We start from the raw sequence: 137,500 nt of genomic DNA on the forward strand, positions 1-137,500 counted from the left end.
TGGGAACCTTATGGACGGGAGCCCGGGGTCCTTGTGGGTTTTTCTCCTGTTCTTTCCTCTTCTCCTCTCCCTCTTTGCATTTTTTCCCCTTAAGACAGGGTTTCTCTGTGTAGCCCTGCTTGTCTTGGAACTTACTCTGTAGATCAGGCTGGCCTCAAACTCATAGATCCACCTACCTCTGCCTTCCAAATGCTGAGATTAAAGGCGTGCCCCACCATTGCAGTACATTTTCCTTGGTTTAACATGACTGATCTCTCCTCTGGGGCAGAGGCATGGCTCCCCATTGCCGCTTTGTCCTCAGGCGGTGCTAAGTGTGAGTGCACAGCTTCACGCTGAGTGTGTTCAGAGCCCCTCAGAGGGCTGAGGGAATCCCAGGGTCAGAGTCACGCAAGGCCCACGAGCACCGCTAACACTTCCCCAGGGGACGCTGCTGCCCATCTGGGGATGCTAACTTCGGCACGGAGCTGTGTGTTCTCTGCCTCTCTAGCAGGGCTCTCTGTGCAGTGTCCTCCGAAGCCCCAAGGTTTCACTCTGGGCTACTGAGGCTCAGCCAGAGACAACATTCCCACCAGGGATTTCTGGGGACACCAGAGCTGGGCAGGTTAGTGTCGTAAGTAAGAATGATCCAAACCTATAAGTCGGTGGTCTCTAGAGAAATACAGCCATGCAGTACATGAGAGCCCAAAATCCAAACAAACAACCCCAAGTCCTGCTCCTGCAGAATGAATGGCATACCAGCCGAGCTCCCCAATGGCTGGGTGCCGCCCTCAGAGTACAACGGCTGCTACTGAATGGGTAAACTCTACCACCGTGGGAGGTGAAGGGTGCAAATCCCGTGTTGCACAAGCCAGTGATGTGTGAACTAGCCCTTTGTGAGGCTCCATGGGGACAGAGGAGGACCGGTGCTACCATGGACAGGGGGCAGGCAGGGAGCCACTGACTTCTCTTTGAGGGTGACTTCAAATTGACTTTTGCAGGAAAATGCATGCAGGTCAGGCTGAGTCGTTTTGTTTGTTTTGTTTTGTTTTGTTTTGTTTTTTTGTTGTTTTTTGTTTTTTGAGACAGGGTTTCTCTGTGCAGCCCAGGCTGTCCTGGAACTCACTCTGTAGACCAGGCTGGCCTCGAACCCAGAAATCTGCCTGCCTCTCCTCCCAAGTGCTGGGATTAAAGGCATGTGCTACCACTGCCCGGCCAGGCTGAGTCTTGATGATGGGCCTCCTCCTCCTCCTCCTCCTCTTCCCCCCTTCCCTCCTCTATCTCTCTCTGAAGTACCCCTGTAGTACTGTGGTCCCCACTACCCTCAAGTCGAGGGAGGGTGCCAAGGCTCAGGGAGGTAAATGGCTGTCCTGGCCCACATGGCTCACATGGACTAAATGGCTGCCCTGTGTCCTTTTTCCCTCTGTGTCCCAGGCAGGTGTCTCCAGAAACTCAGCGGCTGCTTCCAGCCCAGCCCTGGGTAGAGAGTCGGATTTAGGAAACAAGATCCTTGCTTCTGAAATACCCATGGACAGACGAGAGCCCTTCTAGAGACTTCTAGAGAAGCCCTTAAAAGACATCTAGAACTTTCCAGAAAATTCTGCTGAACTGCTCTGACAGACCTCGTAAACTGGCTGGCAGGCCTATGTAATTGATACTCACAGTCATCTGTCTCCTTGGCCATCCAGAACTCTCCACCACCCTGGTTCTCCTTCTGACCTTGTGTCCAGCCTCTCCATATACATGCACAAAGCAAGGACCACACATCCAGCAGCACTTCCCTGGCGTCAGTCAGCTGGATACACAGGCCCATTCTAAATCCCAGTTTTATTTAGAACGACCATACTGTGTGCCTATAGGGCAGTGACTTGACCTCTCTGAGCCCCTGCTGCCTTATACAATAAAGCTGGTTATACATGCAGACCACAAAACCAGGCCTGAATTGCGTTTTTTTTCCCCACTAACAGCACCAATCACAGACTCGCGTCCTCTAGAGTGGAGGACAATTCGGCTTCAGCCTTGGTTTGGGCATTCCTACACATCAGGAGTCCACATCAAATATCCCAGGAACACTGTTGGTCTCTGGGTTCCCTGAGATGCCTGGGGTCCAAACCATAGAACCAATTGCCTGTCCAGTAGCCTTGGGGACATATTCTAGGTCTCTCCCTCCCACCCCCAGCATGGCACATGAGTCTCCAGGCCTGCCTCCCACCCAGCCCCTCCTCTATCCCTGGGGTGTGGCAATCTTTCCTGCTTTTTGGATCCAACCTGGAATCAGTCCCTGTTCCTTGGGAGCCCAGCTGTGCTGGCCATCAGGGTGGGGTGGGGGACACTGGTGACACCCAGACACGGACAGACCTGTCTCTACCCCCTGCTGGGTGCAACCTCCTCCACGAACAAACCCTGGGCCCTCATCTCCCCCATCCCAGGTTGCTTCCACTCTATGGGGAATGAGTTCATCCCAGAGATGACAGAAGTGTCACATAGAGGCACCCAGGTACCCAAACAACAGCAGGACAGATCTGCACTGTCCCTGGTCTAGCTGCCCCGTGGGAATCCCGTGTCAGAGGGGAATAAACTTGTTTGCTTTAACCAGGGGTTCTTTGCCCCAGACACTGAACTTGTCAAAAGACACAGGATGTAGATATAGGGATATTGTCTTTTAGAAACTTCAAATATCTGTCTGGCAAAAAGAAATAAAACTCAAGATATGGTTGAGTGCCATCTGTAAGGAGAGGAGAGAGAGAGGACCGGATGCAGGAGCGGGGGGGCGGGGCTGGGGGGGAGGAGCCTTTGGGTAAAGGTGTAAGCATCTTCCCAAGCGTGGTCTGTAGTGGGAGGAGTCTGACACGGAGCCTGACAGTCAGTGAGCACTTTGTCAGGAGTCCTGTCTGGCTCAGTATCTCACTGCCGAAGGTCTCCAGGCAAATGTGAGTCATTGACAGTCACAGCACCTTATATCGAGCCTTGCTGTGTGCCAGGCGCTGGGGAAGATGCTGGCTGTACAGCTGGATAAGAAGCCCCAGGCTCTCAGCTCTTCATGCCTGGCTTGGCTCTCTCCCCAGCAGATGGAGGGACGTGACAAAGCCAGATGAATGGATTAGCCCTGGCTGGGAGGCAGCTCGGGAGAGATGGATTCTCTCTTAGCAACTGTTGGTTTGCCAGCTGACAGCCACCTACTAGGACTTCCCCCGGCCCACACTGGCACAGGTCAGGCATGGCCATGAGACTGACCAGCAAAGACTTATAGATAGGAGTTGGCGAGAGGAGCCCCACAAGAACACTGGCATCATGTGCTTAGAGACATGGCTAACTTAGTGGCACAGTGCTGGCCTGGTAAGCACAAAGCCATGGGCTCCACCTAGCAACACACACAGCCACACACAGCCACAGACACACACAGACACACAGACACAAAACCATAAAGAGTGATACCACTGTTTGCCCCATCAGACTTGGGCTGAGCCACTGATCAGACTGGACCTAATAGAGTTCCAACACACAGTAGGTGCTCAGGAAAATTGTGAGGAGGGCTGGGGACACCTTTTAGTCAGTAATGAAGTGTCTCATGCAACCCTGAGGACCTAAGTTCAGATCTCCAGAACCCATGTAAAGAGCCAGGCGTGTATGTGCAGCTTCAGTGCTGGGGACAGAGACAGGTGGCTCTTGGGACTTGCTGGCTGCCAGTCTAGCTGAATCAGCAAGCTCCAGGTTCAATGAGAGACCCTGTCTCAAAAAATAAAGAGGTGGGCTGGCGAGATGGCTCAGTGGGTAAGAGCACTGACTGCTCTTCCAAAAGTCCTGAGTTCAAATCCCAGCAATCACATGATGGCTTACCACCATCTGTAATGAGATCTGATGTCCTCTTCTGGTGTGTCTGAAGACAGCTACAGTGTACTTATGTATAATAATAAATAAATCTTAAAAAAAAAAAGGTGGAGAGTGATTGAGAAAGACACCCAGTGTCTCCATTCACACCACACACACATGCATACATGCACATACACAACATACATATATACATACGTACATACACATACTCACATATATATTCATGTGCACATACATATGCATATACACATATATAGTCATATATATACATGTACATACATATACATTCACATATGTGCACACATATATACAGACACAAACATACATATGCATATACATACATATACATATATATACACATACACAGATACTTACACATCCTCACATACATATAACATATACACATATGCATATACACATATACAGAATCACATACATACATATACACATATACATTTACAAATACACAGATATATACACATAGACACATATTCACATGCATATATAAACTCACACACATACATGTACATATATACATATACAAACATACAGATATGCACACATATACAACACTCACATACATACACATACATACATATACATACATACACAAATATACAGACTAGTGCATACACATAGATACACATATCATACACATATATACCATATATACCATACACATATGTATACACATACATACACACATACACACACACTAACATACATACACCTAAACACAGGTATACATAAATACATATCCTACACATAGCACATGCACACACACATACATGCACATACACACACACACACACACAATTATGAGTGTGAGCTGCAGAAGATACAGCTTCTCTCTAGGCTCAGCCAGCAGCCCACAGAATAATGCTGTCAGTCTGGGTCGCGGAGAGAGGGACATGATTCAAGTCAACCCCAGGTGACCGCAGCACACGGAGAACTCAAGTGAACCGTTACCTTGCTGCTTTCTAGCCTTTAACCGTGGAACTCTTTGTTACCACAGCCTTTCCCCTACTAGTGCTGACTAATACACAGGGTAGGATGCAAGGCTGGAGACCTAGCTTGTATGAAGTCACACTCAGAAAGTCTGTGGGGACAATTAGAGCTATGCAATGTGACACCACATTTTCCCCCCAGAGGTGGGGGGTCTCCCCTCAACCCAAGCCCGCAAGCTCCTGGCTTGCAAACCCCTTCAATCAAAGTCAGTTTCAAGGTCTCCAGCTCTCTAAATGATCAGCTCGGTTGCCGCGTGCGTTAACGGCCCCGTCTGTCCAGACTGCCTGTTTTATCAGAAGCTGCCAACAAGATAAATGGCCTCGTAACTCATTGTTCCGGCAGAGTACCTCACGGCGCCGGCGCCAGGAATAAATCACATATGATCTTCTCCAAGCCGTGGAGCAAGCGTGGGAGGCCGGGAGCTCTGCATGGCCAGGGGGACTTTGCAGAGGATTACAGAGCTTCTGTGGTGTGCCTCGGGCTGAGGTCTGCTGCTGGTGACAGTTCTCTTCCTCCCCCCTCCAACCCCCATCTCTACCAGCTTCTCATCCCTCAGACAAGCTCTGAGGCCGGAGTGTATGTGTCCTGTGCACTATGATGCAGGTGGAGACTATATGAGGTCCCTTAGTGGCTGGGCAGATGAACACAGCATTGTTTCAGGACCCTTAAAACAAGGCTGGATGGCCTCTCTCTTCCACTTTTAGTGTATGGGTGTGAGGAGGTGGCACCCTGTATCCAGTCATGGGGTAGGCTTGGGGCCTTGCCTGGGTCAGAGCCCTGTCAGTGTGGCTGGGTTCCACCTGAGGGCTTTTGGTCACCTTTCTCATGGATTTAGGCCACAGATCTCTTCACTGTAAAATGGGACCACTGAGAGCATTTACCAAGCCACAGGCTGTATCAGTCAGCTACTCCCTCAAAGTGCTGCATAACAAAAGAGCCCCACACGTAGTGGCCTGAACCATTCCTCATCATCATCACCATCACCATCACCATCACCATCACCATCTCTCTCTGGCCAGGCTGGCTTTGTCGCCTGCCTCTCATCCCCCAAGGATATGTGCATGGGCCCATGGTGTGTATGTTGCACAGGTGAGACTATACAGGGTCTCTTAAGGACCACACAAACATAGCACTCATTGCTCCTATATCCAGACTGTACCCCTAGATAATGGGGTGGGAAGCTCACCATGTTATGGGTGAAGAGTTGGGTCCATAGCAGGCTGCCACTGCTGAGCCATCCCCCAAGCCCTGTGACCACTCTTATGTTGACTCAGTCAATACCTGAACTGGGCAAGAATGTAGCCACTGGGTATGCATACCACACACCTAGACTACACCATAAGGCGGTCCTCCTTGCTCAAATGTGACCTCATGGGAACATGGCTGCTCTGTACACTGCATGCTCTTCCCAGTACCCATGGCAGGGCCCAGGGCAGCTGCTTGGTAAGTACCAGACGGGAGACTCAGTGGCAGGAGCCACTTAATGCTTACAGTTTAAGTCTGCTCGCACTATGGAGCTGACCCCACCCCCACCCCCCCAGCCCGGTGTGTATCAGGATCATGACCGTTGAAAGCCCTCAGGCTGGTAAACACTTAGTCCCCCTTTAATAAGGTGCATCTGGCCTCAGAGCACTCTGAGGACCTATGCTTGATGCCATCTGAGACAGAGAACCCTCTGGGCAATCCCAGCCTCCCTCGCTGGCCTGCAGAAGCAGGAGCTAAATATATCTCGGTCACTGGGATCTGAGGCAACTTGTTCTATGGCGCCGCTTGCCAGTCAGTGACAGACACAGATTATACAGTTGTCACTGTCCGCCGTTCCTTCATCCAGCTATTCCAACATACACCCAGGAAGCAATCACTCTGTGCTCTGCTCCGCCACCAGCCTGGTCCCCATGGGTCCATCACGGGCAGAGTGGTTACCTAGCATGCACAAGGCCCTAGGTTCCATACCCAGCAGTGCAAAAGAGGAGGGAGAGGAGTGGGAGTGGGGGTAGGGGGAGTCACGACGACTATGGCAGGGATTAGGACAGAGGCTTGGAGGTAGGAGAGCCCGGGGTTGAGTCTTTTGGGGAGACTTTTCATGGGTGCTTAAGAGGAGTGGCCACAGTAGAATCAGGGAGGCCAGCCTGGAGGGGGTGTATGGGGAAATGGATGGATGTCCCAAGAAAAAGGGATGGGTTGAAGGTCTGACTGGCAGGGGCTGTGGGGACAGAGCTAGCAGGTTGATGTGCAAGGGTGTGGACAATGGGGAGGGTTGGAGAGATGGCTCAGCGGGTAAGAGCACTGACTGTTCTTCCAAAGGTCCTGAGTTCAAATCCCGGTAACCACATGGTGGCTCCCAACCATCCATCCATCAGGAGATCTGACGCCCTCTTCTGGAGTGTCTGACAACAGCTACAGTATACTCACATATGATAAATAAATAAATAAATAAATAAATAAATAAATGTGTTGGGGGCTGGGCTATGTCAGATACACCATCAGCCAGGGGAGTGGTCCCACCAGGCCACTCCACAGTGTAGACACCCCAGTCACAAAGTCACTGCTGTCCTCCTCCTAAGGCCCTTGTGGCTCTGGGGGAGTGACTCGGAAACTGAGGTTGTCCAAGGACATGCCACCCCAGCAGCAGCTTAGCTCTCCAGAGACAACATGGTGACAGGAAGGGGAACCCGGCCAGCTGGCAGCCAGCTTGGGCTGCAGAAAACACACTGCCCAGCCGGGAGCCAGGGCACCCGGGCCACCTTGGTGGCTACAGCAGATTATGGGACCCAGAGGGCAGCCTTATCCTCCATCTGTCAAGCAAAGCACAGGCCCAGTTGGTCTCCGCAACAGACAAGAACCCCTCCTCCTGTGGGCCCGACCATCCACTGGCATTCATCACCCCCAAGACAGAAATGAAGCCGCAGCTGTATCGCTGTCCCAGGATCCGCGTTCCCTGCTCTGAAAACAAACGTCAGTTTTACGCTTGATATATCTGTGACTTTGCCGTGACATTTCCGAGGCGGCGGGAGGCCGTTACTGGGTGACAACGTTCTATTCCACTGACATTATCTCTTAATTACAATATGCAAGCAACACGGAAGGACGGCCCCATAAATAGATCATTTGGGGTTTCTGCTCTGCCGCCGCAGCCGCCACGAGCCGAGCTGCACACCGAGGGGCTCGCAAATGAAATGTGGGAGGGTGGGGGTGGGGAGGGATGAATGGCTGCAGGGGCGGGTGGCTGCGTGTCCTGACTCAATGACAGTGTGCTCAGCGACGCGGGTGTCAGGAAATGAGGCATTTTGACTGAGCTTCCAGCAGTCTCTTGGGTGTCTCCATTCTCATCCCTGTCAAAACAGCCCGCCACCGCCAATCCTGAGGACTTTAATGTCTGGCACCGAGGGACAAGCATTGATTTTTTTTTTTCTTCCAGGAAATTAATTCTGTGAGGGATCGTAGTCCAGGCTTGAACTCAGAGACCAACATGCCTCTCTGAATAGTAGGTACTGGTAGGAAGGAGGTACCTCATTTGCTTCTTGCAGCTACCCTTTCTGGCCAGCGTCTGGGCCAGGCATGCCTTTCCCATCTGCCTGCTGTAAACCACCTGCAGTGTGTAAGCCTATGGCCTGAGAGTTTCTACTTCAGTCCCAGGTTCAAGTTCTACCACTGAGCAATCCAGGATGCCAGAATCCTGTCGTGTGGCCAATAGCGCCATCTGCTGGTGATTTATAGGATTGCAGGGAAGTTTGCCTGGGTTTGTTCCACATTCCGTGATACATCTGAAAACCATTTCCAATTGCCATGAGCGAAATGTCCATCCAAAATCCCTCTCGCCCACCCTCATCTGGACCTTGGAGTGGGTGGGGCAGGAAGTGGCTTTCCTGTGAATTATACGTGGGCACGGTATGGTCATAGAGCCTTGCCCAGGGAGCTACAATGCATCCAGCCTGCTGCCACAGGGCTGGCCTCCCACCCCTGCCTGCTCCCTTGCCAAAGCTGATGTCAGGAGGAAACCATGTCCTGCCCCCAAACAGCTGCTGCCCACAGTCTGAGACCACAGGGCCAAGAGCCATACAAAGCTGGGTCAGAGAGGCCCGTGACGGAGTCCCTGCCCCTCCAACAGAAGACATTCCTGTGGCCCAGCAGAGGGCAGATGGTAGCCATAGCCACAGAGGGAGACCAGAGGGAGCACTGTGTGTGCTGTGTGTATCAGCTTACAAGTCCTTCTCCACATAAAGCCTTTCCTATCTGTCTGTGGCGGGCGATGTGGTCTCAGGGCAGGGTAAAAGCAGGGTGGTGGAAGAGGGGCAGATTGGGGGTGGAGACCCATGTCCTAAGGGAGTAGATGAGAGAAATGGGTATCACATCACAAAGCTCCTTCCACTTCCTACATAGAAGATGCTTCCTGCAAAAGCACAGCACTGGATGGCGTAAACCTGACTCCAGAATGGTGCCACGTGTAGCCCCAGTACCTCAGCTCTCCAGCCCAGCTCACTGCCAAACCTCAGAGTGGGGCAGCTCCCCTGAACCTGTATACCTAACCCCCAAATTCCAGAGAATCCTTCCCACCTCCTAGCTGCTCCACTCTGTCCTGTGACAGACAGGCTCTGGGAGACAGGCACTATTTTTAGACATGTGACTCTTCCTCGTTTCACCCAGTGTGTGCCACCTGTCTGGGGACAATCCTGAACTGAGACCCTCACCAAAGCAGCCTGGCCAGATAAATGGGGCTCCTTCTAGACCAGCGGTTCTCAACCTGTGGGTTGAGACCCCTTTGGCAAAGCTCTATCTCCGAAAGTATTTCCATTGTGATTCATAACAGCAGCAAAATTACAGTTCTGAAGTGCCATCAAAGATAACTTTGTGGCTGGGGGTCGCTATAACTTAAGGGACTGTATTAAAGGGCCATAGCATTAGGAAGGTTCAGAATCTCTGTTCTAGACAGATGCAGTTTGGGGCCTGAGCCCGTGACCTCCCTTCCTCCCTAGGCCTCCCGGGGTCCCTTGGCACTGGTCACACTTCCTGACCTGGGTTGAGATGCTCTTTCTGGGGTCACCAGCACAGCGGGCAGTCCTTGGGTGCTGCACAGAGAGGAACAGTGGGCAGCACTCATGAGCTGGCCTAGCCGCTGCGGTGCAAACCTGTTTCCCTATCAACCGTCATCTCTCTGTGCCTCAGCCTCCTCATTGTAAAAACGAGGGAATGATGACATCAGCACTCTCTCAGGTCACAAATACTGAACACAAATGGTCAACGTGGTACCATCTGTCTAGTACACAGCAAATATTCAAGTAATGACAACATCTTAGGGATGTAGAAGCCAGAGCCCAGCTTTGGTCTTCGCTGGGTAGGTAGTGGCCGGAACCTGCCATTTTGATTTTATTTTAAAAATTATGTGTATGCGTATGTGTCTGCCTATCTGTGAATGTGTGCACACATGTGTGCAATACCCATAAAGGCCAGAAGAGAGCGCCAGACCACCCTGGTTCTGCAGTTACAGGTGTCTGTGAGCCGATATGTGTACTGGGAACTGAACTGCAGTCTTCTGCAAGAACACCAAAGTGGTCTTCACGTCTGAGCTGTTTCTCCAGCCCCCAGGATCTGCCATTTCATAGTTCCCAAGGACATAGATCCCAATAACCGTTTCATAATTATCCCAAAGACAGCTGTGCAAACTGAACCCCGGACCTACTTTGGAGATGCATATGAACGCCCCAACCCTGTGCCTGGCTTCCTGGGCTAAAGAACTGTTGCTATTTCCATAGACATTGTCTGCAAGCTCCATGGCTTGGCAACACGACAAGGCATCTGAATATGGGAACTGAAGATAGCCTTTAAAAATATATATATAATATAGAGTTTATTTGGGGGCATGGGAAGAGGGGCATGTGAAGGGGGATTGAGAAGGGAGGATGGGGAAGGGAAGAGGCCGGCAGGAACATGTGGAGAGAGTGGGGTGGGGAGGGGAGAGAAAAGAGTCAGAGAGAGAAAAAGTGGGGATAGCCTTTTAAATACAAACATATTCAACAGTGTATCTTAAGCAGCCTGGGTTTGTTACATTTGTTTGTTTGTTTGCTTTTCACGCTTAACGTGTCTAGAGCCTCAAAAAGTAGATGTTCCTTGGTTTTAAAACTGCCACAGAAGCCTGGAGTAGCTGCGGGTTTTGTCTGTGGCCAGGCGCTCTGCTCTAGTGACTGGAACCACAGCGACCCCTGGTGGCCGTTCTCTGTACCTGCAGCTGCTTCAAGCTGCTCCCCGCTCCTGGTTGTTATACTTCTGTCCCATAGACAGCCTTTACTGCACAGCTGCCCTTGACTACTAGGCTTATTCTCTCTACCCGGGGACATCCCTTAGCCACCAGCCTCTGCCTCCCATTCTCCTTCTAGGGAACCCAGCCCAACACGATCCCAACACACAGAAGGGCATTAGGCACATGGTGGCCACCCGGACACTTGCTGAATGAGAGAACCTAAGCACCTTCTCAGGGTGGAAAGTGCTCCGCATATAGCAGGTGCCTAATAGTTGCTTTCTGGGAGCTGGGCATCCAAGCGTTTTTATTGTAGTCCCATCTCCGGAGAGATTGCGCACACACCCACTTTTATTTCTTATTTATTTTGTAAATAAGTAATTGCTATGTAATACAGGTTGGCCTCAATGTCATGGTTGTCCTGCCTCACCCTGTTGAGTTCTGCACCGCCATGCATCTCCTGTTCTAGCGTCATAGAGGCTGCCAGAGGTTTTGCATGGCAGTAATCTAATATTCGCTCCCTTCCATGAGCTGCCAATGGCAAGGCAAGCTCAGAGATGTAGGGAATTGCTCCAAGGCAGCCCAGCAAGTGGGACAGAGGTTAGCAGCACAGATGGCTGTTGTTCATGGTTCAGAATCTTAATCATGAGACCTGGGTTTTAGCTTAGGGCTCCTTAGCAAGCCACTTAGTGTTAAGACCTTTTCAAATGCTAAAGATTAAGAAAGACATTTTTCTGGTGTGGGAGAGGCTCTCTGGAACACTCACAAAATAAAATTGCTCAAGGTTAGCCATTCCCAAACCAGCCCGTGAACAGTTAAAGTCGGATTTGACACATCCCAAGAATAACGGGACACTGGCCAGCCCTTAAAGGCGCCACTGGGCATCCGACGTGTGCAAACCGCCCTCTAGTGGTCAATACTGGAATTACCCAGAAGTCGGTCCTCTAGGCACAGGATGAGGATTGAGGGCGTTGTCTTCAGAGTTGGGAAAAGCTTAAAGGGCGTGCTTAAAGGACAAGCTGTGGTCGATGATATCTCAGAAAGACTCCTGGGTAGTTACGGGAAGAACAGAAGGCCCAGGCTGCATGTGAGAGCCAGGAACGGCCTGTCAGACAGTCCAAATGTCCCAGGGACAGATCAAAGCAGGACAGTGGAGTGAACATGAATACAGAGGTTCCCCCCACCTCCTTGGCTGCTCCGCCCCCTGCAGAGACTCTGGCTTTTGCTCATTGCTTTTTTTTTTTTTTTTTTTTTTTTTTTTCCTGAGTTAGGGCTTCACCTTCAGCCCAGGCTGTTCCAAAACTTATAATCCTCCGGCTTCATTTTGGTTTGTCTGACAAGAGTCTCATGTAGCCCAGGCTGGCCTCTACCTTGCTATCTAGCTCATTTATTCCTTGAATTCCTGAAGCCCCTGTCTCTGCCTCTCTCAGGTGTATTGTCTTAAATGGGTGGGGGTTGCTAAGGTCTGTGATTCGGCCATGCCCCTTGCAAGAAGCAGCAGGATAGCAAAGCCATCTGGGAGGAAGGGCGTCGGTTGGGCGCCTCCACCTGCACCCCACCCCAGGACCCTGGTGCCAAGCATGCAGCAGGCGTTGGGCAGATATTTCCTGTGAAGTTGGACATGCTTCTGGGTCACAGACCAGAGTGTCCATCACAATGCCAGGCCTGGTGTGTGTGTGTGTGTGTGTGTGTGTGTGTGTGTGTGTGTGTGTGTGTGTGTGTACATGCTCCAACAACCAGAGTTAGGATCTCAACTATTCCAAAGCGACCTGGCATTGACTGGGGTACAAAAGCACTCCAGGGGTGTTGAGGAGGGAAGCTTGAGGGAGCAGTTATGGGGGGGGGTGTCCTAGTGTCATTTCTATTGCGGTGGTGACAGCACCACAGAGAAACAAGGGACATTTCACTTACAGTTTGAGGTCACCATTCCTGACAGGAACTCCGGTAGTGAGTCACATCGCATCCACAGTCAGGAGCAGAGAGGAAATGGACACACTCATGCTGCCTGCTGGCTCATGCTTAACTAGCTTTCTTCACTCTTACACAGGTCAGGACGGGGCCTAGGGAATGGTGCTGCCCCACACTGAGAGTGAGTCTTCCCACTTCAATTAATGATCAAGGCAAATACCCACACATGGGCCCCCATGCACAATCTCTCTCTGAGGGATTCTCTCCCTCAGCCTTTCTTCTTGAGTGATTCCATGCTGTGTCAAGTTGACAGTTATAATTTACCATCATAGGGGGGCTTCCCAGAGGAGGCTAGGATAGAGCTATGGTAGAGGGGCTGATGAAAGTGAGGCCTAGTTGAGGCTGGAGATGATCAGAGGTGACACACCCTCCACTGGCAGCATAGGAGGTGGTGACAGGGTACAGAGAGCATCCTCCAAGAACTAGGAGTGATGGGACACTGAAGGGCCTGCAGGACTAAGGGCCATGTGTCACATGGGTTTCATAGAATATCACTGGCCAGACAAGTCCAGAATCTCACAGACACATGGCTTCCTCTTTGATAATTTAATTCTTGAAGTCAGATGTGGGCAATGCCTTTAATTCCTCAGGAGGCAGATCTCTGACTTCAAGGCCAGCCTGGTCTACAGTATGAGTTCCAAGACGGCCAGGTTACACAGAGGAATCCTGCCTCAAAAAACAAAACAAAACAAACAACAACAACAAAAACAAAAAGGAGGGGCTGAAGAGATAGCTCAGTAAATAACGGGAAAATGGGCAGAAAGACCTGAGTTCAAGTCCTAATATCATAAGAAAGCCAGGCATCATGATCATTTGTGTTTGTAATCCCAGCCTGGAGAGGAGAGGGAGGGTGAAGAAGAGGATCTCTGGACACACACACACACACACACACACACACACACACACTGAGGCAGGCCAAACCAAACCAAAAAGGATCCTTCCCCAAGATCCAGCAGGGGGTGCTGTAAGCAGCTGTTTCCTAGGTCTAGACTTTTGGGGCTTTGGGGCCTCCGCACAGCACAGACCTCTCTTACACACACACACACACACACACACAAACATACACACACCGGTCGGGGAACCTTTCCACATTGGTTCCCAGAAGGCTGCAGATTGAGCAACCAGCTTTTGCAAGCGGGTTACTATAAATGTGGAGAGAGATCAGTGGGCGTGTCAGCCCACAGGGTAAAAATATCCCAGATGACTGACAACCAGTGGCAGCCATCCGATCCCTGCACGCTACTCAGCAGGGAGGAGCCCCTGCAGCCAACTGGACAGGCTCCCCACTGCCTGGTTCTTTCTGAGAATATCTGGAACAGACAAAGCTTGCCGGCTGCCAAATGTTACACACTGAGAGGAAGGTCAGTGTGTAGATAAAGGGGGGAGGTAGCGCTGGGGAAGTGGAATCTGAACCCCAAGTTTAGCTTCTTCTTGTTGTTTTGTTTATTTGATTAAATTAATTTATTTAATGTATATGAGTACACTGTAGCTGTTCAGGTGAGCCATCATGTGGTTGCTGGGAATTCAATTTAGGACCTCTGCTTGCTTTGAACTCAGGACCTCAGCTCTTAACCGCTGAGCCATCTTGCCAGCCCCTGTTGTTTTGTTTCTGAGACAGGGCTTCTCTGTGTAACCTGGGCCATCCTGGAACTCTGTAGGTCAGGCTGGCCTTGAACTCAAGAGATCCACCTGCCTCTGCCTCCCAAGACTGGGATTAAAAGAGTATGACCACCACCGGGCTGCTGCCTCTGCCTCCTCCTCCTCCTCCTCCTCCTCCTCCTCCTCCCCCTCCTCCTCCTCCCCCTCCCCCTCCTCCCCACCCCTCCCCTCCCCCTCCCCCTCTCCCTCTTCCTTCCACAGAATCCCACTACATAGTCCTAGCTGGCTGTACCTTACTGTATAAACCAGGTTAGCTTCAAACTCATAGATCCTCTGCCTTCTGAGTGGTGGGATTAAAGGTTTTTGCTACCAAATCAGCCTCCTCCTCCCCCTCCTCCTCCTCCTCCTTCTCCTTCTTCATCCAGGTCTTATGTAGCCCCAGGCTGGTTTTGAACTCACTGTGTAGAGCAAGATGACCTTGAACTTCTGATCTTCCTGCCTCTCCCTCACACTTTTGCCCCCAGTTCATTTGATGCTGGGGCTCCAACCCAAAGCTCCTTGCACATTAGGTGACTAGCCTGCCATTGACCCCAGCTCCAGTCCCTGTTCTGTGTACACACTTGGAGCAGCGGGTGCTCAGATAGGACCATGCATTCAAACTCACAGAAGCGCATGCATTTGCCAACTCTGAGTGCAAGGAAACTACGTAAACTATGTGTGGCAGGGACTGGAGAGATGGCTCAGTGGGTAAGAGCACTGACTGCTCTTCTGAAGGTCCTGAGTTCAAATCCCAGCAACCTCATGGTGGCTCACAACCATCTGTAATGAGATCTGACGCCCTCTTCTGGTGTGTCTGAAGACAGCAACAGTGTACTTACATATAATAATAAATAAATATTTATCTTTTAAAAAAATACGTGTGGTAGAAAAGGTCAGCTGAGACAGTGTCTGCTGTCAGCAAAACATGACGGGCTGATGAAGTTGCACAGGACTTAGTGACGAGAGTGGAATGGGACGTCACTGTTACTGGCTGAGTGTGTTTAGTCTCAGACCCAGTGAAAGAAGACCTGATCTGATCCCATGGGGCTCTGTTTGCGGGGAAACACTAAGAAATGATTAAGGTGGGGGGAGGCCCCGGGCCAGGGTTGAGTTTCCACACACCCATAAAAGCCAAGTAGGGCACAGGCACCTGCAGGGCAGGGGAGGATCGTCCCCAGAGCCCCAGCCAGCCTGCCCCAACCCTCTTGGGCCTCCAGACTCTGGAGCAGGAATGTCTGCCTCTGAGTCGCCCTGTCCTCTGTCTGTGTGCAGTAGAAGCAGGCGCAGACACTAGCTCAGGAAAGTCACAGGAACCCAGGTACAGAGGTCTCTGGTCCCAGCCACGCAGAAGGCTAAGACCAGAGGATTCCTTGAGCCCAGAAGTTTACAACCAACCTGGGTAGCCCAGAAAGGCTGGTTATTCTCAGTCCTAGAAATAATACAATCTGAGCCTAGTGGTGCACACCTTTAATCCCAGCACTTGGAGGCGGAGGCGGAGGCGGAGGCAGAGGCAGGTGGGTTTGTGAGTTCAAGGCCAGCCTGGCCTACAGAGTGAGTTCCAAGACAGCTAAGGATACACAGAGAAATCCTGTCTTGGAAAAAAAGAAATCTGGCTATGGTGAGGGTGTGCCTGTCACCCCAGCATTAGGAGCAGAAGGCAAGCGGATGATGAGGTCCAGCCCAGCTTGGCCTACAAAGCTAGACCCCGTCTTACAAGACTAAAAATGTTTGCCTTATATAGAAGTTTATGTCTCACGATTATAATGCAGTTTATAGTATGAGGTAGGAAACTTTCAATGCTTCCAGGGCAGGTAGAGAACAGTGCTCATTAAGGAAGTGCAAGGCCAGCGAGATGGCTCCGCAGCTAGAGGAGCTTGCTGCCAAACTTGGGGACCTGAGTTCGATGCCCGGGACCCACATGGTGAGAAAAGAACCAACTCTTAGAGCTCACCCTCTGACTTATGCCATGGCATGGACCCACACACAATAATTCAAATTCTTTTCTAAGAAAGGGAAGGGTGAAGACCATTACAACCACCGAGTGAGTGTCTATGTAGTTTTTTTTTTAATTATTTATTCATTTTATATGAGTACACTGTAGCTGTCTTCAGAAACACACCAGAAGAGGGCATCAGATCCCATTAGATGGTTGTTAGTCATCGCGTGGTTGCTGGGAATTGAACTCAGGACCTTTGGAAGAGCAGTCGGTGCTCTTAACCACTGAGCCACCTCTCCAGCCCGGCTATGTAGTTTTTAATGTTCACAGTGAAAATCTATTGCCCAGTTCCTAGTGGGTCCCTTAAGGGCAAAACATGGTTTTACTCTCAGAGATGCCAGGTAGAACCCCTGCTTGAACTTGGGACAAAAGTTAGACCCTCCCTTCCAGCCCTCCCCCAGACGCTGCAGGCTTGTCACTTGGGGTCACAAGGATGTTCTGATCTTGGACACAGACTGCTGGAAGGCCCAGAAGGTTCCACGGGACAGAGAAAGGACAGAGCTAGCCTGTCCTGGTGCATCCAAGCCACATACCACATTAGCCTTGAGGTGGAAACATGGCTAGTGGCCGGTGCTGGCCTCACACCAGGAGACTCGCTGGCAGTCATGGGAACACCTACTGATGTGGCCTGGATTCTGGAGACCCAGCCCTGCCCAGAAAACAGTCACAGAAGCCAGTGTTGTTGAATCAGTGAAAAGGTTTATTGCTTCAGTCATGACTTCCTTTCAAAAGATGATAAAATTTCTCTTCCAGTAGAAAAAAGGGGTCGGTTGCAGGATGCTGGGCCTCCGAATACCCTCTGGTGAGGTACACTAGATGCCGGGGGGCGGGGGGGTGTAGACGGCCCATACCTCTAGCTTTGACCCCATGCCTGAAAAATAAGGACCCTGAGGGGCCTGCCACCTCTGCCACGTACAGTGGTTAATTCAGTGACATAGCAGAGACGATAGAAAAAGCGCCAGATACAGCTCCAGAGTGTGTGTGCAAACTGGTCAGGACCTGGAGCTGCTTGCCTGGCCTTGGCACAAGAGGCCGACATATGCCCAGCCCCTAGGAGTGACAGATCCGTCCTCTGTGGGAACTAAGGCTTTCAGACTGATGGAGAAAGACAGAAAGACTTCCTGAGGGAAGTCAGGAGCCTGGGCAGGGCCAGCTCCTACAGGAGGGGCTGACAGCAGCTAGAGTTCCCACAGCCTGGCTCACAGGCCATTTAGAAGAGCACACCTGTGGCCCATCAGGCTCACTTGGCAGCAGGTCTGTCCCTGGTCCCTGAGTTGTTTTTGCACATGCGTGGGCATCCATGTGCCGTGCGTGCGGACAGGTGTGACATCTGGGGGCTCAGGCCATGGCACTGGTGGGCTGTCCGCTGAGAGAGTCCTCAAGAAGCGGGGTGTAGGGACTGGGTGGCTGGTCTGACCAAGCTATCAGGTTTGGGGGGCTTATAGTGTCTTCAGGACCCTGTGGAGAAAAAAGGAAGCTGAGTCACAAGCCTGTCACCTAGCCCTGCCCTGCCTACCTCCCCTAGTCCCACCGCACATCCCACCAGCACAGAAACCACTTCCTGACACATCCAGCCCTGTCTGCCATGAACCCAGAGATGCCACTCTATAGACACGGGGACTCCTCAGTCATGTAGGTCTCTTGGTTCCAACCTCTCCCTTTAGAGATGGGAAAACTGAGGCCAGGGAGACTGGCCTGTTACAGTGAAGGGGGCAGAGTCCGGAGTGGGTAGATAACACCGCCGCACAAAGAAACTAGGAATGGCTTAAATGTCTGCCCACATGTTTAAAATGCTGTCACCTGACGGGCCAGGAACAGCTATTAAAACTGGCTCTTGTTCATAGAGGTAAGAGAGACACACTCTCACCAGACTGCTGTAATGGTGGCCTCGGGCCTTAGGGACAGTAGGATGTTGGGCAAAGGGTGCAGAACAGGAAAGGATGGCTTGGTAAGTTGGGAGACTCTGACTTGAAAAGACTTCCCAACTTAGGAAAATGAATGGAAGGCCGGGTTTAAGAACACTGGGCACCCCTGCCCTGCAACCCCCATACCGATCCCCCTAGTGGCAGGGAAGGAAACTGCAGGGAGGCGTCTTCTCTTTGGATCAAAGCCAACGAGCACCCCCCATCCCACTCCTCCACCCCCGACACAGCACCCCAGCATTCCAGATAGTCTCACTCAGAAGTAAAACAGGAAGTGCTGGGGTGAAGCTCAGAGGTGGACTACACTAAGCAAAAGGCCCTGGCTTCACCACACACAGACAGACAGACAAATGGACAGACAAAAAAACAGAAGTAAAAGGCCGGACAGTGGTGGCGCACGCCTTTAATCCCAGCACTTGGGAGGCAGAGGCAGGCAGATTTCTGAGTTCGAGGCCAGCCTGGTCTATAGAGTGAGTTCCAGGACAGCCAGGGCTACACAGAGAAACCCTGTCTCAAAAACCCAAAACCAAAACCCAAAAAACGAAAACAACAAAACACAAAACCAAAACCAAAACAGAAGTAAAATGGGGAAGGGGACACAAGGCACAGTAGTGGTGCATGCTTGGAATCTCCGCACTCGGGAGACAGAGGCAGGAGGATGTCCACAAGTTCGAAGCCAGCGTGAGTGGCCCAGAACGCCCTTGTTGCCAGAGAATAAAGCAAGAGTTAACTCTGTAGCTTGGTCTCTCCCATGAAAACACACACAAAGCCACAAGGCTCTGGGCAGCCAGGGCGGGTGGGCAGATTTCCCCTCCTCTGTCCTGGCTCCTCCCTGTACTGTGTCTGACAGAGGAGAATTCAGAATGAGAGACAGACCAAAAAGAAGCAGAGGATCAGGTCATTTTCTTAAAGGCTACTGTGTTCACAGCAGCTGGCCGGACAGCCAACCCTGCCTGCCAACCCCCAACCCCCTTGCCTTACAGAAATGCCCATCCACCCAGAGGGACGTTATTCATATAATAATACCCTTTGGTCTAGCGGCACGTCTGTTTCCATTCTATAGCAATCAGCAGCAGCCTCTAGGGACCACCCCCACACCCAGGTGCATGGCAGAGTGTGGGGCCCCACCGAATTTCACTTAGCCAGGCACTGGGGGGTCGGGGGGGGGAGGGTGAGGTCCCTATGCAAGGACCCATGTGCTGTAGCTGATCCTCAGAGGACACTGCCCTCCCTAGCACATGGCCAGGACTAGGGGGCACCCAGGGGAATCTTGAAGCCAAACGAGGATTAGACCAAGCTGGGAAAGTAAAGAGGTAAGCCCAATCTTGTTCATTCTATTAGGGTCTGGACAGGGCTATGGCTGTGTACCTATGGGCTCCATCTGGGCTAAAGGGACTGCGGAGCCTCTGCTCGGAGCCTACATTTGTCCCCTCGCACTCTGGCAATACCCAAACATCACCATGACTGGCAGACACTAACCATCTCCCCACCTCTTCCTGGCAGGACCCTTTCTCAGCTCCAGGGACATATGGGGACCCACTGAGCTGCAGAGCTTCTTCCTCCTCCAGGGAGGTGGCACTCACCAGGACAATCACACAGTCACCAGAGTTCTGCCTTATTTGCTTCTCAAGCAAATGACATTGCAGCAAATAGTCAGCTGGCCTCCAGGAGCTGAGCTGTGGCCTCCCCTCCCCGCCCCCCCAAGCCCCGCCTCCACCCCCCACCCCCAGCTCCCTCCAAGAAAGTGCTCACACCCAAGTTGGCTCACAAGCTAAAATAGCAGCTTCTATTGAGACACTCACTCACCTCTGCTAACCCCAAATTGCAGGGACCACAGCTCTTCCAGTCCCTTCCCAGGCAGGGACACACCCTGTAGGGCTCAGCCTCTCTCCTGAGCCTTGATCCCTACAGGACCTGGAGATCTTGGAGAAGTACGGTCCTGGATCCTTGCGAGATGGCTACTAAGTAAACCAGGACGCCAGCTATACCTGACTCGGTGGCTCACCACCTGGACCACCCATCGCAGCAAAGCACAGGGCGGACACACGACTCCATCTAAATTCAGACTGTATTGAGCAGTCTGTCGCACACCCTGTGTACTTGACCATGAAATTCTATCCTCAGGCCCTGACTGAGTATGTAGCTGGTGCTTAACTGATGTTTAAACGTCTTCATTTTCAGTCTCTCTATTCTGAACTGGAGTCAGTGTGTCCTTTTACATGCCCTTGAAGTCCAAAAAAAAAAAAAGTTTTCAAACCTTTTGGGCTAGGAGAGTCTCTTGGCTTTCCGGGATGCCCAGGGACCTGTATTTAGCAACCTGCAGGGGATAGGACACTGAGAAGCAACTGGCCTAACTGTCATCTTCTTTTTTTTTTTTTAAAGATTTATTTATTTATTTATTATATGTAAGTACTCTGTAGCTGTCTTCAGACACTCCAGAAGAGAGCGTCAGATCTCGTTACGGATGGTTGTGAGCCACCATGTGGTTGCTGGGATTTGAACTCCGGACCTTTGGAAGAGCAGTCGGGTGCTCTTACCCACTGAGCCATCTCACCAGCCCTAACTGTCATCTTCTAACAGGACTTTGTAAATGAGAGTCAATGACTGAAAGGGTCCAAGAAACCGAGGCAAGATTCCCATCTCGCAGGAGGGTGAGAGGCAGGAGGGTAACTGCTCTCCATGTGAATAACATCCAGGAAGATGCTATAGGTAGAGACGGTAGGTCTACTGGCTATGAGTAGGTGGGGTGAAGAGGGGGGGTTACCTGGTACGCACCTATAGCTTGGCTTCTTGCAGCACCGTGCCCTTGGCAGCTGGTGACATCAGGGACTCAGAGTAGGCCTGAATGGCCTCCTTATCCTGGGAGCCCTTTTTACTACCACTCCAAAACAAAAAGCATTTCTCCTGGAAGACAACCAAGCTAGTTTATATGGCATGCCGTGTCACTGGGGTGACGCTGGGTCCCCCCAGAAGCAAAGGGACAGAAGAGAACAAGATTGCAGAGTCTTGTTCCACCCTGCACTGTGGGCGAAGCGCCCCGGAAGTCCGGCAAGCAGAAAGTCACCGACAGGAAGAGAGTGGCGGAGGTGGCCACAGCGGGACTGGCCTGCTGAGTGTTTGAATTTCTCTGGTCTGGTCTGGTGGGGCTGGATTTGAACCTAGGGCCTGGAGCCTACTGGGTACAATCTCTCTCTTAACCTCTTCTCCAAGTCCATGGTATTTGTCAATCTGAGGGAAACATTAACATACTCTTGATTTATGAATGGCGTATGACTGAGTATGTTCTTTACCAGCAAGCAGTTAACCCCCCCGCCCCCAGATGCTCAAGGACAGGAACACACAGGTGAGGCCTAGCTTTGTCAGGACAAGGCTTCTTTGGCCTCTCTCTGATGAAACCCGCAGGACAAACAACCTTGCCCCCAGACCCCAGCGAGACGCCTGCCTTCTATTTTGGGGTCTCTCCTCCAATGGTTGACTGAAAAAGCCTGGCTCAGTTCTCACTGGGCAGCAGCAGGGAGGAACACCAGCCCGGAAGCCCAGACCGTGATGTCCTCCAGATCCTCATAGCTACAGTCAACATGGAGAGCCAGAGGCAACCAGACACCCCTTGGTGATGACAAGAGACTTGGGGCCTGTGTTTGGAAAGGGAAGCCGGGTGCTGGGGACTCCACAGGGATCCGTTCTTCCCAAAGCAAGCAAGCAAGCAAGCAAGCAAGCAAGCAAGCAAGCAAGCAAGCCTTAAAGAAGAAAGGCAGCCAGCTGGCTGACTGCAGGAGAGCAGGTGGGAAGACCCCCCCAACACACACACCAAGCACGCACAGAAAGCCCAGCCTGTGGCCCCAGGACATCTCAGGTGGGACCCTGTGAGTGGCTCTTGTACGAGTGTTCAAAGGTGGCCAGTGGCTCCCCTGTTTGCAGACAGCAGCCCTCTTGAATCACAGCTGATCACAGTCCTGTCCTCAAATTCCCTGCTTCACAACTACAGCTATCAGCAAGCACCCCAGGGGACTTGACCAATGTCGTAACCCCAAGATCTCATGCACGAGCCGGTACTCCTGAGGCCAGAAGGGAACGAAGGTTCTAGTCATGACCCCTTTGCTTCCTGCTTTCAGGGGCTGCATGCCCTGATGTTACATTCCTCAGTCATCCTTTCTTTATGGAAGTGACCCCTACCCCTGTCTGAACCACACTATTCTTGTCTTTTTCTTTTTAAAGTTTTTTTTTAAAGATTTATTTATTTATTTATTTATTTATTTATTTATTTATTGTAAGTACACTGTAACTGTCCTCAGACACTCCAGAAGAGGGAGTCAGATCTCGTTACGGATAGTTGTGAGCCACCATGTGGTTGCTGGGATTTGAACTCCTGACCTTTGGAAGAGCAGTCGGGTGCTCTTACCCACTGAGCCATCTCACCAGCCCTATTCTTGTCTTTTAAGATTTATTTATTTATGTTATGTATACAAGTACACTGTTGCTCTGCAGGCATCGGATCCCATTACAGATGGTTGTGAGCCACCATGTGGTTGCTGAGACTTGAACTCAGGACCTCTGGAAGAGCAGCCAGTGCTCTTAACTGCTGAGCCATCTCTCCAGTCGCCCACACTATTCTTTTTTTGAAGTTTAATTGATTTTCGGAGACAAGATGTCACGTATCCTAGGCTGGCCTTGATCAAACCCTACATGTAACCAGGGATGATTTTGAACCGGATCCTTCTCCCCTGGCCTCCTTCCTTCCTGAGTGCTGGGATTATAGGCACCTGTATTAGTTTATGTGTATGAGTGTTCTCCATGCAAGTATATGCACTGTGTGTGTGCCTTGAGATCACCTGGAACTAGGGTTACAGAACTAGGGTTACAGAACAAGGGTTACAGTTGGTTGCAGAACACCAGGTAGGTGCTGGGAATCGAACCTGGGTCCCTGCAAGCAGTAAGTGCTCATAATCACTGAGCTATCTCTCCAGACCTTCTTTTCTTTTCTTCTTCTTTTTTAAATATTTTCATTATTTTTGATTATTTTTTTTTCCTGTCAGCGCTGAGGCCTGAATACAAGGCCTCACACTGGCTAAACAAGTGCTCTATGGCTGATGTAAAACTTCAGCCTCATATGCTGATATATTTGGGTCAAGCAAAATTTATAACTAATTTCTTTCACTTTTTTCTCTGGACTTAGAAAATCTAAGTTCATGGTTCCACACGTGGCTCCTCCCACTTCCATCTCACACCCAACTCCAGCCCAGAGCATTTTCCTTGGGAAAAACTATCTTCTCTGTTTGGTTTAACCTGGCTTTCCTTTGCTTCTCTAACCAGCCCAGCCCTGACCCCCCACCTCTACCTTCGGCAGGCACTTTCCAGAGCGGGCACCAAGTGGCACCCACTTGTTGGCCAAATGACTGGGTACCTAGCCTCAGCCTAGCCCCGACCTGGGAGGGTCCTGGGCCTTCCAGGACTTGTAGAGAAAAGTTACTGCAGGGTGCGAGAGAGGAGGTAGAACAAGAGCTAGCTGCAGGAAACAGAGGTCGGCTGAAACCCGAGCCGAGTCCGAGGCGTGGCCGCCCCTCCTACTTACCTGGCTGCGCAGTTGGCAGATGATGGGCACCAGCAACAGGAGGCCTCCAAGCCCCAGCAGCACATACTGCGCGTAGTGAAGAACCTGGGGCATCAGCACCAGCTGCGTGTAGAACGTGCTCAGGGGCTTGCCACCCATTGCTCCGCTCTGCAGAAGAAAGGTCGGGCTGCACGCTGCGTCTCCAAGGCACCCATCCCACTGTGCCGTGCCCCGCCCCAAATCAGAACAGAGAGCCTCGGGCGCTTTGGCTAGAAGTCCAAAGAGAACTACATTTCCCAGACGCCCTTGCTGTTGGCACGCCCATGAAATGAGGCACTGGCTAATGGGAGGTGGATCTGGCCCCAAGCCTCCTCGCCTAACAGTCATCTCTTTCGCTGGTTAGAATCTAGTCTTAGGACCTGAAGGGCGACGAGATCAGGATGCCTGCAGGGTGGCCTGGTGCGGAATTCCATCTCCACTCCCCCCTCTCAGGGGCCATTAACAAAACCTGGAAATGGCTCTGTGGTTAAGAGCGCTGGCTGCTCTTCAAGAGAGCCCACGTTTCAGACTTGACGGCTCACAACCATCTGTAATTCCAGTTCTAGGAGACCTGATGCTCTCTGGGCTTCTGCGGGTACCGGGCACTCACATGATAACCATACATACATACATATGGGCAGGCTAAACATACAAATAGCTAAATTTAGGTACCGGAAGTTAACATAACATTAGCATCAAAGCGAACTAAAAGCCTCAGCTAACATACAGAGACCCCAGACTCCCTTCTACCTTCATAGACTCACCTGTTCGAACCACAGCAACGGCAGAACTACTGGCTCGATCTTCCCTGTTTGCCTGGAAACATGGGACACAAAGTGAGTGACCAGGGGTGATGTGACCCTCGCAATGGAGCTATGTTTGGGGCTTGGGGTGTCAGTGGGAGAGCTACTGGTTACCATGTGAAAGGCCTTCGCTCAGTCGAAACCACTTCACAAGAAAATGAGACAGAAAGATAAAGGGGAGCCTGTAACGCTACGTACAGTTGACTATCCTTAGCCAAGTTTGAGGCTAGCCTGGGCTACAGGAAACCCTGATGCAAAAAATTAATTAAGGGGCGTGGCAAGGCTCAGCTGAGTGGGTGACAGTGCTTGCTGCTAAGCCTGAAGACCTGAGTTCCATCCCCGGGACCCAGAAGGTGGAACAGGCTCCCTAAAGTTGTCCCAACCTTCACATGTTCATTGTGGCATGCACCTATACACACACACACACACACACACACACACACACACACACACACACACTAAACACAACTAAAAATGGGGCTAGAGAGATAACTCAACGGTTAAAAGGTCCTGAGTTCAATTCCTAGCCACCACATGGTGGCTCACAACCATCTATCATGGCATCTGATGCCCTCCTCTGGCTCACAGGTGTACATTCAGACAGACCACTCATTCATAAAATACATAAATACAACTTTAAAAATAAATAATAATATCTGTGTATGTGGTGGCACAATGCCTTTAATCCCAGCTCTTGGGAAGGCAGAGATAGGTGGATCTCTGTGAGTTTGAGGTCAACCTGGTCTACAAAGTGAGTTCCAGGACAGCCAAGGTTATTAACACAGAGAAACCCTGTCTCAAAAAGCCAAATAGTAGTAGTAGTAGTAGTAGTAGTAGTAGTAATAATAATAATAATAATAATAATACCAATAATAATAAAATAATAATGAGTCTCCTCCCACCAAAGCCTGGGTGGCTGCCCCTGTTACTATCTACAGGGGAACCTGATCGCACCACACACACCCAGGTCCAGCAAGTACTTTAACACCCCAAAAGCTAGAGGAGAAACTATCACTGTGCTGGGGATGGTTCAGTGGGGAAAGCATTTGCTGCTCAAGCAAATGAACCCGAGGTGAGACCCCTGAACCCAGGCTAAAAGCTGTGTGTGGCTTTGAACCTGTGACCCCAGGGCTGAGACAGGTAGAAGCTAGCTGGGGCTTCGGTGAGAATTCCTGCCGCGAGGGAAGAAAGGGAAGAGGGATAAAAGAGGACACATGGCATCCTCTTTTGGCCTCTGTATGAACCACCTTCCCCTCCAAAAACCAAAACAAAATCCCAAAACTCACAACACCAACAAGAAACAAAGATTAAAAGAAAAAAACAAAACAAAACAACCCATCACAGCCACGGGAGCCGGGCGTGAGGCGTGAGCGGGCGGCATCTCGTGCTGAGAAGCTGCAGTTGTGGCAATAACGCTGCACTAGACTTTGGTTCCTTACCGTGACAGATACTGCCAGGAGCGGACAGTACTGAATGCACCGGGGACAGAGAACAAAGATTTGCTTGCGTCTCTGACACCTCTCCATAAATCTATAAAGATTTCTAAAGAGTATTTGAGGCAGTGGAGCAAATCAATGTTTGGCTGCTGACCTCAGGAACTCAAGCCCGTGGCCAGCCCACTTTGGCCTCCGGTTTCAAGAGCCCAGATGAGTCAGATCAAGTGGCGCATGTTCAAGGCCATGATGGGCTACAGAGAGATTAAGGGCAGCCTGGGTAATCTAGTGAGACCTAAAAAGTGAAGAGGGCTGGGATGTAATTCAGTGAAAGAGTGTTTTCTGGCATGCAGGAGTCCCAGGGTGTGTGTGTGTACAGAAGCCTAGCTGAGTCCAGCAATTCCCGGACTTAGTTTTCACCATGAAGCCCAGAGTCCACCTCTTCCTCAGTGGTTCCCAGGCATGTGATCTGCGATGCTGAGGAGTGACCAGCATGTGGGTCCTTTCGTTCAAAGAATTATTTATTTTATTTGCATAAGTACACTTTAGTGTTTTCAGACACTCCAGAAGAGGGCATCAGATCCCATTAGAGATGGTTGTGAGCCACCATGTGGTTGCTGGGAATTGAACTCAGGACCTCTGGAAGAGCCGTCAGTGCTCTTAACTGCTAAGACATCTCTCCAGCCCCAAGGCTGGACTCCTACCACCATGTTTCTGCCGGGCAAGCAGGGAATGGGGGCAGGAGGACTCTCAGTCTCACTCTGTACGTTACACAAAGCTAAACATAAAGTAAACCCAGGGAATTGTGGTTGAGAACACTGGCAGGACCCAGGTTCAAGTCTCAGCATCCATTCAGTGGCTCACAACTCCGTCTAACTCCAGGTCCCTATGCCCTCTTCCGGCCTCGGCGGCTCTTGCACTTACATGGTGCACAGACATACAAGCAGGCAAATCCATCCTACTGTGGGGGAGACAAGATTACCAATGCGACTAATGGCAGAAGAGCCCTTGGGCGTGGAGGATGGAGGTAGTGTCAGGATGCAGCCTGGGTCTGAGTCTCCATCCAGAGCAATGATGCAATCCCAGGAAAAGAGGTGGTTGGATCCCAACGCTTGGGCCTCGCCCTGTCCTGTGCCTTGCATCACCAATGCATGAAACCTCCTGGCCCCTGAAGCTTTCAGAAGCTCCCGTCCCAACTCCACTCACCCGATGCCCTTGACAGATTTGATGTAGAGGCTCAGCTGCATCTTCACAGAACAGTTCATGGGGATCCCAGTGACCTAGAGCATAAATACAGTGAGGAGATGTAAGATCCTGTGGGGAGCCTCCCAGCCTGCTCCAGCCTGCTCCAGCCTGCTCCAGCCTGCTCCAGCCCTGGGGTTTCTTATCCAACTTAAACCAGATAATACCTGCTGGGGCATCCACCCTTCTAGAAATTTCCCACACACCCACTGGGCTCTCCCTCAGGAAATACCTGCTCCCAAAGGGATCAGCTATCGCAAGATCCCCTCTCTAGACACTTGTTGCCAGAGGGATGACACCCCCCGCCCCCCACATCTGCATGTTCGTTTGGGGACAGATTTCATGTGGTCCAGGTTGGACTCCAATTTGCTATGTAGCCAAGGATGACCTTGAACTCCAAATCTTCCTGTCTCTACCTTCTGAGGACTGGCTTATGCCTAACTTTACATGGTGCTGGGATGGAAGCCAGGGCTCTGTGCAGGGCAGGGGAGCACCCTACCTACTAAGCTATCCTCCCAGCCCTCACGAAGCTGCCTAAGACAGTGCCTCCCAAGTGTGGGGCATGCGCAGTAAGGATGTCTTTTTTCTCCTGTTTACATTTCCTAATAGCCCAGGGAACCAAAGGAAGGGCCTGGTCCAGGGTGAGTAGGTTTAATCGAGCCAGTTTCCCACTATGTAGCATCCTGGCGCTCCCTAACAGAGGTAGCCACAGAGAGCTGCCTGCTTGCAGCTCTCTTTTTAAAATGTGATGCTTTTAAAAAAAAATCTCGCTGGAGAGATGGCTCAGCGGTTAAGAGCACTGACGGCTCTTCCAGAGGTGCTGAGTTCAATTCCCAGCCACCACATGGTGGCTTACAACCATCTGGAATTGGATCCAATGTCCTCTTCTGGTGTGTCTGAAGAGAGTGACAGTGTACTCACATACATAAAATTAAAAACAACAACAACCAAAAAATCACTAGGAGAATTCACAGGTATTATTTAAATCAGGAAGAAAGTTCTAGAATGGAAAAGGTTGGTGAAAAGAGACCACCGTTTGATGCCTTTAGCCCTGCCCAGATCATGAGACTCTTGAAAGATTGATGGGAGGCCGGAGGCCACCTCTCAGATTGTAATCACCCACAGTAGAAGGCCAGGACACGTTTTGCCCAGGACGCCCAGATCCCTCCTGCCCCCAGGGCAAAGGCCTCCAGAAACCTGGTATGACTTTTGGACAGAGGCATGGATGTGATAACCACGCATACCATGGGTGGGCCCGGCAACCCTCCCTAGAAGTCGTCCAGGGTAGGTGCCCAGTGTTGGTCTTGGAACCTAAGTTCTGGGGGGTGAGGTGAGGGTGCCCCATTCTCTAAGCTAGTGTGTTGGCCTCACTGTGCCATTTGCATAGACAGTTAATAATACCAAACACCTTCGTCCTCTGGGATGAAGCATGGATCTGCCCCAGGGAGAGAGGCTCACAGGACAGGTCCCCAGTCGACAACTAGGCCCCCCTATTCTGAGGGGCTTTCCTGATATAAAACACCTCTATGTCAAGTTCCTTGCTGGGGAGCTAGGCACAACCTGGGAAAGACTTCAGACGACTGTGCCCCATGTGCCCACCCTTCCTCTGCGATAACCCTCAGCTATGAGCCAGGTGTGAAGAAACACTGGAAGCCGAGGCAGGAGGATTTGCAAGTTCAAGGCCAGCTGCAGGCACAGCTCGGCATCAGAGCCTGGGGCCTTGTGTGTTCAAAACCCAGGCTTCCATCCCCACCCAGTAAAACAAAAAAGAGTTCTTCACGGAATGCCTTCAGGGCGTCACGTAGGGCAGGAACCCTGGACTGGACACATCTTACAGTGACCAGAGGCAGAGAGAAGTTAACAGAGGACAAATTCCTCCCCCTGATTTCTCTGTGAGACACTGGCCCACGATGATGTCTTTAGTGTCTTGACACTGTCAAGGGTATCTGTCTCTGGTGAAGGAGACGTCCCGGCTGATAGGTCTTAATTAATTTACTATCTTATATCTTTTTATAGGCCCCAATAAAAAAGGTAATGATATCACTGAACTCTGGAATTGGGGTAAAGTAAGACTTTGATGACTTGAAGTTCTAGGAGCAGCCGCTGTGGAAGGAACTGAACTCCCCTGCCTCAGTTGGAACCCGCTCTGTCCTGGGGAATTGGGGGGAGCGGGGCGGGTGCCCAGCGGCCAGTGGCAATCTCTGGGAATGGGCCCCAGCCACTAGCAGGACACGGAGCTTACCGGATGGATGTCTAGGAACAAGGAATGCTCCTTTGGGTTAGGGTTCAGACCAAGAACAGCTTCTGACAACACAGGGTCGGCGTTGTAAAAGTGGGGGTGGGAGAGAAACAGAGGCGCACCTGGAGGAGGGGAAGAGAGGCGTTAGAAGACGGGAGCGTCACGTTGGCCTGCCTCGGTGCCAGGGATGCAGGGATGCTAACACTGGGGACCAAGCTGAGCACACACAGGACCTGGGAAGGGTGGATGGAGCCAGAGTGGCCGATTACAGTGTTGGGGGTGGGTGGGTGGGTGGGTGGAGGAAGGGAGAGAGCAGCTGCTACCCGGCAAGGGAAAGGCATTCCGGGTGGGAGTGTAGCAAGAGGTGAGAGCTTGGACGTGATTTTCAACCCCCCACCCCCACCCCTCCAGGTCTGGAGGTGCAGCAGGGAATCATGGGAGATGAAAGTGGAAAGGAAAATTAACACCATATGAATTTAGGAGTGGAAGCGGAGTCTGAATGTCAAGCCAGGCACACAGACTGCTTTTGGAGACATTGTAGCTCAGGGGTACACGTGAGTGGGTCTCTGACATCACAGGAATGGAAGGGACAGCACCAATGAGATATTCCCACCCAGGGCCCTGAGGTGGGACTTTACCACCAACCAGCCAAAGTGGCTCAACCCAGAGATCTCAGGACAAGGGCCTGGGGAGTTCCGAGTTCTGAGTCTCCCTGGGGAGGCCACAAGAGGCTCCCAGGGCAACAGATCCACAGGGGGGGCATTGTGTTTTAGCTGGGTCTGGTGGTGCACACCTTGAATCCCAGCACCTAGGAGGAAGAGGCAAGGAGATCTCTGAGTTTGAGGCCAGCCTGGCCTACATAGTGAGTTCCAGGACAGCTAAGACTACAAAAAGAAACTCTGTCTCAAAAACACAACAAACAGGGCTGGAGAGATGGCTCAGTGGTTAAGAGCACTGACTGCTCTTCCATAGGTCCTGAGTTCAATTCCCAGCAATCACATGGTGGCTCACAACCATCTGTAATGGGGATCCGATGCCTTCTTCTGGCATGTCTGAAGACAGCTATGGTGTACTCATAAATAAAATAAATAATAAACCTTTTAAAAAAAAGAAAACATTTCTTTAAAATCCAAAGCCAGACAGGCTAGCATACCTCTTTAATTGGGAGCCAGAGGCAGGTGGATCTCTGAGTTCCATCCGAGTCTGGTCTCCAGGACATCCACTGCTTGAAGCCCCCAACCCCTACCTCTTGCTCCCAACCCCTGAACCGGCTGCTATGGGCATCTTCAAGTGCAGGTGTCAGACACAAGAGTGCTGCACCTGTGACAGCCTTGGCAGAGAAATGGCCTAGCCAGGAGGTGCACGTGGGCAGGGATGCAGCAGAGAACCCGGATCACTGAGAGTCCAGGTGAACCCTAGCACCTTCGAGGCTCCAGAGACACACCTGGTCCTGTCAGAAAGACAGGCGAAGGATCCTCAGGGTGGCCTTCAAGCCCTCATGGAAACACAACACCAAGGATACAACAGAACAGAAAAGAGACCTGATCAATCCCTGAGGCCTAACGTCACCTCTGTGGACCCTTCTAAAGTCACGCTGAGATATGCTGCCTTCTACTTGGAAAACCCTACCCATCCTTCCAACCATACTGTGAAAGGAGACACCAGCAAAGATCAGAGAGAACCCCATTTCTTTCAGAGGGATGCCATGGATCCCCGGGAGATGAAGCCCCCACCTAACCAGACCTGGAAGCACAGATTCCAACAGGATGTCAAGGCTGCCAGCACAGACCTGCTGCAGGTGGCATGCCCGTGGCTTTCTAACAATAGGTGTGGCTCATCTTTTCTTTTGATTTCCAAACACCCTCAGAGAGACGCACCCGGGCAATAAGTATAATTAATTTATAGCTTTATGGCCCGTGTATCCAGACTTAACTGCTCAGGATTACCCGCGTGGTGATTAAGGACCACTTCAGGGAAGATCCAAGGTGCTCCCAAGACAAGGACAGGAAACACGGGGAGTCCTGAGTCCAAGAAAGTCTCGTGACCCAGAAAGGGAAACCTATGTGTATTCTTTATCTTAAGATAAAATGCCACAGAAATTCGAACTCAGGTGCACTCCTCCTACAGCAGGTGCGAGAATGTTCTAGAAGCATCCTTGTAGTGGTGAAATGCCAAAAGAAAGCTCCGTGAGCCAGGAAGGAGTAAGGCAAGCAGAGTTAGCCCCACCATGGAACACCACCCAACAATCTAGGCTATCACCCGCTATCTTGCAGATTTACCATATAATCATGAGAGCCATCATGGGAGGCATCAGGGATCGAGGGAGAAAGAACAGTTGTGACTCCATCTATGTAAACAGTAATGCCAGGCAGAGAGCCGAGAGACCAAAAGTCAGGCCAGTGGGCAGGAGGAGCAGGAAGGGGAGATGTTGGGTGTGGTAAGAGTTGCCTCTTTGTGGGGTTGTTGGTCACATGGCCGTGTTCCCTATCACTCGAATCCCTGTTCCTCTTCCCCTTTCTTGTTCTCACCCGATTTACAAGGGGCAAGCTTTAGGGGCTGGGAAAACAGTTTAGTCAGTTAAGAGCCTCCTGTGCAAGTGTGAGGACCCGAATTCGGGTTCCCAGCAGCGCCACATCTGTAACTGGGAGGCAGAGACAGGTGGATCCCTGGACCTCCCAAGATCCAGGATTAGTGATTGAAAAATCTGCATCAATAAACAAACAAACAAACAAACAAAGAGTGATGAAGGAAGACACTCACTTCCGGTCTCCATCCATCGATGCACCTGTTTATACCTCCCTCCACGCGTGTGCGACACGCACACGCATACTTAAACCCACTGTCTCCGGAAAACAAAACAAAACAAAACAAAAGAACAAGCTACAGACACAACTACACTTAGATTCTCTTTCACAGCTGAAATTCTGTTCCTGACAGCAGAGTTCTGTGTGATGTGGGCCTGTTGCTGCCCCTGCGGTGTGTGGGACCCAGCCTGGCCAATTAACACAGCCTAATGACTAGGTCAGAGCTGGACCAGTTCAACCAAGCCCTGGGATTTTTGCTGGTACAAGGAGGGGAAGGCGGAGGTGCAGTTGTGAGTGAAACTTCCTGTCCGCAGGCAAGCCCTGGATCCCACGTCTGTGTAGGGGCCTTAGAAGTTTGACTCCCAATATCCTACTGGGACATGGCCACAGGGTTTGCAGTCCAAGGAGGAGACAAGCAGGGGAGGGTTCAGTAAATAACATCGACAGCCATGAGCAGGCAACAGGAAGGCATAAGAGAGAGTGTACCAGAGAGCGGCTGGAGAGCCAGAGGGGACGGAAGATCAGGGAGAGTGTCTGGGAGGATCTGATCAGGATCAGAGGAAGCATTTCATTTGAGTTTGATTGACATCTGGTGCAATACGAGCTGGCGAGAGAGCAAGGGCACCCGAGTGACACGGGAAGAAGGTGGGTGGGAAGGAGAAAGACTGTGTGGGAGGTGCTTAGAGCAGCCTGGGCCTGACTGCCAGGTGAGGGGTGAGGCACGGAGCAGACTTGAGCAATAGCAGCAGGGTAGGGCCCAGGATTAGAACACAGAGCAGATGTGCCAGGGGGCCACAGCCAGTACCAAGATTCACACCCAACTTGGCTAAAGAGGAGAGTTTGACACAATAGGAGCGTGGCCAGTTTGAGTGAAGGGCAGGACTCTAGCTTTTGCTCCCAGCAGGTGAATGGCCACAGGGAATGTTTCCAGCCTCGTCCTAGTGGGCAAAGAAGTTAGAGCCACCAGGATAACAGACCAGGTTATCCCAGTGGCCTCTACCCAGTCAGTCTCTGGGGTCCTGAAAGCTATGGGCTGGATAGAGGAGGAGGAGGTGGTCATAGAACGGAGTGTTTTGGGGGGATCTGGTGTCTGGGTACATGCCTTCTATCCCGATACCTCTGAAGGCAGAGGCAGGAAGGATGCGCAAGTTTGAAGCTAACTTGGGCCACAACGCGCTACCCAGTCTCAAGCTGGATGCTAGGTTGAGAAAGGAAGGGACCACAAGCCAAGGAATGTGGTGCCTCCGGAAGCAGGAAAGGATGAGGGCAGGCTCCTCTCCTTGGCCAAGAAGCAGTGCCCACTGATGGAATCTTAACCTCGGGGCAGGACCCTTCGGACTTCGGAGCGACACGGCTTGTGGATAACGCGTGCCGGTGGGACATTTATCAGGGTGGCTGTTATCTTTTTTCCAGTTACCTTTAGCTCCCTATCTGTAGCACTGAGATCATCATGGGTGCAGAGACCAGAGATTAATGGGACAGCAAGCTGGCAGCAGATAAAATCCCGGTACCACCCTCTCACCTCAGCCTAGAGGTGGAGAACACTTAGAGGACACTCACCAAACCTGCAGGTGCTGACATTCTGAATGCCAGACTCTCGGCATGGGCAGAAGCCTTCGTTGGGTGGGTAGACGGACCCGTTGGCAAACAGAGTATCGGGGGCCGTGAAGCGATACGTGGGAATGCCTTCAAACACCCTTGATTCGTTGTAGGTCAGCTTCATGGACCTGCAGAGGGGAGGCAGGGTGAGAACTGTGCCTTGAGCACAGAGGCTGGGGCACCCCTGCAGAAGAAACCACAGGGACCAGCAATGACACTAGTCACCTGTTGCTGAGGAAACTTCAGCGGTCCCTCAATGTTCTGCCTGCTCCCTTGGCTCCCCACTCACTAATCCATCCTCCCAATGAGGCAAATTAAAAACCAGAACTCAGCACAGTTTAGCACAGTTTGGCCAGCATGCCCTAGGCCGGAGGTTCTCAACCTGTGGGTCGTAACCGCCCACAAAAGCCCACTGGAAAACGCAGACATTTCCATTATGATTCATAACAGTACGGTAGCAGCCGGGCAGTGGTGGCACACGCCTTTAATCCCAGCACTTGGGAGGCAGAGGCAGGCGGATTTCTGAGTTCCAGGCTAGCCTGGGTCTACAGACTGAGTTCCAGGACAGCAAGGGCTACACAGAGAAACCCTGTCTCGAAAAACCACACAAAAAAAAAGAAAGAAAGAAAGAAAGGAAGAAAGAAAGAAAGAAAGAAAGCAAGCTAAAACATGCACAGCACATGTCTGCAGTAGCTGTGTCAGTCACTTGAGATAATCTGAAGTTTACAGAGTTCCCTTACACTTACAACGATGTGCCATGTTCTCTTGATAGGGGCTTGAGAGCTGATGAGGACTGTGGAAACCAAGGCTTTGGGCAATGGTTTTCTGTGCATGCGGAGGGATGAGCAACCACCATGGCCCTGCAGTCACCCTGCAGTGCGATGCCATCCACAGATGCCATCCACAGCTTCCCTCTCCACTTCCTGTCTCACTGTACCTGCCAGGGCCTTAGTCATGTCCCTTCCTGCCCCTGAACCTCCGGATCCCACCTCTCCCTCAGCCCAGACTTCGGCTTTCCCAGTCTCCCTTGTCCACCCTGACTCCTCTTCATCCATTCACTCCCACTGTCTGGCCTCAAACACTCTTCTGATGGGAAACAAGGCCCGGGTGACCCACACTGTCCATGGTCAACACCATAACACACACACATGTCTGCTCAATCCTCAAAACAAAGAGAGTCCAGGGCAGAACTCGGTCTGTGGCTCATGGCTTCAATCCTAGGACTGTGCAGGCTGAGGCAGGAGGATACTTTTTTGCCAGGCTACACAGTGAGACCCCCCCCCCCAACTCAAAACAACAAAGCAAAACAAGAGGAAACCAATTGGGATGAACCAAAAAAAAGAGGATAAGACATTGGCGCTCTCTCTCTCTCTCTCTCTCTCTCTCTCTCTCTCTCTCTCTCTCTCTCTCTCTCTCTCTCTCCCCCTCCCTCCCTCCCTCTGCCCCTTCCTTATGTAGTTCTATAGTCTCTCTATGTAAAGAACTGGAAATAGCTATGTAGACCAGGCTGGCCTTAGACTCCCAAGGATTCCCTTGCCTCTGCCTTGAGTGCTAGGATTAAATGCAAGCACTGCCACACCTGACCGACACCCAGATTTCTAAGACCCAACACTAAGCAAAAGCTCTTCTCAGAAAATCTTTTCACACAGTCTGGTGGTAAGTTTTTAAATGTCAATTTGACATAGTTAGAATCTCCTGTGAAGAGACTCTCACTGTGTGAAATTGTCTGGATTCCCCTAATTGATGTGGGAAGAGCCAGCCCACTGTGGGCGGCACTATTCCCTAGGTTTGGCTCATGGACTGTATAAGAATGGAGACAGCCATCTGAGCTATAGGCATGAGTGCATTCAGTGTGACTCTGTTCCTGTAAGTGGATTGATTAGCTGCCTGGAGTTCCTGCTTTGATCTCCCCCCACCACCAGCCACAAAGATGGCCCCTAATCTGAAATTATAAGCACAGTTTGTTTTGTTATTTTATGCAGCAGCACCAGCTTAGAGGCTCTTATTAGGGCGATGTTAAATTCTCTGATTTCGATCCTTGTGATTGTGTAAGAAGAGGCCTTTGTTTCTGGAGATAACCCCATGAAGGACTGAAGGAAAGAGACACCTGGCCTGCACCCTGCTCTCATATAATTCTGCCAGGCTGAAATCCTATTTAGTGTCTGCGGCATGACTCAGTATCAGGCCACTTACTTAGAGTGTGTGAGGCCCTGGGTTCCATTATCAGCACACACACACACACACACACACACACACACACACACACACACAAATAAATGGGCTGGAGAGGTGGCTCAGTAGTTTAGAGCAACACTTAAGTTCGAGTCCCAGCAGCCGGGCGTGGTGGCGCAGCACACCTTTAATCCCAGCACTTGGGAGGCAGAGGCAGGCGGATTTCTGAGTTCGAGGCCGGCCTGGTCTACAAAGTGAGTTCCAGGACAGCCAGGACTATACAGAGAAACCCTGTCTCAAAAAACAAAACAAAACAAAACAAAACGTTTGAGTCCCAGCATCCTCGTAGGGCAGCTCACAGCCACCTCTTACAGGAGCTCCAGGTGATCTGACGCCCTCTGCTGGCCTCCTCAGGCACCTGCACTCATGTGCACACACACAGATACACAAAATTAAAAAACCAGTAATAAATAAAATGTAAAAACAAAACAAAACCAAACCCGAAGTTCTGCTTTTGAAAGTCCACCAGAGCACACAGACTTTGCTCACCCCGTCGTGGCTGTGTTCACACCTGGCATGAAGCATGGCTGCCTGTGTGAGCTAGAGAGGAAGAGGGCTCAAAGATCAGCCCAGTGAGTCCCCAGGCCAGAGTCATCTCTGGTGTGGCCAGAATGGATGCACAGGCTAGGGCACCACCTGGAAATGGGTCTCTGAAGACCCACCATGTCTTCCTAGGCCACAGTTAGGACCCTGGGGATGGTGGAGCCCAAGCTACAAGACTTTAACACTTTCCTACCAGTACCCTTCACCACTGCCACCATGACTGAGTCCCCAGACACCTCGCAAGTCACCTCTGTCAGGTATCTTGTCACAGTGACAAGAAAAACCATTGAGGCATAGTACACAGAAGGCCAGACACTTTGAGCACACTTCCAGGGAGCTACCTGAGTGGACCCTGAACCATCTCAGAAGCAGAGTTTCCTGGTAGGAGGCAGGGAGTCCCTACACAGGGCTTACCTGCATGCCTCCGGGCTGAAGAATTCCAGCGAGGATTCGGGTGTCATGAAGGGTGCCCACATCTGCCCGGAAGTCCCATTGATCATGTTACACTGCTCTGAATGCCAATAATCGATCTGCAGGACAGGATGAGATATAGCCTTGAGGGACAGCCAAGATCTACACCCAATGTGTGCCCTAGTACAGACATCATCATATCCAAGCCCGTGAGCAGGCTGTGTGCACAGAGGTTCTAGCCCAGCTTCCTGTTCCCCACAGTGGGGACAGAACATACAGTATTGTGGGGACTCAGTTAAGTCACCTGTACAATATCGAGTTCCAGGCTAGCCAGGACTACACTGAGACCCTGCTTCCAAAACAAAACAAAACAAAACAGCAACAGCAACAGCAAAACTAAACGCACTTCCCACTCTGCCGTAAGAGCTTTCAATCAGCCCTTCTCATAGTAGAAAGGAGACGATTAGGGGCTGGAGAGATGGCTCAGTGGTTAAGAGCACTGGCTGTTTTTCCAGAGGACCCAGGTTCAATGCCTAGCACCCAGATGGCAGCTCACAACTGTCTATAATTCCAGTTCCAGGGGATCCAAGGCCCTCACACAGACATACATGCAGACAAAATGCCAATGCATATAAAACAGCAGCTGGTTAATGTGAACAGCACCCACTAAGAATAGCTGTTGGCTGGGTGTGGTAACACACATCTATGAATTAAACACTTACAAGGCAACAGAGACAGGAGGATTGAATTTTTGAAGCTAGCCTGGGATACACAGAGACCTTATTTCAGAATAAAAAAATTTAAGGGTGTGGCTCAGTGGTAGAGCACCTGCCTAGAATCCCCCAGTGAGGGGCTGGGGGCGTGGCTCAGTGGTAGAGCCCCTGCCTAGAATTCCCCCAGTGAAGGGCAGAAGTCTAGCTCAGCAGTGGTGTCCTTGTCAAAGATTCACATGGCCTGCGTTCCATCTTTAGTACCTGGGCCTCTGGACAACACAACAGAACAAAAACACATTATCCATAAAGATGCCCCTAAGGAGAAAAGCCAGCAGCAAAATAGCACATGACAGGATTTCTGTGTATTCGAAGAAGGAAGGAAAACACATTTCTCTGGGTACACAGAGGCGTGGTGGTGGGTAAATGGCCAGGAAGCTGGGTTCTATAAGCAGTGTTGGGGGATTTCCGGGTGGGCCTAGGCAAGGTGCTGGACCTCATTGTCTTATCTTTATGGGAATGTCTTCCTGTCAGCCTTAGAAATGACAACTCAGGAACAGAAAAGAGTTCCCGACAGAAATACCGCAGGGACAGTTGTGGGATCCGTGAAGTCCTCGGGTGACCCGGACACCCTCTGCCAAGGCTTGTTCTGGTGTAGTCCCCACACCAATCGATGGGGACTGTCTGCCCTCCTGCTCACCTTGCTGAGTCCGTTCCATTTGTCCACCAGATGGATCCTGCTGAAATTCTGGACGCCCGTGAAGACAGTGAAGACCCCAGAATTCGAGTTGTTCATCTACAGACAGGCAGGGAACAGCACCTTTAGCCCTGGGCATAGATCACAACATAGGCACAAGCCCACCTATTCTTCAGCTATAGGTATGTCCCCTCACTGTTGCTGCATAAATGATGGGGACAGAACCCAGTGCCTTACACATGTGGGCAAGTACTCATCCACTGAGTCACACCCCCAGCTTCCCCCCACCCTTTAAAAAATTTTATGTGAGTACACTGTAGCTCTCTTCAGACACATCAGAAGAGGGCATCAGATCTCATTACAGATGGTTGTGAGCTACCATGTGGTTGCTGGGAATTGAACTCAGGACCTCTGGTAGAGCAGTCAGTGCTCTTAACTGCTGAGCCATCTCTCCAGCTCCACCCTCCATCCAGCATTCTTTTTTATTGCACATTTTCAGACAGGGTTGTCCAGGCTGGTTTTGAATTTGCCATACTCCTGCCTCATACTCCCATGTACACAGATGACAAGTCTACTCAATCAGGGCCAACAGCTAATAAAGTAAAAAGGCATTTTAGCGGGGGTTTAGTGGCACACACCCTTACTCCCAACACTCAGGAGAGAGAGGTAGGCAGACATCTGTTTGAGGCCAGCCTGGTCTACAAAGTGAATTCCAGGACAGCCAGGACTGCATAGAGAGACCCTGACTCAATAAAAATAATAAAACAAAGATAAAAAGAAAGAAAGAATTTAATACAAATTTCTGACAGGAACGATCTAGAAGCTCAGTAGAAGGGCCCCACCTCAATTGTCAGGAAGAGAGGGATGGCAGTCTCTATGGGGTACTGGGAAGGGCAGGTACAGACAGGTACAGGGCTTTACCCAGGGCCTCTAACTCTGTAAAAGCTTTAAGACTGGGTATTCAGCCTGCCGCCCTCGTTATGTGTTCACCCCATGGGGTCCCCATCTGGTCACTGGGAGACACAGTGCCTTACCCCGTCTCCTCTCCACAAGATTGGACATATTTTTATTTTATGTGTCTGAGTCTTTTTGCCTGCATGTAGGTCTGTGCATTGCCTGCACTGCAGTGCCTGAGTGAGCCAGAAGAGGGTGTCAGATCCCCTGGAACTGGAGCTACAGATGGGGTGTGAGCCGTCATGTGGGTGCTGGGAATCGAACCTGGGTCCTCTTGAAGAACAGCCAGTGCTCTAACCACTGGGTAGTAAATCTCACGTGAACTCAGTAATAACAGGTCCTGGAGGGTGTGGGTAACGTTACTGCAAGCACACCCCGTCAGTAGATCCCCACAGAGAAAGCTGAGCTGAACCAGAGAGTTGGGGTCAGGGGTCAGAGACCAAACCTTAGCTCAGGTTACCAAAGGTCAACTGTGAGAAATAGTGGGTGCCTCTAAGTCACACTGATGGGGACATTTGAGAGGTGTGCTTCGAAGATCCAGTCCTCCTCCTCCTCCCCGCAAGCTGTGCCTCAAATCTTCTAAGTTAAACCCCAGCCATATCCCCCCACTCGAACTGGATCAAGCCGCACCTGAATGTAATCCTGGCATCTCCTGTTATATGAGCTGATAATTTCCCAATTTTTGTTTAAGCTGGTTTGAGTTAGGGTCCTTGAGAGATAACCTGACTCTCTGAAGGGACAGAAGACACTTACCCCAACAAACAGGCCAAATTTGCCCTTTATGGGAAGCATGTCTGGGAGGTACGTGTTGAGAAAATGCACGAAGGGATCGTCATAGCCCCACAGGATCTCACCAACTGTGCGGTTCATAAAAGCACGCTGGCCCATGGTGACCAGCGCCAAGGTCATCATCAGCTTCAGGCTCACAGGCTTGCTCTCCATCAATATCGAGCCCCCCTGGAAAGCCAAGGACATGGGATTAGGGTAAAGGACATGGTAGGACACCATCCCCCACTTTCAACCAGGCTTCAGGCAAAGAGCTCAGGCCCTCAGGATGGACCTTTCTCTGGTCCTTGTTGCCAGGGTAACCTGTACTCTCGAGAACACCCGATGATGGGTTCAGATTGAGTGAACTCTACAAGGACTCAGAGGCATACACGAAGCTCAGGCCTGACCTCCGGAAGCCTTCCTGAGCCACTGTGTCTGTAGAGCCACACCTGAGGCCTAAATGGAACCAGTGAACCACCAGAGACACTCCGCAGAGCCGGGGCACAGAGAAGGAGGCTCCCATGCCATCCCTCACCAAGCGAACGGATGAGGCTGGAGCCAAGGTTAAGAGAAAACCTAACACAGAAGGGGGCCAGCAAAGATATGAATACCTTGTTTTGTTTTGTTTTTGATTTTTAAAGATTTATTTATTTATTTTAATGTATATGACTACACTGTAGTTGTACAGATGGTTGTGAGCCTTCATGTTGTTGGGAATTGAATTTTTAGGGCCTCTTCTTGTTCCCAAATTCATTTATTATTATAAATAAGTACACTGTGGCTGTCTTCAGACACACCAGAAGAGGGTGTCAGATCTCATTACAGGTGGTTGTGAGTCACCATGTGGTTGCTGGGATTTGAACTCAGGATCTCTGGAAGAGCAGTCAGTAGTGCTCTTACCCGCTGAGCCATCTCGCCAGCCCCTTGGATACCCGGTTTATAGCTAGGACGTGAACCCTATTCTATCAGTAACATGAGCCTAGAAACACAGCATATGGAGAAAGCCTCCCCGACTCCCCGTGGCCTCCTTTTGAACATGTTTACAGCAAGGTCTCAATGATTAATCTGGGCTGGCTTGGAAATCAGCATTCTCCTGCCGCAGTCTCCTCACAGGGATTCCACCTCACTTCTCATGTCCCTGCCCCACCTCAACACTGGGAGCCCAGAATATCTACTCCCCCGAAGCCCCCCCAGGGTCTAACTGCCCCAAGTTCAGTTGAGTTTATAGTTTTCTTGTTTGTTCTTCCTCCGTATGGAGCATCTGGGCTCTTGTTTTTTCCCAAAGGCCATTCAACCAAAAGCCACCTTCCACCTCCTGGGCAACGCATGGCTGGTGTCTCCAGGTTCTTTCCATCAAGCAAGCGCATGATGCCTACCCACCAACACTTACAGGTCTCCTTCAACACAGGGCTTTTATTATATTTATTGAGGGGTGCTATAGTGCACGTATAGAGGTCAAAGGACAATGTGAGGCAGTCATGTGGGTCCTGGAGATTAAAGCCAGGCCATCCGACTTAGTGACAGGCACCTTTTACCTACTGAGCCATCCTGCTGGCCCAGCACAGAATGCTGTTGCTTTTTCAATATCAAAAATGGAATTAAGGGCTGGAGAGATGGCTCAGTGGTTAAAGTACTACTTCCTCAGTTCAATTCCCAGCAACCACAAAGTGGTTCACAAACATCTGTAATGGGATCCGATGACCTCTTCTGGTGTGTCTGAAGCCAGCTACAGTGTACTCATATACATAAAATAAATAATTTTTAAAAACTGGAATTAATATGACAAATGTGGTGGCTCACACCCAGCACTTGAGGCAGAGGCTGGCAGATCTCTGTGAGTTCAAGGCTGGCCTGGTCTACATAATGAGATACAGGGCAGCTATGGCTGCCCAGTAACACCCTATCTCAAAATAATGATAATGATAGTAGTAATATAATAAATTAATAAAAACAAAAAGTGTCCCTCCAGCCCCATCGGACCCGGGGGACACCTCTGAAAATGGACTCGAGGCAAGGTGGCTAAAGGACCAATCCAGTCAGCATCGGCCCGCATCAACTGCAGGAAAGCTGGTGTTTTCAACAGTTTCCTATGGTTGAGGGTGGGGGTGGGGGGAGATCAGAAGAATCTTCTAAAAAGCATGAAAATCACACAAAGCTCACAGTTCCAATCTCTCAAGTTAGTGTCACTGGGAATGGTAATGCTTACCTCGTGACATCATGCCTTGACTGTCCCCCCACTACCAACCACCGTGTACCCTGTCCTCAAACTTCCAGCGAGGGCCGTGATGTCTGACCACAGGATCCGATCCTGCCTTGGTAACACTGGCCCAATTGGTATCTGGGATTTTGTCCTTGGGGAGGGTCCTTCTGGCCCCTGTGTAAATTCCCTGCCTCTGCCTGGCTTTTGCTTCCTCCCCTGAACAGCAGGGTTGAGTAGATCCCCGCATACACCAAAGGACAGACTCAGCGACCCCACACAGTGTGCTCAATAAATGCCTGCTCTTCCGGACTCCCACCTGCCCTCTGGCCCCCAGTGGCTCTGACCTTCATGCTTCCCCAGGGACCACAGTGGAGGTCCCGGAGTCTCAGATGGGAGGTAAGGCAATGAGAAGGAGGGGATGGTCACCATGGAGACAGTGGGGCTGAGGTGGCCCTTGCTCTCTGACTCCTGAAGGCTAAGCTGGGAGGAAGCAGGGTTGGCATGGGGTTGACACAGGGCCACAGTCTCACCAGGACCAAGATGTTAGGCAGTACAATGTAGTCACTCTCTGAGCCATGCGACTTGTCAGGCTGGAAATGGAGGCTGCGGTTCTCCACGAAGGACACGGTGTCGTTGTCATTGAAGGTGATGTTGACCTTTTGTCTGAACTCCCTGTAAAAAGGCATTGAGTCAGCTGTGGCTCTGTGAGGTCACATGAAAGCACCCATCATCTCCCAGCATGCCCTGGGGTGATGGTACACTGATACCCAACAGCACCAAGGCCACCAAATCAAGCTTGCCACCTCTTGTTTATATCCTCGCTGTCTGTCCAGGGCAAGACACTGCCACCACCAATCAGCTCTTCTCTGCTTTCCCTGGTGAGCCATAAGGCTCTTTGAGCCTCTCTGGAAAACAACTCCAACTGCTGCCCCCACCCCCCACGTCTCCCTTTCACTTGACAACCAGCATGGAGCAGATATCCACACAGGCAGCGTTTACTGAGAGTTTATGGCATGGCAGACAGAGCTTAAGTGGCTCCAACTAACTATCTCATCTTATCCTTGAACCTACCCACAGTGGGTACCATTACCTCTGTCTCACAGATGGGGCTAAAATAGGCATTATGGAAGTTAAAACTCTCTGTCCAAGGTGGAGGACCAGGCAGCCGCTCCTGGATCCAGTTTTCAACTCAGAATTCCACCTGCCTCTGCCTCCCAAGTGCTGGGATTCAAGGTGTGTGCCACCACTACCCAGCACCGCTCACTTCTTAGATGCTGCGTAACTGGCTTCACTTCTGCATGTTTGTTTGACTTTTCTGACTCAACAGCAGCCATTTTGCCCATTTTGTGCGCTGTTGGGTCCTCTGTGCCCCGCCCCCATGACAACACATTTACACTCACATTAGCCCTCACCCCAGGACACGCATGCGAGTATGCACTCGCCTCGGACAGACACCGCCTCTCCACAGACTGTCAGCCACTGTGGCCTCCGGCTTCTCTGTGTGGCTGACAGTCTGTGGAGAGGCGGTGTCTGTCCGACTTCTGTCTCTGGAGCAATCAATCTCCAAAACTCAGCATGGCAGAACACCCCCCTCCACACCCACACACCCACACACAGTCCCACCCCACCCTGCCTGGCCTCACCTGTAGACATAGGGTCCACGCTCCCGGACTACTGGCTTCTGGCCGTTGAGGACCTCGTTTGGGTTGACCACTTCGAAGAAGTAGACAGACAAGTAGAAAGGGACGGGGATCTCCTTCCACATCCCGAAGGACAGGCTGCTCGGGTCTATGCGGACATTCTGTGGGGAGACACAGGGAGGAGTGTGAGGAGGGGCTTCCCCACTTTACGGCTCTGCAACAGCTGCCTGAGACTTGGCCTGCGCCATGGACCCTCCAAGGCTCATCTGGAAGGGTGTCTGGGGTGGTCTGAATGAGAAAGGCCCCACAGGCTCAGATATTTGCAGCTTAGCCTTTAGTTGGAGAACGGCTTGGAAGGATTAGGAGGTGTGTCGTTGTCGGAGGAGGCGTGTCGCTATGGGCAGGGATTAGGGGGTGTGTCGTTGGAGGAGGTGTGGCCTTGTCGGAGGAAGAGGCGTGTCTTTGTCGGAGGAGGTGTGGCCTTGTTGAAGGAGGTGTGTCGCTAGGGGCAGGGTTTGAGGTTACAAAAGCTCACTCCAAGCACAGGGTCCATTGGTCTCCCTCCCTCCCTGTCTCTCTCTCTCCCTCTCTGCCTGTGATCTCAGCTACTGCTCCAACACTAACTTGCTCCAACACTAACTCCACCTAACTTGCACCATGCTCCCTGCCATGAGGATAACGGACTAAGCCTCTGAAACTGTAAACAAGCCCCCAGTTAAATGCTTTATAATACAGAGTTGTCTTCGTTGTGGTCTCTCTTCACAGCAAAACAGAACACTGGCTAGGTAGTGCTCATCGAGGGAGGTGCTCCTAGGGCTGGAGCTCTGCACAGGTGGCTGTCTCTCCATTCTTTCAGTCAATAACTCATCCAGAAAGCCGTTCGTTCGTTCATTCATTCATTATTCACTGATCATTTCACATTTACTCCCGCATTCTTTTGTTCTTTTCTTCATTCATTCATTTGGTCACTCATTCATTCATTTTTGACAGATGAGGTTCCCGCAGTAGCAGACAGGAGTGGGAAGTAGACAGGCTGGCTGTCTCCAGTCCCGTGAAGCTTTTACCAAATCGGGAAGACAAGGGCTTTATGCACCGGGTGGGGGGGTGGGGGTGGGGGGGGGTGGAGCGGGGGCAGAGCCAGTGCTGTGTGATGTACTGAGGAGCAGGGAGAGGGAAGAGGATGATTCTTGAGTCACCAGCAGTGAGGGACAGAAGACAGTAAGCAGGACCGGGGGCGGGGCTTAGTGATTGCCTAGTGTGCAGGCAGCCCTGGGTCCAGTCATGCAGGGCTGTCATCCTAGCACTTGGGACACTGAAGGAGTTAGATGGTAACTTTGAGGTCAGCCTGGGATACACAGTGAATGAGACACTCTGTCTCAAAACAGAACTACTGATTTTCTCCAAGGCTAGGAGGAAGAGGTGGACCATTCCCTGACCTGGGACCTCTGCTAATGCCACAGAGCTAAGAGTCACCACCCCCAGCTCATCAGAGATAGCAGTGTCCAAAAGCCAAACAGCTTTGACTTTGAACTCGACCTGCCAGGACAAAGACAACCACCCCACTGTCCCCAAACAGCCAGAAACAACAGGCAGAGGCTCCAGGGGAGGTGGCAAGCCAGAACTGGCAGGTCAAGCCCAGCCCCACGTCAGAGTAGACTCCGAGGCAGGCGGACACTGGGCCACACTCTCTCAGGCCTAGCTTGGCTCTCTGGGCCTGGGGTTTGTCCTTGAGTACTGCAAGGCCGGAGTCATGAAAGCCATGGCTGGGTCTGGCCTGTCCTCCTCGGGACCCACTGAAAGAAAAATCCCCTGCTGAGTCCACCTAAGAGATGTCCTGCCGCACCTTCCGTTGGTCACCCACAGCCTGAACATCTGGCAAAAACAGAGAGGCATTTCAAGACCCTGGCACCCTTAGGCAGCTGTGACTCCTGCAAACTACCCTGCAGCTTATCAGCCTGGTAAGATCTGCCCACGGACGCATTAGTGGCACGGATATTATGGGTTTAGCCAATACTCTCTGACTGGATTTAAGGCCTTCTCCATAGGACGAAAAACATGCCCGATACTATAAATCTGGCTGAGAATCAAATGGCTGAGACAGGCTCTGGGGGTGCTGTTCCCCCATGACCCCAGAACTACTATTTTGCTTACTGCCACACAGTGTAAAACTGCCCCTACAATATGTATATGGGCCACAGCAATTGGATTGAGTGGGTAAATAAGGGGGAAAAAGAAAAGACAAGAAGAAAGTACTGGCTGTGGTGGCACGTGACTTTACTTCCAACGCTTGGGAGGCAGAGGCACAAGGATCTATGTGAGTTTAAGACCAGCCAGCACTATCTAGTGAGATCCTGTCTCGAAGGGGTGAACAAAACCAAAACCAAAACCAAAATGGATATAAAATCAGGAGTGGCCTGTAGGGGGATCTGGGAGGAGTAGCAAGCGTGTATCATTGAAATACGTTGTATGAATGTTGTGGTTCTCAAAGACTGAATAAACGATTTTACATTTAAAAGAAGAGAAGACATAGATGCAGCTCAGTGGAAAAGAGCTTACCCAGCCCGTGCAAGGCCCTGGGTTCAATCCCTACCACCACAACCAAATCAACACATGGTGGAAAACTAAAAAAAAAAAAAAATTAAGAGCTGGCTCTCGGGGTGCACGCTGTTGGAGCACACGCCAGTCACTTTAGCGCTCAGGCAGCTAAGGCAGAGGGTTGACTGGCTTTCTGAGGCCAGCCTTGCTGCATGGCAATCACCCGCTTCACAACAGCAAGAGGACAAAACAAAGACAAAACAGGCTTTGCCAGGAAAAGGTCCCAGGAGGGTGTTCCAGCAAAGGCTGGCCTGCCGAGCAAGCGTGCGGGGCTCCGTGTCCACCCATGACAGGAGTGTTTATAAACCGAGACTCTAGGAAACATCTGTGGAGCTGCTGGGAGATTACCAACCTGCCTCTGCCAACACGAGACAAGTCCCACGGGTGCTCATGGCTCCACTCGTGTGTGTGTGACCTGGTGGATTAAATTAGATCCATCCCCAGCCCTGAACAAAGTGGGCACAGTGCCCACCTCTGCCACCCCAGCCCTCCAGAAGCACAGGCAGGAGGAGCAGGAGTCCCAGGCCATCCTCAGCTACATAGTGAATTCAGGGCTAGCCTGGGCTACGTAAGACCATCTCAAAAAGAAAAAGGGAGGGGAAGGGGAAGGACTCAGTATACTACTGGGGGAGAGAATACAGAAGGAAATATGCACAGGGCGTTGTGAGTCCTACTGTGAGAAATTCCAGAATAAACAAGGCTGGCGTGTCTCAATAAAGGTTTTTATATTCTTTTAATCTCTGCAGTTACTTATTTGTGTATATGGGTATGTGTGTGGGTTTGCTTACGCCAGGGTGCATGTGTGGAGGTCAGAGGACAGTTCTCCCTCCTTCCACCATATGGGCCCCAGGGATCGAACTCAGGCCATTAGGCTTGGCAGCAAGTGCCTTCACCCACTGAGCCATCTTGCTGCGCCCTCCATTGAATACCGAAACTGAAATGCACCCATCATTTTTAAAAGGTCAGCTGTAAAGTCAAGTAGACTATACTTCCCCAGAACACTGCAATAGGAAGCTGAAGCTAAATAAGTGAGGGCATGGGTGAGGTACACAGCCCGGGCAGCCAGCGGGTACTTGTGTGCACTTCTAACATAGATCATATCTGTGCAGTGCCCTATGGCTCTGCGGAGCCTCTACCTGGGACAACACCCCGAATACCAGCTCCCAAATGCTGCCTGCCACCCAGGGCAACCTCTCCAGTACAAAATGATTTCCACCCCAACTCCAGGATTTCTGATTTGATATGTAGCTGAGGATGACTCTGAAACTCCTGATCTTTCTGCCTCCGCCTCTTCAATGTCCAGATTATAGGGAGCCTGGGGTATCATTACACCTGGCTCACACTGTGTTTTAGACTTTTATATATTTGCTTGTTTTTAATTTGCGGGGGTGGGGTGGGGGTGGGGAGCTGGCTTAGTGGTTAAAAGCACTTGAGGCTGTTCCAGGAGACTGAATTCAGTTCCTAGCACCCCACACTCAAATGTGCGTGCGCGTGTGTGTGTGTGTGTATGTGTGTGTGTGTGTGTGTGTGTGTGTGTGTGTGTGTGAGATGAGACATACTCCTCATAACCTCTGAGCCATTTCTTTATCACCCCATCATCACCAGCACACTCCCGCCATGTTTTAAACATCAGTTGCCCACACACCCCAGGGATGTCACAACCGATATCAGAAAGATAACATCCCAGTTTGAAAACTCTGCCCCGGAGGGATTCTCAAGGTTTGAGAGGCCAACAGAGCGGTGGAGAGCGCCCGAAGGTCCTCATCTCAGACAGATTGTCTCCCTTCGCCACCCAGAGAACTCTCAGGAGAGCAGGAAAGGCAGCCTCCCCAAAGATTCTGCTTGGCTTTTTTGGCACAGAGGACTAGGCAGAATCTCACTGAAAACCATGGGGTGATGGGCGGTTCCCTCTGCAAGCAGGTGGTTGGGGTGTTGCGGGAGGCTGAACCACGAGGTACCTCATGTACAGCCACCAGAGTGGGGAATGGAATGCCTGTGGGGAGTGGCCTTCCCCTATCTGAAGCCCAGGGCCCAGCATCTTTCAGATTGTGGCCTGCAAAATAAAGGAGCTTAATCACCAAGCCTAAGGACCAGAGCTGGATCCCCAGGACCCACACAACAGAACAGAAGACTCCAAGACATTGTTCTGTGTCTTCTACATGCACCCTGGCATATGTATGGCCATCCCCAAACCAAATGGATTGTTTGTTTATTTATTTATTGTAAATTTTACCATGCTAACACTGACCTATAAGCCTTTGCCCATCTGGCTCAGTGGCATCTCTAGGGCTGTGTCTTACTGATACCCCCATTAGTCCTTTAGACCAGCCTGGCATGCTTGCTCTGCCTTGCCTGTTCACACACTCTCACCCACCAGGCCCTTGCACTGGTCGTCGCTTCTTCTGCCTTCCATGTTTGCAGAGGAAGCCTCCTGGGATCCTGTGTCTGTGCTCAGGAACCCCCACAGAGCCCACCCCGAGCCCTGGGCTCCCTCTTAAACTCTTGTTTATTCCGAGGCTCTCCCTGCCTTCTTCCCGATTACGTTAATGACTCATCCTGTGTATTGTGCTCACGTCTCTCTGCCAGGCCATAAACCCCACCAATGATGCTCATGCTGGATCCGTGAACTCTGAGCAGTGCCAGGCACCTGGAAGGACCTCAGAGGACTTGGAGGAAGGAGCCCAAGCCAATTCTGGAGCGCCATAATCCATCATTGTAGGAAACAAACCCCCAGCATCCTGTGGGCACCTTTGACATAGTGTGTTCTTGAGAACAGAGTTTGGAATTCTAGGGAGATGGCTCAGCCATAAAGTGCTTGCTTCATAAGTGGAAGGAGCCGAGTTTGGCCCCCATACAAAGCCAGGCATGGTGGTGTATGCTTGTGATCCCAGCTCTGGAGAGGTGGAGACAGCGGGATAATGCCCAGGGCTTGCTGGCCAGCCAGGCTAGCCTAAAAATGGCGAGACTCACATCCTAGTGAGAGACCCTGCCTTTGAACAACAAAGTGAGGTGGTTCATTGGTTAGAGCATTGGCTGGGTTCTTCCAGAGGACCCAGGTTCAAATCCCAGGACCCACTTGGTGGCTCACAATCATCTGTAACTCTAGTTCCATGGGATATGACATCATCCTCTGGCCTCCAAAGTCACCGAGTATGCACATGTGCACAGATACACACACACACACACACACACACATTTATATTTCTAAAATAAATGACCACAGCTCCCACTTCCTGGGCCAGCTGTCACCAAAGCATCCCTGAGCTCCAGCGGTGAGCCTCTCAGCCTCGTACAGCCTCTTGGCTCCCACCCCTGCTTCTCTGTCCCCTCCTCTCCACTGCACATTCTTTTCTGTCTTCTCTAAAGGACACTCATTGGCCCACCAGATCATTACCTTAAAAATGTCTGCTCTGCAAACACTTTATTCTCGTGCTTTCGGTGGCAGTTGGAGACTTGGTCTCTGACATGAAGCCTTGGGAGGGGACCCTCAGGAGGCTTAGCCCCACTGGGAAAGGGCTGGGGATTGGTGGTGGGGATGGTGCAGACTTTCTTTGCCTTCTGGCTTCCCCACTGTAATCTCTCGGCTCATAGCTGCTCCAAGCAGTTCGCAACAACATGAAGTGGCCCCATCAGATGTGATGCTAACACCAAGCCTGTGTCTTTCATTACAGCAATACCGACAGACTAATGCACTGAGGTTTCCTCCTTCCGTGGGGAGCCATACGCTACCTCGACTCCATTCTGCAAGCCTTGGGGATGTCCAAAATGCACACCAAGTGCCCGAGAGACAGGAAAACTGGAGCAATCTCCATGCTCCACACCACAAAGGTCTGTGAGCATTCTGATCATTTGCTTGGACCCCTGCTCCCCCACGACCCCAGTACATACTAGGCATGTGCTTGGCAGCAGTGACCTGGGTACAGAATAAGCACAGAATAAGCCATCTGCCTTCCAGAGAGGGATTGGGTAGGGTGGCTGGGCATCAGAGAAACAAAGGCTTTGAGTCTGAGGTGGGGTCTGGGCAAGCCAAACTGGGAGTGAGCACCATAATCCGGGGGTTAGCGGGTTCTCTGATGGCCAGGATATAGGTCAGTCTGCAGGAACCGAACACACTTGGACATCAGAGGCTCCATTCAAAAGAAAAACAAACAAAAAGGCAGCTGGAGCTGATCAAGGCCGCCACATGAGGTGCTAGGGACCCAACAGACCCTCTGTGTGGGTAACAGGACACTTCTGGTCACTACACCTCTTTAACTCTCTGACCATATATCCCAGGTGCACAGGCATCAGGCTCAGAGGCCTCTGGTTCATGAAGATCACAGAGATGGAAGCTCCCCCAGCCTCTATCCCCACACAGGACTGCACAGGATCTCCAGGACACTGTACCTAGCCTCTCCAGGCCCTGCTCAGTGTGGCTCAGCTCAGGTGCTGCAGCCCTCGCAAAGCAATCATTAATCTGACCTGGGAAATTGCAAAATCCAGTCCCTCCTCCCCCAAGAATCACAGCAAACACATTTCAGGTTCAAAAAAAAACCAGGTTTTTGAGCCAGGCTGACAGAGGTCGGCTCACACCTTTAATCCAACTCTTAGGAGGCAGAAGCAGGTGGATCTCTGTGTTCAAGGCTAACCTGGTGGTCTACCAGGGCAGCTAGGGATGCAGAAAGAAACCCTATCTCCAAACAAGAGGAGGAAGAAGAGGAAGGAGAGAAGAGGAAGAAGAAGAGAAGGAGGAGGAGGAGGAGGAGGAGAGGGAGGAGGAGGAGGGAGAGGAAACAGTTCTGGTCATTGCCACTGGGTTCACCAGCCCTGGATCTGGGTTGAGACACATATCCTGTCAGCTCTGAGCCAGCCAGCCAGTCGCAATGTACTAGCCCTGTAGAGTTACTATGTATACAGGAAGGATGGGCCCCAAAGGACAATCCAGCCTAGGGCATGAAGACACCACACACCAGGAACACACCAGGAATGGCTGGAGAGATGGCTCAGTGGTTAGGAGCACTGGCTGCTCTTACAAAGGACCTGGGTTCAGTTCCTGGCATCCACGAGGCCTCTGCTGAGCACCCAGTGCACAAGAGGCTGTGTGCTAGGCCTAAACCACAGCAGGGAAGAAAATGGACAAGGGCTGGAGAGATGGCTCAGCAGTTAAGAGCACTGACTGCTCTTCCAAAGGTCCTGAGTTCAAATCCCAGCAACCACAAGGTGGCTCACAACCATCCGTAATGAGATCTGATGCCCTATGCATACTGTAGGTGTCTGAGTATACTTACATGTAATAAATAAATAAATCTTAAAAAAAGAAAAAAGAAAATGGACAGGACCAATCTTTGTAACAGCAGCCCCTCCCACCACACTAAAAGTTCCGGTGGTTTCAGTGAAACACCCGCCACCCCCACCCAGAAATTCGGTCCTGATGGAGAGAGCTACAGAGCTACCTTGGATCATGGGAAAGCTTTGAGACTGAAAACCATACCCAAAGGATGACAGAGCATAAAGACTGGTGGCCTGTGACATCATAAAGCCCTCCCCAACTCTGGACATATCCCCCAAATTCACAAGAATCTCTATGACGTATACCAGCACAGCCAAAAGGAGACGGATTGATAATCACAAGTGTTGGCAAGGCTCTGGGGCAACCAGAATGCATGCACGATGTCGGTGGAACTGTGTCGGCGCCATGGTTTGCCTGCTAGAGCTAAGTACCTGTTCACTGTACATCCTGGGGAAACGCCAGCACCTGCCCGCTGGTTATCCATAAATGTTTTCAAGGGTTTTGCTACAGTAGCTTAATACACAAGGGTGAAGCCGACGTCCGATTGAGTGGCTGGGAGATGCATAATCTCATCCTCAAATGATCCCTAGACGTCAAAGGGTGTGGCCGGTGAGTCCCTCGGGCTATGGGGAAACTGGTTTCTGCTCCGGTGACACACCAGAGCAGGCAGATACATCTTAGGGACAGAAGTAGAAAGGTGTCCTCAAGGTATAAGCCTTGTGACCTCACTTTGACCCCAGCTTGACAAAGCAGAGAGCCTGTCCAGCTATAAAAGTCAGAGCCCCAGGAAAGAGGGCTAAGGTGGCTCCATCAGAAGGTCCCAGCATCCTCTAGGGCAACATCAGGACCTAGTGAGTTTCCCTGGAGACAAGTGGAGTGAGAGCCACTCCAGGGTTCTTAGGAAGCTCCCTGGTTGGACTGGACTGGACGCAAACACGTGGGCACCTATGTGTATGTCAATCCCCGGACCATATTCCTTCTGCTCCCAAGGGCTACCCCAATAAAGTCCCTCAGAGGAGAACCCCTACCATGCTGACCAGGGAGCAGGTGCGCATATCAACCGTGTCTGGCCCACAGACAGCTGTCAGTGGGAGAAGCTTACGGGAGGCGTGTGAGGTTGGCTCTCGCTCTGGGGCCTGTTACTGTTTAACAGGCTTCTGGTGTGCAGTAATTTTCCCAGACTCGATAGAAACTCCAACGCTCAAGTCTCAAGGGCCAAATGCTAACATCGGAGCACTTGTGTGGTATGTGCACAGGCCCCTGGCTTGCTACATACATACATACATGCATACATACATACATACATACATACGTAGGACAGAAGCAGCTTAAGGAAGGCTAATCTGGCTCACTGATCAAAGCCGCAGTCCATCTTGGTGGAAAGGCAATAGAGGAAGAAGCCAGGGGCAGCTTGCCAGGCTGTGTCCACAGTCAGGAAGCAGGGAGGGGTGAATGACTGCTAGGATCTTTCTCCTTTTTCTCTGCTCCAGCAGTTAGGATGGCTCCATCACAGACACATCCAGAGATTTGTCTCCAAGGTGATTCTAGACCCTGTCAAGTTGACACCACACACTCCCCAGAAAAGAAAAGGAAACAAACAAAAAGCAAGAGTGTCTATGTGCCCACCCCACCCCCAAACCCTGTCAGACATAACCAAGGTTAGTCTCAAAAGCCTCGTTTCTGACTCCCTTTGGAAAACTAGGTGCTGCCCAACAAGGGTTGCACCCCAACACTGGTGCAGCCCACAGGCAGCCTTCCCTCTAACCCCAACTCCATGGCTCACATAGTGGCCACACCCTTTGACATTCCCACTCAGCCCTGACCCAGAACAGCACAGGCTGAGAACACTTCATTCATTCATCCTTTCATCAGTCATTCATTCATTTAGCTGTTAATGAACCTGTTTGCTCCTTTTTTTTTCATTCTAACCCGCCCCACTCCCCCGCACTGTCGAGGCCCCAAACTGGTATTTAGTACTACGAAGCAAAGTTAACCGAACTGGATTCTGCCCTCAGGGAAACGGTTGTGAGTGGAGAAGAGGCCTCCTAAGTCTGCATGACTCAGGGACATGAGAGGAAGTACTCAGAGCATCAGACGCCTATGCCGGCATCACCGGGTAACAGCCATTAAAGTAGAATACTGAAGCCTGTCACCCACTCCCAATTATCTGCCATCTGTCACTCAATCCTACACATCGCTCAGAGAGATGAAAACAACCAGTGAGAGACTTAGCGAGATTCCTAGAGGCCTCCATCACAGCCCTAATCCGGAGCCCACTGACCAGGGACCAGTTTGCTCATAACATGACCACCAGCACCAAGCAGCAACCAGCTATGACTTGTAAGCATCTCACCAGCCTCAGGCTGAGCTGCACCAAGCCACTGCAGAGCTAGGTCAGGCTGCCACTCTGAAATCGCAGAAGCAAGTCGATGGAGAGCCCAGCTCAGTTTAGGTCAAGCCAATCCATGCAGAGGAGGCTAGTATAACTCACGTCTACAATCTCTGCACTTAGGCTAAGGCAAAGGGATTGCTGTGTGACTTCCACGAGAGCCAGAGACACAGCCAGAGCCTATCTCAAAATGAAAGGCTTTCTGGTGCCCCAAAGGATTCTGGGAGTTCTTGTTTCTTGATCCTGGCGCCTAAGTGTCAGGCTAATGACAATGGTTATCACTTAACCAAGGTCCAAGCCAGATGGTGAATGCGAATCTTTTCTTGTAGTTTTTCTGACAGGTTATGTCACCCAGGCTAGCCTGGACCTCAGTGTATAGCTCATGCCCATGATCCTCCGGTCTCTGCTTCTCGACAGCCACATGCCAGATAAGAAATTGACACAGAAGCAGATTACCTTGTTGCCCACCCAAGGCCTCTCTGCCTCCTACCCCTCTAGAAACACATGTGGTTCACCTGTTGGGTAGAGCCCAACCATACAGGGAAGGTAGCCCTGACTTTAGACTGAGTGAGAAGTCTTTGGGAGACTTCTAGAGAATGCTTTCAGTAGCAGCTACAGACATTAGAAACGTGTGAGTTCTCCATTGAGCCAGTGCCACACAAGGCCGTTGGGGTTGGCCAGGGGCCCCATCCTCAGGTCTCTACAGCCTAATCCCCAGGCTGTTGCCTGGTCCCCTTAGGGCTCCTTCCAGTGGCACTGCATGCAATAGCCTGGGGCACAAGGCTGTCCCTAGGAAGATACCAACTCCCAGACACTTCAAGGAAGACATATCACAGAGCCTCCAGCTGTAGACTGGCTGGGGTTCAAGAACAATCCCAGAGCCCTGCCAAACCTCAGAGGAAGGGCAGTGGCAGCCAGCATCAGCTATCAGCTCAGGGCCATATTTCCAGGGAACTGGGTTTTTTCTAAGACACTCATCAGGCTGGAACATAGTCACTATGGCCACTGGGTCCCCCTTTTACAAACCAGAGTAAGGAGGGCTGTGACCCATGTCCCTTCAGGGGACATCAGCCATAATGATTTATTCATTTTTATCATGCTAAAGTCTCCAGACTTGGGTTTTGTTTTGTCACTCTCCCCCCAAGCCCCCAACCCCAGACATGGTTTCTCTGTAGCCTCAGCTGTCTTGGAACGCCATCTGTAGACCAAGCTGGTCTTGAACTCAGAGATCTGCCTGCCTCTGCTTCCACTGCTAGGATTAAAGGCAGTGCCATTTTATAGCATCCATTCTGATGGTGTTAAGTACACCCATGGCTTGGGCAACTGTCCCCACCAATGGCCACGCCCTTCCATGTCCTTCTGAGACCCTGTCTCCACTTAACACTCTCCCTGGCCCCTTTCCCCTCCCACTACCTCCTTAGTGTCCCATTTCTCCAACCTCATCAATAGGTACTCTAGGGGCCCCAGTAAACGAAATCACGCTGCAACCATCCTGCCGTCTCTCAGAATCTAACTTCAGCATTCATCCATGTTCCAGTGTGTGGGAGAATTCTCTCCTCTGCAGCAGCTATCGCAGGACTTTAAAGCTGAGGCAGGAGGACCACGAGTTTGAACTATTTACCTGGGGACTATATAATGAAACCCTGTCTCCAGATAGATAGATAGATAAATAAATAAATAAATAAATAAATGGAATCTCTCTCTTCCTTTATACGGCTGCATACTATTCCCTCTTGGAGAGCCCTCTTTTCATTTCTGAAGATTTAATCTTAATTTTATTAATGTGTGTGTTGCTCTGTGCACATGAGCACAGTCCCTAAAGAGGCTCCCAGAAGGGTGTCAGATCTCCTGGAGCTGATATTACAAGTAGCTGTGACTCGCCTGATGTGGGTGCAGGGAACTGAACTCTGGTCCTTTGGAAGAGCCATGTGAGCTCCTGACCTCTGAAACCCTCTCCAGCTCACCTCTCTGTATTTCATCTGCTTTTCCTATCTGCCCATCCAGCATCACTAAGTATTGGGACCCTTCTACCTTCAGCTGTTGTGTGGTGTCCAGACTCCCCAGGAGGACGGCTGCACGGGACAGTGACCTGACACCAGCTTCTCATGGCAGCTGCACCCTTTTACAGTACCAGCAACATCACCTACGACCTACTAAGTTCAACAGAGGCTGTCCTTGTGGGTTTGCACGACCTTTGACCTTCAGCAACCTGCAGCCCAGTGACAGGTGTCCTGAGCATCTATCTGCTCCAGGGCTCTCACCACCTGTAAACTACTTCGGATACTCATTTCGTTTTCTGTCAGGTGGAAATGCTCCTTGCCTGGCCCTCAGAGGGGCCTGCTTCTCCTCAGCACCAGAGGCCCCTCCCTCACCAGTGGCCTTGTTAGCCACACTCACCACAGGCCAGTCACACTGCCCCTCTTGTGCAGGTGTCAAGTCCTGCAGACAGTCCATCAAGACCCTGTTTCTCTGCCCACCATGCAACTCCAGGGCCTGGGAGGGGCCCAGCATGCAACGGGGCAGTCAGCTCAACAGGAAGAGGGAACACCTGCTTCCCCAGAAGAGCCTCAGACTCCTCCTCCTCTCTACCCTGCTCCTCTGTGTCTGTCCCATCTGCCAGATCAATAATCCCCAAGGTTTTGGTGGGACTGAAAGACACCTGGAGGTGACTTAAGGCACCAAGTGTCTTAAATCGACACTTAGAGCTGGAGTTTGTGGGTATCCCAGCTGCTAGGAGACAGGCACCTTCCAATCCCACAGGTTTTGTGTTGTTATTGTTGTTTGGGGGGTTTTGGTTTTTTTTTTCAGCCAGAGCTCAGCTAGACCCCGCTGTGGGTCTGGGTAGGGGGCAATGGCACTCTCTGAGGCCAGGCTATACATATAGGGTTCTTCCACAATGGCTCTCCATTGGCCTCTACCTTGAAACAAAGCCCATTCTATATCTCCCTTCCCCTTCTCCCCCGCCTCCACTTCCACATGAGGACTCGGTGACCCTGACTGCTGATAGCTCGGTCCACTTATCTGCTCCTGGACCACACACCATGAAAGCCCAGACTGGGAAGGTCAGCTGTGGGGAGACCTCGAAGGCCAGGCTGCTCAGTCCACTGCAGCCTCCCGCCCACAGCCATGGCCATTTCCCTGGCTGGCCTCTTCTCCTCACCTTTCTTTGACTCGTCCCCTTGTGTGAGAGGTCCCCGGGGACACCTTCATCATCATCAATGACTCCCACCCCAGACAACAGCCTTATAGGTAGGTGGGCTGACCCCTAAGTCCTGACAACTGGATACAGGAATTAACACCAACCACTCTGCAGACCGGGAAACTGAGTCCTTGGGAGATGAGACCCTGACTGAGTCGGAAGCTAGACCTGGGCCCGCCTCCTCCATTCTACTCCATACGGCCATCGGCCATAAACTTAGTGGAGAATTACAGAAAACACAGGACACTTCTTAGACCCTTTCAATTATTTTTTTAAATCACATTTACTTATTTGTGTATTTATTTATTATGTGCACAGGCACAGATGCACCACAGCACACGTGTGGAAGCCAGAGGATAGATAACTTATAGGAGTCTGTCTGTCCTTCCACCATGTGGGTTCCAGAGATCCAATTCCGGTTACTAGGCTTAGCAGCAAGAACCCTTCCCCGTGATGAGCCGTCTCTCTGGCCCTCTTCACTGTCGATTTGAATTGGCCACCTTGCTACCCATGCCAGCCAGCAGCTGGATCCGATCCCGGCAACACCTCTCTGATTCCCCAATGATACCCATTTATCTCTCTCAGCCCCAGCCCCACTGACAAGCAGGAAACCAAAGGCGCAAGGAATCAAGTTCTTGCCCTCAGCCACACACCAGAGATGACCATCCAGAGAGGAGATGGTCTAAAGATCAAGATCCTTAAGGGGACAGCTCTGCCAGGGGCTGCCACATAAATCCTGCCATCTTGATGCACAGCAAGTTCCTGGACATGGGGATTTGAGTCAAGGTTCACTCATCTGGCCTCACACGGGTACCTCTACCTCAGTGCCTGTGAGCCTCCACTTGCAGAAAATGCCTTGAGTGGACCTCAGTAGATGGGAGCGGATCTGGATCTGGTGAGCTTGCCTGGACCTCACACAGCATGGTACCTGGAGGGTAGACCAGGCTGGCCTTGAACTCAGAAATATGAGCCTCTCAAGTGCTGGGATTAAAGACATGCGACACCACTGCCCGGCTGTTCTTTTTTTTTTTTTCTTTGAGAAAAGTTCTTACTGTGAAGCTCTGAGGGTGACTAAACACGGCAAGTGACTTCGGGGACCAAATTCTGTGTTGATTAACCTTTACTCTTTTACGTACTTAAGCCACAACTTTGAGCTAAGCACGCCCAATGATGTGTCTTGTCCTTTAAAATTATAACCTTGCAGCGGTTAGCTCTGGCAACCTGACACAACGTAGATTCCCCTGGGAAGAGGGTCTCAGTGAAGGACGGCCTGCCTACATTTGGATTGGCCTGTGGGGATTGTCTAAATGATTAGCTTATCTGACCTGAGAAGACCTAGTCCACCATTGGCGGCCCCATTCCCTAGGCAAGGGGTCCTGGGCTGTATGAGTGGAGAAATCAAACTGAGCTCAAGCAAGCAAGCGAGCAAGTATGCTGAATGGGGGATATGTCAGGACTCCTGGGGCCCTAGAGGAAGCTCAGATCTGGTGGCACCTTAATCCACAGATGTGATTTCCAGGCACCCAGCCAGGAGTAATTAGTGGCGTCTGTAGAAACAAATATATCTCCTGAGAAAGCTCCGGAAGACACGGGAAGATGGTGCTGGAATAGGCCCAATTTCCCAGAGACATGCTATTGAATGCACAGCCATTCCCCGCGGCCTTGGCTGATGGGAAACACGGCTGATCCCTCCAGCGCTCTGGAAAGAAGGGGGAGACCCAGAGCCATCTGAGTGCCCAATCCGAGACTGCAAAGTGCAGGAAGTGCGCACGGGTACCGGGGGCCAGGAGAGGGAGGCCAGGGAGGGCAGGGAGGGGCTCTTCTAAACACAAACATGTTTTTTGCAGCAAGGAACAAAGAGCCATGAACCAAAGTTACCTCTGTGCTTGGGACGCTGGGGGACGCGAGTGTCATGTCACCTTTGTCTTCCCAGAGGGTCATTCCCCTCTGGACTGGCTTCAAACTCACTATTAGCAGAGATGACCTTGAACTTCTGATCCTCTTGCTTCCTACCTTCAAGTGCTGAGAGCCGGCTATCAGGACAGACTGGTGATTTTTGTCCTGTAGTTTATTTTCACAGTAGGGGCTGTCTGGGCAAAAGGTACTCTGCCATGCATCTATGTAGGTGGTGATCCTAAGATACTTGACTGTGCCCTGTGTGACCTTAATCGGAAATAGGGTCTGGCCAGATGTCAAGTTAAAAATATCAGATCAGCGCAGTGGCACAGGCCTGTCACTTCAGCACTTGGGAAGCTGAGGCAGGAGGATTGTGAATTTAAAGCCTGCCTGGGCTGCACGGTGAGACTCTTAACTCAAAATAGGAATGAATGTCAAAGTGTTTGGACTTAGGTTGGGTCTCAAAGAAGAGCAGGGGAGCTGGAAAGATGGCTCGATGGATGCAGGCATCGGTGTTCGGTTCCCAGCAGCTACGTGGTGGCTCACACTATCTGTAACTCCAGGTCCAGGGGCTCTGATGTCCTCCGGCCTTCATGGGGACCAAGCACGCATGCTATGCACATAAACTCATGCAGGCATATGCACATACACATAAATAATACTAATAACTCAGTTTTGAAGAGGAAATGGAAAATACAAAGGAGGCCACGTTGAGACAGAGATAGAGACAGAAACAGGAGCATTGATGCCGTCAACTGAGGAACGGTGAACACCTCCAGGAATGGAGAGAGCCAAGAGCCCTCAAGACACTAGAAGCGCCCAGCCTAGCCATGAAGTTCCCACGGCTTAAGGACACAAGTTTAGACCTAGGTGACTAACACAGGCCTCTCTAGGAGGCTGGGGCACCACCACTGAAAGAAACACACCCTGATTTCAGCTCTGGTGATGGGACAGACTCGTCCTTGGCCTCTAGCCCTTGGCGGGACGTTTCTGCTGGCCTCTATCAAACTGTCATCCCAGGCAAGATGCAGACACTCCTGAGCCCCATGACCTTCATCACAGATTCCTTTTTGGGGGCCAGTGTCTCTCTAGCCCAGATTGGCTTCCTACTCCCTAGAGTAGCCAAGCAGAATCTGAGATGACAGATAGGGACCATCATATAAAGTTCATGGGGTCCTGGGGGCTGCCCCCGGGGCCTCGTGTGTGCCAGGCAAGCAGCTACAAAGTGAGCCACATGCTCAGCGCAACACAAATGCTCTGAAGAAGTGAAGCCCAAACCTCAGGTTAGCCTGTTAAAGTCCTTCAAGTTCTCAGAGCCTTACTCACAAGCCAGCGAGGCTCAGCAGGCTGCACAGACGGCTCTAGACACAAGTACCAGCCGTTCAAGCTGAGGACCCGAGTGCGGACCCTCGCCCCAGCACCCATGAAAAAGCCAAGTGGGTCATCAAACCCAGACATACAGGTCTATAACTACAGCACTCTGGGCATTGGGATCAGTGGAGAAAGGAGGGTTCCTGAAGCTTGATGGTCAGACAGTCTAGACAATCAGCAAGCTCCAGATTCAGTGAGAGACCCTGAGTCAAAAATAAACTGGCAGGGCTGGAGAGGTGGCTCAGCAGGTAAGAGCACTGACTGCCCTTCTGAAGGTCCTGAGTTCAAATCCCAGCAACCACATGGCTCACACCCATCCGTAATGAGATCTGACGCCCTCTTCTGGAGTGTCTGAAGACAGCTACAGTGTACTTACATAAAATAAATAAATCTAAAGATAAATCTATAAATAATAAATAAATAAATAAATAAATAAATAAATAAACTGGCATGGGAGGTAGGAGAGTGGCAGAGAGCTTAACTAGCACCTACGAAGCTCTGGGCTCAAACTCCGGCACCACCAAATATACATTTACTTATATATATAAATATATATAACATAAATATAGTATACATTTTGTAGATTTATATAAATATATAATTTATATACACACACATAATTTACGATCAAGTGTGGTGGTGCATGCCATTAATCCCAGCACTTAGGAGGAAAAGGCAGGTGCATCTCTGTAAGTTCGAGGCTAGCCTGATCTACATAGTGAGTTCCGAGGCTAGCCTGATCTACACAGTGAGTTCCTGGTCAGCCTACACTACACAATAAGAGCTTGCCTCAGAATAAACAAACATGCAAACTTGAGAATCATGGGGGAGAACACCCAACCTAGACTCTGGTATCCACAAGTACACAGAAATGCACCCACCTACACATATACACACACTCATAGATGTATGCTCACACACACACACACACACACACACACCTCAGAAATGCAAACTGAAACACCCACAGGTCGTCTTCTTCAAGAAGGCTGGTCACACAGAACTCTGAGAGGGTGAATGGACACTTGTGTAACCAGCCTGCTAACAGTAGGCAGCCAGCTGCCTACTCAAACATCCCAGGGACCAATCTGAAGCCACCCAATGTGGCAGGTCCCAGGAAGTGTGTTGCGTATGCTGTATATGGTTGATAGAGTTGGAAAAACCAGGGCATCTGTCACCATGGTAACAGACAAGCTCTCACAGACATTAAACAGGGAGACCAGGCAACAGCAAGGAGCCAGGAGCCAGATATGCACACGGGCAACCCAGATAAGATGGTAACACCTGGCTAAGTGATTGGCCAGTGCTGGGATATGCCACCACCTCCCTGGACACTGTAACCAGAATACTAGAATCTACCTTTATTCCCACAGAAAATGACAGAAAAAGAAGACACCTGATGTCATCTTTGGGTCTGTAGGTCTGTATGCACACACACACACACACACACACACTCGTGCATACGCAAAAACTCATGCACACACACACAAACATACATGTGCACGTACACACACAAGTAAATACATAAACAAAATAAACATAAAACCCCCTGGGGTTTTTTTTTGGGTTTTTTTTGGGGGGGGTGGTTTTTTGAGACAGGGTTTCTCTGTATAGCCCTGCCTGTCCTGGAACTCACTCTGTAGACCAGGCTGGCCTCGAACTCTGAAATCCACCTGCCTCTGCCTCCCAAGTGCTGGGATTAAAGGCGTGCGCCACCACCACTGCCCAGCAAACCCCCTGTTCTTGTGTGATTTTTCCTTGAGACTCTTTCTATTCACCCCAAAGTGACACCTGACCTAAGAGGAGATTCTGGCCCATCAGATGGGGTGCAGCAATGATACTGGGGTCACTTATAGAAGCACGGATGACTCAAAGGCAGCTGTGTGACCCCACCCCATCCCTAGCAACTGCTTACTGCATGGCTACTCCAGGGCACCTCTTCATTCCCACAAGACCCAGTCTTTCAAGGGTCCCAGCCACTAATCACAGAGACTCTGATTTCAAGGTGTCCACATAGCGTCATTGCCTGAAGCGTTCCAGGTGCCGAACCACTCCCACCTGTCTACCCCACCCCCATGCCTCAAACTGTATTGGAATGTACTGGATTCAGAGCCCATGATGGGGCCACAGTAGGTTAAAAAAAAAAAAGGAGGCAATAAATTAGTCAGGATGGTCCCTGATGCGGTGTGACCGGAGTCTACAGCAAGAAGAGCTAGGAGAGAGATACTGAGGATAGCAGCAGGGAGACAGGGAAAGGCAGGCAGTGGCTGCAAGCTAGACAGCAGGAGCAGCCATGGCAGCCAAGGGCATGCAGCCTCCAGAAGAGCCAGAAAGGAAGCGGATGTTGCTTAAGTCACACAGCTGATGGCCTTTCACGATGATGGCCTGGTAAAGCAAGTCACCTAAGGCAGAGAGGTGAGCCAATGGCACTAGGTCACATAGCTGGGAGAAGGCTGAGCCAACACCTGGACCCCAGCCCAAGGCCTCGGAACGTAAGCTCTCACCCACAGTGATGTGGATGGATGGGACTGAAGCAGATGGAAGAACGTACTCAAGATCGAAGCCAGAGAGAGGATGAGCCACAGAGGGAGACACTGACAGGAGGAGACAGGGAAGGAGAGAGAGAGGACATGACAAGTGAGCATGTGTCCACACCCCACAGCACCACGCTCCCCACACCCACAAGAGCCACTAGCTACCTGCTGCCACCGGCTAAAGACAGATAAACACAATGTGACATCTATACCATTAAAAACCGCACACACACACAAAACATTGTCCAGTCACAGAGAGTTAGGAGGCACAGGTATACGCTATTACATAGATGAACTTGAAAAAAACGGGCCACAGCCAGGATGCAAATGTGGTCAGGCTTGGCGGTGCGCATCTGTGGGCCTTGCATGCCAGAGACTGAGACAGAAAGACTGATACCAGGTTAGTCTGAGCTACAGAGCAGGCTTGGTCTCCAAACAAACAAACAAACAAAGCAACGAAAGCAAAATGCCACAGCAATAAAGTCAGAGTTTGTAGACACTAAAGGAAGTTCAAAACCAGACCAAGTCGGATATATAGGGATGGTTCTACAAAAGGCAAGGAGCACCCAAGGGTGGTGGCTCCCTCCAGCAGGGCCTCGGGACCATGAGGCTCCATCTTTTCACCTGGGGCTGATTTAACCTGACGGATGTGTATTATGACCTTTGTTAGAACTTTGTACTATTTCACAATAATAAGAAAGGAAGCGCAAGAGGCACAGTGAGGGCTGGGAACAGACAGGAGAAGGAGATCCCGAGGCCAGCGCAGGTCAGGACCCCAGCTACAATGGAGCACTGGCTAAGATGGGCTCTCAGCCCAGGGGAGCCTCCTGGGCTAAGAGGCCAGATGAGGGGACCAGGGCCAGGGCTTAGAATTTCTGCAGGGCTCAGAGGTCAGGATGGGGGTTGGGGTGGCGGTAGGGAGCAGAGCAGGATGAGCCCCCAGGTCCCACCTTCCTGGGCCTCCAACTCCAGAAGGCCAGCTCTGACATGCCAGGACTCCTACAGCTGCAAGGGTGGGTGGGAGCCCTGAGCTGGCCTCAGCCTGGTCGTCAGAGGGATCAACACCTCTCCGAACATGGAGGTGGGGCTGGGAAAGCCAGGAAACTCAAGCAGAAGCTGGTGCAAGAAACTCTAAGCCCCGCTGCTCGCACTGCCTGCTCAGCCAGGATAACCCTAGGCAGTTTATGTGCAGGGTCTGTGGGAAGAGCACATAGCAACCACAACCAGGGCGCCCTGCCTAGAAGGTGGCCATCAGCTCCTGGGAAACAAGGCTTGCAGAACAGGTGGCAAGAGAGGCCTGGTTGTACCACTGATAGGAGGAAGGAGATCCACACAGGACAAACCTCTAAACTTAACAGCTACAACCAAATATGGACTCTGTGGGCAAGCCTGCCACCCCAGGCTAAAGCAGGAGGACTGAACATCCAAGGCTAGCCTGGGACACTTAGTGAGACTAACTTTAATAATAATATTAGGAAAGAGTTGGGCTTTCAAAATGGCTCAGCAAGTAAAGGTGCTTGCTGTCAACATGACAGAAAAGGGAACTGACAAACTAGGGATGTCCTCTAATCGCTATACAAACAAACAAACAAACAAACAAAAATAAGGGCCAGAGAGACCGCTTAGCAGTTAAAAGCATGGAGTGCTATTGCAGAGACCCTAAGTTCCATTTCCAGTACCCTATAGTCAGGTGGCTCACTAGAACTCTTGCTCCAGGGGATCTGGCGCCTTCATGTGGCCTCCACAGGCACCTGCACTCATGTGCACATACCCACACAAAGACACATAATTTAAAAAAAAAATCTTTAAATAAGTAAGTGTAAAAAGGTTTTTAAGGAGAAAGGACTGGGGATATGGCACATCAAGCAGGAGACCCCAGGTTCAGTTCCTACCCTGGCAGAAAATAAGTAAGACAGATTTGAATGGAAAAAGGACAGAGCTGGAGGCAGAGGCCTCACACACAGGGGCCAGCCTGTAGCTGCAGGCTGTGGGCAGGAGGATAAGTGACCTTGACTCTAACAGAGGTCTACGCACATTCTCTGCAGGGCCAAGAGGTTTGGGTGAGTGCCAATGTGACCCACTGTCCCATTGTGTCAGCGATTTTTCCAAAACAATAATTTTTAAAAGAAAAACCTAGACGTGGGGAGGGAGAACAGCCGGTGGCTGAGTTTACTGGGACATGGCTAGCCAGCAAGGTACTTGGGCAACTGCAGAATCAGTCTTGAGACATCCCCAGCCACTCTTAAGGCTGGTGGGAAAGCTGGGTGTGCCATGAGCATGCCCTGTGACATCTCAGAGCAGGATGTAGAAGAGAAGTCAGTTGCAAGCATTGATGACAGGTCCCCGAGGATGTGTGCATCAGCATACTGAGCGATACTCAGCAGCTTGTTATTCTAGGTGTTTAACAGGTATGATCTCCTCAGACACAGGACACTATTAAGAACACGGTGAAAAGGCACAGAGGAATTAAGGCACTTGCCCGAGGTTACCCAGCAGGGAATTGGCAGAGCCATCCCCCGCAAGGCTCAAGCCCAGAGACTTTCCAATGGGTTTACAACCTTGGCAGTGACCCTCCAGGAACACACTCACCTCCCACCTCTCCTCCAGGCAGACGGCAAACATGTGGGTAGCCAGAGAGCCCAGCTCGGCTTACAAAGAGACACTAGCAGAAGCTCAGCTTCAGTCCCCATACTGCTCCAGAAGGACATGGCGTACCTCAGAGTCTTGGGTAAGAGCCAACAGCTGCTCTGTCTGGGGCGTGAGCCGACTCCTGAGCTATATTGCAGAACACGTCCAGAGCAGATTACCTCCTCTGCATCTGAGCCTGATGCCGAGTGTAGTGAAGGGCGCGGAGGCTTGGGCTGGTTCTCGCTGTTTGCATCCTACGGCGCACTCAGAGCCTCAGAGAAGGCGCATAGAGCTTGAACTTTGGTATACCGGGTCCTGACATCTCTCCTACTTTATCAAAACACCTCCTCCCACTCCTACAGTCAGATGAGAGCAAAGAAGAGGTAGGTGGGAGGGAGCTGGGAGACTGCCCGAAGTCACCAGAAAACAACATGACTAGCCCTCACTTACCGAGATCTCTTATCTTTCCCTAGCCCAGCACCCCACTTCCCCGGCCAGCCTGGCAGTTAACCTGGCCCACGACCAGCTAACACTGGCTACCAACTATGGCCTTGAACAGATCACAGCTCCCTCTGAGATCTGGGTCCTTAAAGAGAAAAATAAAACACAGGCGCTAAGCTGGGCGGTGATGGCACACACATTTAATTCCAGCACTTGGGAGGCAGAGGCAGACAGATCTCTGTGAGTTCGAGGCCAGCCTGGTCTACTGATTGAGTTCTAAGACAGTCAGGGCTACACAGAGAAACCCAGTCTCAAGAAACAAAATAAAAACAAAAACAAAAGCATGAGGGCAGGAGAGATGACTTAGCCAATAAAGCCCCAGCAGCCAAGCCTGCCTGAGTTCAACCCCATGCATAATGGTAGAAGAAGAAAACTGACTCTTGCAAGTTGTCCTCTGCCCTCTACACATGTGTAGTACACATATGGCACCCCTACCCTCCACAATACACACAAATAAACAAACATGTGATTTTAACAAACAAAAAGATGGGCCAGGCACTACGGCACATGTCTTTACTCCCAGGATTTGGGAAGCAGAGGCAGAAGGATTGCCAAAAGTGTGAGGCCAGCCTGGGCTACAGTGTGAGCCCCTGCCTCAAATAATAATAATAATAATAATAATAATAATAATAATAATAAATAGGAAGGAGAAGCAGAAGCAGCCGTAGCCCGTAGCAAAATCTGGGCGTGGTGAAATACTCTAATCCTAGCACTCAGGAGGGAGGTAGAGGCAGATGGATCTCTATGAGTTCGAGGACAGCCTGGTCTACAAAGTAAGTTCCAGGCCAGCCAGGACTACATAGAGAAACCCTGTTTCAAAAAACCAAAATAACAATGAGGATAAGAATGAAATAAAATAAAAAGAGAGAAACCCAAGTAAGTACTTGAAGACCCAACAACCTAAGATTTATAAAATTTACCCTGGCGCGCTGCCTCCCCAATCAAAAAAGCCTGGAGCCAGCGTCAAAAAAAGCACCCATGTACGTACATAAGAGGCAGCGAGCGGAACCTGGGGTGATCCGGTGCTAACTAGGGGCCAAGGGTTCTGTCCTTACTCTGGCTACCTGTCTCCCTTGCCTCCTGCCAACCCATAGAACATCGCTCCATCCCCTCCTGAGTCCTCAGAGAGAGCGCCTCTTTCCAAAGAAAGCTTTCTTGACACACACTGATTGGCTCAAACATGAGCATGTGACCTAAGCCAATCAGAGGCAATGGACAGCCCCAAGCCCCGCCCCCTTCTCCCAGCCCTTAACGTCATTGCTTTGCATTTGTTATTGTTTTTTGCATTTGTTATTTGAGTGTATGTGTGAGGAGTGTGAATGTGCCTGAGGTACACCCACAGCGGTCAGAGGACAACTTGAAAGAGCCTGTTCTTTTCTTCCACTGTGTGGGTCCCAGGATCGAACGCCAATCAACAGGCTTGGTGGCAAGCATTACTCACTGAACCCTTTAGACAGCCTCTTTAGCCAGGGCTGGCCTCCAATTCCCTCTGTAGTCAGGATGACTTAACACCTGGTTCTCTTGTTTTCGCCTCTGGAATGCCAGGATTACAGGTGTGTAATGGCACCCAGTTTATTTTTGTTCTTCGCACCTGTGAGCCACACCTCCCAGGTCCTTCTATATAGATCACTGGCAGGAGAAAGCAGCTGTCCACTGCACCCCGCACTGCATCCCGCACTGCATCCCGCACTGCATCCCGCACTGGGGCAGGTTATCTGGAACTCCGGGGAGGAAGTGACTTCGCTTTATTCATAAACCTAAACTTGTCCCCTGCGGAGGACTGTACACGGACCACGTCAAACCAAGGCTGCTGAAGACTCCCGTTCACTCCCGAAGGCCGTGCATTGCAAACCTGCACCCCACCTCCTGGTCTCTCCCGCCCTTGGCTAAGACAGGTGTGATTTATTTATCCACCGCCCACAGCCATCCCGATGACATGGCTGAGAACTGGGTCTCTTCCTTCTGGTCCACTGCCTTTGTGGTGGGACAGGAAGAGGTTACTGGGGGAAGCCAGCAGCCCTGGCACAGACACCAGTGAGGAGTTGCTGGAGTCAAGAGAAAACATGCAGAGACTCAGACCCTGGATCTAGGGTCACCTGCCAGAGACTCGGGCCAGTGGGTGTGGTCTGGGACATATGAACACCAACTCACCCAGGTGGCTTCAAGAAATGGCATCCAGGGGACAGAGGCTCATGGTCTGAGGCTTAGGTAGTGGCATCAGGAGGCAGCCCCCTGGAGACAGAGGCACAGCCCTTGCTGGGCAGTGGTGGCGCACGCCTTTAATCCCAGCACTCGGGAGGCAGAGGCAGGCAGATTTCTGAGTTCAAGGCCAACCTGGTCTACAAAGTGAGTTCCAGGACAGCCAGGGCTACACAGAGAAACCCTGTCTCGAAAAACCAAAAAAAAAAAAAAAAAAAAAACAAAAACAAAAACAAAAACAAAAACAAAAAAACAAAAACAAAAAAGCAAAACAGAGGCACAGCCCCCCCCCCCCCAATGGAGCAGAGGCAGTCAGCAAGGCTTGTGACCTCAGCGATGGCTGCTAGGGTCCCACCCCAGCCAGGCCACCACTGCAGGAGTAAAGCTATGTACAAAACACACCAGATCCCCATCCTGGTAGGACATCAACCAAAGGAATGAGTTCACTAGAGATGGGCGCAAGGAAACTTCCAAAGGTCAAGGGAGGTCAGGGAAGCTGGGACCAGGAAGTGTCTTCAAAAACATCCCCACACAGGCTTTGGGTGTACTGGTGTGAGAACACTTGTCTAGTATGAGTGCCTCTCTGTGTCCCTCCCAAGCACCCCAAAATACAAATACGTGTCATTTATTTTGAAACACAGGAGAGGAACTGAGTGAAAGAGCCAAGGGGAAAAGTATCTGGGCAGAAGGAACTTCCGGCGCGTGTGAGAATGGAGGAGGAGAGAGACTTGTGGGCTTAGAACAGAACCGCTGACTGGCCAGACAGGTTGGAGCCTGTGAAGAAAGGACTGATGGATCGGGGCAAGAGTGAGTGAGTGTGTGCGTGTGTCTGTCTGTCTGTCTGTCTGTCTTTGTATGTGTGTCTGTGTGTGTGTGTGTGTGTGTGTGTGTGTCTCTATATGTCTCTCCTCCGTCTCTGTGTGTGTGTGTGTGTGTCTATCTTTCTCTATGCCTCTGTGTGCATGTATGTCTCTATGTGTGTGTCTCTGTGGGTGTATGTGTTTGGCTCTTTGTGTGTGTCTGTCTGTCTCTCTGGGTGTGTGTGTTTGTCTGTCTGTCTGCCTCTGTGGGTGTGGGTCTCTCTCTCTCCCTCTCTCTCTCTGTGTGTGTGTGTGTGTGTGTGTGTGTGTGTATGTATATATGTAGAGGCCAGAGGCCAATCCAACCTCAGGTGTGCTCCCTCCAGCACTATCTATCTTTTTTTTTAAGATCGATTCTTTCTAAAGCCTGGAGCTCCCCAGTTGCGTTGCAGGAATGAATCCCGGGAGCCCCATGGAGTCTCCTGTCTCTGCCTCCCCAGGGATGGAATTACCAGCTTGTTTGACGTGGGCTCTGGGGATCAAATCCACATCATCTCACCTAGCTGGATCCTGAAACAGCTTTAAACTAAAGCACTGTGTCTTCGAAAGAGCACTCTGTCTGTGACAGGGGGAAGTGCCGGATCAGCCGGATCACCCATGGCAGGACAGTAGCACCACGGCACCCATGGTCTAGCCTGGCACAGGACTTCCTAGTGCCAGGGTACCAGAACACCCTGTGATTCGACCCTGTCCACTTTGGGTAAACATTTGGGAACCCAAGGCCCAGTGTCTGGCATCAGTTCCAACGCTGGGGACAAAGAACAAACACCACAGAGGTCCTTGCCCTCCTGAGCCTGGGGACTCCCCATGGGGACAACGTGGCAGAAGGAAAAAAGCCCAATGTACATGTAACTAGTGTGGCATATTGGGTCTGAATTGACCTCAGCGGAGTCCCACTTGGAAATGTCAGACATTAGACTATAGACCTAGCCCACGCACGAGAGGAATCAAGGGGTGGGGTGTGCAAGCCAGAAAGGTATCAGAGGGCAAGGTACTGGCCTCTTGACACATGGGAAGGACCTAGGGTCTGTTTCTGGCTGCTGTACTGGGAGCTGGGAGGAACACAAGAGACAGAGGAAAGGAATTTAAGGATCCAGATAAGAAAATGACAGAAGTCAGCCTCGGGAAACGGACAAAAAGGTGGGAGACGCTCACTTCCCCAGGGCTCACGTGTGGGAAGCAGAGAGGGCGAGGGAAGGCCGCTGCCAAGGTCGTGGCTTGCTGCCGCCACAAGCTAGAAGACCACAGGCCAAGCTAACCAGGAAGGTGAAGGGGGACAGGCCTGGAGTTGAAGGGGAAGGTCAGGAAAAAGTTGAGCCACCTGGCACACCAGACTCCTTTGAGGTCAAGGCCCAGGAGGGGACAGTTTGGGGCTGAGCAGGGGGTGGGGGTGGGGGGGTTGGGGGGGAAGTTAAGGCCCTGAGCTGTGAATTGGGCCTGGGCATATTCCACCAGAGTCTGGCTGAGGCAAAGGGGGAAAGAGAACCCCTGCCCCACGAGAACCATGGAGACAACCCACAGCCAGAGAGGCCCCAGCCAAGACCCTTTTCTAGAAGCTTCCAGAGAGGGTGGAAGGAACTTCATTGAAAAGCCAGGAAGCAAGCAAGGGTCAGGTCACTCCTATTCCTTCCCCTCCCTAGGCAGCTGAAGATCACAAAGCAGAGGAGATGGGAGCTGGGGAGAGGCCAGAAAGCCCGGGATCTGAGGAGAGGGGTGGAAATCTTCCCTCGGCAGCCATGGAACCTCCTCAGCCACTGGGACTCAGAGCCAGGCTGAGCCAGACCTGGGTTTTTTTGTTGTTGTTGTTTCTCTTTGTAGCTCAGCCTGGCCTGACCCTGCCCTAGGCCAGTGGAGGCCAAGGTCACCAGTGAGGGAGAGAGTGAGGAGAGAGGAGAGAGGTAAAAGGATCAAGTGTTTTTGTTTTCTGGTTTTTCATTTTTATGGAATTTTTTTTATTTATTTTGGGGGGAGGGTAGCCCAGGCTGGCCTAGAACTAGCAATCCCCCTGCTTTAGCCTCCTAACCTGTTTCTATTTTGGGCAGAGCCCCACCTACACCCCCACCCACCCCTGCCAGGCTAAATCCTCCTCAAACTAAATTGATGGCACAGGATCTGGCACTGAAGGTATTGAGTTTCAAACCCTGCACAAATGGTTTAGGTGGCTAGTTAACATATCAAAGCAGACCTGGCTGCCACGTTCTCCCAGCATCCCTCAGTCCCTACCAGTTTCAGAACCCCTTCAGGCTGGCATACCCTGCCCCCTACCCTGAACTCTATAGCCCAGAGGGCTGGGCTACTCTCCCCAGGATAATCCAACCATTTTGATTGCCCTCCCTCCTTCTTGGCAGTTGCACCTGGCTCCCCTCTCTCCTCTCCTTTTCCCTCCCCCTCCCCTCATCTAGCTCAGGGTTCAAGGTCATGTCCACTCTGGACTCTTCCAGCGGTCTCTGCCTCTAGCTATGTTCTCCCGTTCTCCCTTTTATCTACAATAAACCTTCTCCTCCACTATACCCAAGAGCATCCATGTTTTCTTCTCTCTCTCTCTCTCTCTCTCTCTCTCTCTCTCTCTCTCTCTCTCCCCCCCCCCTCTCTCATTCAGAAGGCCTCTCAGCTGAACTCATGGTCCTTAAGAGTGAAATGTCAAACATCCAGTGGCAACCTGGGGAGAAGCTCACGGTAGCCCAGGGCCTCTCTTTTGCTGGCCAAGGAAGGACATTTGAATACTCCTCTGTACCCTAAAAGCCACAGAAGGCCACAGAGCTGGCAGCCTGGGCCAAGCCTCCTAGGAACCAAGATGCACCTAGGATAAGCTCTGCAGAGAACCAAGTGGCTCTCTCCAGGACTGGCCCCAGAGTCGGCTGCTGGGATCCAAGGCCAGAGAACAGGATTCCTGGTAGCCGAACTCCAGGAATTGGAGCGAATGAGGGGATGAGTCACTGTGGGAAGATAGCAAAGAATCCATCCTTCCAGGAAGGGTCCCAGGGTAACTTCCTTCCAGGAATGCAACAGGAGAGTCTGGCTTCAAAATACCAGCACCTAACTACTGCACACAGTGACCATGCAGTGCCCGTGACCCCTTCTGTCTGCTGCAGTGCTAAGGTCGGAGCCCAGTGGCTTGCACCTCGAAGGCCATCATTCTGCCATGCAGCCATGTCCACTGCCCACCCCCAGCAAATGGAACAGGCATCAACATATGTGCATGTGTCTACATGGGCCCAGACAATGACCCATGTGCCTGCATCCCCTTCCTGGCTTTTCTCCATGTGGATAGGTTGTAGCTCGTGCGGTACACAGAAACACTCACATCCATGGATGTCAGCACTGGACCATACATACACCAAGCTCTGTCTGTGTGCTACTATACCTGGGGGACACTATTACGTGGACCCGCACCAAAAGGTGTGTATACCAACAGACACACACACTGAAGCTATGAGGACTTGTGGATGTACGAGGAGCCAGAAAGGAACAGAAATAAATGCTTGGGACTAAAAATAGGTAGTCTATAGCCACAGCTGCACCCTGAAGGGAACTAAAATAGTTCCACACATGCCAGGGGGACCGGAAGCCATGGGAACCGGAAACCAGGCATCAGGAAAGAGGAAGAAAACAGAAGAAATCCCAGCACACCCAAGCATTCTTACCCAGGGCCCAGAGAACAGGGAACTTGCAGGGACACCCATCCTGACATCTGGGGCCCCAGTCTCCACTTGGGGAGCAGCCCACGATGGCCCAGGCAGACCTTGATCCCAAGGTCACAGGGTGGTACAAACTGGGAAAAGGCAGACCTTCCCACTTAAGAGTCCTCCTGAGGAGGTACCAAGGGGTGCTGAATCTGCAGCCTTCTCTTGTGGGAGAAAACCCTGGAATACACCCGCTAGCCATGCACATCGATGGAAGAGAAGGGAGAAAAAGAAGGAACGGCCAGTCAAGGCCAGCTGTTCAAGGGTTACAATCTTTTAGCAGAGGCTACATCTTGGTTCTGTCACCTAAATCTGGAATGCGGAGGTAGAGGGTTGGGGTGGGGAGACATGGGACACCAGGGGACAAGTTTTACTTAATCTCTCTTTGTGTCCCTCTCCCTAGATGAAGCAGAGAGCAACTGTAGTCGTTTAGATACTTAATAAAAGGCTCTGAGGAGCATCGTAACACAGTATCTATCTACAAGGAGCTATCTGCCATCAGGGACACCTTCCAAGTGTCAAGCCAATGGGCTCTGCCAGAGGTCACAAAACAACTCAGGAACAGAGTAGATATCCCAGGCTAGCCCAACTCCTAGCTGTGGGAGAAGGGATCAGATTAGAATTGAGGCAAGGAGGGGTAGAGAGCCAGCTATTGGCCAGCATCCAGTCAGCTCCCTAGCCCTTCACCTGGCTGACCAACTTCTCAATCAGGAAAAAGAGCGAGCCACATCCAAGCCTGTGACAGAATAAGGATGGTGGGCTGGAGGGATGGCTCCGAGGTTTACAAGCACTGGCTGCACCCATAGAGAATCTGAGTTCGGTTCCCAGCACCCACATGACAGGTCACAGTTCCAGGGAATCCTGACACCTCTTTTGACCCTCCTCAAGCACCACACACGTGAATACAGACAAAACACTGAAAATAATAAATAAATCATTTTTTTAGGGGGATAGGGCGTTTTGAGACAGGGTTTCTCTGTGTAGCCCTGGCTGTCATAAAACCCACTCTATAGACCAGGCTGGCCTTGAACTCAGAGATCCACCTACCTCTCTGCCTTCCAAGTGCTGGGAATTAAAGGCATGTGCCACCAAAGGGACACGCCAGGGCCTCTGAAGAGGGACTAGGTCTAATGGGCTCAAACCAGGAGCATAGTGGTGTGGGGGTGGGGTGCTGAATTGAGGGTGGGAAAGAGAAACAAATTGGGAGCCTTCAAGCTGCTGAGAGGAATTTGGGGTTCACTCAGAAAAAGACGGGAATGTTAGAGAGTCTGAGCAGGGTGGGCACCATCCCTCACTAGAAGAGCAGGATAGACTACCACACGGGTCCAAGCAGGCAGTAAGGCCATGGGGGTAGAGGGGTCATAAAAGGTAATGGTGAAGCAGGTATGAGGTAGCAGAAAGAACAACGGAGCAGGTGAGGGCAGCCTGAGGCTTCCGCTTTGCACCTAGGGGACACATGGGACAGAGGAGGGAGGCATCAGCAGATGAACAGATCACGCACAGTGCAACAGGAAATGCCACGTCAGGACAGTGGAGCTGATGCAGACCCAGACTTGGGAAAGATTATGAGGCTCTGTGCTGAAGGCGGTGGCCCTGTGGACGGGCAAGCCGCGTGCCAGGCTGGGTTCTAGGTGAGACACACAGGGGTTCCAGGGCTGGTGGGTTTCCCTCCGTGTGACACTTACACACACTCCAAGAAAGTCACGGGGTACTTCTTACCATTTTCAGCTGTTTCCTTAACTGACAAGGACCTGTGTCAACCACGCTGCCTGTGCCGGCTAGCTTTGCGTCAACTTGACACAGTCTATTGTCATTTGAGAGGAGGTAACCTCAATTAAGACAAATTCCTCCATAAGACTGGGGGGGGGGGGGGGGGGGGCTGGAGAGATGGCTCAGTGGTTAGGAGCACTGACTGTTCTTCCAGAGGTCGTGAGTTCAATTCCCAGCAACCACATGGTGGCTCATAACCATCTGTAATGAGATCTGACGCCCTCTTCTGGTGTGTCTGAAGACAGCTACGGTGTACTCATATACATTAAATAAATAAGTAAATCTTAAAAAAAAAAAAAAAGACTGGGCAATGGGCAAGCCTGTAGAACATTTTCTTAATTAGTGATTGATGGGGAAGGGCGTGGCCTATTGTGGGAGGGGTCTCCCCAGAGCTGGTGGTCCTCGGTTCTGTAAGAAAGCAAGCTGAGCAAGTCATAAAGAGAAAGTTCGTAGCAGCATCCCTCCATGGTCTCTGCACCAGCTCCTGCCTCCAGGTCCCTCCCTTGTTCTAGTTCCTGCCCTGACTCCCTTCCATGATGAACAGTGATGAACAAGAAGCTGAGGCAGGAGGATTTCAAATAAAGCCTGAGTAATACAACGAAACCTTGCCCTAAAGAACTACAAACAAGATAGTAACCATTGGGCTCAGTGAGACGGCTCGGCAGCCTGACGACCTGAGTTCAATCCCTAGGACCCCACTTAGGAGCAGGAGAGAAATCACTCCTCAAAGTTGTCCCATGACCTGCATAGGCATGTTGCAGCACCACCCCTCCACTCACACACCAACAAATACATACACATAATATTTTACAAAAAGAATCATGATGGTTTGGAGATTGCTCGGTGGTTAAGAGCCAGGCTGGCCGCTCTGATACAGGACCTGGGTTCGTGAAATTCCTAGCACCCTCATGGTGGCTCACAACCATCTGTAAGTCCAAGTTCCAGAGGATCTGATGTCCTGTCTGGTCTACAAGGGCACTGCATGCACAGAGGTACATGCAGGAAAAACACCCCTACACATAAAATAAAACAAAAATGTACAGAGAGTCGTGCAGCCAGCATTATCTACCTTGTGTGTCTGGCACGCACCCTTCCGCACCTTTTTCTAAACCATTTTGGCACTAACACGAGTCTGTTGAAAATATAGAATACTGTTAGGGTTTTGATGTCATTCTTGTCATTTTGGGTTTGGTTGGTTGGTTGACTTGTTTTGTCTTGAGACAGGGTTTCTCTGTGTAACCCTGGCTGACACAGAGATCACTCTGTCTCTGCCTCCCGAGTGCTGGGATTAAAGGTATGAGCCGCCGCTGCGACCACCGACTGGCTGAGGGATTTTGGTGTGTGTGTGTGTGTGTGTGTGTGTGTGTGTGTGTGTGTGTGTTTCTCTTTATGTTTTGCAGTGCTGGGGATTGAACCCAGGGATGTGCACATACTGGGAAGCAGTCTATCAATCAGTGAGCTCTATCTTCAGTTTTCCACTTACCTATTTATTTATTTACTTACTTATTTATGTGTTATTTATTTGTGTGTTTGTTTCTTTATGAGACAGGATCTCTCTCTATAGCCCTGGCTATCCAGGCACTTGACTTGACTCAGAGATCTGCCTGCCTCTGCCTTCTGAGCGCTGGGATTTAAAAATATGCACTAATGCACCTTGCTTACATTTGATATAAAGACAGGGGTCTCACTAAGCTCCCCTGAGCTTCCTGTGCAACCCAGGCAGGCTCTGAACTTCCTCCGGCTTTGAATATTCATTCCTCCTGCCTCAGACTCCAAGTAGCTGGGATGCCGGGTAAGAGGCTGGGGAAGAGGGACTTTAATAGTAACAGAGCCTTTTTTCTATCATGCATGTCTTCCTGAAACCTGGCCCTTCTTAATTCTTTTCTTGGACTGCCCAGCAGCTCACTGTACAGAAAGAGAGGGCTCTTGCTTGCTTCCTACTTCCCTATGGAAGGTAAACCGAGCATGGCCGCTTGAAGTCCCTCCCAGCCCACCACAGGCCATGTTTAATAACCAGCTGCCGACCTTTGCTATGGGCCAGATCCCTTATCTGTAGAGAGGAAGAATTCGCAGCCTCTGCCTGTTTCACAACGCTGCCGTGGTTAGATTGAGTCCAGAAGCAGGCAAGCTCACAGGGCATTTCCAAAGGCCGCTTGTAATCTCCTTTGCAACTTGCTAATCCCTCAGGGACAGCAAACCAGATCTGACCCCTGTCTCACTGCTGGGGGAAAAACTTGGCTCTCTTGAGTGATGAACCGGCTCCAGCTAGCACATGGTACAGTAGGCCTGAGCCCCTGAGCTCTGAAAACTGTCACCTACACGGGGATCACGTTCCTCCTGCCCAACCTTGTGGCGCTGAAGATGTGAAATCAAAACCACAGGTAGCCAAAGAGGGTGATGGGGTTTAGAAATGACACTTCATTGCCATCGAAGTGGATGGTCCCACAGCTTGACAGCGGGAGCAATAGTAGAGAATTCCAAATTCCAAACAGAGCGCACCTGTGGGTCCACAGCTAAGGCTCAGACCGTGCAAGTGTTCCTGGACTCACACAGGACGCTATGTGTTCTCTGGAGTCTGAGACAAAGACATGGCCAGTCAACAGAGGAACTGTAAACAAAGGAATCCCAGCACAGTAAGGGGGGAAAAGGCAGTAACAGACTTGGCATGTTCGGCCTGTCAAAACCTTTGAAAGGGGCTGGGAAGATCGCCCAGTGGGTAAAGTGCTCGCTGGAGGATCTGAGTTCTGATTCTCAAAACCCAAACAAAAGCTCAACACAGAGCCAGGGGTGGTGGCCTATACCTTTAGTCTCAGCACTCAGGAGGCAGGGAGAGCCTACAGAGGGAGTTCTAGGATGGCCAGGGACACGCAGAAAAAAAAATAGCTGAGCACGTCTGATACATGTCTGGAACCCCAGTACCAGGACAGGCGGAGACAGGCAGATTCCAGGGACCTGTTGTTCAGTGGCTAGCAGAGAAGGCACACCTCATATTTAATGAGAGAGCCTGTCTCAAAAAAATAAGGTGGAGAGACACTGTGGAAGACACTGCACTTCAACCTCTGGTCTCACCGCGTGGCAAGCACGTCCATACAGGTGCATGAGTATACGTGCATGTATGTGTGTGTACACGTGTGCGTGTATACACACATACACACACAGGCATACACACACCCCTTTGAATACTAACACTGAACAGAAAAACCATACTATTTAAGCCAGGCATGGTAGACAGACCTTTAATCCTAACACTCAAGAGGCAAAGGTAGGTGGATCTCTGAGTTTGAGGCCAGCCTGGACTATGCACTGAGTTCCTGGGCTATCTAGTGAGACCACGAATCAAGAGAAAGGAGAAAAAAGAAGAAGAAAGGAAGGAAAGAAAGGAGGAAGAAAAGAAGAAAACCACATACTATCCAACTCGGGTTTTGTAAAAGATGTCCACGCTAGGCAAACATGAGGACCTGAGTTCAAACTCCCAGTGACATATACAATATTGTGCATCGATAGGATTGCACCTGTAACCCCAGAGACAGGGGGATGGCTGTCTAGCTCATCAAGAGACCCTATCTGTAAGGGAAGAAATCAGGTGACCTACACACACACACACACACACACACACAATTTATGTCAAAAAATGATATCATCAGAAGAAAATAAGAGTGAAATCTCTCTCTCTCTCTCTCTCTCTCTCTCTCTCTCTCTCTCTCTGTGTGTGTGTGTGTGTTGGAACCCAAGGCCGTTGAATGCAAGGTGTGTGTGTGTGTGTTGGAACCCAAGGCCTGTTGAATGCAAGGTAAGTTCTCTACCACTGAGCTACACCCCAAGTCCTGAACTTGTTTTCTTAAACAACCTAGTATTCCTGACTTTTATAAATCAACTTCTTTAACTTACAAAAAAAAAAAAAAAAGGAAAGAAAGAAACACACACACACACACACACACACACACACACACAAAGACAAGGCTTCCATTCAAGTAGCACAGAACGCAAGAATCCAAAGTCAACTCCAGGGTCCCTCCCTGCTCCCCTCGCTGCCATCCTCCCACCATCCCCTGAAGTGAACTTTTTTTTCCTCCCTCAAGAGGTCGGCTTCCAGCCAGGGCCTCTAAGAAGAGGCTGTTTTGGGCTAGGCGTGTCTTAGGCTCTTCCTTCCTTCACGCCACTCAGCCCCCAACCAATCGCCTTTGGGATTTTCACAAGTAAGATTGTGGAAGCCGCTCGCTCAAACGTGAAGCCCCAAGCTACCAGCTATGGGGCAATTCTGCCAGTCGTGGTCTTTCTCAAGCACGGGCAGATGGGACCCTGACTGATGGAGCAGGCCTGCGCAGTCCCAACGCTAACGTGCACGCCCACACACACCAACCCCCCCCATCCTTAGTCTCTGTGCCAACCCCCAAAAGAAAACATTCCCGAAAGGAGTTTGAGAAGGAACCAGCTCAGATTCCCCCTCACCCCCAAATCGAAGAACAGGGGATATCTGCTCACTCTACCCACTACAGGCTGGCTGAGCAGGAAACCCAGTCCACGTGCGGAGTGCACAGGGCTGGGTTCTTACTGAAACCACAGGCTGCCACTGAGACAAGGCTGTCACCACTACTTTGCCAAACCTAACAGAAAGGCCCAGAGCAATTCTGATGCTCCAACAAGAAGGATCTTCCCTCTACCCAAGACAGGGCAACTCCTGGGACCTTCATGTACAAGGGTTGAAAATTCTAAGCAAGAGAAATGACAGTGTGGCCAAGAGAACTCGGAAATACCCACCACAACTCCAGGAAAGCCACCTGTGGCTCCATCCTGAAGACCCGCCAGGACCTGGCAGGTAGCGGCCAGCCCAAGAGGGAGTATCCCTCATTCATTCCCTCCTTTCAGCGGGCGATGGGACATGGGACACGAAGCCATTCTTAAACTCCCAGTAAACAAACCCGCTAAGAGGAAAGATGTCAGTCAAACCCTGTGACAACAGCCCCTTCTGGATCCCAGATCCAGTTCTAACTGGATGTTCCCTGAGAGCCAGCCCCCGTTTCCCCTTCCGCAGTAACCCTGCGTCTCAGAAAACACAATTACTCGGTAATCTCCAGGACTTAATGAGCTCCCGGCTCAAATAGAAGGACACCGGATCCCAGGGCAGAGTCTGTGGCTGGACCGGCACCACCCGCCTAATATCGGTGCCCGGTTGAAAGGGCAAAACAGGGCCTAAGGCTGAGATCAAGGGAGAGGCTGGGCTGCCTATCCTCGGCAGACCTGAGTCGTGTCTACCTCTGCCAGAGCGTGGGGGGCAGAAAGCAGCTTAACTCTCGAGACTGGCAGGCAGTGTGGGGGCGAGCCAGGGCATCTCTGGGGCATCTGGGCGGGAGGAAACAGGCAGAGCACCCAAAGAACTGGAGCCCGTGGGAGCCTCACAGATGTACAGGGGTTTCGCGCAGCTCTGAGGTTACTAGGTACAGTCACCGGCCGGCGCGTTCAGAAGGGCTGGAGGTCGCGACAGCTACAGTCGAAACTCAGGGACAACCAGGCCATACTTCTGCTTCAGTGAGGTTTAGGCTCCTGGGACGCTGGTGACTCAGACCAAGCCTCTGGGGTGAGCCTGGGCCTCCCTGGTGGTGAGGAGGTAGCTCCACCGTCCCACCCTGCGTCCCGATCCCCAACCCCCATCTCCCCAAGACACTTCACTCACCTTGAGCACCTGCTGCTTGATGAGGGAGGGCACCATGAGGATCATGACAACGCCGAGCGCAGCAAACAGCAGCCCCAGGGCGCCCAACCCCAAGGCCACCCAGCGCGCCCTGGAGCTGCCGCCCATGTCCGCGTGCGCGGAAGGGGCTCTCGGGGCTCAGGACCTGAAGGAGACGGAGACAGAGGTGACGGAGGCCACAGAGATGACAGAAGCCGAGACTCCCTCAGCAGCAAGGTGTGTGCCTGGCGGTGGCCGGAGCAGCAGTAGCCCTGCAGGTGGCCAGAGGCTTTATGCGCCATGGCCCGGGCAGCCCGCCCCCGAGTTCGGCGCGGGATTCCGGCGAGGGGTGGGAAGAGGCGGGGAGTGGGCGGTGCTCTGATGGTGAGGCGTGGGCGTGGCTTCCTTTGGGCGCCGCCCCTCCGAGCTGCTGGGCTTTCCTGGTGGTTGCTGGTCTAGGTGGGAACCGATGTGCCCTCTACAGAGGGCAGAAGACCCTGGCACCGTCTGCATCCACTACCCCCGCCCCTGCGACCTCTTCTTTCTTCCGGACTCCTGCGAATGCCTCCCGCTCCCCTGCATTAAAATCAGTTGCAGTCAGCCCGGGCCAGCCTCTGGGCCATGAACGCCCTCCACTCAAAATTCCGTGTCCCTCGGGGCCCTTTGCACTTCCCCCACTCGGAATTCCATATCCCTTTGGGCTTTTGCACACCCTCCATTCTGTGTCCCTCGTGGCCTTTGCACACTGTCCCCTCGGAATTCCATGTCTCCCGGGACCTTTGCACACCCTTCGTACAGAATTCTGTGTCCCTCGAGGCCTTAAGCATACCCTCCACTCAAAACTCCAGGCCCCAGACACGCGCTGGGCCCCTGACTCCATCCAGGAATGTGTTCGAGGGGCTTATCAGACTGCCTGGCGGCTATGCTCTCTGCTGACTCTTCCTTATCACCCAGAGACACCACCAGCTCAGTTGAGCTCAGTTATGCGTTCTTTGGCCATGAACCCCACTCAGGATACCAGCAGGGTGGTAGGGACTCTGTCTTTCCCTGCTCTGCCCAGTGCCCAGTTAGCTCGTTCTCAGACCACAGCCAGAGCCTTTAAGCCTTTAATTCTAAATGCTTCGTGTTACAGCCAAAAAAAAAAAAAAAAAAAAAAAAAAAAAAAAAAAAAACCCTGAGGCATGGGGTGACTTCCTTCCTCAGTGAGGCCAAGGCCTGCATTCCACTCAGGACACAAAAAGTGGATACGGAGCTGAGAAAACCCAGCCCCACACCTGTTAAAACCGAGTCCCAGCTCCTGTTAAAACCCAGTAGGACTGCTCTTGAAGACCACCTTCAGCAATATGACCCAGAGTTAGCTCATATTGAGTCAGAGTAGGTTCTCCAGAGACAGCCAAGTCATATTTCCAGCCCTGACAGATTCCACCCATCACATGGAATAAAGACTTAGCTGTGCAAAGGACCGTATTGGTAGAGTGCTTGACACCTGATATTGGTCGCCAGCATCCGTGTTCAGGTGAGATACCCAGGCCTGAAGAGATGGCTCAGAGGTAGACATGGCTCAGTGGTTAAGAGCACTTGCTGCTCTTGCAGAGGACCTGGGTTCAGTCCCCAGAACCCACATGACAGCTCACAGCCATCCTTAACTTCAGTTCCAAGGGATCTGATGCCCCTCCTCTGACCTCTGAGTATACCACGCATGCCCATGGTACCCAGACAGACATGTAGGAAAGACAATTGCACACATAAAATAAGTAAGTCCAAAACAAAAACAAACTCTAGGCTGGTAGTTCCAGTGCAGGGGAGTCAGGGACAGGAAGAAAGATCCCTGGGGCCAGATGGCCAGCCAGACTTCTCTAACCCGGTTCCTAGTAAGATATTCTGTCTCACACAACACATTCAGGTGCACCCACAAACATGCACACGTGTAGACACAGGAGAAAGACAGAAAGGAGCCTAGAAGTTCAGTAGACAAAGGAGCAGGGGTGGGCGGGGCCTGGGAACATTGGCTGTGTTACACCCGCGCATGTTCCAAGTTCAGAGGCTCATGAGCGACCAACTGGCTTTAAGAAGAGCAGTTCACACCTCCACCTTACAGAAGAGGGTCCTCAGGACTCGGGGTGGGAGTCCTCACAGCCCAGGTTCCTCTGAACCTGCTCCCACTCTGTGCCCCTGATGATGGAGATGGGAGGTGGGGGGAGTGGGGCTGAAAGTCTCTCCAGAAACTACGTGGTGCTCAGGGACATGTTTGCTAAAGGTGGTCCCAAAGAGGAGACCTTCTAGATTTGAACGGGAACCTGAGTGGCCCGTATTCTTTAGGAGTGTTAACCCCGGGGTATCTGATGTCACTACTGGGCCATTCTATGTGACCTAGGAGGAGGCCGAATGAGGCAGCGAAATCCTAGAGATCTGGTCTGCAGGAGGTTATCCAAAGGGAGCTGATGTCATCTCAGACCAGAGGGACTGGGTTTTCTCAGCCATGATTATTATGAAGGAATTCTCTAGATCCTCAGTGCCTGACTCCTCCTCTCTCAAGTCTCAGCCTGAAGCCTACTCATCAAAGAAGGCCTTCGTGTCCAATTTGTTGGAAATGGGGGTCTTTACAGGCATGGCGAGCACCCCTGTGATCCCAGCACTTGGAAGGAAGAGGTCAAAGAAACAGAAGTTCAAGGCCAATCAAGGCTACATGAACTCCTATCTCAAGCCAAAGAAAAGGGCTGGTGAGGTGGCTCAGCAAGGAAAGACACTTGTCACACAAGCCTGAAGACCTGAATCGGGAATCCAAGAACCCATGAGGGATGGCGAGAACAGATCCGGTTGCCATGGTAACCCCACACTCAATAATAATAGTCAATAGAATTCAAATCAAAAGAAAAGAAAGTAAGTGGTCTGTTCAGTTGAAATGGTTTTATTTATCTCTCTAAAGAGAGAGGTTTTTTTTTATGATCTTTTAAAAATTTTTGTGTATTTGTGCAGTTTCACAAAGCCAGGAGAAAGCGGCAGTTCTCCTGAAACCGAAGTTACAGGCAGTTGTGAGCCACCGTGTGGGTGCCAGGAAGCAGATTCAGACCCTGTGGGAGAGCAGCCAGGGCTCTTAATCCGTGAGCTACTTCTCCATCGGAGAAGCTGGTTCTTTTTGAGTATCAATATATCCCTGGCCCCTAGAACTCACTCCCTCAAGTTGTCCTCTGACCTCCAAGGTTCAAACACACAAAATAAATAATGGAGCCAGGCATGGCAATGTACACTCTTAATGCTACCACTAAGGAGGCAGAGGCAGGTGGATTTCTGGGAGTACGAGGTAGATTTCTGGTCTGCTTAGCCAGGGCTACATAGTGAAACCTTGTTTAAGAAATAAAACAAGTCGGGCAGTGGTGGCACACGCCTTTAGTCCCAGCACTTGGGAGGCAGAGGCAGGCAGATTTCTGAGTTTGAGGCCAGCCTGATCTACAGAGTGAGTTCCAGGACAGCCAGAGCTACACAGAGAAACCCTGTCTCTTGAAAAACAAAACAAAACAAACAAAACAAAACAAAAAATCAACTTTTTAAAAATAAAATTTCCTTGAGGCCTTCAACATCTTTCAGTCCTGGCTTGTTTTCTCCCGCTGATGCTGCCAGTGGCCCTGGGAGTTTGCCAGTCAGCTGAAAGCTCAAGTCTGCCACCCCCCTTTCCTTGATACCCACTTGCCTTGATCAACTCACGCAGTCCAAATTGTTGCCAAGTCTTCAAGGTCCAAACCTACGTGATGCTTACCTCAGAGAGCCCAAGGCCAGGGCCAGGCTTTGGGGACAGGCTACACTGTCATTGGATGACACACAGACAGCCCATATGACAGAGCCATGGCCTTGATGGGGGGAGCTAGGGAGACAACACAGGATGGTCTCAGAGATGGGAGGAAGGTCGATCAATTCTGCTCGGGCGGCAGAGAAGGCCTGTAGGGGAAGTCCACCAGGAAAAGTCTGTCCTGGTTTGCTTTCTCTTGCTGTGATAAAACACTGACCAAAGGCAACTTGGGGAAGAGTCGTTTTCTTTCAGCTTATGAGTGAAAGTCTGTCATTAGGGGAAGCCAACGCAGGAACTCAGAGCAGGAACCTGGAGGCAGGAACTAAAGCAGAAGCCATGGATAGATACTGCTTCCTGGCTTGCTCCTCACGGCTTGCTCAGTTTACTTTGTTATACATCTCAGGACCGACCGGGTGACCAGGAGTGGTCCCACCCACAGGAAGCTGGACTCTTCCACCATCAATCATAAATCCAGAAAAAGTACACTATTGCCCTCAGGCTAATCTGATGGAACAGATCCCTCTTCCTGTGTGACTCTAGTTTGTATCAAATTGACAAAACTAACCAGCGCAAAGTGAGTGAGAGAGAGAGAGAGAGAGAGAGAGAGAGAGAGAATGTGTGTGTTAGTCATGTACAAAAAGAAGACCCTGTCAGAGGAGGCCTTCAGTACAGAACTTTCCACAATCAAAACACAGCTAGGAGCCAGGCATGCCAATCCAGCTATTTGGGAGGTTGAGGCAAAAGGAGCTTAAGATTAAAGCCAGCCTAGGGTCCAGAATGAGTTCAAGGCTAGCAACTCAGTGAGAGCCCATTTCTAAGGGTAATAAGAGGACAGGGTGGCTCATCAAAAATGCATTTGCCTAGTAACCTGTAAATGGCCCTGGATCCATCTCCGGTGCAGAGGAAGAGAGGAAGAGACCAAGGAATCCTGCAGAGGACACCAAAAAAACAGGATGTATACATTCGTGGGCACCCTCTGGCACTAGACCTATGGGCCCTATGAGCCCCCTGCTCCGTTTCCAGGTCTGTACCCAGAGAGAGAGAGAGAGAGAGAGAGAGAGAGAGAGAGAGAGAGAGAGAGAGAGAAAACACATCCACAGCAACTCCTGTGCACAGGATTCCTTTCTTGTGTTCCACAGCAGTTAAGGCATCTAGCAGCCAAATGGGTGTGTTGAACGTGGTCTGTGAGGAAGAAGGGATACCAAGTCTCTGATGCACATGGATGAATCCAGAAGATACCTGTAAGGGAGAGAAGCCAGACACAAGAGCATCCAAGCATGCACAAAACAATCATGTTGCTGAACCCAAACAGAAAGACACTGAATGGTTTCCAGGGCTGAGGAAGGGGCAGAAACTGCTGAGGGCTGAGCTCTGTTACTCTTCTTCCTACTCTGTCGCTGGGCCAAAAGCCACTGCATCTTACAGTTAATTTATATTTTACCTTTAAAAAGCGAAATCTCAGCTGGGCCGTGGTGGCGCACGCCTTTAATCCCAGCACTCGGGAGGCAGAGGCAGGCAAATTTCTGAGTTCGAGGCCAGCCTGGTCTACAGAGTGAGTTCCAGGACAGCCAGGGCTACACAGAGAAACCCTGTCTCGAAAAACCAAAATAAATAAAAATAAATAAATAAAATAAAATAAATCTTGGAGCTGACGAGATGGCTCAATGGGTAAGAGCACTGACTGCTCTTCTGAAGGTCTTGAGTTCAAATCCCAGCAACCACATGGTGGCTCACAACCACCCGCAATGAGATCTGACACCCTGGTGTGTCTGAAGACAGCTACAGTGTACTTATGTATAATAATAAATAAATCTTAAAAAAAAAAAACTCATCGTATAGCCCTGTCTGGTCTCGAACTCACAGAGATCTGTCTTCTCCTGCTTCCCAAGTGCTGGGATTCAAGGTGTGTGCCACCATGCCTTCAGTCTTACACTTTACATGAGTTAACTATGTGCAAATAAAATTATAAAATAGAATATATGTTATATAAAATAAAATTATTATACACACACATACATATATACATATATACATACATATATATCCATCTTTTCTTTTGCTTCCTTCTCCCTCAGAATAAAGACCCAAGTCCTTGCTGTAATTGGTAAGGCTGTCACTCTTGCCTCTCAAACTGCCAGTTCCTACCTCAGGGCCTTTGCACATCAGCTCCCTCCATCTACTGGGATGCTTCTCTCCCCAGCAGCCTGGAGAGTCAAACATCATATCAATGACCACTTGTTTCCTGTCTATCCTTTCAAATGTCAGGCACCCCACATCCTGGCCATCTCCTTCCCTCCATTCCTTTTCCCTTGGATTTATCTCCACTCAGCAGGAAGCCAATGGGCTTTCTGGCTTCCCTGGCTTCCTTCTTCCTGTGCCATGAAAAGCTGTTAAACCCTCTGATTCCTCATCCACAGTTAGGGACACGGAGGTGCCTGTGGGGAGGGGGCCCTGAGCACACAATGGGTGACTCCTGGACACATACCTGGCAAGGACTCAGTCTGATTCAGCTGTTCAGCCCCAGGGATGCCCTGTCCCCAACCCACCTTGCCAAGGACAGAGGAGAGGTTACACTGCTGAGCTGAAGAACAGGAATAAGGAGAGGATGCGCCAGCTGCGAGGGCTCACGCCTGTAATCTCTACGCCGGAGCCAGGAGGGTGGTTAGAATTTCCATGCCAGTCTGGACTATGGCGTGAGATCCTGTCTCAAGAAGAGATAGGGAGAGACCCCAACAGTGAATCTGAAGCAGACAGATTCAAGGACAGAGTGTGTGTGTGTGTGTGTGTGTGTGTGTGTGTGTGTGTGTGTGTGTATGGTGTGAATGAGTGTGTAGTGTGTATAGTGTGTATGTGTATATGGTGTGTGATGTATATGGTGGTGGTGGTGGTGTGTGTGTGTGTGTGTGTGTGTGTGTGTGTGCGTGTGTGCCTTACCTTCTACAACAAATCTTCAAACATAAACTGGTAAAAGAAAGATGTGAGGGGGAGAAGGGAGGGGATAGGGGGTTTCTGAAGGGGAGACCTGGAAAGGGGAAAACATTTGAAATGTAAATAAAGAAAATATCCAATTAAAAAAAAAGAATCCAAAAAAAAAAGAAGACAGATTTTCCTACTTCAAAAGCTATAATTAAACCAAAATTCCCACCAAAAAAGAAGAAAGAAAGAAAGAAAGAAAGAAAGAAAGAAAGGATAGAAAGAAAGATGTGAATTGTTTCCAAGATCCTAAATTGATTCCACATGGGAATTACAATATTTAGAAAAACAGGGTTAAACATACTATTAAAAGCCCAACATATAACCGGGCAGTGGTGGCACATACCTTTAATCCCAGCACTTGGGAGGCAGAGGCAGGTAGATTTCTGAGTTCGAGGCCAGCCTGGTCTGCAGAGTGAGTTCCAGGACAGTCAGGGCTACACAGAGAAACCCTGTCTCGAACCCCCCCCCCAACAAAAACTAACAAAGAAAACATAGTATTAAGCAGAATGTAGTAACACACACCTTTAATCCCAGCACTAAGTTCAAGGGCATCCTGGTCTACCTAATGAATTCCAGCCAAGGCTAAATCGTGAGACCCCCCCCCCCCAATCTCACGAACAACCAATACCAAACAAATACTTCTAGCACTCTGTTACAGTGCAAATCACAGAGAGCTGCCTCCGTATGTCCCCTGTGTTCCTCTCTCAGGGACTTCCCTCTTCCTGGGACTGCCAGCTAGACTTCACCTTTGCCCTGGTTTCAGGACCTGTGCTATCTTTTTCCTCCTGGGTGAGGCCAGTACAGAGATGAGTTGTCTCGGACGAAGGTGCCTGTTCGAGGGAGTCCCCATGGGATGCTGAGCTACACAGTCACCATGAGATTGGCTTCCCACCAAGATGGAGACAAGAAGACACTACTTGGCTGCCCTTCCTTCATTATAGCAAAAATTTGCGTCAACCTCATTGTTCATCAACAGATGAAGGAATGGCAAAACAAAATAGAATTCTGCCCAGTGGTAAAAAGCACTTACTGTTCTTGCAGAGGGCCGCCTTGTTCATATTCCCACACCCTACACCAGGCAGTTCATAACCATCTGTAAATCCAGTTCAGGGGACCTGGCGCCCCCGTCTGGCCTCTTCCAGAACTGCACCTGCATGGTGCACACCCAAACAGCTACAAATAAAAAGTTTATGTAACCCTCTCCCATGGATTATGTCATGTGAGGCAGCCTGAAACCCTCTTTCTAGCCGCGGTTATCTCAGGGTCCCTGTGCTATCTGTAAGAGCGGCTCTGCGTTTCTGTCTGTAGGATGAGTGTGAGCATTGCTGACGTCTGTTCTGAGTTAAGCCTTCCTCTGCTTGAGAAGGAATGTAAGATCGAGTGGCCCTAGGTCATGTAGGCCATTACAAAACCATGCCTGGTTACCTGGAAAGACACTAAGAGGTAGGGAATCTCAACTGTACCTGGCCAGAAGGATAGTACTGGACAATGACTTAGTTCCTTGTTCTCTCTCTCTCTCTCTCTCTCTCTCTCTCTCTCTCTCTCTCTCTCTCACCCCCAGTCTCTTTCTCTCAAAAAATTTACAATTTGTACTCATGTGTGTATGTGTTTCCATGTATATCTGTGTGCTACATATGTGAAGTGCCCACAGAGGTCAGAAGAGGGCTAGGATCCTTTGGAGTTATAGACAGTCATGAGCCACTATGTGGGTGCTGGGCTTTGAACCTGGGTCCTCTGCGAGAGCAACCAGTGCTGTCAACTGCTAAACCACCTCTCTAGCCCGTAGTCTGGTTCACTTGAAGGAAGGTCTATCGACTTTATCACGGAGGCCGCTAAAGACAAGGGGAGAATTCTAGAACATGTTGAGTAGATGATACTGTTGGACCACCAAGCCTGTCCATCACGTACCCTGCAGCCTCCAGGCCTTCCAGCTTCAGGGTGGACATAGCCTGGGAGAGCGGAGGGGACACAGAGGGACAGTGGGCTCTGCCTCCCAACACTCTGTGGCATTTTCTGGGTCACTAGATGAGACAACAGCCAGTGTTGCTCTTCATTCTCAGACAGACAGTGTGACCATTGTTTCAACTAATTGGATGTGGAAGAAATGAATACTACATTGTCCCAAGAGATGCACTCACTCAGGAGTAATCGTTATTGTGACCTGGGTGTTCCAAAACTGTGGAGAAGGAGAAACATGCCCACTGTCCCCCTCCTCTACCAGGAGTCCCTCCATGGCCCCTCAGGCCACCAGCTGGCTGGTTGGTTTGGTTTGGTCTGGGTGTTTTTGTTTTGAGAGAGGAAGAATCTCACTCTGTAGCCCAGGCTAGCCTCCACTAAAGATCCTCCCCACTGCCACCCTAAGAGTGGGATGACAGTCACCAGCTGTGGGGACGCTATCTACTTCCCCTTTCAGAGGCAGGTCAATACAGCATTTGGGTTGAAGGGATCGGAGGGAGAAGAGGTGTTCTCATCTTACTCTTAGCCCAAGGAGGGAATAGCTGCGGGTGCAGGCATGGGGGTGCAGGTGTGAAGCTGCAAAGGGGTGGGATATAGGCAGGCTCCTCCCAGTGAGGATCTGGAGGCCTCCATGAAGCCAATTTTTAACTTGGGAACTATTTTATAGCCAACACTGAAAGCTATGGTGAGTGGGCAGGGAAGTAGTTTGGCCCTATGGGATAAGAGGGAATGCCAACTCCCTGGTCCAAAACACACCTGGTCATTTGGGGGACCTAACTGGGTCCTGGCCACCTGGACTAAGCTATTGAATCATAGCTATATCCTGGGAAGGGTTATCTAGAATGGGTTAGCCTCTGACCATGTGTATAAGAGATTATCTTGATTGGGTTAATGGAGGTAGAATGTCCTCCCCCAACTGTGGGCTACGCCATTGCTTCGGTGGTGGACTGTCAGAGAGAAAAAGTTGTATGCCAGAAGTCATTGGTCTCTGCTTCTCTGCTTCTTGACTCTTGGTCCAGAGTCAGGACTTTCTCCACCTGATGGACTAACACCCTCAGACTCACAAATCTTCTTTTTCTTAAGGTTGTGAGCCATCATGCGGTTGCTGGGAATTGAACTCAGGATCTCTGGAGGAGCAGTCAGGTGTTCTTAACCGCTGAGCCATCTCTCCAGCCCTTTTACTTTTTTTTTGTTTGGTTGGTTTTTTTTTTGTTTGTTTGTTTGTTTGTTTTTTCTAGACAGGCTTTCTCTGTATAGCCCTGGCTGTCCTGGAACTCACTTTGTAGACCAGGCTGGCCTCGAACTCAGAAATCTGCCTGCCTCTGCCTCCCGAGTGCTGGGATTAAAGGCATGCGCCACCATGCCTGACCCCTTTTTTTTCCTTAAGGTGCTTTTAACAGGGTCTTTTTTTTATCACAGGACCAAGAAATGAAGACAATCACTTTTATTGTTGTTGTTGCTGCTGCTGCTGTTTTGAATTCTGAGACAGTGTCTCTTTACACAGCCTTGGCCTGTCTTGGAGCTCACTTTGTACACCAGACAGCCCTCAGACTCAGAGAGATCTGCCTACCTCTCTGTCCCCTGCGTGCTGGGATTAAGGCTTCAGTCATTTACACTTAACAAGCCAGACCCTGTCCCAAAGGATCCAGATGTGATGACTCACTGAGCCCTTATACCCCCTGTGTCCCTGTGTCACATTCCACTGACAGCAGTCACTGCCCTGGCTGCTTTCTGTGCAGGAGGTGCCGGGTGAGGGGGTCCCCCAGGATGCCTGAGGGCACATCACAGGCTCCTGCAGTCATCTGACACAGCAAAACTGCGATGAGACAGCATTACTGGACCCTGGGACAGCCACTGCTGATCCGCAATGGAGGGCTCAGTACTGCACATCACTGGGAGGGCAAATATGTCTCAGGATTTTACGCGAGTGTGGTAACAAGAACTAGCGGCACGGGCACAGTTGGTAGCTTTCCCAAATGCTTTCCGATTGTCTCCTTTTCATCCTGGCAAGGCCTCCTGAGTGCTAGGCAGGCTCTGTATCCCTGAACTACCTTCTCAGGCTTGGTTTTCTTTCCTTTTGTTTGTTTTGCAACAGGGTTTCCCTGTATATAGAGCCCTGGCTGTCCTGGAACTCCCTCTACTGTAGAGAGCCTCGAACTCAAAGAATGGCCTCCAGAGGGCTGACCTCCCGAGTGCTGAGATTGAAGGAGTGCGCCACCACTCCTGACCCCAGCCTTCCTTTTCTTTCTTTCTTTTCTTTTCTTTTTTTTTTTTTTTCTATTATATTTTAAGACAGGACTTTGCTAGCTTTGAGTTCATGGCAATCCTTCTGCCTCAGTTTCCGTTGCTGGGATTACAAACACACACACTCCGTAGCTACTTCTGTTCCCTCTCCTTCCTTCCTTCCTCTTTTTTTTTTTTTTTTTTTTTGGACAGGGTTTCTCTGTGTAGCCCCGGCTGTGTAGACCAGGTTGGCCTCGAACTCAGAAATCCGCCTGCCTCTGCCTCCCAAGTGCTGGGATTAAAGGCATGTGCCACCACTGCCCGGCCCCTCTCCTTTCTTGCAGGTTTATTTCTCCCCATAGTCAGATAGGCTCAGAAAAGAGGAACCTAAGTCCCCAACAGGAAAACACCCTCATTGTCTAGATCAACCTGGCTAATGCTGTGCCTCTCACTCCGATTAGTTGAGGAGAGGACACGTGACCAAGTTCTGACCAATAAAATGTTGGAGGAATTCTGGGGCAGCCCACCCCCACCAATAAAAACATAGTTTGCAAGCCTAGCATGGTGGCCCATGCCAGTAATCCAAGAGCTTGGGCAGTGGAGGCAGAAGGCCATAATCCCAGTTTAAGGCCAGCCAGGGGCTACATGAGACTCTGTCTTTAAAACAGGCCTTCGTACACCTCCCTTGTTGGATGCTGGCTGCCTAGGTGAGGTACTTACTGAAAAGACAGTAGCCTTCTTCTGATCCAGAGCTTTTGGCACGTGGATCTTCGTCAAAAGCCTGAAACTGGTATGGCTGGAGCTGCTGCCTCTCCTCGGGACTCAGTCTTCCTCGTTAACATCCTGTACTCTCTAGGTCTCTGCTCCGGGGCATCCCACTGGATGTAGGTGGAGGCAGCTGCTTGTTCGGCTTCTTCATCCGTTCGACCGTTCACAGAGCACCTTCCTTGCTCAGGACAGTGCTGGGCTCTGGACACCCATGGGGAGAATTTGCTTTTCCAGAGAATTTTAGGCGAGTGTGGTAACAAGAACTAGCGGCACAGGCACAGTTGGTAGCTTTCCCAAATGCTTTCCTATTGTCTCCTTTTCATCCTGGCAGGGCCTGGTGAGTACTAGGTAGGCTCTGTATCCCAGAGAGTGGAAACAGACAAAGATAGTCACCAATAGGCAAAGTATGTCAATGCCAAAAAAAGTACGTAAGCCTCGGACCTTGAACACATTAACCACTAACCACAGGTCTACCACAGAGTCACACTCTGTTTCTACAAAGTAATTTCTAAAGGGTAGAGAGGTGGCTCAGTGGTTAAGAGCACTGGCTGGCCACTCTTCCGGAGGATGTGAGTTCAACTCCCAGCATATGAGGGCTAGCAACTGTCCAGCTCCGGGGGATTGACTGCCCTCTTCTGGCCTCTACAGGCACTGCACTCATGTGCACATACCCACCACACCCAAGTGCATACATACAATGAGAAAAATTATATTGTCAGATGCTGTTTTCCTGATACTCACAGGAACTGTTTCCCAAGCTCAGTCAGGTGTTAGCATACAAAGATCTCATCCAACACGGCAGGTGATTGGCCCAGAACTAGTTATATCCTCCTGAAATGAAACCTGCTGGTTTTTTTGTTTTTGTTTTCTCAAGACAGGATTTCTTTCTGTGTATCCTTGGCTGTCCTGGAACTCAATCTGTTGGCCAGGCTGGCCTCACTCACAGAGATCTTCCTGCCTCTGCCTCCCAAGTGCTGGGATTAAAGGCGTGCAGCACCACCAGCCTATGAAACCTGTTGTTTTATGATTTCTATGGCTGTGTTGAAACACCGTGACCAAAAAGCAAGCTAGGGAGGAAAGAGTTTATTTAGTTTTCCACAGCAGTGTCTATCAGCACTGAAGGAAGTCAGGACAGGAGCTCAAACAGGGCAGTAACCTAGAGGCAGGAGCTGATGCAGAGGCCACGGAGGGATGCTGCTTACTGGCTTGCTCCCCATGGCTTGCTCAGCCTGCTTTGTTATAGAACGCAGGAGCACCAGCCCAGAGATGGCATCACCCAATATGGACTAGGCCTTCCAGTATCAGTCACTAATTAAGAAAACACCCTACAAGCTTGCCTATGCTCAGATATGATAGAGGCAGCTTCTTAATTGAAGTTCCCTCTTCATGGATGGCTTTAGCTTGTGTCAAGTTGACACAAGACCATCCAGCACACGCAGACACAGATGGCCAGCTGTAAGAAAGAGAGGAATGAGAGTCTCAGCAAACCCCTGTAATTCTAGCTAGGGGCCAAGAACTGAGGCAGAGGGACTGAATTTGAGGTCAGCACAGGCTGTACCTGTGGTAGCATGGGCCTATAACTCCGGTATTCAGGAGGCAGAGGAAGAAGGAGTGCTCAAAGTCGGAGGCTAGCCTGGGTTACATAGTCAGACCCCGTTTAAGGAAATTAACAAATTCATCAAAGAGGGAGTCCGTATGTGGATCCCTGCGCGCAAGCTCAATCATAAAGACTTTAGCCCGGCCTGTAAGCTCTGTTGTAAGCTCCTCGGAACTGCTCATCTATTCTGTTTTCAATCTGTGTATATGTTAGATGTGTATGTTTTGGAGTTTTTGTGTGAACACTTGCACATGTGTGTACAAGCACACGTGCGGAGGTCAGAGGACAATCTTGTGTGTCAGGCCTCCCTTCTCACTTTCTTTGAACAGGGTCTTTTGTACACTGCTTCATACACCAGGCTAGCTGCCTTCCAGAGGCATGTCTGCAATCCCAGCATGCTCCGTTGGAGATGCAAGCATCCAGTTTGTATGTGTGTGTTGGAGGTCTGACTGAATCAGGCTTGTAGGGGGAGGGGCTTTACCAGTTGAGCCATTTTCCCAGCCCCAACCTAGTTTTGCTACAGCGAGCGATATTCTCTTCCCAACCCAGATTACCTCCACTCTTGTCCTGGCTGCCTCTTCCCTGGCATCTTAGAGCCTGTGAAAGCCAGAACCGCCTGTCTCACACTGGTGTGGGCATCACAGAACAGCTAGGCCAGAGGAGAAGGCTGTGGTCACAGGGCTCAGAGAGAGAGCACTGGGATCAGTACCTGCCCTTATCCTGTGAAATCCAGCATACCAGAGGTCAGTTTCCCTCTGTGGTGTTTTGAATATGAGGGAAGAGCTGTTCCAGGCCACCTGGTCGAGACACAGGGTTGGCACTAGGTGGAAACAGGTTCAAAACCTGTCTCTGCAAGCCAGTGACAGCGCACTTTCCCCAGCTTGGGTGCAAGGATGTCGATTTGGGCAGGATGAGGTCATGCCAAATGGATCCCTAGATGCTCACACACAGGGCCCATTGCTGGGCCACATTGTTTCCAACAGGCTAGGGGAACATGGGATGCATCAGCTGTTGTCTCCCTGATCCCAGCTTATGCAGGTGACCATGTGACTGTCACATGGCTGAGGGAGTGTCCCCAGGGGAAACAAGTCTGCTTCCTTTTGTGGCCCTTTTGCAAAAAGATGCTCCAGTCACACCCTGTCCCAACACCACACTCCTCTCCTGGTCCCACAAGCAGCCTCAACACGCCCTGCCCCTGCTTCAAATGGGGGAAAAGACCTTAAGGTTTCCATGGCAATATCTCTGCACGCTTCAGTTCTAGCCTGTCTGGAAAGCACAGCTATGGCCGCTGTGCCTTCTGTTTCATATCAACACAACCTGAGCTGTTTGCCTTTTCACAGGTCTCAAAAAGGAGGGAGGGAGGGAGGGAAGAGAGAAAGCGAGAGGAGGGAGGGAGGACCTGGTGAGGCTTTGTGAACCCACGGTATCTGATTTGCCATCTGAAAGGCAAGAAAGTGTAGTGCTGATACCATCCCTGGGGGCTCTCCGTGTTTTGGCAGCCCTCTGAAAACCCCAGGGTCTAGGGGCCAACACAGGGGCCAAGTGTCATTCTGAAAACCCCTTAAGAGGCTTTGACTCCCTCCTCAGGTAGCCCAAGGTGTCACTCAGCCATCTCCTATACCTGTGAGTCACAACGCCTCCCCCCCTAGGGGTTGAGGGTACTGGAGGGTGTTCCTCCCACGAAGGCCACACACACACACACACACACACACACACACACACACACACATCATGCCCATGCTCTCTGGCTCCCTTCTGGCTCCAGTACATCCTTCCCACGAGGTAGCTATGACTTGGAACCGCTACAGATGCTCCAGGGTCCCTGGACCTTGAAATAGAACTTGGCTCTCAGGTGACACCCAGCAAGCGCTCCCTCCCTGCCCCCTCCTAACCCCTCCCACCCCAGTCCCCAACTGCCCTTCATAGAGCCGGAAGAGTGTTCAGGTGAGAGGGAGGAAGCGCAGCAAACTATTTACCAGGGCAAAGGACCCTTGCGGCTATCTCCAGAGCTGGCGCCAGCTCGTCCCTATCTCTGAGACCCAGGAGTTTTAATTAATGGGAGCCAGAGCAGAGGGCTACCAGGGTGCTTCTCAGCCTGCATCCCCTCCCCGCTACGCCAATTCCTCTGCTTTTGCTCTTTCTGGAATTTTCTGAAGAACCTTGTCCCCGTAACCCTACGGAATGTGTCCACGTCCTGCCTGGCATCGCTGATATTCCTACATTTTGAATAGGGTTCTGTAGACAAGATTGAGGTGAGAACCATGTTGAACCAGATTGCGCTCAACCAACCCCACCCCTCCCTGTGCCCCTAAGTAGAACATCCTTTCCTGGAGGCTGAGAGTCAGTCATGGGGAGACCGGAGAGGCACATCTGCAAGCCAGATGGTCCTGATCCTCCACCAGTCCTGAAACCCTTAGAGCACCCCAATGCTGCGACCCTTTAATACAATTTCTCATGTATGGTGACCCTCGACCATAAAATTATTTTGGTTGCCACTTCACAACTGTAATTTTGCTACTGTTAGTAATAGTGATATAAATGTTTGTGTTTTCCGATGGTCTTAGGCAACCCCTAAAGGGGTGAAGACTCACTGGTTGAGAGCCAGTGACTTAGATAAGCTTCAGGGTGGCAGGAAGGGAAAGGGGGAGCCAAGGTTCAGACCCTGGGTTCTTACAGTGAGCAAGCCCAGTTTTTGTTTTTTTCCCATTCACAGTTTCTATGAAATCCCAGGATATCCTAAAACTTGCCCTGTAGACCAGGCTGGCCTCAAATTCAGAGATCTGCCTGCCTCTGCCTCCCAAGCACTGGCTTAAAAACTGTGAACCACAACTACTCAGCAGGTTCCTGGATTTGTACTTATTTGCCTTTTGACACAAAGTCTCCTGCAGCCCAGGCTAGCTTCAGACTCACTATATAGCCCAGGCTGGCCCTGAACTTCTCATCCCTCTGCCTCCACCTCCTTGTGCTAGTAGTGTAGGTTTTGTTTCAGCAGTTCTCAACCTGTGGGTCATGACCCTTTGGGGAGCACATCTGGTATTTTTGTCATTGGAAATATCAGATATTTACATTACAATTCACAACAGTAGCAAAATTACATTTATGAAGTAACAACATGAGGAACTGTATTAAAAGGTCACAGCTTGTTTAAGCATAGTGGTACACACCTTTAATCACTCGGGAGAGAGAGGCAGTATTAAAAGGTCACAGCTTGTTTAAGCATAGTGGTACACACCTTTAATCACTCGGGAGAGAGAGGCAGTTGGATCTCTGAGTTCGAGGCCTGGTCTACAAAGGACAGCCAAGGCTATTACACAGAGAAACACTGTCTCGAGAACACACACACACACACACACACACACACACACACACACACACAGAGCTTTAGGAAGGTTGAGAACCACTGTTTTATGTGGTGCTAGGGTCAAACCCAGGACTCAGTGCATACTAAGAAGTTTGCAGCTCAGAGTTCTAATCCCCTGGTCACTTTCTGCTGGGTTTTTTTTTTTTTTTTTTTTTTTTTTTTTTTTTTTTTTTGAGACAGGGTTTCTCTGTGTAGCCCTGGCTGTCCTGAAACTCATTTGTAGACCAGGCTGGCCTCGAACTCAGAAATCTGCCTGCCTCTGCCTCCCGAGTGCTGGGATTAAAGGCGTGCACCACCACACCCGGCTTACTTTCTGCTGTTTTAAATCCAACCTGTGCTTCTTTTTTTTTTTTTTTAATTCCAGACCCAGGGCCTCTCCATCATGTCTTGTCTTAGCTCACATTATATAGGTCTCCTTTGAAGGCTCCGGGACGGACACACACACACACACACACACACACACACACACTATGGCCGGTTCCACTCCAGTGCCTGGTTTTGTAAGTCTGAAAGGACAAGTTTTCAGGTTTTGCAGTTGAGCGAGGTTGCCCCAGCATGTCATCCCAGCCCTCAATGTTTGGAACCGCAGAAAGTTTCAGGCTAACTTGGTCAGCTAACCAGGCTGGCTGACCAGGGAGCCCCAGGGAATCTCCTGTCCACTTCCCCAGCCGTGAGATTACAAGCATGGGCCCCCATGCCTGGCTTTTAACATGAGTTGGGGGGGCGGGACAGAGGAAGCAACACAAGTCTTCATGTTTGCATAGCAAATACTTTAATGAGTAATCCCCAGAACTTAGAATCTCTGAAAGTGAAAGGAAACAGGAATACGATGGTTGGGGAGCACTCTAGAAACAGCCCCCCAACACCCCCCAGCTTCCTCTTCCTTTGATAACAGTCCTGCGGGGCTGCATCACAGATCCAATCATCCCCCATGTGCCATTGCTTCCGGCTCCCCCTCATTTGTTATCCTATGGACTTGAGAAATGAAGAAGTAAAATCAGAGCCTTACCAGCACAGGGCGCCAGGCAGAATTGAGTTCCTCTTTACAGAGCCAAACAGGAACTCTATCATTCACACCAGCAGGGGAGACATCCAGAGGTGATCCAGAGCAGAGCCATTGCTCAATGTGGTTCAATGGCAGAACTTGTTCGGAGCACGCCAGCTACTATAAGGGGCTGCAGAGAGGGCCCCGTGGTTAACAGTGCATACTGTTCTTCTAATGGTTGGTTTTAGAATGTGTCCAAGATCACACCACTAAATTTGCACTTAAAAAATAATAATTAGAGCCGGGTGGGTGATGGTGACACACACCTTTAATCCCAGCACTTGGGAGGCAGGGGCAGGCAGATCTCTGAGTTCGAAGCCAGCCTAGTCTATACATCAAGTTCCAAGACAGCCAGGGTTTGTTTTACACACACACACACACACACACACACACACACACACAAAACCCTGTCTTGAAAACCAATAAAACAGAGCAAAATAAAAAGTTATTACTTTATTTAAATAATTTGTTTTTTATTTTTGTGCATTGGTGTTGTGCCTGGATGTATGTCTATGTGAGGGTATGGGATCCCCTGGAACTAGAGGTAAAGCTGTCATGAGGATGCTGGGAATTGAACCTGGGTCCTCTGTAAGAACAGCCAGTGCCCTTAACCACTGAACCATCTTTTTTTGTTGTTTTTGTTTTTGTTTTTCGAGACAGGGCTTCTCTGTATAGCCCTGGCTGTCCTGGAACTCACTCTGCAGAAATCCACCTGCCTCTGCCTCCCGAGTGCTGGGATTAAAGACGTGCGCCACCATGCCCGGTTCTGAGCCATCTTTCCGATCCTGATTTATTTTATGTGTGCTTATAAGCGCCTGCATGTATATATGTACTTCGTGTGTGTCTGGTGCCCTCCAGGGCCAGAAGAGGTCCTCAGATCCCCTAGAACTGAAGTTACAGGTGATTGTGAGCCTCTGTGTGGGTGCTGGGAACCGAACTCTGGCCCTCTGCAAAAGCAACAAGTGCTCCTAACCACTGAGCCACACCTAAGTCTTAAGATGAGGGGTGGCATACACCTTTAATCCCAGCAATCAGGCGGCAGAGGCAGGGATAGCTTTGTGAGTTTGAGGCCAGCCTGGTCTATAGAGTGAGCTCCAGGACAGCCAGGGCTACACAGAGAAACCCTGTTTCAAAACAACAACAATAACAACAGCAACAACAACAAAAGGCTCCCGTTTAAGGTGAGCTCTCCTGGCAGGACCCACTCACCTCCTGAAGGGTTATGGTTAAAACTGTGGCCGGATCTCAGGCTAGGGCATGAAGTCACGGAAGGTTTGATTTTACTCTCATGCCGTTTCCCATGAGAAAGGATTATCTCATGACAGCATAGTTCCCTCTGAGAGCTAGGATATCCTCAGCAATCCTGGGACCCACATGGTAGAGGAGAGAACCAACTCCCCTAGGTTGTAATCTGGGTATGATAGACATCCTTCCCCCAACACATGCACAATAAATTTTGTTTTCAGAGGGCTATATTTCTACCAGGCATAGTAGTGAATAACCTAGCAGTCCTGACACTCAGGAGGCTAAGGAAGGCAGATCTTTATGAGTTCAAGGCCACCCTGATCTATATAGTGGAATTCTATCATATACACATACATATACATGTACATATACACACATACATGTAATATGTGTATAATATATACACATGACATATACCTGTATATGTGTGTATATATACAATATGTTTGTGTGTAAGTATATATATGTGTATATATGTGTATATATATATATATGTGTATATATATATATACACACACACCACATATATGTTTATATATTATATATCATATATAAATATATATGTGTTGCTGGGCGGTGGTGGCGCACACCTTTAATCCCAGCACTTGGGAGTCAGAGGCAGGTGGATTTCTGAGTTCGAGACCAGCCTGGTCTACAGAGTGAGCTCCAGGACAGCCAGAGCTACACATAGAAACCCTGTCTCGAAAAACAAATATTTTATATATATGTGTGTGTGTGTGTTATATCTAATATATATAAATATATAGAGAGATATATCTGTATGGACATGCACACATGCCAAGGTACACATATAGAAGATTAGAGATCAAACTTACAGGAGTTAGTTCTCCCCTTTTACCCTGCTGGTCCCAGGGACTGAACTGGGGTCATCAGGTTTGGTGGCAAGCACCCAGACCCAGTGAGCCCTCTTGCTGGCCCCACACGTGCTCTTTCATGCATCCATTCACATCCTGACTGCTTATTCTTCCTGGCACTGTGAAGCTGCTGCAACACAAACAGTTGGCAGATTGTACTTAGGACTGAGGCCAGGAAAACATTCTGCTCATGCGCAGTGCACTGGTCTGGATCCCGTTCCCCGTCTCACGTGTTCACTTCAATCATAACCTTTGGGGACATAGACTTTTTTTTCCTCCTTCTGGTCGCACAGCTGTCCGTGCTGGTGGCCAGGTGCCCCAGCTGGTCATGACCCGTGACCCGAACTGATTGGATTAAGGAATGCCTAACAGATTAGTGGAGCCACCTTGGGGTGTGTCCGTGAGGGAGTTTCCAGAACTGGTTAGCTCTTAAGGACTCTGAACTGATCAGGGTTTTAACCCACGGATGGACTTGAACTTAGGAGACCCTTCTCGGAGACGGGGCCTGGTTGGTGGAACCAAATGCTTGGAACTCATCCTTGGGGCTGTTTCTGCCTTAGGCACTTCCTGTCACTGCTTCCGGTTCCGCCTGGATGACCCGCTCCCTGCACACGAATTCCACGATGAACGGAAACCTCTGAAACCACAAACAAAGCAAACCTTTGTCCATCAAGTTGTTTCTGTCAGGGGGTTCCCCACACGGTCACCAAGTCTACCATATAAGGTATCGAGGACACATCTGTGCATCGTGTCAATGGCCGTATTATTTACGAACCAGAGACTAGCACCAACCCAAGAGCCTCCCAATGGATGACTGAGAAGATTAGCACCGTAGGATATTACTCAGCCTTGTAAAGGAAACTATAATGTGGCTGAACCCTGAGGAAAAGCAAAATAAACCAATCACAAAAAAGACAAGGAAGGGGCTGGAGAGATGGCTCAGCGGTTAAGAGCACCGACTGCTCTTCCAAAGGTCCTGAGTTCAAATCCCAGCAACCACATGGTGGCTCACAACCATCCGTAATGAGATCTGACGCCCTCTTCTGGAGTGTCTGAAGACAGCTATGATGTACTTACATATAATAAATAAGTCTTAAAAAAAAAAAAGATTAAAAAAAAAAAAAAAAAGACAAGGAAGGTAAACTAGCCTGGCTCCATAGGGGCTCACGGAGACTGGACCGCCAACCAGGGAGTGTGCATGTAACATGCATGAGACTGACCTATGCCCTACGCATGTATGTAACAACAGTTGTGTAGCTTGCTCGCCATGTGGGACTGGAGCAGGGGCTACCTCTGACTCTGTTGCCTGCGCTTGGGACCTTTCCCCCCTGCTAGGCTGCCCCTTCTAGCCTGATCAGAGAATGCACCTCTGCTTACTGCAACTTGATATGCCAAGGCAGGTGGATGGATATCCCTGGGAGGCCTCGCCTTTTCTGAAGAGAGAGGAGGATTGGATGGGGGGCGGGGGGGGGGGGGGGCGGGGAATGGGCATGCGGCACAGGGAGGAGAAAAGGGAGGGGAAACTGTGGTCGAGATGTAAAGTTAATTAATTAATTAATTTTTAAAGAAAGATTTATTTATTTTTATAAATAAGTACACCATAGCTGTCTTCAGACACACCAGAAGAAGGTGTCAGATCTCATTACAGGTGGCTATGAGCCACCATGTGGTTGCTGGGATTTGAACTCAGGACCTTCAGAAGAGCAGTTAGTGCTCTTACCCACTGAGCCATCTCACCAGCCCTTAATTGATTAACTTTTGAAGGTAAGATTTGTATGGGGTATCTCAAGGTCTTCAAGTTCAGTGAGAAAATAGGCTAGAAAAAAAAAAAGAAAAGAAAAGAAATACGATAGTCTCGTTCCACAAATGAAGTGGCATGGTCCAGGGGATTAGGAAGGGGACATCTTGGGGACTAATTAGCCCACCTGTGAGGCTCCTTCGTTGTTGTTGTTACTTTTTGTGACAGGGTCTTACTATTTGGCCCTGACTGGCCCGGAACTCACTCTGTAAACCAGGCTGTCCTCAAAGTCGTTGGGATCCACCTGATTGAAGGCATATATGCCACCCCACTCGTCAAGGGTGAGTAAAATCAGAAACAAACAAACATAAATAAGCATTCTGGGTAGAAGAGGAGTAGACGAGAAGGGCCTGAGACAGGGTCTGGTCTGTTACCACTGGGAAAGTCTGAGAGGCAAGAGGCAGTGCACAGGTCCGGGCTAGGTGGGCAGGTGCTAGGTGCTGAGTTTTGTACTTTAATCATCCCAGAGTGTAATAAGAGGGGGCGAGAAATAGAGCCAGTGCCATATGGAAGAGGTCCTTTTGGGAGGCCAACCTCTCTGGTTGGTGGAACCAAATGCCTGGGGACATATCCTTGGGGACAGATAGGACAGCCTCTGACCCTCTTGGGAAATATTGCTGATACTGCTGAGGGGAGGCCTGGGGCAGGCTCTTGGGATCTTCCATGGGCACTGGAAGCAAGGGATGGCCAAGAACCAGGGGGCTGTTTTTTGTTTGTTTTTGTTTTCATTTTTGTTTGAGACAGGGTTTTTCTGTATAGTCCTGGCTGTCCTGGAACTCACTCTGTAGACCAGGCTGGCCTCGAACTCACCTGCCTCCCAAGTACTGAGATTAAAGGCATGCACCACCACGCCCGGCCAGGGGACCGTTTTGAAGGAGGACCTGGTGCCGGATAGCAGCTGGAGAGTCAGGAGAGGAGCAGGAGACACTGAAGTGGTGAAGACTTGCCTACCACAGTCAAAAAAGTTGGAGAGACGGCCCTGGGGTTAAGAGCATAGGTTGCTCTTGCAGAGGACTTAAGACTTTCTCCTCCTAGCCATGAGCATGTGGAGACTCCAAGAGAGGGTTGGGTAACAGATCAGCCGGGTTTCATGATCTACCCAACACTCGATAGTCTTGCATTAGGTAAAACAGTGGCTTTCAATCTTCCCAGTGCACTGACCCTTTATTTAGTACAGTTCCTCATGTTGTGGTGACCCCACCACAAAAAAATCCAGAAAGTTATTTTTGTTGCTACTTCATAATTATAATTTTGCTACTGTTAGAAATCACAATGTAGCCGGGCAGTGGTGGCCCATGCCTTTAATCCCAGCACTCAGGAGGCAGAGGCAGGCGGATTTCTGAGTTGGAGGCCAGCCTGGTCTACAGAGTGAGTTCCAGGACATCCAGGGCTACACAGAGAAACCCTATCTCAAAACAAACAAACAAACAAATAAAAGAAATCACAATGTAGACTTGGTTGACCACCCCTACAGGGGTCTCATGAGACAGGTTGAAAAACACTGAATTAACCCATCTAATCTACTTTCCAGTGGAAAAGATAAGCCTACCCACGATCCTCCCCACCACTCATCCACAGAACTTTTCCGTTTCCCCAGACTGAAGCTCTGTGCCCTGAAACACAAAGTCCCTCCCCCTCCACAGCTACATCCCCCTCTGCTCTATTTCCGTCAGCTGTGTGCTCCAGGCGCCAGCGCATACTGCTCTATATCCTGCCATTAGGAACTTACTTCGCTAGCACAGTGTCCTGGCAGTCTGCCCACTGCAGTCTGGGTCAAATGTCCTTTCTTCAAGAGTGAGTGAGGACTGGGGCATGGTTCAATGGTTGGAGCACTGGCTTGGCATGAATGAGGTCCTAGGCACCCTCGGCACCCCAAGAAACATGCAGGAATTATGGAATGAGAGTCCAGGGGGTGGGGACTGTCCTATCTTCCCTTCTCTTGCTGTGATAAAACATTGACCAAAAGCAACTTAGAGGTGAGAAAGATTTATTTCAACTCATACTTGCTAGTCACAGTCCATCACTGAGGAAAAGCAGGGCAGGGACTGTAGAGGATGCTGCTTGCTGGCTCACTCACAGGTTCCTGTTCAGCTAGCTCTCATATACAGCCTGCCTAGGGAATGGTACCGCCTACAGTGGGCTAGGCCCTCCTGCATCTGTTAACAACCAAAACAATGCCCCCACAAACGTGTCCACAGGCAAATTTGATCTAGGAAATTCTTCAATTGAGATTCTCCTTTCAGATGACCTTCGACAATGTCACACTGACAAGGCTCCACAGGACAGGTGGCTGGGCACCACGTTTTTATTTGTTCATCCTGTGATGGGCAGGACATTTCTTTACTCTGGGCTGTGACTATGATGCTGCTGAAGACACAGACACTGTAGTGACTTTTTTGTCACATACTCCAGCTAGATTAATTGAGCTGGGACTGTCAGCCACTTCACACAAGGGCAGGTAAGAAAGGGCAGCCCTTCGCTGGTCTCTTCAAACCAATAAGATGCTCAGGGCTTTATCACAAGATCTCCTAAACAAAATATCATACCCTTTAAAAAAAAAGATGGCTTGAGGCTTAGACAGTCCCTTGAGGTCCTGTTTCCTCTGCACAGTTCGATCTGGTGCTTCAGGACACAATGTGTCAAGGTGAGGCACCCTCCCTAGGAGCAAAGTCCCCCTGCCGAGACCAGCTTCCAGACACGATTTCCACTTTGGGAGTGACTCTGCCAAGACTGATAATTAGCAAGGTTCTTGTTTTATTCAAGGACACACAAAGTGACTTTGGAGGTAAAACTATCAGGAACACCATTACTTTACAAGCAGATAAGCAAGGATCAAAGTCTCTAGGCTCCTGTGTAGTCTGGGTGTGGGGACCAGTGACTATGTGAGAGATGGCAGAAGTCATCTAGGTATGACTAGGCATAGGAGTAAGTTTTGTTTTGTTCCTCTTCCTCCTCCTCCTCTTCCTCCTCTTCTTCCTCCTTCTCTCTTCCTTCTCCTCTTTCCCCCTCCTCCTCTTCCTCCTCCCCCTCCTCTTCATCCCCCTCTTCATCCTCCTTTTATTCTTCCTCTCCTTCTTTTCTTTCTCCTCCTTTTTCTTCCTCTTCTTCATCCTATTCTTCCTGCTTCTCTTCCTCCTTTTCTTCCTCCTCCTCCTCCTCCTCCTCCTCCTCCTCCTCCTCCTCCTCCTCCTCTTCTTCTTCTTCTTCTTCTTCTTCTTCTTCTTCTTCTTCTTCTTCTTCTTCTTCTTCTTCCTCCTCCTCTTTTCTTCTTTCAACTGGGTCTCATTAGATAGCCTTGACTGAAGTGGAATTAGCCTTGAGCTCACAAAAAGCCACCTGCCTCTGCATCCCTATTCCATGGAGAGTTCTGGCCTTAATCCCCAAAACAGCACAAAATAAAAATAAAAGGGTTTTTTTAAACATTTATTTATTTGTTTGTTTGTTTGTTTGTTTATTACATGTAAGTACACTGTAGCTGTCTTCAGACACTTCAGAAGAGGGAGTCAGATAACATTACGGGTGGTTGTGAGCCACCATGTGGTTGCTGGGATTTGAACTTCGAACCTTTGGAAGAACAGTCGGGTGCTCTTACCCACTGAGCCATCTCACCAGCCCCCCTCCCTTTTTTTTTTTTTGCTTTATATTATAGTAGTAAAATCATTATTAGAAGCCACCCAGATATCTGACAGAAAAGTGTGTGTGCCTAGATTTTCATCCATTGAAAACAATCACAAGCAAGATGGCTCAGTGGTTAAGAGCACTGGATGCTCTTCCGGAGGCCCCAGGTTTTCCTCCCCAAACCCACAGAGTGGCTCCCAGTAGTCAGCAACTCCAATTCCAGGGGATCTGATGTCCTTTTTGGCCTCTCTGGGCACCAAGCATGCACACGGTGCTCAGACGTACATGAAGGCAAAACCCATACACATAAAATTAAATAGATAAATAAAAATAAGGGGCTGGTGAGATGGCTCAGTGGGTAAGAGCACCCGACTGCTCTTCCGAAGGTCCAGAGTTCAAATCCCAGCAACCACATGGTGGCTCACAACCATCCGTAACAAGATCTGACTCCCTCTTCTGGTGTGTCTGAAGACAGCTACAGTGTACTTACATATAATAATAAATAAATCTTTAAAAAAAAATAAATAAATAAATAAGACACAAGCACTTATTTTTTTTTAGATTTATTTATTATTATATGTAAGTACACTGTAGCTGTCTTCAGACACACCAGAAGAGGGCATCAGGTCTCATTACAGATGGTTGTGATCCACCATGTGGATGCTGAGAATTGAACTCAGGTCCTCTAGAAGAGCAGTCGGTGCTCTCAACCATTGAGCCATCTCTCCAGCCCCCCTCCCTTCTTTTTAAAAGTAATTTTTATTTTTATTTCATGTGTATTGGTATTTCGCCTGCTTGGATGTCTGTGTGATGGATGTCTTGGAGTTACAGGCAGTTGTGAGCTGCCATGTGGGTGCTGGGAATTGAACCTGGGTCCTTTGGAAGAGCAGTCAGTGCCCTTCGAGACTGAGCCATCTCATCGTCCCTCAGATCTCTTAAATTGGTGGGGTTGGGGAGGCTAGGGAGATGGCTCGGAGGTTAAGAGCACTGGCTGCTCTTGCAAAGGATCTGAGTTCAGTTCCCAGCACCTACATGGAAGTTCACAACCAGCTGTAACTTCAGTTCCAGGGGATCTGATACCCTCTTCTGGCCTCCATGAGCACCAGGCACACACACAGGATATAGCAATAGATGTAGACAAAACACCCATACACATAAAATAAAATTATTTTAATTTCAAGTATGTTTTAAAAATCAAACTTGCTCCTGGCTTATATTTTCCATCTTCATGAGGTATGGAAGCCTGAGACTAGTGTTGCCATGGCCACACAGGGGCATAGCATCTTCACTTACTAAGCTTAATAAATAAATAAGGGAGAGAGAGAAATAGAGAGAGAGAGAGAGAGAGAGAGAGAGAGAGAGAGAGAGAGAGAGAGAGAGGAACAGAACCTAGTGGCCCACGGCCATCATCCCAGCTAACCTAGACAACTTAGTGAGCCATATATAAAACTTTTAAAAATGCATGGTGTCGGGTTGGCGAGATGGCTCAGTGGTTAAGAGCACTGACTGCTCTTCCGAAGGCTCTGAGTTCAAATCCCAGAAACCACATGGTGGCTCACAACCACCTGTAATGAGATCTGACGCCCTCTTCTGGAGTATCTGAGGACAGCTACAGTGTACTTACATATAATAAATAAATAAATCTTTTTTTTTTAAAAAAAAAGAATGTTTAAAAAAAAATGCATGGTGTCTTACACCTCTAACCCCAGCATTTGAGAAACTGAGGCAGGAGGAGTACCATGAGTTCAAGAACAGGCTACCTACAGCTAAATGGGTGACCCTGTCTCTAAGAGAGACAGACAGACAGAGGGAGAGCGGGGCGGGGGCGGGGGGGGGGCGTGGAATGAAGGAAGTCAAGAAGAAAAGGGAAGAAAGCTGGGTGGTTGGCTCAGGATGGGAGAGAGTCTTTGTTTGATCCCCACAGCTTCAAACCCCTGGGTCCTAATGATCTCCCCTGCCTCGGGCTCTCAGGTACCTGGGTCCCTTGTTTTGCTTTGATTGCATTTATTTGTTGAGACAGGGTTTCACTATGTAGCCACAGGTGACATGGAACTCACCCTGTCAACCAAGCAGGCCTTGAACTCACGGAGGTCCACCTGCACTTCCAGTGCTTAGATTAGAGAAGCGCACCACCATCATGCCAGGCTGGCATCTCTCTGATTTGCTATTTGGTACGTTTGCTTCTTGAAGCAGGGTTCTTGCTGGACAGTCCACAGTGTCCTCGAACCCACGATCTTCCTGTGTCCCCAGGTGGGCACTGCCTTGTCTGGGGTAGTTTAATCTGAATGGCCTTATGTGGTTAATGGCTGCCAGGCTGAACAGTGTTGAGCCACGTGATGCAATATTTGTGGCTGGGAATAAAAACAAGACAAGGCTATGTGTAATACTGAAAAGCATTTTGAAACCATATGTAGCTTTTTTTTTTTTTTTTCAGTTCTAGAGAGCCTCACACATGTTCAGCAAGAGATCTGTTGCCGAGACACAACAGCCCTCAAACTACCCTATTTAATTATTTCTGTTTTTTGGGTTTTTTTGTTTTGTTTTTTGAGACAGGGTTTCTCTGTGTAGCTCTAGTGTCCTGGAACTTACTCTGTAGACCAGGTTGGCCTCAAACTCACAGATCTGCTTGCCTCTGCTTCCTGAGTGCTGGATCTAAAGGCATAGGCATATCTCTGTCTCTCTCTTTCTCTCTCTCTCTCTGTCTGTACACACACACACACACACACACACACACACACACACAAGGTGCATGTCACAGCTCACGTATATAAATCAGACTCAGCTCTTAGAATTCGGTTCTCTTCTGCCACCTTGTGGCATCTAGGGTGTAATTCAGGTTGTCGGGTTTGTGGGCAAGCACCTCTAGCCTCTGAACCTTCTTGCCTCTCATCCACCAGCAATTATTTTTCTTAAATCAGATGGGGGCAGGGCATGGTGGCACACACCTTTAACCCCAGCACGCAGAAGGCAGAAGCAGGCTGATCTCTATGAGTTCAAGGCCAGTCTGGTCTACAGAGAGAATTCCAAGCCTGCCCAGCCAAGGTGGTCTCAAGTAGTGAGAACCTGCTTCACACACACACACACACACACACACACACACACACACGTGATTGAGGGAGAGTGGCAGGGGGCATGGCTAGGGATTTGGAAGTGTCCCTGCTCCTGCAGGAGAAAAACCAGAAGCCACTGTCCTCCAAATGCAAGGGCTGCCCTGGGACCCTTCTCCTGTTAGGTCCCATTACTACATTGTCACAGGCATATTTATGCATATTTATGTTTTTAAAGAACTATTGGTATGATTTAAACAAAGGGGATACAACATTCTAGATGTGCTTCCTCCCCAGTCCTCAGGTCAGCCTCATTTCTTCCTGACTCAGGGCATCCAGCTCTAGCCCAGAAGTCACTGGCTAGACAGTGAACATGCAATGTAGAAGCTCCCCCAAAGCTTCCTGTGCTGTGCAGATGGGGACTCATGACCAGGAGGCACAAAAGACAAAGTGTCAGCATCTTGGTGCCAGAGCTCCAGGGACAGAGGGTGAGACCAGAAAGAACTAAGGTGTGAAGTGGGTACCACATCTCTTCATCTTTCAGGCCTCTTCCAAAATGCTCCGTCGGGATGCTCCAGCATTCATCTGCAGGTGGCTTGTAAAACATGTTTGGTGTTAACTCTGATCACGTTCCCCATTCCAAGCAAGACCTGGAAAGATGGAAATAAAGAATAAAACACTGGGGGCTGGTGAGATGGCTCAGTGGGTAAGAGCACCCGACTGCTCTTCCGAAGGTCCAGAGTTCAAATCCCAGCAACCACATGGTGGCTCACAGCCATCCGTAACGAGATCTGACTCCCTCTTCTGGTGTGTCTGAAGACAGCTACAGTGTACTTACATATAATAAATAAATAAATCTTTAAAAAAAAAAAAAAAAAAAAAAAAAAAGAATAAAACACTGGGTCCCTGAAGACTTAGGAGGAGGTGTGGGGAGGAAAATGTACTGCTTCCCTTGGTTGGACCATGTCCTGGAACCCTGCTGGGGGGCTTAGTGAGTAGGTTTCAGGACACCGCACCGTGGCTCATCCCCAACCGGAACTACTTTTAATTTTGCGCAGTTAACTTACTAGGCTTCAATTCTCCACTTCCCTCCGAAATCCAGGCTGGTTTTGAACTCATGGAAGCCCTCTGTCTCAGCCTCCTCAGTGCTGAGAGGGTAGGCCTGTACCACTGAAGTGATTTGAATATGCATGGCCCAGAGAGTGGCACTATTGGGAGGTATGGCCTTGTTGGAGGAAGCGTGTCACTGTGGGGGTGGGCTTTGAGACCCTCCTCCTAGCTGCCTGAAAGTCTGTCTTCTCTTGTTTGTCCCCAGAACAACAAGATGTACAACACCCAGCTCCTTCTCATGCCTGCCTGGACACTGACATGCTTCCTGCCTTCATGGACTGACCCTCTGAACCTGTAAGTGAGCCCCAATTGTTGTCCTTTATAGGAGTTGCCTTGGTCATGGTGTCTGTTCACAGCAATGGAAACCCTAACTACGACAATCTGCTACCACGCCTGTCTGCATTTGAATGTGGTGTACATGCCACGTGTTATCAGATACGTGTGATTAGCAACTCAAGACAACTGAAAAGCTCAACTCTCTCTGTTATACCAAACAAATGTGGGTGAATTAAATAAGGTTAACAGTGGGACTTTATTATAAGAACACCGCTCATTTCATTTTATTATTTATTTATTTATTTACTTAGCATTTATGTGCCTGTTTCTGTACACACACGGAAGTTGGGGGCAACTTGCAGAAATCGGTTCTCTCCTTCCACGTGTGGCGTCCCCAGAGATGAGAAGACTCAAGTCATCAGACTAGGAAACTAGGCAGCTAGCATCCTTGCCCATTGAGACATCTTATAAGCCCATAGGTACTAGTTTCAGTGTTTATTTTTCCAATAAATATGCTAAGATGTTGGTGGTCAGGCATGCTTGACAGGCATGCTGTCAGACCCTCTACCTGGTGCCTGGCTGTCTTGCATGGAAGACTCTCCAGCAAGAATCCAGCTAGGCAAACCATCAGGACAGCCTGGCTTATCTGGACATGCCGCATGCAGACAGCATAGAGGAACTGTACAGTAACCAGGGCTGCTTGCCACTGAAGCATTAACTCTGGCTTCTGAATGCCCTCCCCCACTTGCCATTGGTTAAGAAGGCTCACCCTAGATCTCGCAGCCAACGGCAACCTTGGTAAAGTTTACACCCAAGCCAAAGAGGGTCTACTTCTCCCCTCCCTCCTTCCCTTCCTCCATGGCTTAGCAGATGCTTCGGATCACCTTTAAGCAGCCTCCTTTCTGGCTAAGTAAAGTGGCCATTTAGCCCACTTTATGATCCTGCCTGGAGATGTTGCTGTGCTTCCCCGCTGGTGGTTCAACTTCAGCACCAATAAAAAGCCACTCTCAGGCTGGAGAGATGGCTCAGCGGTTAAGAGCACTGACTGCTCTTCTAAAGGTCCAGTGTTCAATTCCCAGCAACCACATGGTGGCTCATGACCATCTGTAATGGGATCTGGCGCCCTCTTCTGGAGTGTCTGAAGATAGCTACAGTGTACTTTCATATAAATTAACAGATTAACTAATTAATTTTTAAAAAGTCACTCTCTGCTGTCTTGGCCCTGATTTTGTTTTTTTGGTTTTTTGGGTTTTTGTTCTGATTTGTTTTGCTTTAAGTCTCCATCACTAACAAAATGTGCTGAGTTGGTAACAGGAAGAGATGTTTAAAAAGGGGGAGAGAAATGGAGAGATAATTCAGCGGTTAAGAGCACTGACTGCTCTTCCAGAGGTCCTGAGTTCAATTCCCAGCAACTACATGGTGGCTCACAACCCTTGAATCCGACGCCCCCTTCTGGTGTGTTTGAAGACAGTGACAGTGTCCTCATACATATAAAATAATAGTAAGGGGGGGGGCTGCAGAAAGTCAAGATGAGACCGTGCAAGAGTTCAGAAAGCAGTGAGGGCAGAGATGACAGACACCAGAGGTGGTGGGGACAAGGAAGAAAGAGCAGAGAGCTGAGGCTAAAGAACTTTCCCTGCCACCCAGCCGGAGACGTCCAGGGAGAAACAAGGTTAAAGGGTGGAGGATCCCAGACACTCCAAGCCTGAGAGATGTAACTCTGTTAGGATCCTGACAGCTGGTCCCAACACCTATGTCAAGAGGCTGTGACCCCAACAGACACCAGTTCACTCGCATTGACTCAGAGCAGCCAAGAATGGAAGTCAGGGGAAGGAGTGGTGGTTTTTTTTTGGAAGCCAGGAGAGTAGGTCGGGGAACAGCTGCTGACTAAGAGACAGTAAGGAGTTCTGGTGACCTATTAGTCAGCAGGGCACCTGGAGATAACAGTTGTGGACTGTTCTGTGTTTTTAAAGCCAAAAAAAAAAAAAAGAATTGAGGACAGATAAGCTGCCTCAACAGGTAAAGGTACTTGTAGCTAAGCCTAACAATATGAGTTCAAATCCTAGGACCCACATAGTAGAAGGAGCGGACTAACCTCTACACATGTACCATGGCACGCACACACACACACACACACAGAGTTCTGGAATTCAGTTAGAAAAGGTAATAGTGTCATAGCTGCACATTGTAAGGCAGCAGGCTGACATTCAGAATCAAAACTATGTGAGGTTTGAGGCCTGGGGGCAGAGCTTGGTGGTAGAATGCTCGCTTAGCATCCCTAGTACCTCAAAGAAAAAAGTGAAGTTTACAATCTACTCCCTAATGATTCAGACGGATAGAGTAAGAGGTGGTGAATTGATTGGTTGATTGATTGATGAGAAGATGATGATGAAAAATGATGGATGATAGATAGATAATAGAATAATAAATAGATAGATAGATGATTGATATATGATAGAGAGATAGACAGATGATAGATAGATAGTCAGATGATAGATAGATAGATAGATAGATAGATAGATAGATAGATAGATAGATAGATAGATAGATGGTAGATAGACCCCAGCACCTCATAAACTATGCGTGGTAGCATATATCCGTCATCCTAGTGACAGAGACAGGAAGATGAGGTGTTCAAAGTCATCCTCAGCTTCGTAGAGGGTTTAAGGTCAACTTGGGTTACATGAGACCCTTCCTCAAAAAAGAAAATGTAGCTCTGGCATTGGTGAGGGCACCTCGAGGTGAACCTGGGAGGTTGTTTCCACAGAAGATAAACTGGGGAATATGGGTGGCACCATCTCACGGGCTGGGGTCCTAGGAGAGAGCCTGGCATCCATCCCAGCATGCCCTCTGTCTGCTTCCTGACACACTGTGGGTTGAGCTGGCAGTCTCCAGATACCACAGCGGTCCCCATGCTTTCCCCACTTAACTGACTGGGTCCCTGGAAACTGGGATCCAAAAAGAGTCCCTCCCCACTTTGGTTGCTTCTTGTCAAGAACGTAGTCACTTTTTTTTTTCTTTTGAGACAGGGTTTCTCTGTGTAGCCCTGACTGTCCTGGAACTCACTCTGTAGACCAGGCTGGCCTCGAACTCAGAAATCTGCCTGCCTCTGCCTCCCGAGTGCTGGGATTAAAGGCATGTACCACCACTGCTCGGCAGGAACATAGTCACAAGCATGAGAAGGTTATAAAACAAAAACAAACAACAACAAAACCCACTGATAGGGATGGCTAAATGGATGGATGATTGACACTTGTATTGCAGACGGATGTTGGAAAGATGTATGCTGGGAACCAAACTTACATCTTACACAAGAGCAGCAAGCACTCTTAACCACTGAACTATATCTCTCCAGCCCCTGCTTGCTAGAGACAGGATCTATGTAGCCCTAACTGGCCTGGAACTCATTCTATAGATCAAGCTGACCTTGGGCTCATAGAGGTCCATCTGCCTCTGCCTTCTGAGTGCTGGAATCAATGGTGTGTGTTGAGGAAAGCCCTGGTACTATTTGTATTTTGATGCTAAGTCGGCTTCCCCTTACATGGGCAGCTTGGGATGAGGTACTCAGGTGACTTCCTGTGAACCTTCCCTTCCCCTAAAAAAAAAAAAAATAAAGATTTCTAGGAACCAATCACTGGGCAAGGAGTAGGCCGGACTTCCGAGTTGGAGAGGGGAAAGAGGAGAGTCTTGCTTTGGGACGGGAGAGCTTGGAGAACAAAATGTGGCTAGAAGAGGTGAAAGACCCACAACGTGAGGACTCCCCCACGTTCTGACTCAGGAGAGGCGACACCCCAAATCACTCACGAGAAACGGTCTTGCTGCAAACTGCAAGAGGACTTTTAATTCAAGAGCGCTCTCGGGCCCACGGTCATACACCACGCAGGGGTAGAGGACTGTGGCACCCCGAGTAGCTGGGTAAGGGGGTATTTAAAGGAAGAAACCACAACTCTAGGAAGTGGGGAGGGCGTTGTTGGAAAATACCAAAGATAAGTTAAGAGTCACAAGGAAGTGCAAAGTCACAAGAGTCGCATGGAATACCTGGTAATTGTTCGGGTTATCTCTCAAGACAGTTTCTAAGAGCCCCTAACAATAGCACATTCTTTGAATGAACACTCTTTGAACCCAGGAAGCGGGTGGGTGGAGGAATGTCGCTATCTGTTTTATGATTAGCATACCTTGAAGCATTGAGTCACAGAGGTCACATTCCCAAGCCTAGGCCTAAAGGCCTAGAATTTTGCTTTTATATTTTTTCATTGGCTCCTGTTTTAGATGGCGGATCTGCCAGGATTCACCACCGGAGGATTTAACTTAGAGTAGTTTACAAAATTAGGATGCTAGTTGCTGTGCCCAGTGATTGATTCTGAACTAAGTTTATGTGGTGTTTTCCTTCACGAGCCGACTCAACTGGGTTCCAGAAGAGAAAGGTACTGCAGCAAAGCATGGGTGGGATTTGGGAGCGTGGGGCTGACATGGCAACCACCCGCCGTGGGAACTTAGCGAGCCAGGGGGAGAGATTTCAGAGCTCCGGGATAGAGAGTCTGCAAAGATGAGAACAGGCCGCTGGCCTGCCCGCTGGTGCCCTGCTGGTATAACATGGATCGCTTTTTAAATATTTCACGCTACAGATGTGCACCACAAAGGTCATCCTCACCTAATCTGGATTATTACAAAATTGCTTTGAACTTATGTCTGTTTCTCCATTTCTTTTTTTCCCAATTATTATTTTATATGTATTAATGATTTGCCTGCGTGTATGCCTGTGTACCATATGCACACCTGTTGCCTGCCGAGACCAAGAGAGGACATAGCATCCCCTGGGAACAGAGTTACAGGTAGTTGTGAGCCTATGGAGAGCTGAGAATTTAACTCTAGTCTTTTGGAATAGCTTGAACCACTGAGCCATCTCCCCGGGTCCTAGGCTTTTGTTCTGTTTTGTTTTGGAGTTGAATCTCACTATATAGCCAAAGCTAGCCTTGAACTCAGACTCAGGATCTTCCTGCCTTAGCCTCTCAAGTGCTGGGTTTACAGGCAAGTGTCACTATGCTGTCCTCCCTCAAGTTCTTCTGTCAGGTATTTTATCACAGACAATAGGATCTAACACAGTGCTGACTTCCAACTGTCCAGAGACATGTTAGCTGTCACAGTAAAGGTTACAGGGACCTTGGGGGACAGAGGTAAAGGCTACTGTTGAATATCCCACAATGCATTGGCCATGTCCTTATAACCAAGAGCCATTCTATATGAAGCCTTGAAGGGGGCAGAGCAGTGGTGCAGACTTGAACAGCCAGAGAGTCTATCAACAAACCCCACCCTATCTTCCCTGTCATCTCTGTTGCTATGGAAAGAAGCTTGTCCTGGTTCTGATTGGTGCCACTATGGACAGATCAGACCTGAGACAGCTGCTTCACAAACGAAGGCCTTTGTTTTCTCCATAAGAGAAACAGCTATGGGAACTGGAGAGACCACTGAGCAATTAAGAGTACTGCCAGCTCTCTAAGAGGACCCAGATTCAGTTCCCAGTATACACATGGTGGCTCACAACTGTTTAAAACTCTAATTCTGGAGAAGTGATGCTTTCTACAGCTTCTGAAGGCACTGTGCTCATACGCAGAAAGGTTTTGTTTCAGTTCAACTATAACACTTAAAAACGAAACAGATGGGATCAACCTCATTCTCCCACTCCTTCCTCTTGTGTGATCTCCAGAGCTGTGACAGCCACTGTACTGGCTGGTTTGGTGTCAACTTGACACAGCTGGAGTTATCACAGAGAAAGGAGCTTCAGTTGGGGAAAAGCCTCCATGAGATCCTACTGTAAGGCATTTTCTCAATTAGTGATTAAGGGGGAAAGGACCCTGTAAGTGGGACCATCTCTGAGTTGGTAGTCTTGGTTCTATAAGAGAGCAGGCTGAGCAAGCCAGGGGAGGCAAGCCAGTAAAGAACATCCCTCCATGGATGGCTTCTGCATCAGCTCCTGCTTCCTGACCGGCTTGAGTTCCAGTCCTGACTTCCTTTGGTGATGAACAGCAGTATGGAAGTGTAAGCCGAATAAACCCTTTCCTCCCCAACTTGCTTCTTGGTCATGATGTTTGTGCAGGAATAGAAACCCTGACTAAGACAGCCACCTTTGTAACACCTAGGGACAGAACAAGAAAATTGCCAGATGTGACCACGTATGAGTTTATACTTTTTTTTTTTTTTTTTTGAGACAGGGTTTCTCTGTATAGTCCTGGCTGTCCTGGAACTCACTTTGTAGACCAGGCTGGCCTTGAACTCAGAAATCCGCCTGTCTCTGCCTCCCAAGTGGTGGGACTAAAGGCGTGCGCCACCACCGCCCGGCCTATATTCATTTTTTAATGTGTTTTGCCTGTTTGCATATCCATGCAGCACGTGCCGGCCTGATGATGACAGAGGTTAGGAGACAGTGTGATTTCCCTAGAATGGAAGCCGCCGTGTAAGTACAGGGAACTGAACTTAACCTGCAAGAGCAGTCAGTGTTTTTAACCACGAAGTCATCTGTCTAGCTTCTTGATGTACATTTTAAATCCTGGAACTTGACAGAGGCAGGAACCCTTGAGTTCCAGGATAGTCAGGGCTAAATAGTTAGGGTCTGTCTCAGAAAGAAGGGGGCCGGAGGAGAGAGTGACTGACAGGAGGCAGAGAGCGAAATGGACAGGGAGAAAGGGGGGAGGGAAGAGAGAGAGAGAGAAGAAAACCACAAGGGCCCTGATATTAGAGATCTGTGCCCTTTATACCCTAACTTGTGCGTGAGAAATCCATCACCTCTCAGCTTAGACATCTCTGATTTCTCTTTCTTACACTTTTCTGATGTACCTATCACCGCAGAGTCTAACCGTGGAGGGCCTGGTGGGCTTTCAGTGAGTTCAGCAGGTTCCAGACTGTTGCTTCTCTCCTCTCTGCTCTGTGCAGGTGCTTTCCCTGATGCACAGAGGAAACTGCCCCCCATGAGGGAACCAAACTGCTGTGGTTGCTGAACAGTCAGCCAGCCAGCTGGGGTTCGTGGGGTGCATGTCAATCAACTGTCACCCATCTGTCAGCGGAGGACTCAATCAGGGCTGTCCTCCCTGTTTACCCAAAGTCTCTTCGCAGGACCTCCTGTGTCGCTGCTTGCCTAAATCCACCTCAGGGAAGAGTGGATGACACTTGGCTGGTGCCGGAACTCTTTTGCCTTCCACAAGACTATGATCCCACAGTCTATTTCTCCTGCTAAGCAAATCATGAAGCCCAATGCAAAGCACTTAAGAGCCGGGGTTGGAGAGATGGCTCAGCGGGTAAGAACACTGACTGCTCTTCCAGGGGTCCTGAGTTCAACACACAGCAACCACATGCTGGCTCCCAACCATCTGTAATGGGATCTGATGCCCTCTTCTGGTGTGTCTGAAGACAGCTACAGTGTACTGATCATATGTATAAAATAAATAAATAAAATCTAAGAATTCTTAACCGGGCAGTGGTGGCACACACCTTTAGTCCCAGCACTCGGGAGGCAGATGCAGGCGTATTTTGAGTTCGAGGCCAGTCTGGTCTACAGAGTGAGTTCCAGGACAGTCAGGGATATACAGAGAAACCCTGTCTCAGACAAAAAAAAGATTTTTTTTTGGAGTGGAGAGCAGGATATAAATGCTGTGATAGAGGAAATGGGAAAGGAGGGGCTCTTTACAGAGGGGGAGGGAGGTAAAGACAGAAGGAGAAGGGAGGTGAGTAACAAGAAGGATGTCTGAAATATCCACAATGAATCATACTATTAACTACTTGCCAAAAATAGTAAATAAACAAAATATAATACAAGTAACTCATGTATAAATATACATATATAGTTTGCTTTTGTTTTTCCAAGACAGGGTTTCTCTGTGTAGCCCTGGCTGTCCTGGAACTCACTCTGTAGACCAGGCTGGCCTCGAACTCAGAAATTCGCCTGCCTCTGCCTCCCAAGTGCTAGGACTAAAGGCGTGCACCACCACGCCTGGCAACATATATAGTGTTAATGAACTTTTCTCACCTGGGCTAATGTACTCCTCCTAAAAGCCAAAGTGATATGTTTTGTAAAACACAGTATGATGCGGCAGGAGGGGGAGCCCTAGGAGGCTCAGGCTGAGGTATCACCCCATGAAGAACCAGCCATACGATGGATCTAATATAAAATAACGTTTATTTGGGGGCATGAGAAGGAGGGTTGAGAAGGGAGTAGAGTCAGAGAAAGAGAGAGGACAGAGAAAGAAAGAGAGAGCAAATGAGAAAGGGGGGCGGGCAGAGAGGGGAAAGGGGCAGGTCAGAGGAGGGGTCAGAGAAAGTGAGAGAGGCCAAACAGTTCTTTTATAGCAAGCCAGTCTTATACCTGGCTGTTGCTAGGTAACTGTTGGGCAGAGCCTAGAAAAAATGCTAACACAAAGACCATCTAACAAAACCCCCAATACCAGACATGAGAAACCCTCTTTTGAGTTGTTGGTCAGAGCGGTCTAAAAAAACATAGCTGTTTTTATTGCTGTTGTTCTTGGTTGTTCCCCAGAAATGAAAACTAATGCCCTACCTACTGCTGAAGGCACCGCACACTTCAGAAATAAGACCCAGAGACCCCTGAGGTGGAACGGACCTGAATGTCTCCTCCATGAAGACTAGCTTTTATGGTTCCAGGAGATGACAGAAGCTTCCAAAAGAGGGCAGCAACCAACAGTTCTGCCCAGCTATGATGCCCATGAACCACAGCGATGACTTATCATGGCAAAGTAACTGTATGAGTATTGGGTCAACCTGCTGCAAAGGTCTAAGTCTGACATTACCGGAAAGCCAGAGCTCGGGGGAAAAAAATGGTGGACTCCCTTTTTCAGCAGGGCTTCTCCTTCTCTGACCTTGTCTGGGGAGCTCAGAGCTCCCACAGCCTCTACCTTCGGAGTATCATGTAGCCTTGGTTAGATTACAGGTGTAGCTCCCCCCATCCCATAGAAACCCTTGCAGCCAGTACCTGAGATTCCTGGAATGCCTCCCCATGCTAATGAGGTATCTCAGGACTTTGGCCTTCAGCCAATGACCTTTGAATATTGCTATCTCCTCCCCCAAAACTATATAACCCTAGATTCACCCCAATAAAGTCCATCTCTCTTCCAAAAGCTAATCCTAGAATGCTGTCATTTCTGATCGTATTTACAGGCACTCTGAAACCCTCTTTGTCTACTCTGCTCCATTTGTCCTCGTGGGCCGGTGGCCAAGGACCCCATAAAGGTGCAGTAGTGGCACATATATCTTGACAGTAACCCACTGCTCTCTAACTGTACTTAAGATCTGCTGAGGGCTGGTGAGATGGCTCAGCGGGTAAGAGCACTGACTGCTCTTCAGAAGGTCCTGAGTTCAAATCCCAGCAACCATGTGGTGGCTCACAACCATCCATAATGAGATCTGACACCCTCTTCTGGTGCATCTGAAGACAGCTATAGTGTACTTATTTATAATAATAAATAAATCTTAAAAAAAAAAAAAAAGACCTGCTGAGAAGAGGAAAACCGTGCCTGGTACTAGAAACATAACTCAGTACTAATGAAGCCAGTTACTGTGCTGGGAAATCAGCTGGCAGAATGACAAGTGAAAGTTCCTTAGAAACCCCCAAAAGCAGCAGGGAGGGAAACTCAGATGGGAACTATTGAGAGGCAGTCACACACAATGAAGTCAGACTGTCATGTAGGCTCTATAGAGGCTAGATTCTGCAGATGCACCCAGTGGTCCCCTCCTTTTCTGTGTCACAAAGCAGCACATTTAAAATACATTGTGTGTATACATGATATGTGTGTGTGTGTGTGGGGGGGGTGCTTGCCACAGTGTACGTGTAAAAGTCAGGGGTCAACTTTATAGTGTTCTGTCCTCTCACCTTTACATGATGTCAGGGGGAAAAAAATTGGATCACCAGACTTGCTTAGCAGCTGAGCCATCTCACCAGTCCTCTTCTGCACATTTGTTAAAAGATTTATTTTCTTTCTTTTTATGAGATAGGACCTATGTAGTCCTGGCTGCTCTGGAACTTGCCATGTAGACCATGCTGGCCTCTAAGTTACAGATATCCTCCTGCCTCTGCCTCTTGAGTGCTGGGATTAAAGGCGTGCAGCCAAATACCTTGCTACTTTTTATGATTTTAAAGTGTGTGTGTGTGTGTGTGTGTGTGTGTGTGTGTGTGTGTGTGTGTTTTATGCCCTAAGTGCAGTGCTTATGGAGTTCAGAAGAGAGTTGGATCTCTTGGAGCTCATGTTACAAGACATTGTGAGCCATTGAGGTGGGTGCTAGGAACTGAACTTGAGTCCTAGAAACGAGCAGGAAATGAGTTTCAACTGCTGAGCTGGTTCTCCAGCCCTTCTCTCCCACTACTTATTTAAACAAGTTCTCACTATATAGTCCTAGCTGACCTGGAACTTGCTATGTGGACTAGGCTGGCCTGAAATTCACAGAGATCACAGATTTTAAGGATGTGTGCCACTGTACCTGGCTCCTCCGAATCTTTTGTTTTGATGGTTTAGGTATTTGAGACAGGACCTCATTTTGTAGCCCAGATGGTCTAAACTGATGGCCCTCCTTTCTACCTCTTCAGTGCTGAGCTTAGTGTACCCCTCCCCTGGCCTGAGCCATGGTTTTCTATGATCTCTAAGGGGAGACAGGTATACCCTAATCTTCACCTCCTACCAAAATTCATGTCCTTAACACAGAGGAGAAAGAAGAGTAATGAGGGAAAAAGTCAGCTTGAGTTTCCACCTCCAGGAAGTCACAGGAAAGAGGTAACACCTTAATTTTTCTGGGCATTGATGTTTGCAAGGCACATCTCCAACAGACCAGCTGTATTGATGAGAACAGAGACAGGAGCTTCAAACACCATCACATAGCAGATTTGGGTCTCTATGTTTTGATTTTCCTCTACTGGAGCAGCCTCTGAGTAGCAGCTCAACAAAGCTTTGGTTGAACAACCACAAAATGAACCCTACTGGGAGAAAATGTTAATTTCACATACTTTGGACAAAAGACAGTCTCAATAAGTCATTAGTGATGATATAGGGTCTAGTGTGGTCCAGTTGTCCTCAAACCTCCAGCCTTCAGCTCCCTCTCTGGAACTGCAGGCCTGCACCACGGGGCCCACTTATGCTGTGCAAGAGATAGAACCCTGTGCCTCATGGCTTTACTACTAGTTAGTGCTCTACACTCTGGGCCTTAGTCTGAGATCATCATTCTTCAGTGTACCCGGTGTTCACTCAGAGTTTCCAGTGCCAGCTGCAGGATCAATCAGTCAATCAATCAATTCCCTAGATTTTCAAACTCTCAGCTGTTTAAGGTCCTGGGTCCCATTCCAAGCACTACAGAAAACCAGTGTCTAGGCCCTGCTCCACACCAAACATTTGGCCCCTTTTGAAAGTGAGGTCTCCTGTTGATCTACACCCAAGTTCTCTCCCAGCACCTGGTCCCTGGCTCCATCCTCTGAGGCTCTTTAGTTTTGCAGCACTTCCCTTAGCACCTGAACCACCTAGAGCTACAAGTGTCATTGTCACCATGGGTGACTACCCAATGTTAAGCCACTAGAATAAAGAAAGGACTCTTAACACCTGGAAACTCAATGTTGCTAAAATCCCTTCCCTTGGGGAAACGGAAACCACATCTCCCCCTCCTCCTAAGGTCCAAGGACAAATGTTGGCTTGAGTCCACCAAAGTTTGCTCACTGAAACGAGTAAGTTTACTGGGCTTACTTACAGATCATATGTGAGGGGTTATGAGCAGAAGCGTGGGTGACCGCTAAAGCAATGACACTGTAAAGTCTGTACCCAGCATGGATGACGTCTTCCCTGTGGTCACATAAAGCCTGCTTCTCCTAGTTCTTTTTTGCCTATTTTCTCTAGCCCCTCCTGGAGACTATATACAGTTATGAGAAAGTTGGGAGAACTGGCTGGATATTCAGTTGAGGGTCCCATGACCCTGCCTGCCTCTCCTACAAAACAATACCAATAGTCAACAGGCCCTGTTACTTTTGCAAGCTGGCCCAGCTGATTTGATGAAGATGGTGGCAGTGTGGCTTGTAAAACAGTCCTACACAACACTGAGGCATAAGGAGGTTCAAGGTCAGCCTGGGTTACAAGGTACACTCTGTGGGGAAAAAAATTAGGAGAGGAAACACCTAAGTAGGTGCAGTGGCCTTAGGAACAAGGACAACTTGGGTGAAGTAAAGGAAAATTGTGGGGAGGCTTTACAGAATGTGGGTAATCTGTGGAGTGGTTGAGACCTTTTGCTTGGTATAATTCAGTGGGTGTTGTGGTTTAATTTCAACTGTGGTGGGACCCTTGGCTAAGAACAGCAATTGCTTAACCATCTACAACCTCTTGGGGGCACTGCAGCCTTCATTACTAAACGTGCATGTGGCCCAGTGATGTCCTCTTCTGGGAGAGTATTGCTTGCCAGGACTGCCCATCTGGAAGTATGGGCATTTGAGTGCAGGTGCCTGCTGTTGACTCCCCTTAAAGCTTGAGTTACAAGTGGTTAGTATATACACTCAGGCCTAGTACTTTCTGACTCAACCTCACCTCTGTAAGTGAACTTAGTTCCAAGTGTGAAGTGAAACTATGGAGTACTTTAAACTCTGTTCATTATACCGAGGACTCTAGAAAGAGGACTCTAGGAAGCCGAGCTTCATATGCTCCTGACAGTCCAGTTCTTTTACCCTGGCTTTCTGTTTTTGAGAAAAGGAATTTCTCCCCTTTGTATATGTTGTAAGGCTAATAGACCTAATAATACCGAGATCTGAAGTGAAAACATGCAGTAGTCAGTGTATAGCCTAGAGCTCTCCCAGTGTCTCTGAGGACCTGTATGTATGAAGCTGAACACAATGGGGTAGGAGCACCAGCCAAAAGCAAGGATGGCATTGTTCCCATTATAAAATGAGTATTTGAAACCAAGTAGCACACATTCAGACACTATGAGCAACAGGTCAGCAAGTGCTTGCTGCTAGACCGATATGGAGCTTTGGGTACCAACCACACAGTGGAAAAACTGACTCTAATCTTCACACATGTAGACAGACTTGGGGAATGGTTGGGACCTCTTACCTGCTGTAACCCAGTAGGCGTTGTGGTTTAATTTCAACTGTGGTGGGATCCTGGGCTAAGGGCTAGAGAACAGCAATTGCTTAGCCACAAATAAATGTAAAAAAAAAAAATTCTTGCTTGTGTTGAGCATGGCAACCATGCTTCTAATTTTAATGGTTTCTCTGTGTAGCCCTGGATATCCTGAAATTCAGTCTTGAATACCAGGCTGGCCTTAACTTTGCCTGCCTCTGGAACACACTCACCAACAGGCTATACTTTTAACTTTAAAATCTTTGTATTGTTTTGCCTGCCTTCTGCCCAAAAGTCCAAAGAGGGTATGGGATTACAAACGATCTGTGATATGGGTACAAGAAATTGAACCTTGGTCTGTTGGAGAAACCCTTAAGCTCAGGCTTAACCTCCGAGCTTATAAATCTGACATTAGGGAAGTTGAGGCAGGAACATACAAGTTCAAAGCTAGTCTGGACTACACCATGTGTTCTCCCTGAACAGAACTAGAATTAAAAAAACAAAGTGAGGTGAATTTTAGCTCCAGAGCAGATCATGTGCTTACATGGCTAAGGCTGGTTATTTCATTATTCCTCACCATCTTTAAAAAAAACAAAACAAAACCAACAACTTAGAACAGGTACAAAGAAACAGGGTCATCAAATCATATTGCTGCCTACATAGCTCTAACTTAGGATGAGCAACTAAGAAAAAGCAAGCATTTCCTCCCAAAGTCCAGGATTGTCTTCATGGAATACCCTGCACTTTCCTCATAGATGAATCAAACCAGCCTGGTTTGGTGGCACAAGTTCCAGGATAGCCAAGACAAATTACACTCATTTTATCAGTTTTTTTTTTTTTTTTCCTTTTGGTTTTTCGAGACAGGGTTTCTTTGTGTAGCTCTGGCTGTCCTGGAACTCACTCTGTAGACCAGGCTGGTCTCAAATTCAATAAATCCACCTGCCTCTGCATCCCAAGTGCTGGGATTAAAGGCATGTGCCACCACGACCAGTTCAGTATCAATTTTAATGAAATGGCTACGTATACATTGAATCCTTAGTGGAGGTACATGCTAAGGCTAGACTTACTTACTGGGCCACTCTGGACAAGTGGCACTGAGGCACAGTATGTCAATTACAAGACCAGCACTACAATGTCTGACTCACTTCTCCAGGCCAATCGTTAACACACCTGACTAGACCCACTTGGGAACATTCAGGTCAATACTCCATCCAAGACCTTTAGCTGTTATCACATAACCTAGGGAAATTTTTTTGTGTGTGACAAGTCTTACTACAGCCTTGGCTGGCCTGGAACTCATGAACTCAGATCTGCTTGCCTCTGCTAGGTGCTAGGATTAAAAGTTAGTGCCACCATGCTCACTTCAGCTTCTTTTCACCATTACTATATAATGTCCTCAGTACAACTAGGTGATAATTACCTGGTATGTTTTACAGAAAATTCCACTTCAGGGCTAGACACAGCAGAGTGAAAGCAGATAATAACTTGCCAGAGAACCCAGTTTGATTGATCTTAAATGACCTTATCTCTAGGGGAATGTGACAACTGCCTTGAGCATTCATATACATGCAAATATACACTTTGCAAAATTAAGTTTAAACCTTAAATTGCCATTTTAGAACAAAGAATTTGTTCCTCTTATAAGATTTAAGTTCAGGGCTGAAGAGATGGCTCAGTAGTTAAGAGCACTGGTAGCTCTTCCAGAGGTTCAGAGTTCAATTCCCAGCAACCACATGGTGGCTCACAGCCATCTTTAACGGGATCTGATGCCCTCTTCTGGTGTTGTCTAAAGACAGCAACAGTGTATTCATACGTGAAATAAATAATCTTTAAAAAAAAAGATTTAGGCCGGCCATGGTGGCACACGACTTTAATCCCAGCACTTGGGAGGCAGAGGCCACATGGTGGTTCAAACACCAAGGGACTGAACGCTTCTGTTGACCTCCTTCATAGATTAAATACCAACACCCTAATAACTTTAAAAATCTTACAATACCCAGGGCGGTGGTGGCAAATACCTTCTTTTTAAATTTGTTTATTCCATGTTAATACACTAGCTGTCTTCAGATACACCAGATGAGGGCATCAGATCCTATTACAGATGGTTATGAACCAACATGTGGTTGCTGGGACTAGAACTCAGGACCTGGAAGAGCTGTCAGTGCACTTCACTGGTGCGCCAAATCTCCAGCCCGGCAAATACCTTTTATCCCAGCACTTGAAAGACAGGTGGATTTCTTGGGAATTCTAGGTCAGACTGGTATACAGAGGAAGATCCAGGACAGCAAAGGCTACACACTGAGAAACAAGGTTTTTGGAAAATACTTTTAAAAGCCACACAGTCCCTAGTCCAACATTATCTTACCTGATAGGTTACACTGATGACACAAACTTGATATGATAAGTCTCTACACATCCCAATACAAGGAACCAACCAACAACACAAATGAAGATTTTTTGGAATGCAAGAACTTTATTCAAAGTGCAATGAAACTTGTTAACAGCTTAAAAGATAGGGAAAACTAAGACACCTCCCCCATCACACCCAAGAACAAGCACAAGGAGGGCTCTTTTTAGATACTGTGGTGAGGAAGGTACGTCTGTCTTCCTGTTTGACCTTCTTGGTGGTAACACTGGGCTCGACGTCCAGGGTGATGGTCTTGCCTGTCAGGGTCTTCACAAAGATCTGCATGCCACCTCTGAGGCGAAGGACCAGGTGCAGGGTGGACTCTTTCTGGATGTTGTAGTCTGACAGGGTGCGGCCATCTTCCAGCTGCTTGCCTGCAAAGATCAGCCTCTGCTGGTCAGGGGGGATGCCCTCCTTGTCCTGGATCTTTGCCTTGACATTCTCTATGGTGTCACTGGGCTCGACCTCCAGGGTGATGGTCTTGCCTGTCAGGGTCTTCACAAAGATCTGCATGCCACCTCTGAGGCGAAGGACCAGGTGCAGGGTGGACTCTTTCTGGATGTTGTAGTCTGACAGGGTGCGGCCATCTTCCAGCTGCTTGCCTGCAAAGATCAGCCTCTGCTGGTCAGGGGGGATGCCCTCCTTGTCCTGGATCTTTGCCTTGACATTCTCTATGGTGTCACTGGGCTCGACCTCCAGGGTGATGGTCTTGCCTGTCAGGGTCTTCACAAAGATCTGCATCCCACCTCTGAGGCGAAGGACCAGGTGCAGGGTGGACTCTTTCTGGATGTTGTAGTCTGACAGGGTGCGGCCATCTTCCAGCTGCTTGCCTGCAAAGATCAGCCTCTGCTGGTCAGGGGGGATGCCCTCCTTGTCCTGGATCTTTGCCTTGACATTCTCTATGGTGTCACTGGGCTCGACCTCCAGGGTGATGGTCTTGCCTGTCAGGGTCTTCACAAAGATCTGCATGCCACCTCTGAGGCGAAGGACCAGGTGCAGGGTGGACTCTTTCTGGATGTTGTAGTCTGACAGGGTGCGGCCATCTTCCAGCTGCTTGCCTGCAAAGATCAGCCTCTGCTGGTCAGGGGGGATGCCCTCCTTGTCCTGGATCTTTGCCTTGACATTCTCTATGGTGTCACTGGGCTCGACCTCCAGGGTGATGGTCTTGCCTGTCAGGGTCTTCACAAAGATCTGCATCCCACCTCTGAGGCGAAGGACCAGGTGCAGGGTGGACTCTTTCTGGATGTTGTAGTCTGACAGGGTGCGGCCATCTTCCAGCTGCTTGCCTGCAAAGATCAGCCTCTGCTGGTCAGGGGGGATGCCCTCCTTGTCCTGGATCTTTGCCTTGACATTCTCAATGGTGTCACTGGGCTCGACCTCCAGGGTGATGGTTTTGCCTGTCAGGGTCTTCACAAAGATCTGCATCCCACCTCTGAGGCGAAGGACTAAGTGCAGGGTGGACTCTTTCTGGATGTTGTAGTCTGACAGGGTGCGGCCATCTTCCAGCTGCTTGCCTGCAAAGATCAGCCTCTGCTGGTCAGGGGGGATGCCCTCCTTGTCCTGGATCTTTGCCTTGACATTCTCAATGGTGTCACTGGGCTCGACCTCCAGGGTGATGGTCTTGCCTGTCAGGGTCTTCACAAAGATCTGCATGCCACCTCTGAGGCGAAGGACCAGGTGCAGGGTGGACTCTTTCTGGATGTTGTAGTCTGACAGGGTGCGGCCATCTTCCAGCTGCTTGCCTGCAAAGATCAGCCTCTGCTGGTCAGGGGGGATGCCCTCCTTGTCCTGGATCTTTGCCTTGACATTCTCTATGGTGTCACTGGGCTCGACCTCCAGGGTGATGGTCTTGCCTGTCAGGGTCTTCACAAAGATCTGCATCCCACCTCTGAGGCGAAGGACCAGGTGCAGGGTGGACTCTTTCTGGATGTTGTAGTCTGACAGGGTGCGGCCATCTTCCAGCTGCTTGCCTGCAAAGATCAGCCTCTGCTGGTCAGGGGGGATGCCCTCCTTGTCCTGGATCTTTGCCTTGACATTCTCTATGGTGTCACTGGGCTCGACCTCCAGGGTGATGGTCTTGCCTGTCAGGGTCTTCACAAAGATCTGCATGCCACCTCTGAGGCGAAGGACCAGGTGCAGGGTGGACTCTTTCTGGATGTTGTAGTCTGACAGGGTGCGGCCATCTTCCAGCTGCTTGCCTGCAAAGATCAGCCTCTGCTGGTCAGGGGGGATGCCCTCCTTGTCCTGGATCTTTGCCTTGACATTCTCAATGGTGTCACTGGGCTCGACCTCCAGGGTGATGGTCTTACCAGTTAAGGTTTTCACAAAGATCTGCATCGTCTGTCACAAAATATACAAAACAATTCACAGGTCAGGAATGACACAAATATTTGTGGGATGGCATCAACATTTGTCAACTGGATGCTATAAGTCTAAATAGCAAGGTCTATCTACACAGATTCTGTCTTGAATCCAATCCCCCCACCCCGAAAAACCATCAAGAAAATAAGATTGTTGACTAACAAAGTTAAGAAACCTCGGCATGGTGAGTCTTTTTGTATTACCAAATTTACAGGATGGAGACTTCAGTATACCAACAGCTGAAAGTCAATTTCTGTCTATTTGAACAGTTTGCAGAAAAGCCTGACCTCTGGGAGGTTATGAAACCACAGCAGTCCCGGATTCAGTTTCAGAATGGTAATATAGCAAGTTACTACTGCAAAACTAAGTCTGAGCCCATGCCTATCGCTGACCTCAGCACTGGGGACACTGAGGTGGGCAGATCTCTAACTGGAAGGTCAGCCAGAGACAGTGTAATCCTGCCTCAACTCTCCTTCCCCCAAAAGAACACCAAACTTTTGTCTGAACGATTAAAATTAGTCTGGAGTGGTGGTACTGGCCTTGGACCTCATCACATGGGGTGGTAGAGGCAGAGATTTTGACAGTTTAAAAAAAAACACCCTTGTCGCAGGACAATGGTGGTGCCTTTCGTCCCAACACTTGGGAGGCAGAGGCAGGAGGATTTCTGGGTTCGAGGCCAGCCTGATCTACAGAGTGAGATGCGGGACAGCCAGGACTACATAGAGAAACCGTCTCGAACCCCCCCCCCAAAAGTTTCAGTAGTCATAGTTGTACAGCGACATTCTTAAAACGAAACAGGACAAGAATGGCTCACATTTCCCCTCTGAATTTCCGGTTCCTGTTTACTCTGGAGAGGCTACCGGAGGCCGAGACCCAAACCCTGTCCTACAACCGAGGGAAAGCTAAAGTCAAGATAGTGACGTCACTATCCATTAGGAGGCCACGCAACCCGCGACGTCACAGGGGGCGGCAGGCCAGGCAGGCTGAACCGCCGCCCAACCCCCTTCCGGTCTCGATCGCACTTCCGTCTTTCAGCAAACGAACGGACGAACGCCGGGCCAATCGACCTCTCGGGCCAGCCCAATATCCACGGCTCTCACAGCAGAGGCTCCTACGGCGCGCAACCCTAATTCAGTCCCCACCCCACAGTCTCCGACGTCCCCGGCTTAACCGGAGGGCAGCGGCCTCGCGGGCCTTTTTCCTCCCCCAACCTCGTCCTGCGCGTCAGAGCCCCGCGTCTTCCCCCTCAGGCTTCCATCTGGCCGCCATCTTGCCGCCCAGTCCTCTGCCTCGGGGCAGCCGCGGTCCGCGCGGGCCACGGAAACCAAACGTCTGGGCCGCGGGGCTGCCTCTCGCCCCGTCTCGCCTCCAGCCTCCCGTCCCCGACCGGGTGCGGCGGCTTTCTCCTCACCAGCGGTGGTGGCGGCAGTCCTCACACAGCAGACGGAACTCGCAGTCTCCACGGAACTAGCTGCGGCACGCCCGGCGTCTCTTTATATAGTCACCGAAGCCCCGCCCCCCCCCTTCCGCGCGGTCCCTCCGCGGGCAATGCGGTCAGGGACTACTTTGTAACGCCGGGTCCAGTCTCGGCAGCGAAAGCGACAGGCTAAAACTATCAAGGTACCTCTCTCACGGAGTTGTTTCACGGTGGCGTCCAGAGATTGAGGGGCTTTGTGTGGGAGGGCAGGGCTGTGACCTCGGGCGACTCCGCGGAGGGATCAGCGCGCGTGAGACGATCGGCACGAAAACACGGCTGGGATCACTGAGGCCGGAGCGGGCCTTGGCGCAGGCGCCCTGCGGCTTCGCGGCCTGGCGCCCCTAGTCAGGCCACCACCCCCCACCCCCCCTGTTTTCTTTCCGCGCTAGGGGGACCCAGGGCTTTGGCTCCTGTCACACTGGGATCCCATTGGTGACCTCGCCTCCTCAATCCCCTCATCCCCGGCGGGTCACTATGCCCAGCCCTCACTGTTTTGGCACAGTGACAGGGTGGATGACTGTGCAAATCTCCTAACAAGGAAAATGACAAAGGGTTTTTAATAAATTTAAAAAAAAAAAATACGAAGGAGGGAATCTCTCCCCGATTTGGAAAAACGAATCTGAGTTTGTCAAGGAAAGCAGACAGTCTACACAGTTCTTGAAAACTGTTGGCATTAGATCTGAAGCCCAGCAGAACCTGATCTTTCCAGATTTTTCCTAAACCTTGTGTCCTTGGATTCGAGAAGGTTCTATGTTTTCTATGTGCTTGTCACTAAGTAAAGGTCAAAATTTCCAAATGTTGTTCATATTTGTTGTTCATATTCTGAGACTGAACCCACTGAAGCCCTGATTTTTAAATTTTTGTTGTTCAGATGGGGGTTTCTCTGTGTAGCCCTGCCTGTCCTGGAATATGCTATGTAGACCAGGCTGGTCTCAAGTTTATATAGGTCCTCCTGCCTCTGCCTCCCAAGTATGGTCTACAGATCAAGTTCCAGAATGGCCAGGGCTACACTTGACTTGAAAAACCAAAAACCAAACAAAAAACCCCCACAAAAACAAAAAAGCACAAATGTGCACGTGTAGTACAATGTTCAGATTACAGCAAGCATATATCCCACTTATACGAATCAAATTATTCAGGGTTTTTTTTGTTTTGTTTTGTTTTGTTTTTTTTTTTTTGGTTTTTTGAGACAGGGTTTCTCTGTGTAGCCCTGACTGTCCTGGAACTCACTTTGTAGACCAGGCTGGCCCCGAACTCAGAAATCCACCTGCCTCTGCCTCCAAAGTGCTGGGATTAAAGGCCTGCGCCACCACTGCCCAGCTCAGGTTTTTGAAATGTAAGGCCTAAGACCTTAGAAGGTAAGAATTGAATCCCTGATGGGGAGAGATGGCTCCCCAGTAGGAACAGGTCTTTTTCCAGAGTACATGAATTCAATACCCAGCAACCCTGTCAGGCAGCTAGCTTGTGACTCCAGCTTCAGGAGGGTCCAATGTCCCTAGGGACACTTTCACATACATGTGGCACACACTTAGATGGACACACACTATTAAATGCCTTTAATCTCAGCATTTTTTGAGTTTTTTTGAGACAGGGTTCCTATATGTAGCCCTGGCTGCCCTGGGACTCATGACATAGATCAGGCTGGGTTCTAACTTGCAGTTGATACTCCTGCCTCTACCACCCAGACGCTGAGAATTCAGGCCTGTCTGGCTCCCTGGTTTAGGAATTCATAAACATTCAAGATCAGAGGTATTGTTCAAAATATACTTTAACTGCAGGTGTTGTTCAGAATAGACTTAATTTTCTGTGATTTTTTTCCATGAATCGAGGTCATATGCCACTATAAAATTAAAATGTCATTCTCCGGGTTTCTGGGAAGCCACAGTGATTTCTGAGGCAGAGTTCTGGGCAGGTCAGTTCTTTCTAGAATTCAGACAGAAGTTTGAGGAAGGGAAGAAAACACTGAAGTTGGTTCTAAAGTGATTCTGGCTTCCGGCCACACCATGCTATATTTGGCTGTCGCTTTGCTTCAGCCTCGTGATTCCTGGTTCTTGGCTGAGTCACCAGCTTTGTGGCATCAGGTTTTTTTCCAGAGTCTAGAAGATTCAGAGCCAGGCAGCCTTGATTTTAGAAGTAGGGGTGGGGGTAGGGGCGAGGAAGAAGCAAAGCTTGAGCCCTGGACCTGGCCAAGGTGAGCTTGAAAGGAAGAGATCCTCAAGGCTCTGGGGTAAGGAAGAAAGTACCTAGTGTAGAAGAACTACATGACCTAATGTCCAACAACCATGATGAAAATGCATATCATACTGAAACCTATTGCTACATGTAAGTAATGAATGCTACTTTCTGTCAAGAGAAGAAAGTATTTTTGGCTCAAAGGATAAATTCTCTGAAAATCGACACATGGATTTTGTTTGTTTGTTTGTTTGTTTATTTTAGTTTTAGTTTTGAGACAGGGTTTCCTCTGTGTAGCCCTGGCTGTTCTGGAACTGAGGAGGCTGGCCATGAACTCACAGAGCTCCTCCTGCCTCTGCCTCTTGAAAGCTGGGGGGAGGAGGGGGCGTGGTACCCCACCACCCCTAGTAAAATATATAGGTTAAAATAATCTTTGAGAATTTCATACATACAATGCTTTTTTGTTTTGTTTTTTGAGACAGGGTTTCTCTGTGTAGCTCTGGCTGTCCTGGAGCTCACTCTGTAGACCAGGCTGGCCTCGAACTCAGAAATCCGCCTGCCTCTGCCTCCCAAGTGCTGGGATTAAAGGCCTGCGCCACCACTGCTGGGGTGTTTTTTTGTTTTTTTTAATTCTTTTTTTTTTAATATTTTTTTATTCATTTGAATCCTAATATCAGCTCCTTGTTTTGTTTTTAATAACCCATCCACAGTATGTTCTTACAACAGAGGTGACCTACTTCTTAAAGGGCACAGGCAGCCAGGATGGGAGCAAATGGCTTCCCCCTCAGAGCTGGCTGCTGCTCCCGGGCACAGCCACTTCTTAGCCAGGAGCCACCCAGTAAGTTTGTTACATCCCTTGAGGGTTAAGGAGGAGAATAATACTAGTCACAGATGCCAGAGACACTCATAGACAAGTCACAGTGACAGGCACTGCCACCCATATGGAACTCTGTGTCCTCAGATTTCCCCTACAGAGAACCTGGGAGCAGATTAATGGCAGCTGCTGGTCTAGTTTCTGAAAAGGACTCCAATGTCCCATGTCCTACTTGGCCTCAAGGACTTAGGTATCAAGTCACAGCCCTAAAGTCCCAAACCTCCTGACCTAGTGCGAGGGGAAATGCTAGAATGTGCTAGAAGCCCCGTGACTCACTGGATTCCTTCTGCAGTTCGTTCCACACCCAGATCCGTCCTTTGCAGGTGACCAGGGACTACCGCTTCCGAGCCGGCACCAATGGGGACCGAGAAAGGGCCCCAGCAACAGAGAGGGATTGGCTGAGGCCGCCTACGCGAGATGGGCTGTTCTGGGCTTAGGCCCCCAGCTGCGTGATGGGTGGGGGGAGGGGGGGGGAGATGGGTGGCTGCCGCCTGCATGTCCCTGCAGCTGGGTCATCCCGGTCTGAAGGTCACACCTGGTGTGTGACTGGACTCGGTAATAGGGGGCGGGACAAAGCACAAAGGTCAGTTGGTGGTGTTTTTCTCCTCATAAGGAAGTGTGGAGCCAGAAGTCTGTTTTGCCACGGGTTAGCTCATCAGATGAGGTGACCAAGGCCAAAGGCAGGCCTCAGCTTGTAGAGCAAAGAGAGGGAGAAAAACAGGGCGCAGTGTTCTGCTTCCTGTTTATGAACAAGCATAGAGAAGCCGGACTTGGCTCAGCCGTGGCCCACCCTCAAGATCAGACACCAGCTCTGTGCATTACGCGGTTTTTTATTCTTTTTTTGGTGTGCCCCCAAGGTCCGGTTTCTTTGTACGTAGCCCTCAAACAAACAATAACAATAAAAACCCAAACCAAGTCATTCTTCAAATTTTTCCAAAATTAGAAACGTGTAGATCCCAGGCTGGGTCCTGTGTGAGCTGAGGCTCGCTGATTCCAGACGATCTACCCTTGTTCCTAAACGGGATGTAGTTTTCTCTGCTTTCCGAGCTGAAGCCTGACCTTAGCCAGTAAAATCAAATACGTAAATATCAAATACGGCTAGTATTTTTTGCAAAGGCTGACTCTACAGAGTTTAGACTGCCTTCATATTTATTCAGATACTTTATGCTAGAATAGCAGGGAACCAGGCTTAAGGCCTGATACTTATGATCTTGGGCGTGGGCTATTGCTGTGGGCTTGACGGAGGTCTTAGCGATTGCAACCCCAGGCAGGCACCCTCAGGAGCCACCCAGTCGACTCCCTGAGGTTTCCTAGCAACCCTGGAGAGACTTCAAATCCCATCTCAATTCTATTCCACCATCACACACATCACACACATCACACATATCACACACACACACACACCCACACACACCCCAGAAGAGCCCTTTCCCACACTTTGTGGACCCCCACACCACGCATAAGCCTAAATTAAAAGAGCTTCCTTTTCCTTTTCTTCTATTTTTTTTTTCCAGGACGAGGTTTCTTTGTATAACCCTTGTTGGTGTTTAGTCTAGGCTCCGCCCCATGGTTACCTGGCAACAGCCAGATTATGCCTGACTCACTATGAAAGGGGCCGCTTGCCCCTTCCTTTCGCTCTTGCTTTCTCTTGCTTTCTCCTGCTTCCTCACCCTCTTCCCCCTCTCTCTCCGACCCCCCCCCCCCGCCACGTGCTCATGGCCGGCCTCTACTTTGCGTGTTCTCTCTCTCTCTCTCTCTCTCTCTCTCTCTCTCTCTCTCTCTGCCTTTATCTCTAGTCCTGAATAAACTTTATTCTATACTATAAAATGAGCGTGGCTGGTCCCTCAGGGGGAAGGGATGCCGCAGCATGGGCCCACAGAGACACCTCTTTCCCCCACACCATACCTCACCTCCTATAAACATATTCCTTCCTCCTCTATCTTTTTATAAAACACAACAGTCCTGGCTCTCCTGGCACTCACTCTGTAGGCCAGGCTGGCCTCAAACTCAGAGATCTATCAGCTTCTGGAATTTCAGGTGTTCAGGATTAAAGCTGTGCACCACCGCCGCCTGGGAAAAGTTAGAAAACATTTTATTTTTATTTGTGTATTATTGGGGGTGGAGCTGTGGGCTGCGTGTTATGACATGCATGTGGAGACTGAAGATCAACCGTGTGGAGTCACGCGTGGGGTTAAACTTGTAGCTACCATAGTATTCACTAAGCCATCTCCATGGCCCCCTGTTTGTCTAGAGGTTTAATTCTTTTTTACTTTCTGTGTACCGGTGTTTGCCTGCATGTATGGTCTGGGCACCATGTGCACGGAGGATCTGATAGAAGGAAGTGAGGAATTCATGGGCACTGGAGTTATTATATATGATCTCGAGCTGCCCTGTGGGGGCTGGGAACCAAACATTTCATTGGTGGGTGTTAGGGGGTCACAGGTGGTCAGTGGTCTGCATTCCTATGTCATGTGATGAGATAGGGCCACCCAGTATAGCTGACCTGAGATAAATTTATTCCCCATTTTTGTGGTTATCCCCAGGCTGTCCTTTGGGAGGGGAATTTATGATCATGTTCTGGATTTTATGGTCTGTTCCTAGAGCTGGTGTCTTATGACTTAGCTTCTGGGACTTATGGTCTATTCCTGAAGCTGGTGCCCTATGGCCCCCCTTTTTTTTTTTTAAATCAGGCCTGGTCTTTAAAATGGAGACACATGGAGTTCATATTGTCCTTTGACTAGATAGCTCAGGCTGATCACAAACTCCAGGTAACTCTTCTGCACCAGCCTTCTAAGTGTTGAGATACAAAACTGAGCCATGGTGCCCATCTTTCAGACCTGGAACCACCCCAATTAAACATTTAGCTCACCCCTCTCCCAGCCCTTGACACCCATCCTTCTATCTTTCATTGAAGTCCACCATTCACAGACATCTAATAGATTTTTTTAAGCTGTGAAATAATTTTATAGTTAATATTTTTGGTTAGTATTATGAACTACCAGGTTTCACGAAAGCACATTCATGCATATATGTTACTATATGTTGTTCTTATTCCTCATTTTTTATTTATTCATTTATTTGTTTTTTGGAGACTGGGTTTCTCTGTGTAACCCTGGCTGTCCCCAACTTACTCTGTAGACCAGGCTGACTTCAAATTCAAGAAATCCACCTGCCTCTGTCTCCCAAGTGCTGGGATTAAAGGCATACACCACCACTGTCACTGCCTGGCTTTTGTTTTTTTGCTTTTGATTGTTTGTTTGTTTGTTTGTTTTTTGTTTTGTTTTTTTGAGACAGGGTTTCTCTGTATAGCCCTGGCTGTCCTGGAACTCACTTTGTAAACCAGGCTGGCCTCGAACTCAGAAATCTGCCTGCCTCTGCCTCCCAAGTGCTGGGATTAAAGACATGTGCCACCACTGCCCGGCTCAAAGCAACTCTTATAAAGACAACATTTCATCAAGGCTGGCTTATAGGTTCAGAGGTTCAGTTCATTATCATCAAGGTGGCATCATGGCAGCGTTCAGGCAGACATGATACAGGAGGAGCCAAGAGCTCTACATCTTCATCTGAAGACTGCTAGTGGAAGACTGACTTCCAGACATCTAGGACGAGGGTCTTAAGACACAGTGTCCACAATGACACACCTACTCCAGCAAGGCCACCCTCCTAATATGGCCACTCCCTGTGCCAAGCATATACAAACCATCACATTCCACTCCCTGGCTCCCATAGACTTGTTCAAACATATGAGTCTATGGGGGCCACACCTAAACATAACATAATTCAAAACACATTTCGTCCAACTTCCAGAGTCCCCATGGTCTCAATAATGTTATCAATGTTAAAAGTCCAAAGTTCTAGTCTCTTCTGAGATTCTTTCAATCACTTAACTGTAATCCCCAAAGCAAGACAAGAAAACAACTGGGCAAACTTCAAACTCTGCATCTCCATGTCTGATGTCAAAGCAGTGTTCAGATCTCCAACTCCGTTTTCATCTTTGTTGACTGCAACAAACTTCTTTCTCCTGGGCTGGTTCTACCCCCTGTTAGCAGCTTTCCTCAGCAGATAAACCACAGCTCTGACATCTCAAACATCTTGGGGTCTCCAAGGCAACTTCAACATTCCAGCTTCTTGTTCCAATGTCTGGGAGCCACACATGATCTTCTGGGCTCCTCCCAAGGGCTGGCATCATTTCTCCAGCTCTGCCCTCTGTATCACTCTAAGCTCAAGTTGATCCACACCACTGCCCACTGCCAATGCTGTTCTTGGTAATCATCCCATGCGTAGATAGTACTGGCATCTCCAATACACTTGAGTCTTCTGCTACAACTAGACTTCACCAATAGCCTGTCATAGGCTCTCTTCTTGCTGCCAAACCTCAAATCCTCAACTGCAATCTTCACTAATGGCCTTCCTTGGTGAGCCTCAGTGGCTCTTCACGACCCCTTCATGT

General features: G+C 49.8%; 2 protein-coding genes and 3 long non-coding RNA genes across 14 annotated transcripts, besides 1 other annotated feature; 3 read left to right on the forward strand and 2 right to left on the reverse strand.

The window, feature by feature from the left end:
- Nucleotides 1-17,328: 17,328 nt before the first annotated feature.
- Nucleotides 17,329-81,336, reverse strand: Scarb1 (scavenger receptor class B, member 1). Of its 7 annotated transcripts, none has more exons than NM_016741.2 (13): nt 80,999-81,336; nt 44,437-44,594; nt 43,324-43,465; nt 40,579-40,782; nt 38,875-38,970; nt 37,468-37,583; nt 34,240-34,406; nt 29,879-29,997; nt 27,601-27,674; nt 24,923-24,974; nt 24,141-24,287; nt 21,347-21,475; nt 17,329-18,107 (listed from the first exon to the last, which is right to left on the reverse strand). In NM_016741.2, the coding sequence occupies exons 1-12, from the start codon at nt 81,122-81,124 to the stop codon at nt 21,347-21,349; spliced, it is 1,530 nt and encodes a 509-aa protein (NP_058021.1). In that variant the 5' UTR covers nt 81,125-81,336; the 3' UTR covers nt 17,329-18,107. The 7 variants fall into 7 exon arrangements, with proteins under 7 accessions (NP_058021.1, XP_030110170.1, NP_001192011.1 ...); XM_030254310.1 differs by lacking the exons at nt 21,347-21,475; nt 80,999-81,336 and adding exons at nt 66,402-66,670; nt 67,736-67,961; NM_001205082.1 differs by lacking the exon at nt 21,347-21,475.
- On the forward strand, nt 43,509-51,734 carry Gm32701. Of its 3 annotated transcripts, XR_001784962.2 has the most exons (5): nt 43,509-43,671; nt 45,839-46,391; nt 49,615-49,743; nt 50,700-50,856; nt 51,304-51,734. It is a non-coding gene; the product is annotated as a predicted gene, 32701 (long non-coding RNA). The 3 variants fall into 3 exon arrangements; XR_003955991.1 differs by lacking the exons at nt 49,615-49,743; nt 50,700-50,856; nt 51,304-51,734 and having other exon boundaries at nt 45,839-47,765; XR_003955992.1 differs by lacking the exons at nt 49,615-49,743; nt 50,700-50,856; nt 51,304-51,734 and having other exon boundaries at nt 45,844-47,765.
- Nucleotides 81,337-101,419: 20,083 nt separating the features above from the next.
- On the forward strand, nt 101,420-111,670 carry Gm40323. 2 transcript variants are annotated; one of them, XR_868513.1, is made up of 5 exons: nt 101,420-101,549; nt 102,792-102,904; nt 104,867-105,081; nt 110,604-110,692; nt 110,986-111,670. It is a non-coding gene; the product is annotated as a predicted gene, 40323 (long non-coding RNA). The 2 variants fall into 2 exon arrangements; XR_868514.1 differs by lacking the exon at nt 104,867-105,081.
- Nucleotides 111,671-115,075: 3,405 nt separating this feature from the next.
- Gm40324 lies at nt 115,076-119,873 on the forward strand. Its single transcript, XR_868515.2, has 3 exons — nt 115,076-115,506; nt 117,782-117,963; nt 119,199-119,873. It is a non-coding gene; the product is annotated as a predicted gene, 40324 (long non-coding RNA).
- Nucleotides 119,874-126,206: 6,333 nt separating this feature from the next.
- Nucleotides 126,207-130,259, reverse strand: Ubc (ubiquitin C). The gene is made up of 2 exons (NM_019639.4): nt 130,152-130,259; nt 126,207-128,506 (listed from the first exon to the last, which is right to left on the reverse strand). Exon 2 carries the CDS (start codon nt 128,501-128,503, stop codon nt 126,299-126,301), a length of 2,205 nt encoding a protein of 734 aa, NP_062613.3. The 5' UTR covers nt 128,504-128,506; nt 130,152-130,259; the 3' UTR covers nt 126,207-126,298.
- Nucleotides 132,993-135,841: an enhancer, noted in NCBI's record as "VISTA enhancer mm1607". NCBI's record gives its function as "enhancer in: forebrain[5/7] | limb[3/7] | other[3/7]" and the evidence as "EXISTENCE:transgenic organism evidence [ECO:0001131][PMID:17130149]".

The sequence above is a fragment of the Mus musculus genome, chromosome 5 (assembly GCF_000001635.26).
Source record: "Mus musculus strain C57BL/6J chromosome 5, GRCm38.p6 C57BL/6J".
In the NCBI taxonomy this organism is placed as follows: Eukaryota; Metazoa; Chordata; class Mammalia; order Rodentia; family Muridae; genus Mus; species Mus musculus.

Bases quoted from the DNA above. Each gene is read 5' to 3' on its own strand.
- Scarb1 (NM_001205083.1), bottom strand. From the start codon at position 81,124: ATGGGCGGCAGCTCCAGGGCGCGCTGGGTGGCCTTGGGGTTGGGCGCC. The intron at 38,971-40,578 runs GTAAGTGTCTTC...GCCTGTCTGTAG, and splicing joins AATTTGGCCTGTTTGTTGGG to ATGAACAACTCGAATTCTGG. The intron at 27,675-29,878 runs GTAAGCTCCGTG...TTTATGCTCTAG, and splicing joins TGTTCCTAGACATCCATCCG to GTCACTGGGATCCCCATGAA.
- Ubc (NM_019639.4), bottom strand. From the start codon at position 128,503: ATGCAGATCTTTGTGAAAACCTTAACTGGTAAGACCATCACCCTGGAG.